The following is a 129,837-nucleotide window of genomic DNA, read 5'->3' on the forward strand; positions in this document are numbered from 1 at the left end:
GAGCCAGCCCTGAGGACAGGAGAGCAGGAGAGCTGACCCTTAACTTTTATGACTGCAGCATTGAGTGAGCTAGCCAGGGTAGCGCTGGAGGGCTCACACTAGTGCTGTGGGTGCAAGAGAACTGGTGGGCTGACCAACTCACTTACCTGCCAGGCCCAGATCCAGGGCTTTGAGATGGCTCACCCCAACATCTACCCCATCTATGATCTGCTGCAGCAAATGGAATGACCAGTCCTGCAGATCCAAAGCTGCAGGAGCTCCATGACAAGGACAACAACAGGATATCTGAGAGGAGTCCCAGTGAGGATTCAGTATTGATGGTGTGGCAGAAGCCAGAGGCCTCAGCCCAATGACTCATTACAGTGAGCATTTGCAAATAAAGATGTGTGGACAGAAGGGTGTACTGTGCAACAAACTACAGCTTCCATGACAAGAATTTTTTTATGCTATCATTATAATTTCATTTGGTGGGAAGGTTGCAAGGGTGGAGGGTAGATACAAAGGGTCAGGGAGATGAGCGTGGTTGGAGTGGATGATGTGAAACTCAAAAGAATCAATGAAAGGTTATAAGGGGGAGGGGGGTCTGCCTGATACTTGACTGACAGTCTTTCCCTAAGTCAGCCAGGGGGTTGGGGAAGATTCTAATAGTTGCTAATTAGCAATTCATATCAATCCACCCTCAACATGTTAGCACGTTCATATGAAAAATAAAATTCAGGAAGATTTAAAAAAAAAAAAGATCGGAATGCCAACACAAACGTTCACAATAGAAATTGTAATCGTGAGGTTTCAGAGGTTATTGTGTAAGAATCTGGCAAACAGACCCCCTCCCCGGGAACGCCCAGGGACTGGACCACCAACCAAAGAATACATATGGAGGGACCCATGGCACTGGCTGCATAGGTGGCAGAGGATGGCCTTGTTGGACATAAGTGGGAAGAGAGGCCCTTGGGCCTGAGGGTGTTCAATGCCCCAGTGTAGGGGAATGCCAGGGAGGGAAGACGGGAGTGGGTGAGTAGGTGGATGGGTAGGGGAGCACCCTAATAGAGGTAGGAGGAGGGGGATGGGATGGGGGTTTCTGAAGGGGAGACCTGGAAAGGGGAAAACATTTGAAATGTAAATAAAGAAAATATCCAATAATAATAATAATAATAATAATAAAAGAACCTGGCTTTGTTAACCCATGTCCTGAAAACACAAGCTAAGCTAAATTCACTAACTTATTTGGTGAAGGAAATTTCAAGACAGAATGGTATCCAGGTCCTGTGGTTCTGTGGTTCTGTGATGGTCATTACTTACTTCCATCCAGATTTACAGTAAGCGAGAAAGGGAGGTTGAAGGGAGTTAAAGTTGAGAAGGAGGCAAAGGTACAGATGGAGTGGCCTTACCTGTCAGAAAGATTAGCATCATTAAGGAAAACATTCAGACTTTACAACAATAACAAAGGTACCTTGAGGGCAAGTCTCTGCCCAAGGAGAGGTCCTAAATGGAACAAGGCAAAATCATTTGAAAAGTGATTGCTTAAACAGGGACACTCCCTGGTATCCTCCTCCAAGAAGGAAACTGATGGAAGTATTTTCAAGGGTTCATCTGAAAGGCATGCAGAGGCTGTTTCTGTAGTCCAGGGAGGACTGGGCTATATCTCAAAATAGAAGTCGACTTTGGCATCACGCCTGAGATACTAATTGTAAGACTGAGGGGTCTTGGAAGCACACTGAGGTCCAAGAAAGGTTCTGAAGCCAGATCAGATTCCTTGAATTGATTTCTAGAGTAGGCCATGCACAAAGCTATGAAGACAGTGCCTGTGATGTAATGGAGACCCCAGAATAATAGCTATTCCAGAGGCATAGCACATATGCCAAGGAAAGCTGAAGACAGGAAATTGAGTTGGCCCATTGGGAGGCTTCAAATGCTGCAGGTCATGGTGTTGAAGGAGCAGGCTTACCCAAGCCCACCGTATGACAGATCACACCATCAGGAGCAGGTTTACCCAAGCCCACTGTATGACAGATCACACCATCAGGAGCAGGTTTACCCAAGCCCACTGTATGACAGATCACACCATCAGGAGCAGGCTTACCCAAGCCCACTGTATCACAGATCACACCATCAGGAGCAGGTTTACCCAAGCCCACCGTATGACAGATCACACCATCAAGAGCAGGTTTACCCAAGCCACTGTATCACAGATCACACCATCAGGAGCAGGCTTACCCAAGCCCACTGTACCACACATCACACCATCAGGAGCAGGTTTACCCAAGCCCACTTACTGTATCACATATCATACCATCTGGAGCAGGCTTACCCAAGCCCACTGTATCACAGATCACACCATCAGGAGCAGGCTTACCCAAGCCCACTGTACCATACATCACACCATCAGGAGCAGGCTTACCCAAGCCCACTGTATGACAGATCACACCATCAGGAGCAGGTTTACCCAAGCCCACCGTATGACAGATCACACCATCAGGAGCAGGTTTACCCAAGCCCACTGTATGACAGATCACACCATCAGGAGCAGGTTTACCCAAGCCCACCGTATGACAGATCACACCATCAGGAGCAGGCTTACCCAAGCCACTGTACCACAGATCACACCATCAGGAGCAGGCTTACCCAAGCCCACTGTACCATACATCACACCATCAGGAGCAGGCTTACCCAAGCCCACTGTATCACAGATCACACCATCAGGAGCAGGCTTACCCAAGCCCACTGTATCACAGATCACACCATCAGGAGCAGGCTTACCCAAGCCCACTGTATCACAGATCATACCATCTGGTGCTCCAGACACAGAGTTCGATGTTTACCTTTTTGGATTTTGATCTTGATTGGGTCTGGCCTTTCCTTGTTATTCTCCTGTTCTTCCCTTTTGTAACAGGAATGTTTATCCTGTTCCACTGTATGCTGGAAGTATGTAACTGGTTTTGCTTTTTAAAAAATTGCAGGTAAACAATTGTTTTGAATCTCAAGAAAAAAAAAACACTACACTTTTGAACAATGTTAGAACTGAAGACTTCTGGGATTTCATGCTAAACTGAAGGCATTTGCGTCACAAGATGGATATTAGCCTATGGGAATCAGGGCAGAGATGTTATGGCTTGAATGTGAAATGTCCCCCCATGAACACATGAGTTTAAGCGATGCAGAGCAGCTGATGATCCATTTTGGGAGGTAGATAGTGCAGGAAGTACATCACTGGGAACAACTATGCCTTCCAGACCATGACTGACTATATCCTTTGAATTGTGGACTAGAATAAATGCTTGCTTCCTTAAATCGTTTCTTCAGGTATTTTATCATAGTGAAGAAAACCACAACAAATACAGGATGAAGCAACACAAGAAACCTTAGAAAAACTTAACTTTACGAAGCATAATTTCTTGATTCCCAGATAACTTATGCATTTGGTTTATCTGCCCTGTCTCATTTAAAATCCTATCTCTGATACACTAAGAGACTATAGAAAGGCAGGAAGCTTTTATGTCTAATAAACATTTCAATGAAAATAGCAATATACAGTAGCAAGTAAGTTTTCTAGAAATTAATAATGAACATGCTGAGAAAGAATTCAGTGGAATAATCTCATTCACAATACCCTCAAGAAACTAAAATATTCAGAAATAAACCTAAACAAAGGAACAAAGACTTCTACTGTGAAAACTAGGAAGTAATGAAGAAAGAAACTTAAAAAAGACAATGAATGATGGAAAGCTCTCCCATACTCATAAATCCTAGAGTTAGTAATATGAAAATGGCCATATTACCAAAATCGGGCACAGATTCAATGTGATCCTCATCAAAATTCCATTCTTCGCCAAAATAGAGTAAGAGCCCAAATGTAATCACAGAAGACCCCAAACATCCAAAGTAATTGTAAGCAGAAAGAGCAGTGCTATAGGAACCAGAGCACCTGACTTCAAATTACACTTCAGAGCCATAGTCACAAAAACAGCATGGGACTGCACACAAACAGCCTTGTAGTGGAACAGAACTGATGCAGAAATAGCCCATGCAGCTGCAGCCCCTGATCTCTGACAAGGGCAGAAAATACTCACTGAAGAATACAGTCTCTTCAACATTCAACAAATGATCCCTGGATCCTTGAAATTGCGAGAAGAAAAACAGAGGTAATTTTTCTGAACAGAACTCTAACAGCTCCAGAAACAATTTCAAGAACTGACAAACTGGGGCATGAAATTTAAAAGCCTCTGCACAGCAAAGATGATGATGCGTAGCAGGAAAAGACAGTCTGTAGGATGAGAGAAAGATCCTTGCCCACTGTGTATCATCAGTGAGCGTCTAGAATCTATAAAGAAGGCAAAAAAAAATTAAATTCAGGAATAACAATTATCCAGTCAACAAATCAGCAAATGAGGTCAAAGATAAGTATTGAAAGAAGATAAAAAACGTTCGCTGTTCTTATCCATCATAGAAGTTCAAATCAAACCTACCTTGAGATTCCTTCAAACAACAAACAAACGCTGGTGAGGATGCAGCCAACCGGAATTCTTATAAACCGTTGACGGGATGGAAATCAGTGCTGCCATCACGGAAATCAGTATAGAGTTTCCTCAGAAACTAAAAAACAGATTTACCATATGATCACCTGTGCTGCTTTGGAATATACTTTTAAAAGTCTAAACTAACATGCCACAGATACGCCTGAATAGCGGTGTTTATTGACTGAAGCATTATTTACAATATGGAACATTATTCTCAATATAGAACCTGTGTATTTGCCTATCAACTGATGAATAAATTTTGTAAAGTGGTTTCCAGACACAATGGCAGTTTTATCCAACAATAAGGAAAAATCGATTGTGTCATTTGCAGGAAAATAAAACTTGGGATCAACTTGCAAACTCAGGAAGGCAAACACTGCAAAGGAAGAAAAGGATGAGGAGGCAGAGTCTAGATGAAACCGGAAGTGACTTGAATATTGCCTGAGAAAAGGGGGGCAAGAAGAGGAGGCATGGTGGGACTCACATAGTGTGACCATAGAAAACAGAACTCTGGCTATAGCGGACAACTGTGAGGCACCACCGCGACATGCGGTCCGAATAAAAGAACTCAAGCCCCAGCTCTAGAAACATCACCCGAGGTCTGTACTCAGCTCTTAGCCCTTTCTAGAAACTGTCCTCGCTATGACAGCCTTCTTCTCCCTTGGTCACTTCCTGGGAAATCCCACATCCATTGAATTGCCTGTTGCACGGAAAAACTAAATTAGAAGCCTTGGCTTCTAGCCGCATATATATATAAATGAATGACTGGAGAGACGGCTCAGTGGTTAAGAGCACTGACTGTTCTTCCAGAGGTCCTGAGTTCTATTCCCAGCAACCACATGGTGGCTCACAACCATCTGATGCCCTCTTCTGGTGTGTCTGAAGACAGCTACAATGTACTCACATACTTAAAATGAATAAGTATATATCTAAGCTTGGTCTGCCGGGCTCGCTTCCCTTTGCAGTGATGAGAAGAAGTTCCTGAGCACGCTCCTGACCAGGCTGAATGAACATGACTGACTGATAATAAAACACATCACACGTTTCCCTTTTCAGCCTCTGTGATGTGAACTCAACATGAAGCCGTCAAAAGGAATAAAATGAGACAGGCTAAACTAATTGCCACTGATGACAGTTGTTATAAACAATGTGGATGTGGTCCCACCTCACTGGCATTTAAATAATCTGTTAAGAAAGAAAGAAAGAAAGAAAGAAAGAAAGAAAGAAAGAAAGAAAGAAAGAAAGAAAGAAAGAAAGAAAGAAAGAAAGAAAGAAAGAAAGAGAAAGAAAGGAAGGAAGGAAGGAAGGAAGGAAGGAAGGAAGGAAGGAAGGAAGGAAGGAAGGAAGGAAGGAAGGAAGGAAGAGAAAGCCAGCATCTCCTAAAACTTGTGTGTGGCATCCGGGGAGCCATGGGAAAAGAAGGGTGGTACAGAGGGTGGAGTCGACAGAAATAGCCTCCGTCCTGACACAAAATCCTAAATGCTATGGAACAGATTCTCTAAGCCTGTCCTTCCTCTTTCTCCTTCTTCAAATACTGTCCCTGTACACCACCACGGCCCTTTCCTACCTCAATACTTAAGAATACTTCTCAGTCGGTGTCTTTAGGAACCTTTCATTTTACAGAGCCTGCTGAAGGCAAAATTATTAACTATAATGAAAAAAATAAAAGTAAAAAAAAATTTAAATTAAAAAAAGTAAATACCATGCAATATGGGTATAGTTTTTGTTTAATATGATAGAGGACACAAGGAAATACTATGAACTGTCTTAAACATCAAGGGCTTTAAGGATACTTAAAGTTGTATGTTGGCTGAAGTGTGGCTCAGTGCTAAATCACCTAGCATTTGTGATGTCCAGGGTTGAGCCTCTAGCTGTGAAGCTTATGTTATCAAGTTATATAAAGGTAGCAGGTTATAAATTTATGTGCATCTTACATTACCAATTATATTCATGCAAAAATATAGTTCTAGCTCTCCTAGTTTGTTCCATTTTGCTGTCAAACACAGTGACCAAAAGCCGTGTAACGGAGTAAAGGCTTCATCTCAGCATAAGGGTCAGAGTCAGTCATGCAGGGCAGCCGCAACAGGAGCTCCAGGCAGAACCCGAAGGCAGGAGCAAAAGCAGAGACCATAAAGGACCGCTGCTTACTGGCTTGCTCCTCTGTGCGTACTAAGCCAGTTTCATATGCATGCCAGGACCACCTGTCCAAGGGTGGTACCACTCGCAGTGGGGTGATTCCCCCACACCCTACATCAATCATAAGTCAAGACAATACCCAACAGACATGCCCACAGGCCAGAGTGGTAGAGGCAACTCCACAGTTGGTGCTCTCTCTTCTCCCATGACAAAAACTAACCAGTGCACTGGTCAGAGATAGCCAATGGTGAGGAAGCAGGGGGATGGTACTCTTTCTCTGTATCATCTTACTACTATTTAATATTAATGTGTGAGTGATAGGGCTGAGGCAGACAGACCAATGGACTAGAATAGATACTTCATATACAATACAGTATGATTATATACACACATATGCACATGTATACTTATGTATGTAAACAAATGAAATACCAAACACATTAAAACAGTGAGCTCCTTATATTAAGGGTCGATTATAAAAATTATGTATCCTATATTAATTTAGGTGTCCGCTCACATCGTATTTAAAGTCTAAAATCTATATAACCAACTTAAATATGGAAAAACTAGATATTTTTGCAGGAAAATACAGAACATATCATTATGATGTAAGAGTAAAACTAAATTTCTTAAATGGGATACAAAAAGATAAGACTTAAGAAAGACTAGCAAACTCGGTTATACTAAAATTGAAACCCCAAGCACCGCCCCCACTGCTCCAGCCTCTGCCCCATCCCATCACTCCAGCCTCTTTCTGCCTGACCGCTTTTGCACTGGTGAATAATCCCCCAGCTCTTTTTTATTTTTTAACAGATCTTGCCTGCATTTATTTGTGAAAGCAGCATAGGACACTGGTCATCTGCAAACAGTGTGTGGGTGGGTGTGTCACAGCAGTCCATCTGTCTTCACGCTGGCAGGAGCCTTTTCTATGGGGCCTTCACAGGGGCCTGAGCACCTTTGGGAACTTGGGCTGGAGCTGAAGCCTGGGCCTTAGCTGGAGCTTTGGCTCCTTCCTTGGTTTGGACCTTAGGCTTCGGTGGTTGGCAGAGCCTTTGACACTTGGCCATGTAGCTTCGAATCTGCTTCCCAAGCTTGGGGTGAGTGATGAAAGCCAGACGGCTGAATTTGAGGCTGGGGCCCTTTGGCATCTTGGGCTCGATGGCCTGAGGCTTCACCAAGGCCTTGATGGCCTCTGCGCGTGCACTCACTGCCTTTGCATTGCTGGCCTGAATCTTCTTCAGGCCTTTCTTCTTGTGCTTCTTGGCAAAGCGCATGTTCCTCAGGAACTTGGGGTCAACCCCCTTAAGAGATTCGTATCTGTGCAACCAGGGTTTCTTTTTTTTTTTTTTTTTTGCATGAGTACGAGTGGGAGGCTATTTTAAGATTTATTTTAATTCTTTTTTTTTTAATTAGGTATTTTCCTCAATTACATTTCCAATGCTATCCAAAAAGCCCCCAATACACTCCCCCCCAGTCCCCCACCCACCCACCCCCACCCCTTGGCCCTGGCATTCCCCTGTACTGGGGCATATAAAGTTGGCAAGTCCAATGGGCCTCTCTTTCCAGTGATGGCCGAATAGGCCATCTTTTGATACAAATGCAGCTAGAGTCAAGAGCTCTGGGGTACTGGTTAGTTCATAATAATGTTCCACCTATGGGGTTGCAGTTCCCTTTAGCTCCTTGGGTACTTTCTCTAGCTCCTCCATTGGGGGCCCTGTGATCCATCCAATAGCTGACTGTGAGCATCCACTTCTGTGTTTGCTAGGCCCCGGCATTGTCTCACAAGAGACAGCTATATCTGGGTCCTTTCAGCAAAATCTTGCTAGTGTATGCAATGGTGTCAGCGTTTGGAAGCTGATTATGGGATGGATCCCTGGATATGGCAGTCTTTAGATGCGACCAGGGTTTCTTGATGCCATTTCTGTGCCATTTGCAGGACTGGTTGTATGTGGTGTGGTTCTTGGACTTGGCCATGTCTCAACGGTAACCCGCTGCTCCCGCAGCACTTGGGACCGGAAGTGAAACCCCCGAATCTTTCAAGATACTTGTAAGTAGGTTCAGAGCCCTCCAGAGTGTGTCAAGATAATCTCACGTGCCAATACCCTCAGGCAGCGGGCTCAGAATGTGGCACCGTAGTAGAGCTCTCCTGGCCGCGCTGGGTTGCTCTCCAGCACAGCTCCTGGTCCAATCACACCCATACGTGCTTGCTGTCTTTCTACTCACAATGTAACATTTCTAGATTCTAGAAACTGGGACCTGATACGTTTGCACGACCATCCCTCAGCCTGCTGATGCCTACCTCACAATGGAGGATTCCCTTTCCTATACGTCTTCCTTGTAAACTCTCAACAGGGTAGAGATTATTTCACAGATATACATCTTCAACTCGTGCATCTTAAGTCCCTTTAATGGGGTCCCACCTTGGGCCAAGACAGCTGGCCACTCTCATCTACGTGAAGCAGCAAACAGAACAGAGACGGATGCTTTTTCTGGAGGGACACAACCCTGTGCTGGTGCTCAGTTCCAGACAGTGACCAACAGATGCAGGCTAAGTGGGGGTCAGTGGTATAGCAGAAAACAATAAAGGCTTGAGAAATTGCAAGCTGTTAGCACTTTTGGGGCAACAAACAGATTCCAGCTTTGAGCAGGCTAACCCTGGGGGGCGGGGAGGGGAGGAAGTGTAGGTAAATTCTTATCTTGGCGTGCATTTCCTAAATGGTGTAAGAAAGACTCCAAGACCTAAATGTCCCTCTCCCGTCCTCTGCTCCCATGCCTCTCTGTCCCTGTGCTTATTCTGCATACAGATGCTACCACCCTTACCCTCTGCCAATAGTTAACTCAAATAAGTTTATCCAAAATTATCCCAGGCTCCTGCTTCTTTAATAGCTACCATTGTAAGCATCCCCAGATTGAAATGGGGAGGGAGACTTGATTCTACACAATGTACAGCCATGAGAAATGACTGATTGAGACACAGTGCATTACGTGTGCTGCCAATGGTGACATTGTTCTAGTAAATTCATCATCCTGACACGTTCATAATGCTCCGACACTGATGTCTGATTGTGTCCCTCGCTACAGGGTGGCAGCTTATGCTGTGTACCTCAAGGAGACATATGGCACTGAGCAGAGCAGCCTCACCTAGGCCTCTGCTCTGCCACATGCTGTTGCTGCTAAATAAACAGTCCTCCTATAAAGAAAAGGATGTGCACAAGGACACGGGCAAAGGAAGCTGGCGCCTGGCTGAAAGGGAAGCTAAATGGATCCTCTCCCCTGCCATTTCTGAGGAAGCACTGGCAGGCCGTGCTATCAACATCAGCAGTGTCTAGACTGATGTATGGGCTGGTCATGGAAGATTCTATTTGAAGCCAGGGACCTTTTCCTGAATGATGCAATTACTTGTAGACCTGAATGACTCTCAGCCCTAAACACTGAAGAGTCAATAGCCCAAGGTGAGCCAGAGTCAAGTGTCAAGAGAAATCCATATACTCTCTTCCTTTCTCTCGCCGGTTTGCAGTCACACGTGTGTGCTGTGCCTGTACACACAGTATGCTCACACACAGAGAATGTTAAGGGATGACCACAAAATCCCAAATGCCGAACCCACACCTCTGCTTAAGTTTTCCTGCTGGGCTCTCTTGTCCCTCATTCTCTGTTACAGATCCTGGTGTGCTAGGTTTGAAAGCATTAGTGACAAACTCAGAGTCACCAACGATGTGTTGGTGTCACATCAAGTCATCTAACCAAAAGTGAGTCCAGGATTGCAATCTCTACTTCACATCCCCTGTGTCTTCTGTCCTCTTCTCTGTAAGTCTGATCTGTGCCTGCCTGAAGGCTGCCTAGTGAATCCTTTCTTGTGTCCGTGTCTGTTTGTTGTGAGACTTTGTGTGAGTCCCTCACAAAGGATGTTGCTCTGTATTTATTGAACAGCACGGGAAGCATTAGATGGTGAAGGAACGTGGGACACCTTACAGAAGCCTTTAACAGAGTTTTACAAGAGATTAAGTCACAGACCCTGACACAGATAACAAACAGCAAACAAACAACTTACAGCAGCATTTGTCAAGCAATGCCCACATGCTGTGTCCAGCGTTCCTTCTGGATAGGCACTTTATAGGACACTTTCAGCATCTATTTTTGCTATGGAAAGTGAATAATTTCCAACCCCTCTCCCTCCCCCTCCCCCTCCCCCTCTCCCTCCTCCTCCCCCTCTCCCTTCCCCATCCCCATCCCCCTCTCCCTCCTCCCCCTCTCCCTTCCCCATCCCCCTCCCCCTCTCCTTCCCCCTCCCCCTCTCCCTCCTCCTCCCCTTCTCCCTCTCCCCCTCTCCCTCTCCCTCTTCTTCTCCCTCTTCCCCCTTCCCCTTCCCCCTCCCCCTCCCCCTCCCCCTCTCCCCATCCCCCCCTCTCACACACACACACTCTACTCTGGGACAAAGGCAAACAAGAGGCCTAAGATGGCCTAAGATGGCAGCTGTGCATTAGCTTAGGTTGATTACCTGGGAAATCCAGGGCAAGTAATGGTGAGTGTTACCTTGTTCTCTCTCTCTCTCTCTCTCTCTCTCTCTCTCTCTCTCTCTCTCTCTCTCTTAATATACATATATTTATTAGATGTTTTCTTCATTTACATTTCAAATGCTATCCCCTTTCCTAGTTTCCTCTCCTCTTAAAGGTAAGGTAAAGAAACAGACTGAGTACACAGTAGGACAGCAGTCTTAAGGCTAAAGTGACTTTAAGGTGTTATTAACTGTGTGGTTCAGCAAATGTTCCAGTCTCTTAGAATGTAAGAGATGTTTTTATGATAACATATCACTAGGCCTATGACTATGGGGGGCGGGGCACAGATGACTAGACCTTAATCCTGTGGGAACATTGGGACACAGCCAAAAATACTCATCTCCATAGAATCCTACCAGATGGTCCTGAGTAGGTAGGTAGGTAAGGGACACACACACACACAGACCTCAAAAACTGTGTTAGAACTCGTTGTTGTCTAACAGAGGTGGCACACATTCCTGTGGTGGCTCTACTATAGATCTACAAAGCATACTCTACACTCTGGACACTGTAAGGACCATACCCACCTACCTCCATTTTGCGTAGGAATAACTGAAAATATTGTTGTTCAAAAGCTCTGTTTTCATCTAACCAAATTAGAGACTGTACTGGCTAGTTTTGTGTCAACTTGACACAGCTGGAGTTATCACAGAGAAAGGAGCTTCAGTTGAGGAAATGCCTCCATGAGCTCCAACTGTAATGTATTTTCTCAATTAGTGATCAAGGGGGAAAGGCCCCTTGTGGTTGGGACCATCTCTGGGCTGGTAATCTTGGGTTCTATAAGAGAGCAGGCTGAGCAAGCCAGGGGAAGCAAGCCAGTAAAGAACATTCCTTCATGGCCTCTGCATCAGCTCCTGCTTCCTGACCTGCTTGAGTTCCAGGCCTGACTTCCTTGGTGATGAACAGCAGTATGGAAGTGTAAGCCGAATAAACCCTTTCCTCCCCAACTTGCTTCTTGGTCGTGATGTTTGTGCAGGGATAGAAACCCTGACTAAGACAGAGGCTGACCACAAGGAAGATTTGAAAGAAATGTGTGTGTTTCTTCTGCAACCTCTCTGGATCATTCCACTCTCCCCAATTCTGCACCAGACAGGCCCTTTAGAGAATTTCCTGATATTGGTCATTTCCCACTGTTATGGGACAAAACTTTTCCTGGGGAGCTGCAACACACACATATCACCCCAGGTAGGGAACCCACAACAGACCAAAGTACAGACACCACCAATGTCCGACTTGGTGAACAAATGAGTTTTGGTGAGGTTGTTTACGGGAATGTGGGCTGGGGGTTACTTACAGAAATATGGGTGAGGGGTTACAGGAACAGAAATTATTCAGACATTTTGACATGACAGCTCACAAATCTGGGAAGCTGGTGCATACTGTGTGTCATGCAGGCAGCTCAAAAGGTTGAAGAGTGGCTTTTCAGGTGCCTCATTGTTCTAAACCTCGTCCATGCAGCTAGGCCGGTTTCTGTTTCTTCCAGGAAGCTGGTCTGGTCTCAGTCTTCTTTGCAGCTTGGCTTATCTCAAAGTCTTTTTTTGTAGCTCAGTTTTGCTTCATCTGAGAGGGCCTATCAGCTTTTATTGCTTACTCTGGCAGGGACAGTGAATCTGGTCAGTTTCAGGGACTTCCTGATTTTGAGTTGTTCACTTTACTGATTAAGTAGCTTCCCTGCAGGATGGAATATTTTAATCTTAGAATGTTACACAATGGCCACTAATAAAAACATAAGATTTCATTCACTTAACAAATGCCTAGTGAGTGGCTTGTTTTAAGCCTGTAGCTGTGCGATGTGGGGACATAGAAATACAACTGAGCTTCTGTCTGTAAGATGTCATAAGTGTGGTGATTAAGACATACAGCATGCTAAGAGAGCTTTGGGGACTTGCTGCAGGGAAGCAGATCTTCAATAGTGAGTGAGAGAAAGCCTTTGTGCCTTGTTCAAGCATCAGTGAGGAGGTAGAAGGGACTGGGGGATGGAAAGAAGCTTCCTGCCCCAAATCCTTAAATCCCACATTAGAGCTGCTGAGAATTCAGGCACTCAGGCACTTTCTTATTCACCTACATACAGTGCTGGCCTGTGGCCATGGCCTGCAGAACAAATTGAACATGAGCAGCAGGCAACAGTGTGAGCATGTGCTCCGGAAATCCCGCTGTGCATAAAGGATGGTTTTTAATTTGCTTGCACATTGTCAGGGGCAAGGGGCGGGGGGGGAGAAGGTTTCCTACTTATAGATTAATCAAACATTCTGATAATAATGCTCTCTTGGTTCATTATTCAATGTGGAGATCGCCTCTGTTTCTGCCTACACCTGTTTGGCTCCCTTCTCCCTGAATCACATGCCCGGGACCCCAAGGTAAGCTCTATGTGGAAAGACTGTGTCTCACATTTATTTCATCTGCAGAAGGAAGGCAACAATACCTCACAGGGAAGTTGAGAGGATTAAGTTAGATAATGCGTAGCACAAGTAATTTAGAAAGTTTATTTCTCCCAAACAAGCTCCAGGCTTTCCTGAGATCCGGCAGCAAAGTCTTACGCTGCACTTCATAGAATAGTTATGAATAATTATCGAATGCCTACAAGATCTCTCCAGGAGGAAATAAGCAAGCCCTTGAAAATGCACTGAGGATGCTAGCCTAACAGCCTAACTGTAAAGGAAGCCAGGCAGCATTGCAATTATCTCCTAAACAAAGAGTCAGTCAAGTTTCCTGTAAAGGGCTAGACAGTAGACATCTCAGGCTTTGCTAGCAAAGAAACATTGTCCAAGCTGCAGAGATGGCTCCCTGAAGTCAGAGCACCTGCTGTGCAAGAGGAATGACTCCTGTGTAAAAGTCACGCATAGCCAGCATTGGTGGGCACTTCACTGGCCAGCCATTTCTGCCATCAAGCTTCAGGTTCAGTAAGAGACCCTGTCTCAGGAAATAAGGTTGGAAAGCAATAGAGAAGACATCCTTGTGTATATATGAGCATACACACACACACACACACACACACACACATACACATACACACGCATGCATATAAACATATATGCCACACAAATACCAAAAATCAAATGTTCATTATCCTTGAATAAATGTTGTAATAGAAAGGCTAACAGAGGTTGTTGTTTGTTTTTGTTTTTGCTTTGTTTTACATTCTAAAATGTAAGAACTATTCCTAGCTCCAGGATTAAGTTTGGTCCAAGAGCCTGTACTTTGCTAACTCCTGTTCTGGGAAAAATGTATCATTCTTCCATGGTCTCTGCTTCAGCCACTGCATAGAGTTCCTGCCTTGGCTTTCCCAAATGATGGACTGTATGCTGGAACCCAAATAAACCCTTTCCTTCAAAACTTGGTTTTAGTCATTTTATCACAGCAACAGAAAAACCAAACTACAATACCTGTAGCCTTCCCCTAAAAAATACAACACAATATTCTGTATCAAGAAAGAATTCCTTATTATAGTCTAGGAAACAATCAAAATCAGAATTTGGCATAAGGTCTCTACAGAATGCTCATTGCTTTCTCAGCATCATAAAGACAACAATTTCTAAACAGAATCACTGCATATCAGGGACTATCCTCATATTAAGAGATCCTCAGATTAATCTGTCCTTTTCCACCAGAGCTGAAAGCTAAGGGGTGTCCTGCCTCCTTAGAACACTTGGTTAGAAGCCCAGTGATTGGGCCGCTCAGAGGGCCTGAGTCTGTACTTCTGCATCCAGGGTCCTGCCAATGCAGTTAATCATTAGAACACAAACTCACATTCGGAGGAGCCCTGGCCTTTGCTGGGTTTCTTGTGAGCCTACATCTGCTACATTTAGTTCTTCTGGTCCCTGAGTTAATGGTTCTCACACATTTAAAATCTATAATCCAGGAATGGCTGAACTAAGTCTACTTTTTATGCCATACAGATAGTGGTGGTCAAACATTCTGTTCCTTAAATATTCACACATTGCAGATGAAAAAAAGCTCATAAGGATGATAGCCCATCCCCCTCTGAGGAGCTATAGCCATCCCCCTCTGAGGAGCTATAGCCATCCCCCTCTCAGGAGCTATAGCCCATCCCTCTCTGAGGAGCTATAGCCATCCCTTCTGAAGAGCTATAGCCATCCCCCTCTAAGGAGCTATAGCCATGCCCCTCTGAGAAGCTATATCCATCCCCCTCTGAGGAGCTATAGCCATGCCCCTCTGAGGAACTATAGCCATCCTCCTCTGAGGAGCTATAGCCATGCCCCTCTGAGGAGCAATAGCCATGCCCCTCTGAGGAGCAATAGCCATCCCCCTCTGAGGAGCTATAGCCATCTCCCTCTGAGGAGCAATAGCCATGCCCCTCTGAGGAGCTATAGCCCATCCTCCTCTGAGGAGCTATAGCCATCCTCCTCTGAGGAGCTACAGCCATCCCCCTCTGAGGAGCTATAGCCATCCCCTTCTGAGGAGCTATAGCCATCCTCCTCTGAGGAGCTATAGCCCATCCCCCTCTGAGGAACTATAGCCATCCGCCTCTGAGGAGCTATAGCCCATCCCCCTCTGAGGAGCTATTGGCAACTGATGTTGACTGGAAGACAGAGAGTCACTTTTCTTTATGATGTGGACCTCAAAGGTGAACCATGCTTTAGGAGACAGTTCTATGCCCACACACATATAGGCAGGATGACATGGACTCAGTGGGTATTAAAAGAGAGAGAGAGCACATGAAGTTTAGAGGGAAAGTTAAGGGTTAACGGAAGAGTTGGAGGGGAGAGAATAGGGGTGGTATGGATCCAAACACATCATACACATGTGTGAATATTGAATATTTTATTTTAAAAAGCAAATCTTTATTATGTGTACACAAATATAGATGAAACCGCAAAAACAAGAAAAAAAAAGAGGCCATAAATTTGAGAGAAAGCAAGGTGTGGAGAATCTGGAGAAGGGAGTGGAAGGCAGAAATGATGTAGTAATATTGTAACCTCAAAAACTATCATTGAGAAGATAAATGAATGATAATAGTTTTTTAAATTAAAATAGAGAGTAAATAACTATTTGGGCATCAGAAGCCTGAGCTGAGCCCCTAGATGCTTCAGATTCTTAGCCCCGTGCACAGCCACTTCCCAGGGCTCAGATAGTGGCACTTGCCAGAGTCTTACTCATGCAGGACCCGTCACTACTAATCTCTGGTCACAAGACACTAACAGGACTTTCCCGTGGTTGGAATTGCTGTCACTTTCTGTAAGCATACACAGCGCAGAGCCCTAGAAGAAGCTGAAGTTCCTTAGGGAAGGACAATGGTGCCCTAAAAAGATTATACAGATTTTTGTGTGGATAGAAACCATTGGACAGCAGCTCCGAACAAAATCCCACTGTGTAGCCCAGACTGGCCTCTAAGTCATAGTGATCCTGCCTCGCTGCCCCTGGGTGCCGGGATCCTAGGCAAGCATCCCACACTGACATAGAGGTTTGCTTTGTATATTGAGTTATTCCTAACACATTTTTCCTGGAGGCTGCAGCTAGGACTGTATCATCTACTAGAACCACAGAGAAATTCTACTGTGAGAAGTCAGGGACAACCAGGCCTCTGTACAGTTCCGCAGCAGGTAGCGCTGCGCAGAACAGTCCCCATGGGTATCGTAAGCCTAACCCTTGGATCGTCACTCAGAACCGACTCACTCCTAAGGACTTGGCTCGACACACTTTCATCCCCCCTGTTCCTGCTTTGTTTTCATTACTTAAATTCTACTGGGGAGCAAGGCCTTGATGCTGAATTGTAGATCTCACATAAAATATCTGGGCTATTGAATTTGTCAGCTCTCAAGGAAGGCAGAATAATTGAAGTCCATTTATAAAGCTTCCGTGTCTCAAGAGCTGCAATATCAACTGACAGCATCAACTGAAAAAGGAGGAGAATTCTCCTGACGTTATATTCACTATGAACTTCCTACGCTTGTAAAATCTGTCCTAAAATAAAAACAGGAAGCTTGGGTTGAGCGCCACTCAATACTATGACAGCAGAGCAAAGCACCTGCTGTTCCGCGGCTCCCAGCTCACTGTAGAGAAGGCGCTGCTCTGCCTCACGCCCTGAGTCAAGCTGAATTTCAGCGGAGCTAACACGCACTTGTGATCTCCCACCCAATAAACAATTGGCAGAATTAAACCCATATGTAAAGCTAAAATAAAATGGCATGAGCCAGCTGGGTTTTGTTTCAGAAATAAAAGGTTGTACATGAGAAAATCAACCAATGCAATTCACTGTATTAACAAATAAAGAGCAAGACCATATGGTCATCTCAGCTAATACAAAAAAATATGTTTGATTTAAAAAAAATCAAAATCTGGAGAAGCTAGAGAAAGTACCCAAGGAGCTAAAGGGATCTGCAACCCTATTGTTGGAACAACATGATGTACTAACCAGAACCCCGGAGCTCTTGTCTCTAGCTGCATATGTATCGAAAGATGGCCTAGTTGGCCATCAATGGAAAGAGAGGCCCATTGGACTTGCAAACTTTATATGCCCCAATATAGGGGAATGCCAGGGCCAAAAGAATGGGAATGGGTGGGTAGGGAAGTGGGGGGGGGGGCGCTATGGGGGACTTTTGGGATAGCATTGGAAATGTAATTGAGGAAAATATGTAATAAAAATATTAAAAATCAAAAAAAAAGGAAAAATAAATTACCATTTTAAACTTTAAAAAAAATAAAAAAAATAAAAGACTTGTTAACAACACAAAAAAAAAAAAAAATCAAAATCTGGAACCGGAAAGATGGTTCCGTGGTTAAGAGCACCGCCTGCTCTTCCAGAGGTCCTGAGTTCAATTTCCAGCAGCCACATGGTGGCTCTCCACCATCTGCAATGGGATCTGATGCCCTCTTCTGGCACGCAGATAGAGTACTCACACACATAAAATAAATAAATCTTTAAAAAACAAAAACAAAAAAATCAAAATCCATTCATGTAAAAAACAAGAACAAGCCAGGTGTGGTGGCACATGCCTTTAATCCCAGCACTTGGGAGGCGGAGGCAGGAGAATTTCTGAGTTCGAGGCCAGCCTGGTCTACAAAGTGAGTGAGTTCCAGGACAGCCAGGGCTACACAGAGAAACCCTGTCTCGAAAAACAAAAAACAAAAACAAATAAACAAACAAAAAAACTATTAGCAAACCAGGACTAGAAGAGAGCTTTAATCAGTTTCTTTTTTCAAAGACTACAGTTGTTATTCTCTTCAAAAACCAAAAGTAATTACGCCTGCTCCCACCACTTAGTAGTAAAGGTTGGATTTCTCCCCTACAATCACAAATAATGGTGGCTTCTCTCCAATTCTTTCAACAGCTTACTAGAAGGTGTGCCTGGGGAAAGGAAAGGGTTAAAAGGAAGAATAAAGGGAAAAGCATACAGACTAGAAAAAAAGAAAGACAAAGCTGAAAATACAGCCTCAAGGAGGGCTCTGAATCCGTTACACACGTGAGATTCCTGAGTGGGGAGAGTCCCACCGGTCTAGACCGGCCTCAAACTCACTACAGAGCTGAAGTGACCTGGAATCCCTTCTTTTTTCCACTCACCTCCCCATAGCAAACTGAAAACACACACATTCCATTAAAACCCCAAAAACAAAACGCCTATGGTCCAGGCTATGGAAGTCAGTAAAGTCATGTGTGAGCTTGATGAGCCTGAGTCCTGATCTGACACCCACATAAAAGCAAGGTATGTATGATCATATACTGGGCAGCCACAGAGCTTTGAAGGTGAAGATAGGTGGATCCCCAGAGATTACTGGCAGCCAGCCTAGCCAGTCAATGAGCTTTCAATGCACTGAGTGACCCTGTCTCAAAAGAGAAGGTAGAGATCAATACTGAAAGACTTAACATCGACCTCTGGCCTCTACATGAACGTAACACATGTTCACATGCCCCCATACCTGTACACACTCGGATGCTCACAGATACATGTAAGCTACATGCACACACACACACACACACACTGCACCTCTACATACAACATAAACTGAAGCATTATGCTTAGGGAGAGAAACCCACACCAAAGACTCTCTATCCCATGACTGCATTCATATGAAACTGTAGGAAAGGCAAATCTAATCTGTGATGTATACCAATGGTTGCCTGGGACCGGGTTTGGGAGGACGGCTGATAAGTCACGTGGGGGTTATTCAAGAAGACAAAGATACGCTGTCTCCATTTTTGTAATTCTTCTTTGAGAGTTTCACACATGTATGCAATAAAACACGATCACATTCCTCACCCGTTTCTCCTCTCCAACTCCCCCCTGGCCTCCAGCATACCCTCCCCTAACTTATCATTTTTTGATAATCCACTAAGTGTTGCCCGTGCCACTTTCAGAAGACAGACAGACATTCTCTCCGCTCTCCCTCCTTTCCAGCTCTTACTGTCTTCCTGTCTCCTCTGCTGTAACATTCCCTGAGCCTTGGTAAAGGCTCCCACTTGGTGCCGAGTACTCAAGCACTGGGCCCCTTCTTCTCAGTATTTGACCAATTACACATCACCACATTTACTGCTGTTCACTGCAAAAAGAAGTGTCTCTAAACAAGGCTGAGTATAAAGCTAGGTCTATGCATAAATAAATAAATAAATAAATAAATAAATAAATAAATAAATAAATAAATAAATAAATCAATCTACGTATAAATGTATAAATTTTGAAGGCGCTTTGAGAACATGACCACTTAGCAAAATTGCAATGGTGGGTTCTATGGGTCCCAGGATTACGGTCCCGGCAGGAAATTCCCTCTGTGGAGCAGATCTCAGATTCAATCAGAAAGCAATTGGTTACCCTCTAAGACTCATGCTTCTATTACACTAGTGCGTGCATCTTACCTAGCAGGGCCACGATTACACCAGGCACTACACCTCACCTTTGTAGCTTACAGGGTCTGCTACTGGATAAGACCACTGATGTCTTTCCACCCTCACCAGCCTGCTGAGCACCTTCCAGCATGATGAAATCCAGCCAGGATGGAGGACGTTTCCTGGTCAGTTTGAGAATGGTTTCTTTATGTCCTACAGGCAAAGCATATGGTGTCTTACACATAATCATGGTAGGTAACAACAAAGGGCAATGCACCAGGCTGTGTTGTTTTGGAGACCTCTGGGCTCTCCCTGACCAATAATTTTGGAGGATATCCCATACCTTTTTGCTGTTTCCGTTGTGAATATGTGTTTCAGAATTCACAGAAACATGCTACTGTTTGGTTAGCTGATTAACTGATTAATTTGGGGGGAGAGGAATGATGACCTCTGGCATATCTGACACATGGTAACCACAAATTAGAGTTACTGTTTATTAATATTGTATGCTAGAATCTATACTCTGCATTTTAAAAGAACTTCATTTCATTTACCCCCAAAACCAATGGCTAGGGATTATCCCTAGCCCCACTTTACAGATGAGGAAATTAAGACTTGGGGGTTTGGACAGTTAATATGTAGTATAATTGCCTTTAAAAGTCAGACCCATCTGTCTTCAAACTAGCCCGATGCTCTCAGCATTGCACTGTGCCTTCTCCAGTAGAGGAAGCCATTATGCCTCTAATACAATGAAATACTCCTAACAAGATGCCAGCAAAGGGAGAAATAAGTGGATTTGTCACTTGGGCAGAATGGGAGCATGATAATAAATCATCAGGCTTTTCAGGAACCACGAATGTCAACAGACCATCAAATCCGAACTGATGGAGCAGCAAATGTAATTATTGAACCAGGACAATTCCAGTTTAAGATACTGATTAATCTCAAAGATACAAAGGTCCTTGTTATTATTCACTTGTGAAGAGAAATTAACTTACAAAGAAGATCAGGCATTGGCAGAGAGTAAAAAAAAAATCCATGGCCTGTTTATTCTTGCACTTGTCTTATTACCACAATGCCTGTGCTCTCTGCCAACATTTTACAAGTGAATTCTTATACACACTCAATATCATATTGAGTGGATTCAGCAACAGAGCACAATGAAATAGAAACAACCTAATTAATTCTAGAAAAGCAAGTGTAAGCCCAAATATGAAAAACTTAAAAAGGCAGTACCATAAATAAATAAATACTTGTAAATACTGAAGAAAGACTCAGATGCAGAGAAGAGAGGGTATTGTAGAAAAATCTTATCTAAGAATAAAACAATTAAATTATAAATAGCAATTAGTAAATATAATTCAACAAAATATATAAGACTATCAAATAGGATTAAACAAAGATAGACTAGAGGTACAACTCAGTGGTAAAGCACTTGCCTGGAATGTATAAAGTTCTCAGTTAAAGCCCTAGCAGCAAGCTAACCCATTCCTGGTGCTTAGGTTTTTATTTGCTAGTATGGGGTATCTGTGTACGGTATCCCTCTTTGTTGTAGGATAATTCCATAAAACCTCTTTTTATATACATATATGTGTATGCTTTGTGAATCTTCCATAGTACTAGGATTCCATAAAGCCTTTTCAAAGAAACAAGTGTTCTTTAAGGGTGATCCTGGATAGGTCAACCACAAGCCAATGATGACTTCATACCTATGAGCATCTAAGCAGAACAAATTGGACTTGGTAAGGGAGAGAGAGAGAGAGAGAATTGGAAAGGATAGGGTACATATGGCCAACACACACTATTTGCATGTATGACATACTCAAAGAATTAATAACAAAAATTAAAGGTGATTATCACCAAGCCTATTGACCTAAGATCAATACCTGAAATATGCGTGGTAGAGAAAAGAAACTGCAGAGTGCAATTCCTACTGCCCTGCTTTAAGCTCTGGGAGGACTGTTCTACCAGCCCCGCCCAGGCTCCCTCCGACTCCCTCAGATGAAACACACACACATACACACACTAGCTTATCTTTGATATACTTTAGCTCAATGGTCATGCTCTTCTAAGCCTCCCTCGGCTATCACAACCTTTTCACTCCCAGCTTGGCACCCTAAATCTGCCCTCAGCTTAGCTGCATTTCTAATCTCCCACCTGCTACCCCAGGCCCAGTGGGGAAAGTGGCCAATGACCACTCCGCCAGAGATCTCACATGGCTGCTGGCTCTTTCTCCCTCCGAAGCACGGTGAATCTTTCTCTCCTCCCTGGCACCTGCTAGCCTGCCTGCAGGAAAACTGGAAGTCCTGCCTATTTCACCCAGCTCATTGGCCACTAGCATCATTATTGATCAATCAAGAACCAACTGGGGAACAGGGCCTTCAGTGTTCACACGCAGAATCAGTCAGCTCTCTCTCTCTCTCTCTCTCTCTCTCTCTCTCTCTCTCTCTCTCTCTCTCTCGGTTTTTTGAGACAGGGTTTCTCAGTGTAGCCCTGGCTGTCCTGGAACTCACTTTGTAGACCAGGCTGGCTTCGAACTCAGAAATCTGCCTGCCTCTGCATGCGCCACCACTGCCCAAATATCAAAGCCTCAGAACGACCCCCCACAAGAAACAGTCCTCAAGAGTTTCCCCTTGACCTCCACAAGCACACCATCATATATGCATGTGTGCATGCACACACATACACACACAAAACCAGCATGACAGGATACACCAACAGAGGTGACATGAATGTTAGAGGGTTAACAAACCACCTCCTGACTGGATTTAAGAGCGACTCTCCAGGAGAAAGCACATGTCCGGTGCTATAAGTCTGGTCAAGAGCCCATGGTCGGGGAGTTCATGAACACACTTCTGTTACTTTGCTAAATAGACACACAATCACACTGTTCTCTAAATTCTTATCTCTGTACCATGGATTAGCTAGCTCTCATCTGAAAGGCTTCCTTATCCCGTGGATGGGAGTTAATGAAGAAGCTCAGAGTTGGCCCAAATTGCACAGCCTATGTATCTACCGAGTGCTCAGACACAAATGGGACATCTGTATCTCAACGCAAGGCCCAGTGACCATCTCAGCAGAGGGGGAAGAGAGATTATAAGAGGTTGTTAAGGAGTGGAGTGAAACTGTCTCCTAGACAAGACCCCTGCACTCAGGAACCCGTAGTAATGACCACCTGCACAGCCACTGACAAGTCAGCCAGGGCAAGCCAGCCAGTGTGGAAAGCCTGGAATGAAGTGGGCAGGGCTCATGAGCTCCCGTCCCTGGTTCAGGAGTTTTTATTATGACCTCGATTAAAGATCCTGAACTAAGACAAAGAAGTGAAGGGCACTGACAGAGTGTTCATACCTGTCCTTCATGAATGATGATCAACATGAATTGTAGTTAGTAAGGTCTTTGTTAAATCAGGACGACATGAAATTGGGAGGAGGTGGGGATGAGGGATGAATCCTTAAGGAGTTAGGAGGAGGGGTGGGTAGATATGATTAAAATACATTTTGTGCATATATCCAATTTTCAGAGAATTAATGAAAATACTTTTTAAATGGGTTTAAAGCTGAATAGGCAACATCAAAACCAGGGAACAAGAGTATCCCTGACCTTTTAAGTAAGTTCCAAGTCAACTTGACAGTGCCTGAGGAAGAAGAGTTCACACACCCGTGCACAAGCACACACATTCACCTGCATACATGCACACACACAAATTCATTGTATAGGAAAACTATAAAGCCCCTATGGAAAGGGGGAATCACTAAATTAAAAAGCAATAAAATAGACAAAAGAGCAATAGTTTACTATAAGTTGGAAATGTCTTCAAATTAAGAAGTTAAAATGTATAGACTGCTAGCATTTGGTTTATGTAGTGGATAAATGAGTACTCTATAACTTACAATGTTTATGTACAATTAGGGTGTTGTATCGTTTATGCTAATTGTTAGCAATTATGCTATTACAGCCTAATCCACCAAAGAAAATACAACCAACAAACACTGGGACGTGTTCCCATGGAAACGAAAGAAATGCAAAATAAAACACAGTGAATAAGGAAGTCTTGTGATGACGGAACTGTGAGCGCCTTGCTGGATGGCGGCATCCCATCCAGGAACTGTGAGTGTACCCCACTCATTCACTCACCCAGAGAACTTTAAGATGTTCAGAACTGCCTTAAGTTCGTTCACAGCCTTTGATCCAGAGACCCCACTCTGCTTCTCTTTAAGACGTGCGTAAAGGCAAAGCTTTATGTGGGATGACACTCGGTGACGTGTGGTTTGTAACAGCAAAACTGGAAGAAAATTCTTAAATGTTCAGTAATCATGAAAACCTTCAAAATAAGCTGTGGCTATGCCAACTGAATGGGATAGAAGTAAGTATTTAGAAACAAGTACTTATAGCCAAGTAAGTATTTAGGACAAAATAGTTAGGCACATTAGTTTCTGGGAAGTAAAAACATACAAAGCATTTTCATTACGTACTTCATGAACTTTGAGAGCGTTGGACGGGCTGCTGTCTTTACTATTGTAATGAGAAAGAAGATATAGAAGTATTTCCATTTTGAAGGGGGAAATTGAAATACCAGTTAGGAGGCTCGTGCCAGTGGGAGACTGAGTGAGCTGTCCTTCAGGGGGATACCTGAATAAAATAACCCAGGCAGCAACGGTGAGTGATCATACAGGCTACAGAGAGCTTTCTGTTCTTTTTGTAAATGACTTTTATTGAACTCAGAGAACGTTTATCCAGATCCTAAATTTAAAATCCTGAGGTAGGACAAGGATGTGAAAGGGGCTGTCGTGGTACTCATCAAAGTGGGCGGATATATCGTCATATGATGCCTTTTGCTTATTCTCTGAGATTTCAAATGTGGATATTATGTATTTGATCGTATTCATGCCTCAATTCCACTTCCCCCAGGACATGCCTCCGTACATCCTGTCACCCGCTTAAAAAAAATGTCCACTGACCCCAATCCGTGTTGCTCATATGCACGTGGATAAAGGGCTCACAGACAAGCCACCAAGGCCAAGCACCAAAGAGAAACGGCTCTCCTTCTCCTAGTAGCACAACACAGTGCCCTCCCTCCCCATCCTCTGGTCCTCACATTCTTTCTGTTCCCTCTTTTTTTGTGTCCCCTGAATTTGACCAGTTTTAGGGAGGTCTCTGCATTAACCAATGCCCATTGCAAAAAGAAGCTCTTCTGACCGGAGTCGGCATCGGTACAAATGGTTGGACTAAGCCGCTGGCACAGTTGCAGGGAATTAAACCACAAAGTTCTCAGATCTCTCTGGCTCTGGCAGGTGGCGTGTGGTACTGTGGGGGAAGGGAAGAGGGCGGGAGCCCTTGATCTCCGCAGCCTCAGGTGTTCCTGGAGTTCTGGGGTGGGGGTAGAAGAGGTTTCCTGCTGGCTTTCCCTGGGTTCCCTGGTGCCCTCGGGCTTCTGCTGTCAGTCCTTCTGGCCTCTCCTGGTCCGTGTGCAGGTCCAGTGCATGTGTGAGGCACCTCTCCTGTCGAAGCTTCCAGTGCTCTCATCTCGGATTCTTCTTACAGTATTCTAAATGATCGGGTTTTTTGCCTTGAAGAGTTCTCAGAGAGATCTGTGTGACACATCACAAACCTTTCTGCCAGGAGTTCGCAATTGTGCGTGCTTTTGTTTACAAAATGATAAAATCCATTTTCAAGCCTGAAGAAGAAAATATGATGATTACCACTCAGTGATTTCAGGTTCCGATAACAACTTCCAAATATCAAATATGAGAAAGAGAGAATTAGAAATGTCTTTTTTCCCTCAGATCTCTAGATTGCAAAACCTGTCTTACGACAGTGAACATTTCTCAATGATACAAAGCTACATTTAGGAAATATTTTCTATTATCCTCTATTAACTAAAAATGAGTGCAGTGTCCGGAGTGTGTTTTTTTTTTCCTAAGACAGAGCTATTTTGTGTAGCCCTGGCTGGCCTGGAACTCCACCTGTAGACCAGGATGGCCTGAAACTCACAGTGATCCGCCTGCCTCTGCCTCCCAAGTGCTGGGATTAAAGGCATTCACCACCACTCTTCAGCCTCCTGGATGTATTTTTAAGATCAGGAGACTATCTGGACCTTGACAGACAATTTCTTACCTTCTTCTTCATTTTAGTGACTTTGCTGTATTAAGTGTACACCCAGTACTTAAGTGCCCAGCGTGTCCAAAGTGCTACACAAACCCCAGTATTATCTTGAATAATTTAACAAGCATTTCTCAACAACTACCATGTGTCTGTCATGATGCTGCATGGTTCCCTAAGGCTGAAGAGGCAGGGAGTGGAGACCCACCCTGCCACCCCTGTAGCCTCAGATACCCAGCTGGCTGAGGCAAGACAATCACTTGAGCCTACGAATTCAAGGCCAGCCAAGACAAAACTGTGGCACTATCTCCAAAATAGAAAATTAAAATGAACTGGAGAACATTTCTTTTTTGCTTTAGCATGTTCCAGGGCTCACATCAAATCTAGAAAAAATAGAAGCAGCAGCTCACTGTTGAAGAGAACAGAGAAATAACGTTTCCTTTGTGCCTGCAGAAAAGAGCAGTCTCTGTGGGTTGGTAACTGGTCACAGTAGGGACAGGATGACAGCATGAAACAGAAACACAAAAGCCAAAGGGGTAGCAAGAATGTCAACGTCCTCAGAAATGATATGGGGGTCACACTAGCTGAAATATGGGGGTGGCACGATGATGGTGATGTGTCTGCATAGGCACCCTTTATGTCACCCCCTGGTCTCCTAAGGGCCTCACTGATGCATGCTAATGGCAGAGTGACAGGCAGCATGCAGAAGGAACATTGCTTTCTCCGAGACTCACAGAGGACGGGAGTGTGAAGGGTCACTGTAAACAGCTACACAGAACCAACAGCAGCTTTGCTAATGAAGACTACACTGAGTGTCATGAAGGAGCACACACCCATCATAGATTCCATTTCTGAAAAGATGGAATTCCAGAGTCAAATTCAACATACCAACCACTGCTCTTCTTCCCCAATCCTAAAAGCTCTCCTCTTTTGTAAAGTGCATAAAATGTACTTAGTCGATTAATAAAAAGTGAACTGTCAGCACCACGGGAGTCAGATTCGTGGTTTGTCAGATTTGAAAACCAAACTCTAAACACTGCTAAAGGAATTCTTAAACGGTCCTATTGGCTTCCTGCCTCCTCGACTTCTTTGCATGTAGCTGAGGGGTCCATCTATATTTATAACACCGTGATTTGGTAGGAGTTTTAGCTTAGTACATGAATTTTTCCATTGTATCATCTGGTGAGGCTGGATCGGCATAGGTGTCTGGCTGTGGCCATTCTCCACAGGCAGCTTGGAAAGTGAGGGAGGCTGGGAGCCTTCAGGGGTCTTTACACCGACTTCAGCTGGAACAGGGGACTCTGCTCTATGACTCCTCGAGCAGATTTCTGAAACAAGAGCCTTGCATTTTCTCTAGGTAATATTATGAGTAAACCGGAGATCATTATTAAACCTGCCTTTTAAAGAAGAAAGGGAGGGAGGGAGGGAGAGGGAGGAAGGGAGGGAGGGAGGGAGGGAGGGAGGGAGGGAGGGAGGGAGGGAGGGAGGGAGGGAGGGAGGGAGGGAGGGAATACGCTGTTACAGAAAGATCCACACTGTTCTGAGCCAAGTTCAGAAGAGTTTAATTCTAAGGAAAACGCTTTCTTCCCTGCAGAGACTTCTCTCACTCAGCCAAAACCCTCCAGAGGGTCTTCACAGTTAAAATGCCTCAACTATCATGAAAATCATAATCAAATATTTGAGTAAAATAAAACCAGCCATTAAGTTACCAAACAGGGTTAATGTCTCATGTTATCTAGCTCTGGAGGCAAGGGGTGAGTGAGCATGTGAGTGTGTGTGTGTGTGTGTGTGTGTGTGTGTGTGTGTGTGTGTTCTCTCAGCTACAACCCAGCAACTCGCAGATGCATATATTTAACAACTTTAAAGATTCCAACACATAAGGTTTCTTGCTTCCTACCAAACCTGGGCACCTGCCCTGGTTTCTGGCCATGCAGTGAGTAAAACTCAAAACTCTTCCCTAACAATCCTAGAGAAACAACAGTGACCACGAGGGACTGGTGCTCGATTTACTTACAAATTTGAAGGCTGGCACTGACGAGTTCTATCTATTATTGATAAAGGAGTCGCTCATTAACATGACCCCTCAAGGTGATAGCATTCTTTATGCAGCAGAATCAGTAGGCAGTGTCAGAAAGAGGCCTCACTCGGAAACCACACTGCACACCGGCTCCCTAGGAGCAAGCTGCAGCCGGGCATCGGCTGTCGGGAGTGTAAAATACAAAGATGAATACAGAAGCTATCCAAAGTAAGCTATTCATTAACCACCATCACCGCCCTCCAAAGAGACAAGAGGAGTTAGCGCATACAGCCCCTTCCTGGGCTTGATTCATGGTAGCAGGAGGCAAAATCCATGCACTGAGGCAGAAAGAAGTTTCACTAGTTTAAATTACTACTATCTTAACCTTTTATGAAAAGGTGAGTCAGGGAAAAAGAGACTAAAATAATAGATTACACAGAAAAACTAACCACAGACTTCATGCTTCTGCTTAACAGGTAAAAATAATTATTATAATTCACATTTTTAAAAGATTGAGTTTTACAGCTAACTAAAAGTACTAAACATGTTATTCCGAATCTGATCTCTACAATGTCATACTTAATATTAGATTATACTACCCCAATTATTAGATGTCAGGTAGCCAGGTTAATGAGCAATTGTAGAACTTTTGACATGAAAATATAGTATTAATGTACTACATACAAAGTGCAGGTTTCAAATCACACCTGATTGCTCAGTGCCATGGTTTTTTTTTTTTAAAGATTTATAACTATGTGTATATGTGTGCACACATGACATGCACATGTGTGCAGTACCCAAGAAGGCAAGCAGAAAGCTGGAGTCACAGGCAGCTGTGAGCCACTCAGACAGGTGGAAACTGAACTCTGGTCCTTAGCAAGCACAACACATGCTCTTAGCTGCTGAGCCATTGCTCCAACCCCTTCAGTCCCGTTGTAGAAAGATAATGTACCTAGCCACAACCACTGAAGTGGCTGTTGCTGATCACTGATGGCCACTCCCCTTCTTTGTTTTCTGATATTTCTACAGTGAACATGTTTTGTGTATCTGGTGAGACGGGTTGAGACCTTGTTATGCTGCTCAGACTGGCTCTGAACTCTGAGACTCAAGCAATCCTCCATTTCACCCTGGGACGATAAGTGTACACCACAGTCAACTGGCTTTTATTCATTTATTTGGTTTTTTGATGCAGAATCTCACTCTATCACCTAGGCTGGCCTTGAACTCTCACCTTCTTGCCTCTGCCTCCTGAGCACAAGGCTTATAGGCATGTGCCACCATGTCCTGCTGACTTTATGTTTTTACAGAAAGGTTTGGTGGGTTTCAAATAGCCAAGCTTAGTACAAACAGAAAATAGATCTGTAATGTAAACTTTTCTTTTTTAAAAGATTTTCTTGCAGGGGAGGTGGACACAAGTCCCTCCCCTGGCCTAGAAGCTCATTGGCATTTGATTTCTGCTGTGTAAAGGGAAAGTCAGTTATGTCATCAGAATGGCTGACACGGTAGGTATATCAACCACATCCCAGGGTAGGTCCTCCACCCAGGAGTAGTACGCAAATGGGACCTGGACTCCATGTTGTTTGTTTGTTAGGTCAGAGGGGGACATGAAGGTGGGTAGGTAAAAAGGTGGGGAGCATATGGAAGAAGTCTGGGGAAGTAGAATAAATATAATCAAACTATAGTGCATTAAATTCTGAAAGAATAAGTAAAAAGACCCTCTTGGGAGCATCCTAAGTCAGTCCTCCACGCTTGTGCTCTTGTGCTCCATCACAAAGCACACACTGAGCAGTATTCAGCCCCTCCGGCAGACAGGACAGGAGGTGAGGGTCGGTGTGCTGATAATTCTTCTGGACTCACAAGCTCACAGTCATTTAGATGGAAAGGAAGGAAGAGGAAAGGAACGGGTTTTTTTTTCCTGGTGTCACGTTCACGGCCGCTACTCCCACACAGTAATCCATGGCACATCACTCAGCAGGTGTATGAATGAGTGGCACGTGGCACGGGGACCTTGTGGTTGGCTATAAGAACTAACCCCCATGGAGCAGTCTAGGGAAGGGAAGGAGAAGGGCCACTTGCCCTGTTTCTGGTGTCTTCAGTCACTTGATTGAGCTCAACTTGGAACTGACCATGAAGCCTCTCAGAACCCTCTCAGGAGGCTGGAATTCCACAAAATAGCAATAATCAGTAACCATTTTTAAAAAATTTTGTCAATAGTCAAAATATGCCAATTAAAATAATAATGAGATCAAAATTTTTATCTGTCAGCTTGACTACATTTTGAATATCAATTTCTCTGAGGATGTGCCTAAGCAGCTTGGCATGAGCCTAGCATGAACGAGATCCTGGCAGCACCAACTGCACATGGCAATGAGTGGGATGAACAGTAATGCAATTTGTGCAAATAAACAATGCCTACTATGTTTTTAAAAATAAAAATTATTGTTGCTTTCAGTTGCTCTCATAGGAATTCAGTGTACAGGAGTATATGGATAATTGTGAAATTATTTTTTACAAATAGGTTCATTGTAATACTGTTGGTAGTCAAAGAAACAAGAAAATTATTTAAATGTTATCATAGGAGACATCTGAGAAAGAGACAATGAGGAATTAATTAAAGAACTTTGTGGCCGGGCAGTGGTGGCACACACCTTTGATCCCAGCACTTGGGAGGCAGAGGCAGGTGGATTTCTGAGTTCGAGGCCAGCCTGGTCTACAGAGTGAGTTCCAGAACAACTGGGGCTACACAGAGAAACCCTGTCTTGAAAAACCAAAAAAAAAAAAAAAAAAAAAAAAAACTTTGTGAAAATCATCACATGAAATGTTATGCATGGATTAATGAGCTAGATCTTTACATGCTAAAGTGTAAACATAATTGAAAAGTGTTGTTTTTTTTTTCTTTTTTTTTTATTACATATTTTCCTCAATTACATTTCCAATACTATCCCAAAAGTCCCCCATAGCGCCCCCCACTTCCCTACCCACCCATTCCCATTCTTTTGGCCCTGGCATTCCCCTATATTGGGGCATATAAAGTTTGCAAGTCCAATGGGCCTCTCTTTCCATTGATGGCCGACTAGGCCATCTTTCGATAAAAGTGTTGTTTTTTAAAATGTGTGCATGTGTGTGTGAATGTGTGTGTCCATGTGTGTGCATGCATGCATGCATGTTTATATGTATGTGTGCATGCATGTGTGTGTGCATGTGTGTACGTGCACATGTGTAAAAGAACAGTTAGAATGGTAGATTTAGAGATACCTGAAGCTTTGCTGCATCTCCATGAGATTGAAACAAAATGACGTGAATGTTGTACAGGGAGAGACAGAGTCACAGAAGGTGCTGGAGCACAAAGGTGCATAGCAACAGTGACTGGATGCAGTCCACACATTCATAAGTGCAAAACAAACATGGAGCCATGAAGGGCTGGAGGAAGGCAAAGAGGAGCTGGGAGCCAGGTCCAAAGCAATGTCTTCCCCAACAGAAGAACCACAGGGGTTTTACTCAAGAATTCCATGCCTACTGAGATAGGCACGAACCTTAGGAGTGGACACATTCCAGAATATTCTCCAGTAAAAAATGTCTCCCTAACAATATTCAGTTTAAGATTGTAATTCAAGAAAGAAAGACAATAGAGTTGTTTTGGACATGATTAGCTCCATGCCCTGGAGTTACTGTTTAAGAGGTGAAACAGTGGTCTGGGATGCCACACTTGCAGTGTAAGGTTTTTGCTGAAAACAAATGGAAAGACCTTATAATAGTTAACATCCATTGTCAATTTATAGTAGGCGTTAGTTGGTGAAGCATTCCATTGGTTGTGTCTGTCAGAATGTCTTCAAAAGAGGGTTAACCAGGAAAAGATGACCTTGAATGTGGGTAGACCATCCTATGGGCTGGGATTCGGTCTGGACAAAAAGGAAAAGAAAGAATGGCAGCTGGAAGCCAGCTGTTCTTGATCTGCCCAGCTGCGAGCCAGCAGCTCCATGCTCCTACTTCCTGCCGCCCCGAGCTCCTCCAACAACCACGCTTTTTCTGCCAGGACAGTCTCAAACCATGAACCAAACCATGAACCAAAGTAAATTCTCCTTATGTTGAGCTGTCTCTTGTTAGGTCTGTCTCAGCAGTGAGAAAGTAATCCAGGTAAGACACCTCGAGAGTACGTTGTACTAACGGGGCCTGCCTCACTCGGCAGCCAACACACTTAGGTGAAACTAGGGAAGACCACACTTCAGAATTGGAAAAGGAACCCAGAACAGCCACTGCTCTGCAGCATGCTGAGAACAGCAGATGCCCTTCAGCAGGGTGGCAGGCGCAGGACAGAAGGGAAGTGCCCACAAGCTCCCGATGGCTGGCAGGTTGCTAACAGCGTACTACGATGCAGACTGTGATTACCCCTTCCACCTTAGGCAGAGATGCTGTAACCAGGGAGCCATCTTAAGAGGGTCTTCCCATATAACCTGACCTCCAGAGAGTCCCTGCATCTTTATGCTGGGTAAGTTTTTCTGTATACTGTTTGAAGATGAGTCTGCCCTTCCCCACTTGCCTAAGGCATCTTCTGATTGGTTTAATAAAGTTCTGATGGCCAATCACTAGGCAGGAGAGGATAGGCGGGACGTCAAGTAGACATAGGAACTCTGGGGGGAAATCAGGCCTAGGGGTTTCTCCAGCCAGACCCAGAGAAAACTGGACGTATAAAATTGAGGAGAGGTAACAAGGCACGTGACAGAACATAATTAGTATAAATGGGTTAATTGAAGTTATACATGCTGGGAACAAGCCAGCTACAGCCAAGCTTTCACAATGAATAAAAGATCTCTGTGTCATTCATTACTTGGGCAACAAGTAATGTCAAGACAGTCCTGCGATATCTTTATATCTCCGAAGGAAGGAAGGAAGGAAGGAAGGAAAGAAGGAAGGAAGGAAGGAAGGAAGGAAGGAAGGAAGGAAGGAAGGAAGGAAGGAAGGAAGGAAGGAAATAAGAAAGTTGGGGATATAATTCAGTAATAGATGCTTCCTATCATGAAAAACTCTCCGAGACAGAATATATCAAATCAATAATCTAATAATGTACCTCAAAGTTTTAGAGAAAAAAAAAGAGAGAAATCAAGATTAAGCCAAGTCCAAAGTCAGTACAAGGAAAGAAATAATAAGTATCAGACTGAGGTGGAAACTAAACTAACAGTAGAATTCACCAATAAACAGAGTTTGTTTTTTAAAGTTAAACCCTTAGGTAAGCAGAAGAGGAAGAGGCTAGACAGACAGACAGACAGACAGAGATCAAGTTAGATACCACTGATATACATAGGGTCATTTTAAAAATTACATTTTAATAAGTTGAAAATCTAAAATAAATGGATCTAGAAGACCTGTTAAAATTGAACCAAAAGTATATTAAAAAAAAAAAAGCAGAGTAGGAAGAACTCTTGACAGGCTTCTATTTGCTTTTTAAAAAGAATATTATTAATTTAGTTTATTTTTATTTAATTCTAATTTAATTAAAATGTAGTACATCATTTTCCCCCTTCTCTTTCCTTTCCCATATCCCCCAACTCCATCTCAAAAAGATGGTCTCTTACATATATATAAATATATACATACAACCTGATTGTCCATTTAATGTTGCTTGAATATAATTTCAGGGCTAGAGGCTTGGTGCTGGTTAACCAATTAGTGGCCCATGCTTAGGTAAGATTACGTCTCTCTATCCACAGCCACTAATTGCCTTAGTTCTTTGTCTAGGGCGGGCACTGTGATATTTCTCCTTCCCCCTTAGCATGTCTATTTGTGTTGTTGTTCAGGTCTCATTTGGGCAGCCACGTTGTTATCATGGCAGCTTCCCTATCATCCTGGGAGAAACAGTCTAAGCAGATGACTTCCTGCTCCTCTGGCTGTCACACTCCTTCTAGCCCTCTTCCTGGGGATTCCCTTAGCTTTAGACGCAGGGGTTGTGCTTGAATGTATCTGCCAGGGCTGGACACCTCATAGTTAGTTGTTCTATGCATTTTAAGTGGCTGGGTTTTTCTCTATTCACTTTTTATTGCAGAGAGTATCACAAAGCTTTCCTACTACAAGTGGATCTTGGAAACTTTGGCAGCCAGATACAGAGCAAAGAAAGTGAATGTCAAAGACTGTTAGGTAAGCTGACCTAGATAGCAGGCTTCTAAGTCCTGTTCCTGAGCAATGACTCACCACAACCAGCCAGGATTACTTCCTGATTTTTCAGCCTCTGTCTAGGAAGAGCACTTCTCTGGGATGAACCCAATGGAAGTTCTGTGCTCCAAACATTAACCATGGCCAAGAAAGGATAGAGGGATGCCCTGCTTCAGAAGGAGCACTCAGTTGGCACAGTTGATGACAAAGGTCAAAACACACAGACAGACACACACACAAGCATATACATATATGCACAAATACACACATGCACTTACACACACATACACATGCGAGTTTAGAAAAAGTTGAAAATTCTTTTAGGAAGTTGTACTATGACCCTGTTTCTCCCATGATCCAGAGATTTGGGGAACAAGATCGTCTTCATCTCTTCACTCCCAAAAATAGTTGAGCAGCTTCAAGGGATACCACACACCCTATTTCCTCCAGGGGATACCACACACCCTATTTCAAGTTGTTTAATTTTAGGTTTTGGTCTTTCAACTGGGAAATTATTTTTAAGACTTATCTTATTAGTTAATTATGTGGCTGGGGTGTGTATGTGTGTTCAGGTGCCCTCAGCTCTGGAGCTGGAGTGACAGGCAGGTGTCAGCTGCCTGACATAGGTGCTGGGAATTGAACTCAGATCCTCTGCAAGAGTAGAAAATACATGCTTTTAACTGCTGAGCCATCTCTCTAGTCCCAGAGAAATTATTAATAAGCCAAATCTATTAAGGGAAGAAATAGAACTGATCTGGGCATTTTCATTACAGTCCTACAAATTTATCATCATGAGGCAATATTTATTAGAAAGAGAATTAAAGGGAAAAAACTAGATTAAAAAAATTCATGAATAATGAAAACTAATCTCTCCCATTTAATTTTCCCTACATCTGTCTAGATGAAATTACACCTACTAAATATTGACTTTACCTCTCAGAACCTGAAGGCATGTGACATATTTTATTTGACATAGATCACTACATTTAACCTCCAGCTAAGGATGGGGCTAGCACATCTCATTCAGTGACACAGGAGAAAGCTCGCAAGTCACAGAGTAATCGCCTTATATAGATTCCTCTGTCGCCTGGGGGGGGGGGGGGCTGGCTGATGGGTGTGCTCTGCAGATAGCTCCTACATTCTCACACAAACAGAAAAGAATAGGCTCCTCTTGTACAGCACTATAAACTTGAATGAGGAAAAAATTATCTTTCTTTCACCAAATTCTGTTTTCTTCCATTTAAATGCAAGACACAAAGGACAGTGCGCCAGCAGCACTTCTGAATTTGCCTCTGATTGGGTGTTTGTGAGCAGTATTCCTACCTACCATATTGCTACAGATTCCTTGCCAAACTACTGTACACATCACTACCTCATAATCGCAGTGGGTATCCATCTTACTGTAGTATTGTGATAACTGGATTTTGATAAAATTGGTTTTCTTCGTAATTCTATATATTTCATCTTGTGTATTCAAAAAACATTATTCTAGAGTCCAAAGGGGATTCGTGGCACAAAATCAACAACACAATTGGGTTTAGAATTTCTGCACAGAGTATCTCAAGCACTAGGGAATCTAAAGCAGCCTCCAAAATGGGGGGCCTTTGATAGGATGGGGGAAACCCCTTGCACTCTGGGGTCATCCTGATGTTCAATCACAAATCATCAGACCCATTGATAAACACTGTGTTCGCCCCAAGACCCAACACAACCCCAGGATAAATCAAGCCTCAACTCTTCACACAGGTCTTTTCTCTTTCTTGGGTCCCCTTTACACTCACAGCTCTCAGTGTACACAGGGTCTCACACACTGCTTGGGTCAAACACAAAGCAACCGTCATTCGTCTAACATAATCACAGGCTCTGGAGCAATGCACTAGGCCCCAGTGGTTCTAAGACACAATAACAGCAGCAGAACCCATGAGAAAGGTCTGAACCTATCTGTGTTTCCTCTTTAACTGTGGAAACAGTGCCTGGCTAGAAAGAAATCTCTATGTCTTCCATGCACAAATCCACCGTCTCTCTGGTATTTTCCTCTGGACATTGACATCAGACTAAGAGTTTCCATCTGGTTCTCAGCCTTCCACTGTGGGAAGACAGCATTCTGGGACACTGGAGTTTTTCCACCTGACCAACCCTTGCAGAGGTGTGCCTTCAGCTACTCATGCACTAGCTAGACAACAAACACTTGTAGGCATTGTTATCTCCGTCAGAGTCCTTTATAAAGCATAAAGAGAAGAGTCTAAGGCCAAACTCATGATGGTTTGGAAATGGCCCACTTTATAGTCTCAGAACACTATAAAACAAACGAGGATTTCCCAGCAGCCCAGCAGAGTGGCGAGAGACTCAAGGTTCTAGAAGACTGGATCAGAATCAGAGGAGGACTGTTGTTACATGAAGCCAGACCCAGACAGCACAGGAACGCAAGCTGGGTACTATGGAAACAGCATCAACTGTCAAGACAAAGAGCAACAAACAAGTCCAAGAACGAGGGAGGTACTCGGTGCTCAGCGGAAGAATCTACGTGCCTGAGCGGAAGGATCTACAGCTGTAAATCTAGAGTGGAGGAAGACTTGAGAGCTGAGAAACCCTAATTCCTCAGTATTTGTGTTGATTGTTTATTGAACTAAAGAAAGTGTGTGCCTGGTATTTTTAAAGTATTCAAGAACAGCATTATAATATTCATCCAGTGGTAACAGAGCCTCTGAGACCAAGCTGTCAGTCACGCTGAGGCACTTCAAAGGAAGGCTGGCAAGGACACGGGCCCCAGAGCTGGCTTCAGAGTCAGAAAGGCCATGTGCAGCTCTAACTCCCAACCAAGCGCCCCCTCCTTGTGACTGTGCAAGCACCTAAAGGCCTACAGGGCTAGGGTTCACTATCTTCAACTCTCAGACAAGGCTTCTGCCAGGGACTAGCGGACACTGTCCAAGAATGCTAACATCTTGACAACAAAGCTACTTCAAGAAGTGTTCTGCTACACTCAGACAGCTTCAGTAACACACGGAAACCAGAGGAACCCCTACTGCAGCCCTGCCCAAACCAACCCGTTCCCTCACCGTGACATGCCAACGTGATTTACCTCACCCACTTCCTAATGTTTCCTCATATCTCTTTTCTTGACAGGCCCAAGTCAAAAATGTCTTTTAAGGTTGACTAGCTGGTATTTTCCTAAGGAAATGTGTTTAAGCTATAAAAATGTTGCTTTCATAAGAAAATATTTAATCTTAAATTCTACATTGTAAATGTTCTACATTGTAAATGTGATATGTAGAGATGAAAATGTTTGAAGATGATTTCTGAGATTAGGGCAGAAAGGCAAATTTTTCTTTACTGCTGTTACAACATCTTTTTAAACGATGAATAAATGGAAAATAGAAAGGGGGGAAAGAAAGAAGATTGGTAGGTAATAGGTTATAGATGATGAGTGGATAGAGAGAGATGGATAGACGATAGATCATAGATGAGATGATGGGTATTTATTTATTTATTTATTTATGGTACGAGTACTTCATGTGCATATACACCTACGTGCAAGGGGAGGACATCAGATCCCATTACAGATAGATGTGAGCCACCATGTGGATGCTGGGAATTGAACTCAGGACCTCTGGAAGGACAGCCAGTGCTTTTAACCACTGAGCCACATCATCAGCCCTCATAAATCGATATTTTAATATCCTCCCTAAATGGGCTATTTCTTTTTTTTTTAATTTACATTGTATGTGTCCATGAGAATGTATGTCACATGTGAGTATGTGTGCCCACAGATGCCAGAATAAAGTACAGGGACCTCTGTAGTTATAGGCACTCACTCGGGAATGCCTGTAACCCACTATGCCATCTCTTCAAACCCTTGGGCTCTCTTCCTCACGTTATCTAACACTAAGAAGTCTAGAGGTTCCCTTGGATCACTTCAAAGTAAGAACGCTGTGTAATTTTTTACAGTAAAAGCTCCTGCCAGTTTTACCTCTCCCTCACCCTTGTTGAGACAATTACACAAGAAAACACTCAAAGAACTGCAAGGAACCCCTCTTTGCTTGTAGAGGAACCTTGAGCTGGCCATCAGTCACATTTGAGAACCCATGACTGACTACCAGTGAATTTTCCTTTTACTGCTCATCCTGGATCAGTGATGAACAATAATTACTATCTCTTGTTTGGGTCTGACAACCATGAGATCAACCCACATGTAGCTCTGAGAACTACTAATCCTCTCCCCGCGCCCCCCGGGCCTGGGACCCCTAGCCACAAGTGACATGGAGCAAGAGACTGGTCTTCCCAAAGGGCGGTGGCTCTTGTGGGTGTCAGGTGTAGAACTGAAGAATACGGCCTGCCTTGTGCTGGGGAGGGAGACAAACTTCTGCTTGATTGACACAGCAGTCCCCAGACCACATTCTCCACGGCTGCATGGCCTCTCAGAGATGTAAGCTTAAATTCCAGAACCCTGCATGGAAATTCCTTTTTGCTCTTAGACAAAACCCAACTGAAAGCAGCCCAACAGGAGACAGTGTGGGTCTCATTTGTACCTGTAAGTGAGAAATAGCAAACTAACTGCAGTAAAAACTGTGTCGTTTTACATATAAAGTTAAGGATATCAGACAATTGTATCTGCTATGTTAACTTGTGCTCCCAAAAAAGATACAGCGACACCCTAACATCCCACAGAAGTGATCCTCTGAGGAATGGGCTCTTTGCGGATGGAATCAAGTCAGAATGAGGTGGTGGGCGAGGGTCCTAACCTAATGTGACAGAGGCCCTTAGAGAAGAGGAAACTGAGGGGCTGTAAAGACAGAGGCAGACACTGAACTGCTAAGCCTTGAACCTCAACAGGAAACGCTGTCTGCAGGGCAGAGAACCTAAGAGGAGGCAGGCAATCTACCTTCAGAGGGCACCAAGTGCTGTTGGCATCTTGATTTCAGATTGTAACCCCCAGAACTGTAACAGCGAATAACTGTTTCCGGCCACTCGCCTGTGTTGTTCTGTTATAACAGCAGTGGGAAACTAACAACATTATTTCTCAGTTTCCAGTGTGTGCGTGTGTGTGCTTGTGTGCATGTGTGTGTGCACTGTGGTGGGGGGCGGTTGTGGTGGATGGGGGAATGGTGTATGTGTGTGTGTGTGTATACATACTGTGATAGATGGGGTGGGGGGTGTGAGTGTGTGTGTATATGTACTGTGATGAATGGGGTGGGGGTGTGAGTGGGGGTGTGAGAGTACACTGTGGTGGGTGGGGGCATGGTGTGTGTGTGTGTGTGTGTGTGTGTGTTTGTGCTGTGATGGATGGGCGTGTGGGGGAGTGTGTACAGTGTGGTGGGTGGGGGCATGGGTATGTGTGTGTGTGTGCTGTGTTGGGGATGAGATGAGGGGGTAGGAGGCTGTATATGTGGTGTGGTGTGTGTGTGTGTGTGTGCTGTGGTGCAGGAAGGGGTGGAGGGGTGCATGCACGTGAGCATGTAGTTGCCTGTGTCCAGAGCAGGAGGGTAGGAGGCCAAAGCAGGACATCAGGTATATTCCAGGTATATTCCTCCATCACTTCTACACCATTGCATTGAGACAATAATCTCAAGATCACTGAACCAGAAGCCGCCATTTTAGGCCAGCTGTCTGTCCAGTAAGCGAGCTGTAGTTCACCTGCCTCTGTCCCTTGGTGCTCATCACAGACACTGGACCCCAGGGTTCAGATTCAAGTCTTAATGTTTGCAGAGCAAGTGCTCCTGCCCACTGGGCTGTCTCCCGGCCCCCTCATAAAGTCAGTAACTTCCACATCACCATGAGACTCTCCGTGGCCTTCTCTTTAATAATAGTACCTTGTACATTCATTCACTGGGATGAAAAGAAACAACCTGTCCGATAGATGCAATGAACGATGTTAGTAAATATTCATTACAAATGGTTGCTCTTGCTAGGTTGCCAGATCAAACACAGATTGCCTTGTTAAATTTGAATTTCAGATAAATGAATAATTTTTAATACAAGTATGCCTCAAATGATGCATAGGATATAATTACATTAAAAATAGTCACTATTTATCTGAAACTCAAATTTAACTAGATAGCTCACATTTTTACTTGTTAAATTTAGCAACAATATATTCTGCCTCATAAATGCAAGGTCCCCCTTCTTAATATTCAGCTATCTGCTGTGTGTTTCTGTCCTTGAGCCAATAAACAAACTACCACATTTTGTGTACTATACAGCCTATTCTGGGTCTCTGCTTGCAAGGCCTCTAGTTAATTTGTGGATGCCATTAACAATTATAGATGGATGCTGGTGGCTGCAGTGAGTTTGCTTTGGGTAAGCACCATGACATCCATATAGCTTTTATAAAATGCTACACAATCAATAAAAAGAAATTAGAGCCATCAATTCTGGGCGTAAAGATGTAATCAGCATCCCGGGCATGTTTAATTCTTTATTCCAATGCTGGGGCAAGCAGAAGAATAAAGAGGAAGTTTTTCCCTTTTCCACCACTAAATTAATTGTTTCTTTGTAAAACTACAACCCACCCTCTCACAGATAGTGCTGTCTGTCAAGAGGAGACTCTGTCATCTGCATCTTCAGTCTTGTTTCTTACTCTCTTTGGACCACTGCTCCTTCAGCTGTAAAATGAAGGAGACAGAAGATAGGATTCCAAGGTGTCAGGACCCAGGGAGGAGCTGCAGGCTGTCTCAGCCCCTCCCTGCCTGCTCCCTTTGTTTCCCTGCAGGTGCCCAAGCCTCCAGCACAGCCCTTCCCTAGGGCAGTAACAGCTTTCCTGAGCGTGACAGAAACTATTTCCAAATCTGACTCCATACATCAAAAGGTTCCATGAATGATGTTGACAGACAGACAGACAAAACTGGGAGGAAATACCTGCATTTTACAATATAGAAAAACTTAAATATTCCAGTCGGAGATAGACAAGGGATATGTTAGTTTACGCAGAAAGGGAGACAGAGACAGGGGATAATAAATGCAAAAATATTTTCATGTACTAGTATTTAAAGATAGATGTGTTAAAGAAAAAAACACACAATTTGCCCATCAAATTAACACAATCCCTTTAGGTAAACAACCCACTGTCAGGAGACTGTGCTCTCAGACACTGCTGATGTGTGACTATGTAGGATAATGTAATCATTTTAGAGACCAATTTACTAATAGCTCCATCTCCCTTGGCTTACAAGAAAATGGAAAGCTAGGCTACCTAATACTTTCACCGCAACTACGGAGTCTACTGGAAAGGAAGTCTTGGTCGCCCAGCAGGTAAAGAAGCCACACTCTGCTGAGGGGCTGGGGCAAGTGAAGGTGGGCTGGGCGTTGGCTAGCAGAGTTATAACCACCGACTCCCATCTTATGGCCGTTTGTGTTGATACAGACATTGTCTCCTGCTTTTGAGCTATACTGTTACCGTTATCAATCTACCTTTTTCTGACTTAATATAGAGCAGAGATGTGATTAGCTTTAAAACATAGTTTATATTTTGCAGGATATTAGGCTGGGGTTCTACCTAAATAAAGACTATTGCTCAGAAGCAAAGATAAGACCAATCTTAAACCAAGAAGGTGACATCATAGTAAAGTAAGTCTGGTCCAAATGAGGAGTGGCCAACTGGCCCATCTCCCACAGGTGAGCCTCGGGCTGATCAGATAATGGGTTTCCCTTTTCTGGGGAGGTGTTTCCCTGGACCTCAGACGCTGAAGCAGGAATGGGGTACTGTAGCTATCAAAGTTTAAATATGGGTAGAAGTCTTTAGATGCCAAGAATGAAGTGTTCCATCAAGGGGATAAAGCACAGTGTAGCTAGACAATATAGGACGATCCTTTTCAGGTTGGCATTTAAATCATTTGCAGTGCTTATCGTCACAAGTTATATAATGACAAGGCACCCTGTGTCTTGTACTTTGTAATAGATTCATAGAGAGGAGCTGGATGTGATGGCGATGTGGCGGTACACACTCGGGGTCCCGGCAACCAGAAGGGTAATAGATTCATAGAATGGGGCTGGATGTGGTGGTACCCACTCAGGGTCCAAGCAGCCAGGACTGGGGGAGGATTATGAGTTCTGAGCCAGCTTGGACTATGTGGTAAGACCCTGTCTCTAAAACAAGAAAGAAGAAAAAGAAAATAAGCAATTAAAAGAGTATCATTTTGAGGGGATCTGAAGGCTGGTTTTCAACCTCCATGGCCCTCTCTATTTCTGGCACAAAGGCTGACACACAAAGCCTCAGAGGTCCAAAACTCATCCAATGATGTCCCCATCTCGCTGGTCTAATTGACGGCCTCATTAAACCCTCCCTACTCGAAGAAGGAAAGGGACTCTGCCTCCCATCCATTCTGCAAGCCTTTGCCAGGCTGGGAATTTTTTGTTGCTGTTTTTTAAAATGTATTTATTCATGATGTATACAGTGTTCTGCCTGCATGTATGCCTGCTCACCAGAAGAGGGCACCAGATCTCATTACACATGGTTTTGAGCCATCACGTGGTTGCTGGGAACCAAACTCAGGACCTCTGGAAGAATAACCAGTGATCTAAACCTCAGAGCCGTCTCTCCAACCCCAACTCCTAGGGTTGTGTGAACTGTGTCTCTTTCATCACAAAATAAGGTCTTACTTTCTTCTGAAAACTACACGGGGGGGTGGGGAGGGGGTTATGTCATTCTTCTATGTGATAGCAGCAACCTTTGCTCTATTTCCCCTTATTATTCTTTTCCTCATCTGTCTTGTGATTCACCTGCTCTGGGTTTCTTTAATCATATGACAAGGGGCCTTAAGCCCTTTCTGAGGCAATGAAGAACAAGGATTAATTAAGAGTGTACACATACATTTTTGACTGAAATAGAATGCCCAATTTATTGTGGCTCAAATAATAAAGAGATGGATTCTTAAAAGTAACCGGAAGTCTAAAGTCATGCTGTCAGCGCCATCTTTCAGGACCCAGGCTCCATGCATCTTTTTACTCTGCTCCACTCAACACGCTGCATTTTATCTCTGACTGGTTTCTTCATAGTCATAAGAAAACTACAATTACTTAAATTATGCTTCTGTGCCACAGTACATAAAAATAAAAGAAAATGGCCTTTATAAATCTGTTTAACACAGGAAAAGCCTGAAAAACTGGCAGTAAGTTATTTTACATCTCCTTGTCCAAAAGTGACCTATACTGAATCCCGCTGACTGTAAGCACACTGAGGCTCACTGAAGAGATGGCTCAGTGGGAGACAGTGCTTGCTCTGAAGTCATGAGGATCAGAGTTCAGGTCTCAGCATCCATATAACAAGCCAGGCAACCCTGCTACTACCTGTAAATCCCTACAAATCTCCCCAGCTCTGTCCCAGGCAGCGGGATTGCTGGGGCTTGGATAATAGTCTAGCCAAAAATTTGGGAACCCCAGATTAAAGAGAGAGAATAAATCTTTTTTTAAAGAGTCTTTTAGTCTGAGAAGTGGGTTTCCAGATGGAAGAGGGACCCCACGTTCCATGGAACCACATGTGCCACGTGAACTGACTGGACCACCAAGAGTTCATACGGACAGGATGGAGTGAGGTTAAGGACAAGCAGATCCATCAGTGTGTACCTACTAAATTAAGCTGATGTTCTTTTTTTAATTCTAAGCCTAATTTTTGCATTCAACATGCCTGTCACCTTTGCATCCAAAAGACTCCTAACATAGGCAGTCATTTCCACCCCTTTCCCTGCGTGTGTGCACCCATATACACCTCCATGTGTGGAGTCCAGAGGTCAGTGTAGGATGTCTCGTTCAGTCACCTTATCTTTTGAAATAGTGGCTCCCTGAACCTGAAGCTCACCAAGTCAGCCTCACTGGCTGACCTGCAAGCCTGCAGCGTTTTAATGTGGATTCTGGTCCTGAAACATAGCTCCACTCCACTGACTGAGCCATCTCCCCAGCCCACCCTGCTCCTCATTTCTCTTACACACAGAAACCTTCCTGGAGCCTTCTTGCAGCAGAGTCCCTAGTCCATGTGTTCAGCATGGTCAGTGCAAAGCCTAACTGTTCATTGCTTAAAGTGGTCGACATTACCCAGACACATTTACAGACTTTCTTTCTGCGATGTTACATCCTTTGCTTAGTGACTACCACCCTTATCTAGAAGTCTCCCTGTGCTGAGTTGCTGTATGTGATTCACTAAGAAAAGCCTCATATTTACCAAGAGTGTGAAATTCCCGCTGACTAACAACGCCCCGCTGTGGACCGACCACGTACATATTCATTGTCTTATTTAATCCTTGTGAGGTTAGCGCCATTATTGGTATTTCACAGATTAAAAACATTTATAACTGCATTAATAATTAATATTAAGTGGCCTTGGCCAGCCAGAGATCATAAGAGATAGACTGGGAATCTGACCCACTTATCAAGTGGCATTATACCAATTACTTTCGGGCTCTTTGTAAGGAAGGAGGAGTCGGGGCTTTGTCGTGTTTATTATGTGGCTGCACTTTTAGGAATCGTGAAACTTGGTGAATGTCATTTAAATCCACCGTGATCCTTAGCGTTTTGTTCTGTGAAGTAGAAGCAGAGTAGCTCACAGTGCCGGGTCACTGACACAGCAGCAAGTGAAGAGCAGTGCTGGAAATCCCTGAGCCGTCCCCACTAGTACACAGGCCGCTGGCTCTGCTGCAGCCCTCCTCCGCCCATCCTGGCTCCAAGCACGGTTTCCTCTGTTCGTGTATTCATTTGGGAAACCCTTTGGAGCTAGGAATTTTCAGGACAAAGACAAAGAAACAGCGTTCTCCTTAAAGGCCTGTCTTACTGTTGGCAACCTTCCCACTGCCCGGATTAGCAAATTTCATGGAGAGATTTAAAGTGCAATGCTTCTGTATGCTAAGCTCGTGAAATCAAATTGATAATAATTACAAGCTGGGCGTGGTGACATATACCTGTAATCCCAACACTCGGGAAGCTGAGGCAGGACAGGCATAAGTTTGAGGTCAGCTAGGGCTACAGTGAGTTCTAAACCACTCTGCATTACAGAGTCAGATTCCATCTCAAAAGAAAAAGAGGAACACTCCTCCATTGTTGGTGGGATTGCAAGCTTGTACAACCACTCTGGAAATCAGTCTGGCGGTTCCTCAGAAAATTGGACATAGTACTACCGGAGGATCCAGCAATACCTCTCCTGGGCATATATCCAGAAGATGTCCCAACCGGTAAAAAAGACACATGCTCCACTATGTTCATAGCAGCCCTATTTATAATAGCCAGAAGCTGAAAAGAACCCAGATGTCCCTCAACAGAGGAATGGATACAGAAATTATGGTACATTTACACAATGGAGTACTACTCAGCTATTAAAAAGAATGAATTAATGAAATTCCTAGCCAAATGGATGGACCTGGAGGGCATCATCTTGAGTGAAGTAACACAATCACAAAAGAACTCACACATTATGTATTCACTGATAAGTGGATATTAGCCCAAAACTTAGGATACCCAAGATATAAGATACAATTTGCTAAACGCATGAAACTCAAGAAGAATGAAGACCAAAGTGTGGACACTGTGCCCCTTCTTAGAATTGGGAACAAAACACCCAGGGAAGAAGTTACAGAGACAAAGTTCGTAGCTGTGATGAAAGGATGGACCATTTAGAGACTGCCGTATCCAGGGATCCATCCCATAAGCAGCTTCTAAACGCTGACACCATTGCATACACTAGCAAGATTTTGCTGAAAGGACCCAAATATAGCTGTCTCTTGTGAGACGATGCCGGGGCCTAGCAAACACAGGAGTGGATGTTCACAGTCAGCTATTGGATGTATCACAGGGCTCCCAATGGAGAAGCTAGAGAAAGTACCCAAGGAGCTAAAGGGATCTGCAACCCTATTGTTGGAACAACATGATGTACTAACCAGAACCCCGGAGCTCTTGTCTCTAGCTGCATATGTATCGAAAGATGGCCTAGTCGGCCATCAATGGAAAGAGAGGCCCATTGGACTTGCAAACTTTATATGCCCCAATATAGGGGAATGCCAGGGCCAAAAGAATGGGAATGGGTAGGTAGGGAAGTGGGGGGCGCTATGGGGGACTTTTGGGATAGCATTGGAAATGTAATTGAGGAAAATATGTAATAAAAATATTAAAAATTAAAAAAAAAAGAAAAAGTAATTACGGGAAATTAGAGGGATCTGTAGTTAGAGGATAATGAGAGAAATGACCAGAACCATAAATAACAATTCAGTTCCCCACCAACATTCATCAGATGACCCCAAGGGCTTCCAGATAGGACCGGCATTTTCTCAGTCCCAAACATGGCCCAGTTCACAACTCATTATGACTGTATCAATTCCAAAGCTTGGTGGTCTGATCCCAGTTTGCATGACAGGATCCACTGGGGCTCTGGGGCAACCCTGATTTCCCAGATGAATGATGATGGACATTTACGACGCTAGAGAGCCAGGGTGAAGATGAATAACTTAACGTTTTGCAAAGTGTTTTGAATCCTCACTCGAGAGCCGAGAGAGCCGCTCATACAGCTGGCTGCTGTGCGATTAGCATTTGCTTGCTTCAAGTTCCTGCCATATTTCAAGACCCTCAGAAAGACCTAGATTAAAGGCAATGCCCAGGAACCCGCTGATGGCTTTTAGATTGCACTTCCCCAGAGGCTGGCAAGCTGACAGAGACAGAGCACCCCTATTCAGTGCCTCCCTTTCAGACACACACTGCACCCTTACTTTCAGACATGGGATCGAGAGCACAAAAGTCACATTTGAACTGACATCTGATGTCCCTCAAGGCCATGCGGCAGACTGCCACCACACTGTTGTATTTTGGAACATTTCCAGGCTAATGGCAAAATGATTTCTCATGGGACCATCGAAGGGGGAGGATTGAGTGGAGATTTATCTTGCTATTTAAAAAACTAAATATTTTGAGTGGTAATCACTGAAACTGTCTTAAAATGTGTGGCTTCTAGTAATTTCCAATTTGACTAAAACTATACTTACAGTCTGATTATCCTTGGAAAAACTGGAACAAGGCTCGGTTTTTAAATTCTATATTACTGTTTCATCCTCAAGAGTGCTTTTTTTTTTAATTAGTTGACAATTGGACACATGGTTTAAAGAATAAAAACACATCCATCCACCCAGTAAGGAGATTTAACTGGATTGCCTCTCCCTTTGAAGCATCTTGCCAGTCCTTTTGAGTTTTATTAAAGAATATCAGAACAGGAAGTTGTCCCTTTGATAATTGTGAGACCAATGCACAGCTCTCAGAGATTTCCACAGCAAGACCGAGGCAGCTCTGTAAGCCAGCGGACATGATGACCAGAGCTTCAGAAATCTACATTTGGAGGGTTCTCCCTGGGAGAAGTCTGACTTTTAAATAAATAAATAAATAAGTCACAAAATGTCTGAGGTAGTGCCATAAATATTATCAAAATTGACTATAATTATCAAATTTATAAGTGAAATGGGGAAAATTGTGACTTTATCAAGACCTATTTTGAATTTCCGATTTTCTTCTTTTTTGGTTATGGTGAAGAATAACAGTAATTTCTGTAGCCTTGGCCTTCCAGGATACTCTCCGAGTGTCTCCTTCCAGCTGCACTGAGAAGCAGATACAGGAAAGCTATCAGTAGGCAACAGACCCCCACCCATCTCCTCAAATTTCAAAATGACCAGAATGGCGCTGGATGGCTTGCCCTCAGTAAATAAGTCAACGAATGCCCTTCTTTTGGCTAAAAAGAAGCCAGGGACTTTTCCGTGGCATTTAGTGACAGTAATTCCTCAGCATTAGCTAGAGAGGCAGTGACAAGGCAGAGAGGCACAAAGAGTGGAGGATGAAGTTGTGTCAGGTGTCTTCTCTGTTCTGCTCCCTAATTCCAATTAAAAAGCTGGTCCCTACAGAGGAACAAACATAACCAATCATCATCATTGTCATCACCTTTTCTTGCACACCTACCATATGAAAGTTACCTTGTAGACATCATTGTTAATATTTCCAATAACTCCATAAGATCAGAATGACTGACCCCCATATTACAAATGAGAAAACCAAATGTCGAGACATTCAAGCACATGTCCAAGCACATGTAGCTAGTTCAGTGCAGAAGAAGCAGAGTTTAAACTCAGGCAGAGCTGTCAGTCCCACAGCTCACACAGACCCAGGCAGCCTGAACTGTGGCACTGAAAGCACATCTTTCTCTATACTTTGCAAACTTCTTAGATACTTGGGTCCCTGTTATGTGTGTAGTCTTCAAAACACATAGAAATCACATAAAAACGGTGGCTACATTTACACAGTTGCTATGTGGCAAAACTTTTCCTGGGAAGCAGCAACACCATGTCAATAAGTCCCAGATAGGAACCCACAATAACCAAAGTACAGATAACACCAAAGTCCACTTGGTGGACCAATGGATATTGGTGTTACTTACAGAAATATGGGTGAGGGCTTAGTTGCAGGAGTAACTCAAAGACAACTGCACTGACAGCTCACAAAACTGGTTGCCTGGAGCACACTGCACAGCCTACGGGCAGCTCATCAGGTTGGAGAGTGTCCTTTCCAAGTGCCTCAGTTGGTCAAAATCTCTTCCAGGAAGTTTGGCTGGTTTCTGCTTCTTCCAGGCAGCTGATTTGGTCTCAGTCTTCCTTGCATCTTGGCTTGTCTGAGAGAGACTCTCAACACTCTGTTGTTTACTCTTGGGAGGGAGGAGCCTAGTGAATCTGGTCAGTTTCAGGGACTTCCTGAAGCTATTTTGACTTGTTCACCTTCCTGTTCATGGAGAGTTCCTGAAGAATGAGATGTCTCTATCTCAGAGGGAGCTGTTATACAATGACCTGCCCCTTCCTCGAGTTCTTACATTCTTTCCACATGCTCTTCTAAATGATCCCTTAGCCTGAGAGGGGGTGGCTGTAGATGTCAACATATGGATAAGAATTAGGTCACTGGACCATAGCCACAGTCACTTGCTCCCAAGAGGGTAGCCAGTGGTTATGAGTTGAGGCTGACAACTGATCTATGCAAGCAAGCACACATGTTTACAAGGCAGAGTGACAAGGACATCATGTCCATCTAGGAAAAACATAGAAGTTACCTTCTCCACTGGAACCTATGGCCTCCCCAGTCACAAATTTTTGTTCTGCTCACACTACCAGAAGTGAATGCCCTCTTAGGGAGTGGGGCTTAAATCCAATCAAAAGGCTGCAGGTCTCACCTAGGACAGCCAAGCCACTGTTGTGTAAGCAGGCACAGCCAGCCTCATAGGTGAGTATTTTAGCATGCAGGATCCATAGGCAAGCAGCAATGTTGGTAACAGTTATCCACCAGAAGCCTGTGTGGCCACTTCTGGCACCGTGAAAGCCAACCAGTAGAGTGGGAGTTTGCAGTTCAGTCCCAGGTCCTACAGTTAAAGCATGCCATGTCTTCAGCAATTGAGTCTTACTGTCTAGTTCTGGCATAATACCAGCAGCATAAACACAGCTCACAGGGAGGCTTACTCCTGGCTCTGGGGTTTTCATATCCTCCGGGAGTGTCTTTTTTAAGATTTATTTTTTTTTATGCATATGGGTGCAGTGCAGCTGTCTTCAGACACACACTAGAAGAGGGCATCAGATCCCATTACAGATGGTTGTGAGCCACCATGTGGTTGCTGGGAATTGAACTCAGGACCTCTGACAGAGCAGTCAGTGCTCTTAACTACTGAGGCATCTCTCCAGCCCCAGGAGTGTCTTTTTCTACCCATGTAGGAGCCTTCTGATTCGTTTCTGTTTAATTAACTCAACCCCTGTAGGTAAAAGCGCCATCATACCTGGTTGTCTCACCAGTGGCTTCCCAAATCTTCCAAACACTCAGAGGTTTACATGCTGCCATCTACCTGACAAAAGCTTCTCCAGATGATAGGCAGGGCAAGGCCATGTGCCGAACCACCATCCCATAACCAACAGTGGCCAAATGATGGGCAGGCAAGGCCACATGCCGAACCACCATCCTATAACCAACAGTGGGTTACAAAGATCCCCCTGGTGGAGCTCCCTGACAGTCCGTGGTCATCTGTGCTTTGCAGTGCTAGTGAGCCCAGTTCACAACTGAGAAGACACTAAAGTGGAACCCAGCAAGGTCTGATACAGCATGCAAAGGCTCCACTCATTCGTGTCAGTTGCTTCCTCCACAGATCAAGCCTGGGTCCTAAACATGGACAAGGGCTCTAACTTAATTAGCACCCTGCAACACTTGGTCGTTTTCTCTGAGCCGTTACATTTTCATATTCTTGAGCTCTCCCGTGATAAATTACTTTGTCTAACTTAATCAGTTCAGACCTACTGGAGGCCAAATGTGAACATGGCCCTGCTCTTCCCTGCTCCATCTGCTGACTCCCTAGGTCAGACGGACCCTGGGCTAGCCCTGCAGCTGTTAGCCTCCCCATTCACCATACCTGGTTGTTGGAGGAGGCCCTGGCTGGGCAAACCATCTCCATCCCTAGAATAACCTTTTGCTGGAGGGAAATTTCCCCTCCTTATTCTGGAGGGATAAGTTCCCACCCTTGGGCCAGGCTTGGTCACCTTTGCCTGTGTTACTCTGTCACGGATACCTGCTGTGACCTGCTCCTCCGCCTTCAAAGCCTTGCAGAGGCTCCTCAGCACACGGTTTGGTTTCTTACCAGTTTTCTCCTTAGGAACTCCAGCTTGACATGCATATGTCTGTGACAGCCCAGACTGACCTTTTCTTCTGTGACAGCCCAGACCAACCTGTGCCTCTGCTTTACTGTTTTCTTATCTCCTCTGGGCTGCTTCTCCTCTGAACAGTCTTCATGTGCTAATGTAAGTCGTCTCTGAGATCTACCAAAGCCTCTTGTACTTATTAAAGAGCCTGCCCCACGACAGGACTCCGCAAAGTCACTAAAGCTCCCTACCAGCCTTGAGATCCCTGCTGGATCAACCTTTCCTTTAACTCCTCTCTGAACACAGTTCTGGAAGGACTCTGGCCAGCCTGAGCATGGCAAACATGGCTCTGGCAGGCCTTGCCCCCCCCCCATCCCTCTGCCTTGCTAAAAGCCAGTTGAATTATACTCCTAAAGCTAGCCACCACAAGGCCTGTTTCCTTATTTGGTCACTTCCTCTTCCTGAGGCTGACCACCAAAAGTCCAGCTCTCAAAGTACTGAAGTCCAGCAATCAAAAGCCCCCTTTTGCTCACCTAATTAACATACCTAATCAAAACTAACCAATTCATCCTAACACGGGGTCCTTTTTCCCCCTTATAAACTGCCATTTGCCTAGTTTGTCCTTTCTCTATCCAGAGGCAGTCCTTTGTCCCTCTGGGGCAAATACCCCTTGACCCTCTCCTCTGTTCCTTTCCCCTTCTCCCTCTTCTTTAATGCTCCCATCTGCATGCTGGATGACAGGTCCCCCTCCCCTTTTTTCTATTAAAGGTCAGACCTGTGGGCTATATCCTATGACTTTTAGAGAGTTCTCTTCATTCTCTGAATGGTCCCATGGGCTCCAAGTTCTTGGATAACAGGAAGGGCTTTTGAGCATGGATCTAACTTGTGCTCCCTTTTCCTTCTGGCCCCAAGTCTTAAGAGAGGCAAGCTAGCCTCTCCACATTAACTTACTTGCCAGGTCAGAGGCTAATGTGGAGGATGTTGCCACATCTCTCTTTCTTGTTGCAATTGCTCTGCTACACAAACAAGTTTCTGCCTGGCTACCATCTCAGCCTCAGATGCATTTCTAACTGCACACCACACAGGCTAGGTGACCTCTGCTGCTGCAGCTGGCAATCTCATCCTTGGGCACTAATCTCAGACTGCAAGGTTTCCTCGAAACCTTTACCCAATTCCAGGGCATCTCTGTATTCACACAGTGGACCCCACTCACCAAGGTGGCATGCCACCACATACCAGAGAGAGAGAGAGAGAGAGAGAGAGAGAGACCACATCCTGGGATTCTTGCCACATACATTCCTATTCCTCGTGGCTCAGCCTTAGTTGCTCACTACCAAGCAAGAACCATGCAACCATGGCACAAAGACACACTAACTCACACCAGGAAAGGTCAACTCCATGAGAATGCCCCTCTGCAGATGTCCCCTCCCCAGGCTGCCTCAGCCTCTGCTGCACGCCTTGCTGCCCACAGCCAGGACCATGCACTCAGTCTTCGTCCTTAGTTCTGTCAGGCACCAGTTATGTTGTATGACTAAATGTTTCCTGTGGAATTGCTATGTACATGTTTCTATTCGACCCAGATGGAAGACCCACAATAGACCAAAGTACAGAAACCGCCAAAGTCCAACTTGGTGGGCCAATGACCTTTATTGGGGTTACTATAGAAATGTGTGTGAGGACTTAGTTACAGGAGCAGAAATGACTCATGCACAGTGCATCACCAAAGCCCAACCCAGCATGGGTGACAGCTCACAAAGCTGGGAACCTGGAGCACAGTGCACAGCCTGCAGGCAGTGGAAGAGGTTGGAGAGGATCCTCCCAGGTACCTCGGTTGGTCTAAACCTCTTCCAGGCAGCTTGGCTGGCTTCTGCCTTTTCCAGGGAGCTGATCCACTCTTGAGAGTCTTCTTTTCAGCTTGGCTTGTCTGAGAGGGATTCTCAGTTTGACGGCTTACTCTTGGCAGGAGGGCCTAGTGAATCTGGTCAGTTTCAGGGACTTCCTGAAGGTATTTTGAAATCTTTTCACCTTCCTGTTTAAGGAGCTTTCCTTCAAGATGGACTGTTTTCATCTGAGAGCAAACACAATAATAGTTCATATTGAAACTTAATATTCAAAAGCTTATTTGGTATCACTTTGACAATATAATGTTCAACCTGTATGATATAATGTAGATTACAGCATGTATTGAAGCTCTCCTTAGGAACAGAACCAATTTATCAAATAGGCTTATGCAGTAGGAACTGGGTAGTCCAACAATGGCTGACCACAAACCAGAAAGGCTCAGAACCTATAGCTCTTCAGTCTACAGGCTGGGTGTCTCAATAGTGCCGCTCTCATGCTGAAGGCCTAAATGATTCCTGGAGAGTTACTAGCCTCTAGTCCATAATGGGTGTCCCAAAAAGCTGGATTCCATTGTCAGTGAAGGATAGTGGTGGTGGCCGCTGCAACAGAGTGGATGCACCCACCAGCCAGGAGCAAAAGAACAGCAGGCAAAAGTATCACTGCTTTTTCCTTGGGGCCCTCGAAGTCTGGGTCACTGTCCAAGGTGCTGCCAGACGAGGGAGGGACAAGCCATTCCCTCCGCTAATCCTTCCTAGAAATACTTTCACAAAATCCACTGGAGGCATCCCTTGATTCCAGGTCCAATCAAGCCAAAAATAGAAATTAGCTATCCCACGGCATATTGGAAATGCTTATGTACTGCAGCAGCTACAATGAAACCTGTAACTCATTCTGTAGGACATAGCATATGTCCGGATAACTAAAAGATTGGGTCCCTATACATATACTATTTTCACACAAAAGTAAACTCACAAGAGAATTAAAAATACTAAGTAGCATGCAAACCATTTAGTATGATAAATGGCTGGTATATTAAATGGCTTCCATGCTACTTAGCATCCAGCATATAAGTAATACTCTCGAAAAACCAAAAAAAAAAAAAAAAAAAAAAAAAAAAGTAATACTATACAAGTGAGCAAAAATCTACTTACACTGGTTTTCTTCTGCCCTTAATACACCAACTCATTGTAACCAACTAATATGAGTCAATTGTATAAAGGTGTGATGCCATACTAAGTATTATGACTTATCTTCCTACTGTAAGCAGTTTTTCAAAGCGCTTAATAAAATATGGTTGGTCCTTTAAGTGAATGGCTGAGAGCCCCAGTTGGAATGGACACTCTGCGTCACACGGTGTGAGAGTGACACCCACATGGACTGGAGGAAGCACTGGTGTTGTCTCTTACTCCAAGAGAGTCACAGGAACCATGCAAACATGTGCCAAGGGCTTGGTGGGGCATCAGGGGTCACAGGGGACAGGAATCAGAGCATTCCCAAGACATGAGACGCATGGCAGATGACCCCACGTGAAATACGAATTGCCTTTCCTGTTAGTAGAGAAAATCTGCACCAAAAGAACAGCCCATGCCGTGGAACTAACCGGTAAGGTGAAAATGGCCCATTCTGGTGAAATCTGTGCTAAGTCGGGGAAGAAAACACAAACCCTGAGCATTCCCTGTCTGCTGCTTAGCCCTGGAGAGTAGCCTACATTTTTAATGCCTGTTCTAAAATATTCATCATCACTAAAACTTAAAATAGACCAAGCTGGTGATAATTGCAGCTGCCTGACACAACAGTCCTCTCTGCCCCCGTGTCCCACAGTCTGAAGCAGTGGTTCTCAGCCTTCCTAATGCTGCAACCCTTTAATACAGTTCCTCATGTTGTACTGACCCCAAACCATAGAATTATTTTCACTGCTACTTCACAACTGTCATTTTGCTACTGTTAATAATTGTAAATATTTGAGGAAGATAAAGGTTTGCCCTGGTTGAGAACGACTGGTCTAATGAACCAGGCTATGAGAATCTGTTTCATTATTTGCTAGGTTAGATGTAGGATTTTCTCTATCATAGTTTCCTGTATATCTTCCCTCTCCTGTCAAATTAGAGACAGGTACAGAGGACATGTGTCCACATAGATTTGTCTCATAATTCCTTCTAATTAACTGGGCACTGAGTATTACAGAGCAGAGAAACTAAACATGGAAAAGGTGTTTGACAACCAGCTCTTTGGGCAGACAGGCCTGTGCCCACAGAACAGTTAAGAAAGAAGTTAACACACAGGCTCCTCGTGGCAGTGTGAGGCGTTGGTGGCTTTGCTGAGTCCTGAGACATAATAGCTTTGTGATGTCTGTGAAATAGCTGAGGCTCTAGCAGGTCTGAATAATTTAAACCTGGTAATTGGGTTTTTTAAGTAGTAAAGCAATCAAGAAGAGATAGATGCAAAGAGACAAACATGTCTGTCTGAGAAACGTGAAGGCAAATATTGCAAGATCTCCGTTGAGCCAGAAGTACTAGGGTAATATTAACAGGAAGCTTTTCAGACCTGAGCAATCCTTCATAGGACACATAAGTGACAGACAGAATTGTACGAGTGAAAAGACTAAGCTTACCCTGGGAGTGGGCAGTTGTTCTCATGTGTATTCTCCCCTGAAAGAAAGCACAATGGGGTGAAGATGGTTGGTCCAGCCTGGGCTCCTTCCAGCAGCCTGGTGTGACCATGGTAGGCATGGGCCATGGTGCTGTCTTTGTGCTTGTAGGAGGTAGGACGTCTGCTCCAGCAGCAGTCATGTCAGGCCAGAAGGTGGCCCTCCTACCACTCTGCCTGACCTTGCCTGAGCAGTGAAAGCCAACCCCATGAAAACTATTATGGGTGGAGAGATGCCGAGGCCCCATGGCAGCAACAGTACCCCAGGTAAAGAGCCTGCATGTCTCACAAAAGATGCCTATAGAGTACGGAGGACTAGATGAAATGGTATCTTCTATCAGAGCCAGCCTACCCCCCACTGCCCTTTTGACGAGACAACTGGTATAAGGAATGGATCTTTCTGTGGTGTGTTGGACTAATCCCCTTCATATTCCCTTAGTTTCCTAAGACCAGTTAAGGCACTTGCTTAGAACCGATGGTGGTAACCTTTAGAGAGCCTGCTCCCCATCTGTAAAAGTATTTCATTATCTAATACTAACCCTTGAGTGTCTTAGAGATATAGAAAAACATCTGCAAGAACAGTAAAAACGGTAATTAAAGAGTCTGAACGAAGGCACCATGCGATGGCGGAAAGAGGCACTTTCAGGAGCTACAAGGTTGTTGAATGGGAATTCCATTATCACAGGTAGGCTACTCTGGGACTTATTGGCCATAAGACCTCTGGCTTGGTGGATGACATTATACTCTGTTGTGGGAAGTGAAAAGATTAAACTGGAGCTGAGCCTGAAGTTCCCTCCTGAGTGGTTTCCAAGGTGGTGGGACACGCTGCAGAGGCTGCTGGGAAACAATTCTCACCAACAATCCTGGACTCTGTGCTATACTATCAACGGGCCAGACAAGGCGTGCTCACTAGCAAATCAGGAGCGTAGCCTCTATAGGTATAACCAACTGCTTTGGGACTGGATTTAAAGCCCCAGGACAAAATTCATGTCTGGTATTATAAGCCAATGCAAAATCTCATGGCTTGGGAGGTCATGAGCCCAGTGGAAAGCAAACAGCTATTGTTTTCCTAAATAGATACAGTGTGCCTGTCAAAGAGCATTCTGAGCATTTTTATTTATGCCTACAGTGTATTCCTGTCAGCCTTGGTCATGGACATAAGCTTCCTCTTTCCAGTGGGTGGTGGTTACAGCAGAGACGCATAGCTGCTCACAACACTGAGAAGTGGCTGTTGCTATGGCACAGTGGCCCAGTGCTCAGCCACAGTGGAAGACAATAATCATACATCTGCGCCTCTCTCCCAACATCCCCAGAGAACAGCAGGGAAGAGGCTGAAAGATGCCAGAGCTGCCAGGAAGGGCAAAGTGCTATGCAGCTCTTTCCTCCAAATTCAAATATACCCTCTTATGGGAGGTAGGGAGGTTATTAGGACTGAAGAAGATAACAAAATGTATAATATTTGGGTCATTGTAAATATAACCAAGTTAGGATGAGGTCATATTGAATCAGGATGGACCACAATCCATCTTAATACCCAGAAAATACCATTTGACTACAGAGGCAGAGACTGGACAGAAATATCCATAAATCAACTCATCTTATTATGAACCCAACAAAACCCAGTTCTAACCACTGTCAGAAGAGAAAATAAATCACAGCCCAGTACCAAATACTACCAGTATCTACTACCAAATACTAGAACAATGCAGATAAGAAGAAAGCATCATCAAGTTGGATTAAATCCCAGCAGTGAAACATTGTCTTAACATTAGAAAATTAAAAATATTATTCACATTAAAGATTAAAGATTAGCGTAGTGGCCCACGCCTTTAATTCCAGCACCCAGGAGGCTGAGGCAGGGGCATTTCTGAGTTCGAGGCCAGCCTGATCTACAGAGTGAGTTACAGGACAGCCAGGGCTACACAGAGAAACCCTGTCTCGAAAAACAAAAAACAAACAAAAAAAAGATTAAAGATTAACAGAACTATATAAGCATCTCAACAGAATCAAAAAACGTATTTGATAAAGCTTACACTAACAACTCTTAGCAGGCCAGACATTCTTAATCTAATACAGAATAACCTTTAAAACCTCTAGCAAACCCTGAAGCCTCATAAAACACTCAAAGAATCATTTAAGACAAGACTGTCTGCCATCTGCAACCATACTCAGCATTAGTTAGACACCCTAAACAGATGGGAGATGGATGGATGGATAGACAATAGTTAGATAATAGATGACAGAGATATATGATAGATAGATAGATAGATAGATAGATAGATAGATAGATAGATAGATAGATAGAGGCATATGATATAGATGATAGGTGATAAACAGACAGATAGATGATAGATAAAATGCTTTAGAATCAAAAGGAAGAAATAGTCCATTCAGAGATCATATGACTACATTAAGAATGAAAACGAGGGGCTGGTGAGATGTCTCAGCGGTTAAGAGCACTGACTGCTCTTCCAAAGGTCCCGAGTTCAAATCCCAGCAACCACATGGTGGCTCACAACCATCCGTAATGAGATCTGATGCCCTCTTCTGGTGTGTCTGAAGACAACTACAGTATACTTATATATAATAAATAAATCTTTAAAAAAAAAAAAGAATAAAAACGAGTTGAGTGCTATGGCAGACCCCTTTTATCCCAGCACTCAGGAGGCAGAGGCAGACATATATCACTGAGTTCAAGGCCATCCTGGTCTACACAGTGAGTTCCAGGCCAACCAGAACTACATGGTGAGATCCTGTCTCATGAATGAATGAATGAATGAATGAATGGATGGATGAAAATAAACCATTAGATGGTAAGAGATTCTTAGATGAATAATATAAAATCAAGGTATAAGAATCTACTCACTTCCATTAACTACTAACAGAAAGATAGGAAATATTTAATAAGTAAGGTCTGTGAAGATGTCTCAGTAAATGTCTGTAGTGCAAGCATGAAGATCTGAGATTTCATTCAGCATCTACGCAGAATAGAGTGGGGCAGGCAAGGAGACACAGCTGAGAATCTCAGCACTGGAGGGGCAGAGATGGAAGGATCCTGGGGCTTGCTGGCCAATTAGTCTAGCCACACTGGTCAACTGCAGGTTCAATGTGAGATAAATAATAGAGGTCATGGAATATCATACACGAAATTCAGGGGGGTGGAACCTTGCTGGGGATAAGGAAATGAGATTAGTAAGAGAGCCTTGTTGCCATGTTCTTATGCCGAACTTTTCGAGAACCAGGGGTCCCAATTATTCCCTCTTATTTACAGATATTAGGCTGTAAAACAAACTTTCTATAGAACTCAAACTGTTAATATCTCTACAAAGATGCCTAGGACCAAACATAATCCAGAGTTGGTTCCTTAGTGACACAATGACATCTTCAAGAACTAAGGTCCTCTCTGGTCTCACATTTATTCTGCAATCCTCATGATATCAGCTAGTTCAGAGGGACTGAATCAGAGATGTGCAGTTAGGGAGCAGCAGACTATATTAATGGAGCCTTCTGATGGCCACTGAAATTTAGGAACCATAGCTCAGGGCTAGATACTCTTGACAGATGTGTGTGTGTGTGTGTGTGTGTGCGTGGGCGCGCGTGCGCGCGCGCGCGCGTGGGTGAGTGCTTCAAGTGTCCATCCATTCATGGAAAATACAGGGACCAGAGAAGGGTTGAGGGCCACAGAGGAAGCCAAATGTGATTCCATTCAGGAGAATAGGAGAGTGCCATAGATCAGAGAGGCCTTTTCAAAAATAGCAAGAAAATGAGACAGAGAAGTCACAGTAGCCCAAAGCCACTTAACTGATTAGGACTCATTTGTTGCAGATGAAGTAAAAATTCATTTTCCCAAATGTCAATCTAATAAATATGAAAAAAGCCAACTCCTTCTTTTCCAATTACAAATATGCCTACAGGGTAATTGTAATTTTAAAGAGCCTTGGTGTGAACAATACAACTAATTCCCTTATGGTTCTTCAGACTTAGATTAACCGAGACTCAACATAACCCACACCGTAATTCCTCTTTACTGTGGTTATTGCTTTTCTCAAAAAAAAAAAAAAAAAAAAGTTTACCAACAGTATCTAAGGTCATACCTTTAACTACTGCTTTGGGAGTTTTCCAAGGTAAATCAGAAATGAATATCAAAAGACAGAAAGTAAGTAATGTAAAGGTAAGTAACAGACTGTGGCAAGTATTTGCAACATGTAGACTAGAAATGGAGTTAATATTTATAGTAGATAAAGAACTCCTATTAGTAAAATAAAGACAAGTAAACCCAACCCAACCAAGAGCTGAGTGGGACATTCATTCATGCTATTGTTAATTATTTGTAATTTGATATTTGTATACTGGCTCCACACTTCTCAGTAGTCTGACCTGGAACAATCCAACTTCTCATTTTCCCACCAAGCATAAACAGATAAAACAGAACCTATTTCATAGGAGCTTTGTAAATAGCAAGGAATAACATATATAAAACACAAAGACAGTGCAAGCCTGCCTACATGGCAGGGCGCTGACCCCCAGTGTGACCTCAGCTCTGTTTTCTGTGCCCTATCTGACCACATGACACTAATTCAATATGTACTTGGAATCTCTTCTCTCTAAGTTCTTAGGGTGAGTTCCTGATCTTAAGGCCATTTATAGGAATTTTTCTGTGGTCTCTATTTCAAGCTACTCTTCTTTATAGTCATGTTTCTTCCCAATCTTGCCTCCCTCAGCCCCAGGGGGGAAAAAAAACTAAAGTTGGATCTTATGAACAACATATTTAATATTATGGAATATTTATGAAATATCATCAAATAATAATAAATGCACAGTTTTTGTCAGTGAAGGAAGCAAATAAAAATTTTTCTAAAAGTTCCATTGAAGGGGGGAGGGGGGGCTAGAGAGATGGCATAGTGGTTAAGAGCACTGACTACTCTTCCAAAAGTCCTGAGTTCAATTCCCAGCAACCACATGGTGGGTTCATATCCATCTGTAATACAATCCGATGCCCTCTTCTGGTGTCTGAAGCCAGCAACAGTGTACTCACATTTATAAAATAAATAAAACTCTTTAGAAGAAGGAGAAGGAGGAAGAGAAAAGAAAGGAGGGAGGGGGGAGGGAGGGAGGGAGGGAAGAAGGAAGGGAGGGAAGAAAGAAAAGAACCTTTTAAAAAAGTTCCTCTTTTTTAACAATTAAAGTCAAAGAGGATTAATCAAAGTCTTAGTATCAAAGAACATTCTAGAAAAAAATGCTCGGGCCACATGCCACGTGGCTGTCCTACAGCAGGTTTAATGCCCCATTCTGTAAGGAGACTGAAATCAGAGGAGGTAAGATAACTAACTCCCTTCCCAGGTTAGAATGGGGCAGCATCACTGCTGTCTCGCATCGAAGGGATGAGAAAATGAACACACCCAATGCTTGCGTATGATGTGGCAAGGTGAAACTAACCAGGAACTTCTTACCCACAGCAGCCTGTCATGTGCAGTTTGAATACAAAAGCAGAACATAGGGATAACTTTTCAATCGGCAAGTCAAGAAAAAGAAAGGTAACGTTCATTTGGGGCACAAAAAAACAAGTTTCAACAAGCTAATCTCAGTACCGAACGCATGCTCAAGACAACCCCACCGATCTGATGTGCAAGCAGCTAGAGCCAGCTCTGGAGAGAGGGCCACAGGGAAAGGAGTTCCACTAGTTCCTGGTCGGCTCCTCAGCACTGGATAGACCAGCCTCTCCACCAAATCCCACACCCCCTCCACAAACATGCTAACTCTGGAAGGTTTCTTACTCTTTTCAACATGCGCAGTGGTGTCTTCAAACCACAGGGAAATATAAAGTCACGGCTCTTTTCACGGCTCCTGTTTGTAGACTGAGCCTGACCTGAGATAGCCTAGTTGGTTTGAAGCAGTACAGTCCCACACTCACTTGCTTTAGCAGGTTTTGGCCTTAGCTAGAATGAACAGCAGTTTTCAAGCCATGCATTGAGTAAGAGCTCCCTCATCAGGCCCCAGCTAACACGCTGGTATGTTAGCAGTCTAAACTGCTTCCTGCCTCCCACAATAGGAAAGTTATGTCATTGATAAGCAAAAACTGCAGAAATATATGCCAGCTTTCCAAAAACTTTCTCCAAAGCCATATGACCCAAATTCTCATTTAACAAAGGCAAGGCGTTTTTTGTGAAAGTAGAGAAAATACTAAGGTTTAAAACTGTATTTGTTTAAACCCATCTGTAATCCTGAACACATCTCTTAAGCCTATTTTACTCACCATCTTTAAGATGGGATGACCTTTAGTAAGTCCCCCTTTTCAGAATTAGAACATTTTAAAGTTCACTTTTTATTACATCTTATTTAGTGGGGATGGTTGAGCTTTGAAACCTTCAAGCCCACCCTTAGTAATATACCTCCTCCAACAAGGCCATGTCTACTTCAACAAAGCCACACCTCATAATCCTTCCCAAACAGTTCCCCCAGCTAGGAAGTGTGTATTCAAACATACACCCATGGGTGCATTCTCATTCAAATGAGTATACTGAACAAGTTTTAAGTACAATTTCAAAGCTGTTGGTTCCTGCCAAGGCATGTGTGCCACCATTGTACCTTTAGGGAAATCACGCCATGCTGGTCATTGCTTTAGTTCATAGGCATCAGACCTCAGGGAGGAAGCCTTTAGGTCAGATCCAGTTCAGAGTCTCTAAGTCCTGTGTCCAAAGTATATGGTCTCTTCAGCAATCTGGATAGGCCCCACCTCCCAGTGTGCCATCAGCTGTCATCTAAGCCTTGAGCTCATGGATCTATGAGGGATGTTATTCCAAAACATAGCAAGCCCCTTATCAAAGTTTTGATCTCTGTTTATTTTCTGAGAGACAAAAAGAATATGAATTCAGATGGGAGGTAGAGGTAGGGAGGATCTAGGAGGAGTTAGGGGAGAGTAAACCATATCAGAATATATTGTATTGTGGTGATTTTAATGAAAATGGTTCCCATAGGCTCATAGGGAGTGGCACTATTAGGAAGTATGGCCTTGTTGGAATAGGTGTGGCCTTGTTGGAGGAAGTAGATCACTTCAGGGGTGGGCTTTGAGGTCTCATATGCTCAAGCTAGGACTAATGTGGCATTCATTCCAGCTGTCTGTGGATCAAGATGTAGAACTCTCTGCTCCTTCTCCAGGACCATGTCTGCCTGCATGCTGCCATGCTTCCCTCCATGATAATGTACTAAACCTCTAAACAGTAAGCGAGCCCCAGTTAAACATTTTTCCTTTTAAGAGTTGTCATGGTCATGGGCTCTCTTCACAACAATAGAAACCCTAACTAAGACACCACACAAGCCCTACAAAACACACACTCTTCTAAACAGCTCATGGAACTGTCTCCAAAGCAGATCATATAATAGGATATAAAACAAGCCTTAACATGTATGTGACATTAATTCTTCTATTCAAAGAGGCACCAAAAGGATTCCTCATCATGATCTAGTAGGGCTCACTCCAGCAATGTAGATACACAAATCACTAAGTGTAATAATGTGTCATATAGATAAAGTCAAGGACACACACTCCATTCCTATTCAATGCATGCTTGAAGCCTTAACTGGAGCCCAAGATGAGTGAAGCTAACGAAGGAGAAATAGGAAAGAAGTTGTTTTATGGATGTTTTTGTTTTTTGTTTTTTGTTTTTTTGAAGAAGGCAGGCAGTTGGAAAGGGTAGGTCTGGGAGGAGTTAGGAGGAAGCGCAGGGGGTGGATGTGATCAAATACACTGTATGAAGTGCTCAAAGAATCTAAACACTACATTACATTTTTTTTAAAACTATTTTTTTAAAAACTAGAAATAGATCTGCCATATGACTCAGCTATACAACTTCTGAGTATTTAGCCAAAGAATATTAGCCAACGTATTTAGCCAAGTCAGCATGTCACAGAGGCACCTACACACTGCACTGTATTGCAGCACCCTTCACAATAGCCACTTTATGGAACAAAACTAGGTATCTAACAGCAGAGAAATGTATAAAGAAAATGCAGCTTACATTATACAACACAGTCTTTTTCAAATTCTTTGTAAATTTTATACATGCATACAATGTATTTTATTCATATTTACCCCCATTGGTTCTCCCCAGGAGTCAACCCCCTCCAACATGGCTCCCTTTCGATTTCCTGTCTTCTTTTTTTTTTTCAATTATAGACCACTGAATCAAATTAATGCTGTGCTCAATTGAATCATTTTACTCCTAAAGGAGAATGATGCTATGTCATTTGCAGTCGGTGTCTACAACTGGAGATAATCATGTTAGGTGAATTAAATCAATCTCCAGAAAGACAAATATTAGGTGTTTTCATTCATTTCTTGTTTCTGGGTTATATATAAAACCATACTCATGGCAAGAAAACAGAAGTAAATCAAGCATGGCCAACCTTCTGACACTGCAACAGGGCCTTGTCATCTTCAGAACTCATGCTCAAGAACCATGCAATCGAGTTACAAAAGAAAGGACAAAAAGTCTCATGCTTCAGGTAAGTTGGCCACTTTGTGATGGGCTGTATTTCTAGCTGTCCTCAGCTGCTTCAGCCACACATGGCCCATGGCACACAGGTTAGATACACCTGGTAGGGGACAAAGGAAACTGTGAGAGGGAGAAAAGATGGAAAGGAAAATATGGGGAAAATATGCTTAACATAAATGCGTCTTTATACAAAGCTTCCCTTATATAACATGTAAGTGAACATGCACAATGGGAACCTAAATAATATTTTTAATCATATTTAATCATATTTAAAGTCTAAGTCATTCATTTTTCTCCTTTAACTCTGAACCACTCAGGGTTTCAGACATGAAACTACTCAAGGAATTTTTAATCAGAAAAAGATTTAATGAGAATTGTGCTCTTACTGGAGTCACTGGAGCAAGCTCTAGGTGGTCTTTTAAACCCATAGTAGACTTTACAGAGCTAGTAAATCTATAGACAGAGAAGTAGTTGTCCACAGGAGAGGGTCACCAAGGAAGTGGAGAGAAGCTTTATAGAGTAAACAATTTTAGCTATTCATTAATGGATTGTCTACTATACGAGAGGTCTAAGTACTTACAATGGGCTACATTATTCAAATCCTACAGTTGGTTCTCCCTAGTCCTTCAGATGAAGTTTGTCGACACAGCTTTAATTCAGAAGTGCAATGTCAAACTGTCAGAAATAAACATAGAGTTTTCATTTTGGCTCAGAGAAGTGCTCAGGCATGAAGCCTGGGAGAGCAAGTCCTTGACACCCCTACATCCCACTAGAAGAGTGATAGAAGCACACACTGTGCCGCCCTGCAGGTTAAAACTTCCCAGTTAGCTTCCTGTTTGAAATATACTAATCTAAAATAAACAATAGCTTTATTGTCAAATGACAATATTTAAATATAACGATAGTTACACTCTTCACAACTATTTAAATCTATGGTGTAAAAGGTTTAATGTCAAGCCAACAGTATGTGGTGTAGGCTTGATCGCTTGCTTATTTGTTTTCAAATACATAGAGAGGACGTTCAAGCAAAAACGTTTGATGATCGCTGACCTTAAGAAGAAAGCCATCTGGTTTCTGCAAGCACCTCAATTGTGAACACAACCCTCCCCAGTCAGAACTGCCCTGATAGGTAACTGTTAATATTTGTAAAAAAAAAGGAATACTAAGGCACACAGTGTTTCTGCTCATGAGCTATGCTCTATTACACAGGTTTATAGAAGTAAATGCCCAGATACAGTTATTATGGATATACAAGTAAAAGGTACATGCATACTTATTATCTATAATTTACTAGACTCCACATATATTATCCTATTAATTCTCCATATGTACACTCTGAGATAAAAGGGAAAACAGTACCAGGTAATACATTCAAAAAGCTCTGTCACACAACCCCCAGACTGTTTATCACTGAAGCCTACACGCTGTTCCTCCTACCCAGGCAGGTTCATCTTCCTTCTACCTCAGGTTCATGCTTACGTGCACGTGTTTGAGTCTGAAGCAGGAAAGCACTCTGAAACCCACTTTGGAACACTCCTCACAGTTGGTAGTACTTAGAGTCCCTGCAGCCGTCATTTGACAAATACACTGAAATAATGTAACAAGCAGGGTGCACTAGAACCACTCAAAACCCATGCCAGCCTGCAGATGGGCGCAAGGTTACTGTGTCTCCAGCAAGGTATTCGCTCTGCCTAGATCTGTAAGAGTAGTGTCTTTCCAAACCCAAGAAATAATGAGCCTGCCCAACCACCTCACTTCCGACAAAAGGAATCAAAAGACTAAATTAACGTCCTGCCAATGTCACGGTGGTCACATGATCAGTTAGTGCCTGAGCCCAATCAGAATCTCCAGTATTGTAACAAGTGACTGACAGGCTTGCAGATAGAGAGATACACTCTAGGCAGCTTCTTACACATGTCCCCAGCACTGGGAAAGCATTCCCATATGCTTTCAGATATGCAACTGGAGGTTCAGAGTAAATCCAGGCTTGGTTCTGGTCTCATCTCTTGTCTTCAGACTTTACCCACTGCTAGTATTTGCTAATGCATCTATCTCAAACTGCACACAAGTCACTGGGAATCCTAGCTAAACTACAGTCTGACTCAGTCAGGGAAGAAGGCTAAGATTCTGCATCATTTTAACAAACTCCCAAGTGGTATAGTGTTGACAACAGACCACACTTCCAGGTTATCTGACTTAAGCCTCAAAAGCCTGGACTTGTGCACTCTAACCAGTGAGGCAGCAGCATCCTCTGACCTGTTGGGATGGAATCCTCCCCATGCCTCGGTGCAACAGTAACAAAGAAAACTACTCCAGAGACACAACTGCCTTAGATCTGCCTTTTCTCTTCTACTTAGCCTTATGCTGCTACCTATTGGACTACTAAGACACATGCTGCATTTTTCTCATGTAAGAATTCATGAGATTCTAATTCTCTTGGTTCATTACTCTCTATGTTGCTTTTGAAACAGAACTCTACCACCAAATACAAACTCAATTTATATAATGTTCATCTCCTTCCAAGTCCGTCCTCCAAACTCACCATTAGAAAGGCTATGAATTTCAATCTAGCATACAGCCCCAGCCAAACGCACTCCAAGAACATAGAATACCTCAAGAGATAAGCTATATTGAAGAATCTTTTTCTAAGCAGGGCATGGTGTTTCATGCCTTCGATCCCTGCACCCAGAGGCAGGAGGATTTCTAAGTTTACCAGACTAATCTACATAGTGAGCTCTAGGACAGCCAGGATCACACAGGGACCCTGTACCCCACCCCCAAAAAAGCAGGAGGCTGGCAAGGTGGCTCAGAGGTTTAGAGCACTGCTTGCTCTCCCAGAGGGTTCAATTCCCAGCACCCATAGTTCACGCCTGACTGTAACTCAAGCTCCAGGGGATCCAACATCCTCACACGGACATACATGCAGGCAAAACACCAATACACATAAAATAAAAATAAATTAATTTTAAAAAAGAAACTCCTGTTGAAAGAAAGAAGAGGAAGGGAGGGAGGGAGGGAGGGAGGGAGGGAGGGAGGAAGGAAGGAAGGAAGGAAGGAAGGAAGGAAGGAAGGAAGGAAGGAAGGAAGGAAGGAAGGAAGGAAGGAAAAGAGGGAGGCAAGGCAAGACAAGGAGAAACAGGCGAGGCAAGAAAGTAGCAGGAGTCCTCCACTCTCAGTCTCCACAGTGATGAGGTCACAGGTGCACACCACCACGCCTGGCTTTTGGTCTGCTCAGCTTAGGATCTGAACTCAGACCCCCAGAATTTCACAGCAAGAGCTTGACTCATCAACCTACTCCCCAGTCACCCCTTGGGTTTTATGCTTTCAGCTCTGGGATTTCTCTGTGTTTTCTTTTTATATGTTTTTGTAATATCCTCTATTTGGTGAGATACTATAGCACATTAATCCTCAGCACAGGGCTGTTTTAAAGTGGAGTGTTTGTCTAATAAACCGAACATCTGGGGTGCCATAAGGACAGTTCCTCTTGGCTGTTTTCTTCTCTTTAAAAAGATAATACTCTCATTTCTAGGTGTGCTTCAGTTATTTTCAAAGACTAGACATTAAAAATAATCTGTGGCTGGAGAGATGGCTTGGAGGTGAAGAGCTCTTACTGCTCTTGCAGAAGACCTGAGTTCATGTCCCAGCATCTAAAGTTCTACACACACACACACACACACACACACACACACACACTTTAAAAATAAAATTAAAATGATGTGGAAACGCTTGCACTCAGAGCCCCGGCTCCATGTGCAGGACTTAGTGCCTTTTGTGAAGTTACTCTGGAGAACCTACCCTCCTGTCTCCTTGTCCTGTTCAGGAGTGCAGAGATCTTAAGTGAAGCCAGAGGTGAGGATTCAGGATGATGCCCGCCCTTTTCTCAGCAGACTCTCTGTCCATCTGTCCACACAAGCAGCTACAGTGTCAGACATAGGACAGCACTGTCCAAGGACACGTCCAGCACACGGAGCTCAGGCTACAGCTGCCCCTCTTCAGTTTCTTGTTCATCTGGTGTTTGCCACAGTGATGGCTTCCACAAAGTTCAAATACTTACCTACAACGACAATGGCCATTAGACAATGGTCTCCTCCCTATTTCTAGCACTGAATTAGAAATGCATCAAGCTTATATGGTGTGTTTTGCCTGGGTTGCTTTGTGCTTGGTTTGCTTTTGAGACAGGGCCTTCTTATATCACCTGAGTTGACTCTGAACTTCCTGCCTCAGCCTCCTGTGTGCTGGCATCTCATGTGTGACATGTGTGTGTGCAGAGAGAGAGTCTCAGATTCACTCTTCATCGTCTGGTGGCTGACAGGCTTCCCTGAAGCTTGTCATTATTGTTTCTAATAGTGGCTGGAAAGTACTGGGAGGAACTAGAACAAATCAGAATGCCAGAGTTCACTCTTCATAGAGACGCAGCCAATTTTTTCTTGAATAAAATATCCCTGAGATACTAAAAGCCATTGGTTAATTTCTAGAGCTCTGAAAATGTTGGTTTTGAAAAGAAGTTGCAGGTTTTTTTTTTTTTTCACTGTTCTTATGAGGAATTTTTCTAGCCCTTCTCACTCTGTCATTGTGCTGACACTCCTGCATAATGTTTATGCTAAAAATAATCTAACTTTATTGTGAAAATGAAAGCACTGGGAAGTAGCCAATCACCACTACAGCAGAAATGGAAGTCTGCAGCTGTGAGGTACTGCAGACACGGCAGAGCCTGAGTCTTCGGCCTCGAAGGCCCTTGCAGAATGTACACTGATTGCCAACAACCTCCGTCCTCTTTAATGAATTTCCGCTACCTTAAACGCCAGCATCAAGATAAATGAAAGGGGGCTGGAGAGATGGCTCAGTGGTTAAGAGCGCTGACTGCTCTTCCAGAGGTCCTGAGTTCAAAGCCCAGCAACCACAACCATATGTAGTGAGATCTGATGCCCTCTTCTGGTGTGTCTGAAGACAGCTACAGTGTACTTATTTATAATAAATAAATAAATCTCGGGGCCAGAGTGAGAAGGAAAAAAAAAAAGATCATCTTTGACTACATGTTGTAAGTTGGAAGTTAGCCTAAGCTACATGAGGTCCCATCTCAAAACAAATAAGTAAATAAAGATAATGACAGGGAGGCAACTTCAGCCCACAGATCCCCACCGTTTACTCAGTACGGTTACTTACTTAATTCTAAAGATTGGTTCCTACAATTTTTTACTGCAAATATGCCTTGACTCAACTACCATATTTTCTACATTTCTAACCATCAATTTATAAACTTTGAAAATCAACAGAATTAATGAGGAGTTGGTTGAACACAGTTAATGTCTGAAATGAATTACGAGAAAGAAAAGGTGTAGCCTAGCCGAGTGGATCACTGTTGACTTGTGAAAGAAGTGGCCTTTAAACTGAACGGAAGAGGTTAGCAAAGTGTGGGAAAGATTACACATCCAAATTTCTATCATGTTTAACTAGCGTAAAATGATCTCAGCTAGGTCAGCAGACTTTAATTGGCAGTCATGGTAGTTAGTGTAGAGAGAGTAGGGTAAGAAAGATAATAGAGTTGGAAAGACAAGGGCAAACCTTGAACAGCATGCAGATGTTAATTAACCCCAGCCTGTACCTCCAGTTAGTGTTACCTGAAAGGAGAGTTCATACAAGAGGCTCACAACTCAAGGTATGAGACTGTTATCAAGTCCTGAGTTAACAAAGGATACAAAGGGATATGAGGAATTTCAAAAAAAAAAAAAAAATTCAAGGTTCTGAAATGCATTCCTTCACCACTCTGGAGAGCTTTTCCATACTTCCTCCAGGGGGAGTGGGAAACCAGCCTCAACCTTAGACAACACTGCCCCTTTTGAACATGCTTCATGGCTGTATTTCATGGACTAGATATCTAACTTCCAACGTAGACAACACTTTCCAAAACGTAAGTCATGGAATCCTTGTCCCAGAAGCTGCCTACATCTATTTAAAAGTTTCAGTGACACCAGTTTGTATTCCTTTCTGAGATTCACATACCATGTTCACTTACTAAAGATCTAAGAGGGGCTGGTGAGATGGCTCAGTGGGTAAAAGCACCCAACTACTCTTCCAAAGGTCCGAAGTTCAAATCCCAGCAACCACATGGTGGCTCACAACCATCCGTAACGAGATCTGATGCCCTCTTCTGGTGTGTCTGAAGACAGCTACAGTGTACTTACATATAATAAATAGATAGATAGATAGATAGATAGATAGATAGATAGATAGATAGATAGATAGAGATAGATAGGTAGATAGATAGATCAAAAAAAAAATCTAAGAATTACCACAGCCTAGAAATCTGCTCCTGCCTGCTATGGTGGTGCACATTTTTAATCCTAGTAGTCAAGAGGCAGAGGCAGGCAGATCTCTCCAAAGTCTGAGCTCCAGACCAGTCTGGTCTACAGAGTGAGTTCCAGCACAATAAGGGCTATGTAGTGAGACCCTGTCTCAAAAACAACAGAGAAGGAAAAAAAGAAGAGGAAAGAAAAGGAAGGAAGGAAGGAAGGAAGGAAGGAAGGAAGGAAGGAAGGAAGGAAGGAAGGAAGGAAGGGGAAGGGAAGGGGAAGGGAAGGGAAGGGAAGGGAAGGGAAGGGAAGGGAAGGGAAGGGAAGGGAAGGGAAGGGAAGGGAAGGGAAGGGAAGGGAAGGGAAGGGAAGGGAAGGGAAGGGAAGGGAAGGGAAGGGAAGGGAAGGGAAGGGAAGGGAAGGGAAGGGAAGGGAAGGAGGGAGGGAGGAGAGAGAGAGAGAGGAAGGAAGGGAGAAAGAAAGAGAGAGAGGAAGGAAGGAAGAGAGAAGGAAGGAAGGAAGGAAGGAAGGAAGGAAGGAAGGAAGGAAGGAAGGAAGACAAAGAAATCTGTTCCATAATTTAGTATACATTTACATTTATCTGGTAACAAATTTATCCCCAGACAATATCAATTAACCTCTTAGTATTACACAAATAGACAGGAAGGAAGGACAGAAGGAATATGGATTGATAGATAGATAGATAGGTAGGTAGATAGATAGATAGATAGATAGATAGATAGATAGATACGGAACTCTGGTCATTTTAGGATCTGCATGTTTGGAAACATCTACTCACCACAGAGCTGAGCTGTGCTTGTGGAAGACAATGAAGCAGGAGAGAGCATTCCCGAGCCACTCCTGCACTTCCTGTCCAGTTCAGTTGCCTCTTTAATTCCTAATGCACTGAAGAACTAGCCTCAGCCCTCTCTGCCTCCCTTCAGGATGTGCAAATGGCTTTTACTATGGTGAGTCAAGGCTCCTGTTAAGCCTGTTATTCTGGAACACTCACAGCATCCATCCCCTAAGTCTAAGCCAAGTAACCAACTAGACAAAAGAAAGCAACAGGGAGAGAGCAAGGTGGTACATGGGGACCTTTTAGTGTGGCTGACCTAAGGTCTGTCCCGAATGAGCACAGAAGGTAACATAACTGAGGGGCCATCTTCCCCCAGAGCTCATTTCCCCTGGAGGGCTTCTTGGGTTCTCCCCGGCAGAGCTACAGTTTGCTTCAAAGCTATGCATGGTGCTCCCTCTGCTGGCTCTGACATAGCCCGACTACAGCTTAAAGCAACTACAGTGAAATAAATGGTCAGTGGGTGACCCTTAGCACTGCTTGCCACGTCTCTTACATTTGACTATACTTCCCAGCAAAGATGGAACTCAACCTTTTCTCTAGCTTTTCAAATGGTTTTAGGGGAGGTTAATAAATCACTGTACTTTTAAAGCATTCATTCCACACATAAGCCTACACGTAACCCCAAAAGCAGGATCAAACCTGGATTTCTACCTTCATTTCCTTTACTTTGGGTCACCTGCTTACCTCTGTACATAGACTCAAGCAGCGTCTGCCTAAAACCCAGGCACACCTAACCTATTGCATTTCCTTTCGCACCTGTCTTTGTAACGGTTACTGTTGCTGTGATGAAACACCATGCAAAGCAATTTGGGGGCTGGTGGCATTTCACTCACAGTCCCATGTAACAGTTCATCATCAAAGCAGTGAGGCCAGGAACTCCAACAGGGTAGGAACCTGGAGGCAGAAGCTGACACAGAGATCCAAGGAGGGGTGCTGCTTCCTGGCTTGCTTCCCATGGCTTGCTCAGCCTGCCTTAGAGAGCTCTAAGGTGTGATACCGCCCACAATGGACTGGGCACTCCCCCATCAATCACTGATTTTAAAAAATGCCCTACAGGCTTGCCTACAGCCCATTCCCATAATGGTATTTTTTTAATTATGTTTTTATTTAAGAAATTCAGGAACAGAACAGGTATTTGTTATGGAAAAGCAGGAAACAGTTTTTATCCACTAATACTTATTTTAAAGTATTTCATTGTAAATGGCATCTTACCAGTTACTTTCTTCAACCCTATGTCGTTCAGGGATGGCTGGAGCATCTAAACATTGACCCTTCACTATTGACCACCCCAACAGTGAGGCTATGTCTAGGGGGATTGAAGGGAATGCCAAAGATCCGAGGAGGGTGACCAGAGGACTTGAGGAGTTTGCATTCGGGAGTGCTGCAAACATAGCACTCCTCTTTCTTATTATTAAGGCAACAAAACATGATTGACATTTACAGTTAGCTTAAGCACTGTAAGCACATCAAAGGAACACACCTGGTATTCTACCTTAGGAATACAATCTTGGTCCTGCTAAAAAGCCAAGACTCTCTCTCCCAGGCCGCCATCTCTCCCACAGAGATAGTGTGAGCATGTCAGGGCATCTCTTCCAGTTCTTTTTTTTTTTTTTTTTTTTTTTTAGGTTTTTCGAGACAGGGTTTCTCTGTGTAGCCCTGGCTGTCCTGGCACTCACTTTGTAGACCAGGCTGGCCTCAAACTCAGAAATTCGCCTGCCTCTGCCTCCCGAGTGCTGGGATTAAAGGCGTGCGCCACCACGCCCGGCCTCTTCCAGTTCTTACTTCCAAGTGCCTTCACTTATCATAGTTCATGCAAGTCTTTCAAGAAGGCTACCTTGTTTGAAGACCATTCTGCTCTCTGCCCTAGCCTTAGTTCACATTAAGTTCACAACTTTCTTAGGCTCCCACACTGCACATGCCACATGTGACTCTACACATGCCATGTGTGACACTAAACATGCCACATTCAACACTATACATGCCACATCACACATGCCACATGTAACATTACACCTGCCACATTCAACACTATACATGCCACATGTAGTACTACATATGTCACGTGTAACGCTACACAAGTCACATGCTCTGCACCTCTTCTCTGTCCTCCTTTAAAGCTGTCTCTGGCAGTCTATGGACAGCACAGTAGAGATACCATATCACTACCATGTCCCTTCTGTCTGGACCAGCGCCATGTTCGACAAAACCATGAACAAGATCCTCTCGGAAGCTCTGGGCAGTCTATGAGTTTTATAACTTCAAGAGTGGGGAATGAAGGAATTGCACAAATATTGATATATTTGTTTTGTTTTCAATACATCCCAACTGCAGTTTCCCCTCCCTCCATCCCTCCCAGTCTTCACTCCACCTTCCCTCTCCCCTAGATCCACTCCTCCTCCTCCTCCATTCCCCTTTAAGAAAAAAAAGGGGGGACCTCCCAGGGATATCAAGATAGAATACGACGAGGCACAAACCCTCATATCAAAGCTGGGAGACCCAGAAGGACGAAAAGAGTCCCAAGGATAGATGAAAGTCTGAGACACCCCCACTCCCTCTGTTAGGAGTCCCACACACTGGAATGAGAAAGGAGCCAGAAAGAAAAGGCACCAGCTAGTTTTATGTCAACTTGACACAAGCTAGAGTCATTTTGGAAAGGAGAACCTCAACTGAGAAAATGTCCACCCCAGTCTGGCTTGTGGTCCAGCCTGTGCTGCATTCTCCTAACCAACTATGGATATCAGAGGGCCCAGATCACTGTTGATGGTGAGACCCCCACCTGGTAGTCCTGGGTGCTCTAAGAAGGCAGAGTGTGACAGACCAGCCTGACTCCATTGTGAGATTAGAAATCACCTTATTACAAGGTCAACATAACATCCATTCCTGTTTTCTGTAAAACTTAGGTCCGTGCATGTCTTGAGCCATCTTCTGAAATTCGACAGTCTTCACACCCCTATATTCTGACCATACCTGACCTTCACCCTGATGATAAGCTATTCTGACAAATAATTTTGAGATGTTCTGCCAAGTTCCTGCATAACTGAAAACCCTTGGAGTGGCCCTGCCTAGTCTTGCAGGTTTTGAGCTATATGAGCCTCACTTTCTCCTGTTTTCTCCTATTCTCTAAACCCCACTGTAGGCAGATAGCCCTTTCAGGAAGAAAATAAAGCTTACTTAAATTGACTAAAAAATTTGGGTCAGTCGTCTGTATTCTCATTCGGTGGGATTAGCAGGTGAACAAGCCATAAGGACAAGCCACTCTGCAGCACTCTTCCATGGACTCTGCATCAGTTCTTTCTCCCAGGTTCCAGCCTTGAGTGCCTGCTGTGACCTCCCTGAATGACAGACTATAAGCTGTAAGGCAAAATAAGCCATCTCTTCCCCTAAGTTACTTTGGTCATTACAGCCATAGAAACCCTAAGATAGAAAAGCTAACCCAAAGGAAGGGCACATAAAACTATATGGAAGCCTACATTCTCACAACCCATTTTTTTTTTAAATTGGAGGGATGGCAGGATACATACAAAATTTTAAAGTAGGGAAGGATGCTGGAGTTTAAAGGCATTAGCAGGAGTGAGATGGGATAGGACAGGAGAATATTAGCATTAACTGTCGACATGGTGTGGCCTAGAATCTCCTGAGAAGGAGTTTCAAGTGAGTCTTCATTAGGTTGGTCTGTGGGAATGTCTATATGGAGTTTTATTAATTGATAACTGATGTAGGAGGCCCAGCCCACTGTGGTTTATTTCCTGGGCAGATGGTCCTAGAATCTATAAGAAAGTTAGCTGACAAAGACACCAGGCACTTCAGGAACGACACCCAGGGACCCCTGAGCTGGAGCTGACCTGAATTTTCAGTCCCTGAGGACTGCTCTCATGGTGCCAGATGGTGTCATGCAAGCTTCCAAAGGGAGGAAGCAGCCAGCAGTCCCTCCCTCCAGCTATGATGCCTAGGAAGCACATGTATGACCTGCATGACGGGATAATGCTAAGGGTGCAGGGGTGGATGCTTAACTTGGCAATAACCAAGAGCTGTCTAATTAGACTTAAGACCCACTCAACAGGAGACAGCACCTGCCTGGTCCTGAAATCTTAGCTAACTGCTCAGTGCTAAGTCATGGGTATTAACAGAGAATCTACTGCCTCTCGTTTACTAGACCCTCAGATCCCTAACAACATCCTACAAACAGTTGTCTCAATACCCATCAATAAGTGTAGTCGGCACCCCTCATCAAGGAACTGTCACTTTGTAACAAAGAGAAAACCACAATTAATCAAGTTGTGGAGTCCAGCCCCAATGGATACCTTCTGTAAAACACTCTCATGGAACCTAAGGCTAAGGGGATATTGTGGAAGAAGAAGGATCTTAAGATCCAGAGGATCAGGGAGTTTGCTGTGAGATGGTGTCTCCTAGTAACTTCAAAGACTGCACCCAGAAAGTCTCACCCACGTGACTGGACAAAGAGGAGCTGAGCAAAGACGACACCGATGGGCGTGCCAGCGTGGGTCGGGGAAAGCCCGTGAGCCCTCATCCTTACATGCAGAACTCAGGGCAACCCAGAGAGGCTGGGAACAGTAGCAGGGAAGGACACACCCACTGATGTCCAACGCCCAACAGCCATCTCTGAAAGCATACATACAAGGAACACCATATGGAGTGAGCAGGTTATATTTAGGAATATATATGTACATGCATGCAATGTATGCATGCAGTAACAATTAGTGAAATAAGCCATTGGTTTGGAGGAGAGGGGAGAGGGGCATATGGGAGGGTTTGGAAGAGGGAAGGGGAGAAAAGAGAAGGGAGAAACGCTATGGTATAATTATTATAGTCTCAAAATACTAGAAAAAGGAAGCAAACAAGCTGAGCCGTAACCTCACAGCAAGGCCCTGTTGCTGAAGGAACATTTACATATGTTATTAAACATGGAAAAACCAGACTGATGCCCACATACAAGATCTGCCCCACTGACTAGCACTTGTTGTGCTGAGAAGTAATTCACACACTACTGGAGGGGAAAAGTAATAGCCGATTTCACAAAGCTCCAAACATAAAACCTACAACAGAGTCCAGAACCTGCAAGATGTACTGATGTAGCACAAATGATATGGGAGTGGCCAACTTTTAGATTTTATGTGCATGGGTAGTGTGTGTGTGTGTGTGTGTGTGTGTGTGTGTGTGTGTGTGTGTAATCTATCATATCCCCTATATCAGATGATATGAACCACCATGTGGATACTGAGAACTTAACCGAGGTCCTATGCAAGAGCAACACATGCTCTTAACCACTGAGCCAATGCTACAACTCCAAAGATATATTAATTTGATGAGTATTTTGGCTGCATGTATGTCTGTGCACCACATGATGCCTGGAACCCACAGAAGTCAGATGTTAGATAGCTTGAAACTGGAGTTCTACATGGTTGTAAGCAGCTATGTAAGTGCTAGGGACTGAACCCTGGTCATCTGCAAGATCAGCCAATGCTCTTACCCACTGAACCATCTCTCCAGCCCTCCAACCACTTTTTGATTAGATTTAAGTCCTACTTCATGAAATGGAACTCATATATGACACTAAAAGTGGCCAAGATCCTGGGTTTGGATAGGTCATGGGCCTAGGGGAGACATACTACCATAAAATGACCTCTAAGGACAAATTGTTATGCCCACCGAGCAGAGCGCTGCTCAACCTCGTCAGAGAAGCTTTTTCTTACAGTAGATGATAATTAATACAGAGAACCCCAACTGGGCAGCCAGAGAGTGAGACTTTGGAGCCCTTACGCCCCTAATGGGGTCCCTGCTTTCCTTTCAATGCTGTGAACATTTTCGTCACCGCAAGCTGTGACCAGCTTTGTTCAGCGTATGCTGTTCTGTGAGTAGTTACAAAACAACTCAGAGATGGTCTTCATGTTCACATAGCCATATGCAGGCTGGGCACAAGAGGTTCCTCCAATGCTTGCTTAAATTTAAGTGTGCTGCATGCGTGCATGGTGTGTGTGTGTGTGTGTGTGTGTGTGTGTGTGTGTGTGTGTGAGACATGCGTGCACATGTAGATGCGTCTTCCAAGGTTGCTCTCCACATTTTTTGATGCCAAGACTCACCAGACCTAAAGCTTATCAATTCAGGTAGGCCAGTGAGCTACTAGGAAACACCTGTCTCCACCACCACTCCACTTCTCAAAGGGAATTACATGCTCCAACCACCATGCCTTTTTACTTTTTTTTTTTTTAAGCGTGAGTTCTGGGGATTCGAACTCAGACCTCCGTGGGCAGACTTTGCCTACTACCCCCAGCTTCGCAATCCGCAATCCTAGATTGTGACTGATTCACACGTAGATGAGGCCTGAACAGTTAAACAGCTCTTAAATGGTTTTCCAGACTACCCAGAGCACAGAGAGACCTCAGGAATCCTCAGCAAGTGCAAGGACCTCGCCTAGCAAGCTCACAGGCTCTGCGGGACCCACAGATGGCCCCGCCTCCTCCCCTGCCAATCAACCTTCCCTCGCGCCTGCGCGGAGCGGCGGTCCGACTGTGGCGGGCGGTTAGGAGGCGGTCCGCTTCTCTCACTGGCCTGCCGGCTATGACGATCACCTACAGCTGCGTTGCTAATGGCCGAGCGGTCCTGGCGGAGCTGGCCTTGACCGGCGGCGCCTATCAGGTACCTACGGGTCACGCCTCGGCGTCTGAGGGTTCGGTTCCTCGAGGCTGGCGCACTCCGGGCCTCCCCTCTGGACGCGGGGCGACCTGGAAGGACTCAGGGACCGGGAGGCCCCGCCCCCTCCAGAAGCGCTGCCTCCGAGGAGGAACTGCGCCTGCGCCACCCAGCGGTTGGGGCTGGTACTGACCGCGGCCGTCTGGCGGAGATTTATAGCCATCTCCAAGTCGATAGCCCCATTACAAGGAAATGACCTGCAGTTGAACACACTTAGTGAACATATAAGGGTCTCAAGACTACTTCAGTTGCAGGCAGTGAGGGCCACCTGACAGCGCAGTTTGGACTCTCAGCGCCCAGGGTGGGAGAGCCATGAATTTGATGTCAGCGTGGGTTATATAGACCCAGTCTTTAAAAAGTGAGAACACAAGATGTAGCACAATGTTAGAGCGTTTGCCCAGAATGTGTGAGGCCCTGAGTTCAGTCCCCAACACACACACACACCTAGAAATTGTCAGGTGCCATCTAATATCTGGACCTTAGATCAGTTGTCCCAGGGGGTAGAAAATGTTTCGCTGAAGATAGGCTATAATACTCCTGTACAGAGTACTCCTAGTTTAGCACAGGAAAGGGGAACTAGACAACACAGAGAGAACAACGTGATATTTGGAGATTCCCAAGAACTTCATTGTGGCTAGGACACAGGATCTCTGTATGGGCTGGAGATGAAGCCAGAAAATTGGGCAGAGGTGGGTGTGGGTGTGTCCTAGGAAAACTGAGGAGCAATTCACGATGCACAAATGAAAGTACAGACAAGCTGGGCAGTGGGGGCGCCCCCTTTAATCCCAGCACATGGGAGGCGGAGGCAGGCGGATTTCTGAGTTCGAGGCCAGCCTGGTCTACAGAGTGAGTTCCAGGACAGCCAGGACTACACAGAGAAACCCTGTCTTGAAAAACCAAAAAACAAACAAAGTACAGACAAGGATCACTTGGTTACAGTGTGAAGGGTGAGTTGAAAGAGAAACAACCAACTAAGATGGTATGGTTATAGCTTATAAATAAATCCTAAGGCTCTGAGCTAAAGCAGCCATGGCAGGGGTGGGAAGAGCAGCAGATCCAGAAACTTAGTAAACGCCCTCTAGCATTGAGACCTGTTTGAGTGAAGTGCTGGGTGTAACTGTGCATAGGACGAGTCTCACAAAGAGCAGAGAGAGACTGTATAGAGAAGGATAGGATTTAGGGGACTCAGGGAATGCAAAAGGAAGGGTACATTGCAGTTTGAAACACACTAGATTGTATAGCTTGTTTAAATGTTAATACATTTTATATGTTTATTTTTCTGCCTTATTCTGAAAGTCAGAATATGCCCAGTACATCATGAGTATGTCTACTATCCAAAAGGCTGGGTGTGGCAGCTGAAATAGTAGAAGTGTATAAGGTTGCCCAGGACATGTGCAGGGAAAAGAAAGAAAGAAAGAAAGAAAGAAAGAAAGAAAGAAAGAAAGAAAGAAAGAAAGAAAGAAAGAAAGAGCAGTGAGCCCTGTTTAAGAAGAGTGAAGAGGTGGGCTAGACAACAGGAAGGTCACTGTCGGTCACACTGTGAGAACTTTGGAAGAAGTAGGGGAGGCAGAAGCCAGATTGCTTTGGGCCGAGAGAGGTGTGAGCCTTGATCAGAGGGACAGCCTCTTGCTTTGAGGGGATGGAGGGAGCGTGGGTGCGCAAGCATGCAGTTCAGCCTCCTTCTGATGTTCTTCTCTTTGCCAGTCCCTTCCACACTGGGATTCTTGCTGCAGTGCTTCTTAGCTGGACACAGACACTCCTGTGGCATCGTTCACTTCCAAAGCTCCTTCCCTTCGGAGTTGCATGGCCTGATAGCAGGCACGCAAACAAAACCAAATACACCCTCTACCGGTTTTCCTTCATGAGCCACCAGGCTTGAGTTTCCCTCTGGAGGCTCTCAGAGTGGAGACTGAGTCACCCTCCTCTCCTCTTCACGTCTGTTCCGCCATCACCTGTGTGTTCTGTCTCCTGAACACACCTGGATCCCAGATCTCTCTTCCTAAACCACTTGTTCATTCCAGCCCTGATTTCTTCTCACCAAGCTTACCGAGTGCCTCCTGAAGTGTCTTCCTCAAAGGCTGCTTCCACACTGCTGCTCAAGTGACCATTCCCCAACGTGCCTGCAATGCCTCTCCCCTCTGATGCATTCGGGCGTGAAGCAACAGTGCTCTCCTGTGATGCATTCAGAGTGAAGCAGTCACTCCTCCACTTGGCAGTCAGGCCCTCCCCACATGGATGGATGTTTCCACTGCTCTCTCCTTCCTTCATGCAATTGGGCCCAACCCTCTGCTGCCCTGAACTTCGCCCTCTTACCACAGCCCCCAAGGTGGCCTCTGTGCTTCTGGGACCTCTGCCTGGAAAGCACTGTTCTTCACTTTGGGGCAATGTAGTCTCATCGGTACTTTGAGACTTTTCTCATTTTTTCCTTGTCTCTATGCCTAGGCTAACTGGCATCTCTCCACCAAACAACTTAACCCAGATGAACTGCAATCTTCTTCTTGCCTGTCTCTGCCATCAAATTTCAGGAAAGGGAGTGTTTCAACTCTGTGTTCCTTCCTAATCGAATGCAAAGAACTCATAACACACTGTAAGGTCCCAACACACTCTATTAAGAGAAGTCGAAGGTTATCAGAGATCAAGTGGCCTCTCCCTTGAAACACACAGGAGGTAAGAACACAAGAGGGAAGAAGCAATCTGTGATCCAGACGTGGGTTACAGGTACAGATTGCCTGCTGTGTAAAAAGCCAACCACAGAGCACAAAGTACAGCTCTGGTAGGAGAGTGGTAAGGGACTGTTAGGATTAGAAAGGGTGCCATGGCTTCCCACAGTGCCAGAGACACTCATTCATTCTCTCTCCCCCTCTCTCCCTCTCTCTCTCCCCCCTCTCTCTCTGTCTCTCTGTCTCTGTCTCTGTCTCTCTCTCTCTCACACACACACACACAGAAAGAGAGAGAGAGTTTTTATTTGAAAAAAATTAGTACCAAACTTAATCACAAGAGCCAATGAGCTGTGTTCCAGGATTCCAAGGTCAGACTGAATTCTAGAAGTCACCTGCTCACTGTCTTCCTTCTTCCCGAAGCCCCCTGATGAGTCAGTGGATGATCCATAGCATATGAATTTCAGAAACACAGGAGTCCACTTCGTCACATACTCAGTCTCCTGCTGTCATTTTTTAGTCTTGCAGTGACACCATAATGTATATTATGCAGAAGAAACACTTGGGGGTGTAAAAGTGTGTTTTGTGACTAGTAGTGATGCGACAGAAATGTTGTATCCCTTTAATTTTTCAAGTGTCTCAGGCAAGTCTATCCTAGAAAATGTCTTCCTGGCACTTCAGGCAGCAGCAGTTACTGTCTACCATTCATCCATAGGCTCTGCTTGTCCATAACGGTTTCTACTTAAAGTGTTAGTTTGTGAAAAATTAAAAAGTTAACTAGGAGTGTGGCTATCCATGGTGTCTTAGGTAACTTTCAGATTCCTTTCGTGCTTTTAAAACAAAATAATGGGATTCCACTTAATGGACAATAAGGTATTCTGCATAACTAGAGCATCTTACATTTTTCCCCAAGGAATCACCTGCATAAGGAGTAGGCAGGTACAAGAGTTCCTGGCAAATATTAGTGTCTTAAAGAGAGATGAGTAGGATTGGTGAGATGGCTCAGTGGGTAGTGACCCTGCTGCCAGCCTAATGACCTGAGTTAGATCCCTGGCACCTAGAACCTCCCTAAAGGTAGATGGAGAGAGCCAACTCCCAAAAGGTGTCCTCTGAGTTCCACATGCGAGCCCCACAAGTAGCAGAATGCACCCCACAGATACCGGCAAAAAAGAAGGTTTAAGCATTGAGGGAACAATCATGGATAGCAATTTGATAAGTAAATAAAAGATATATGTTCTTAATCCATCAATAGGGTTTTTTTTAAGATTTATTTATTTATTTTATGTATATGAGTACATTGTAGCTGAACAGGTTGCAAACCTTTGTGTGGTTGTTGGAAATTGAATTTTTAGAACCTCTGCTCTCTCCAGTCAATCCCACTCACTCCAGTCAAGTCTACTCACTCAGTCCCTGCTCGCTCTGGCCCAAAGATATATTATTATACATAAGTACACTGTAGCTGTCTTCAGACACACCAGAAGAGGGCATCAGATCTCATTACAGTGGTTGTGAGCCACATGTGGTTGCTGGGCTTTAAACTCAGGACCTTCGGAAAAGTAGTCAGTGTTCTTACCTGCTGAGCCATCTTGCCAGCCCCAGTTTATTTATATACACCCTGGGATGTATATAATGTGTATGTAATTATATACACACTGGGATGAGAAGTCCCAGTGGATACAAACACTAGCTGTGTGAGTGCGAGGGCCTGAGTTCACATCCCCAGAACTCAGGTAAAAGCCACACTCCTAGCTGAGAACATCTGTAACTGTAGCACACCTGTGCACAGATGGGAGCGAGACAGGAGAGTCCTCGGAAGCTCACGCATACCTGACACATCCTATAGTGTCCACATCCACACAAATGAGCACGCAGACACATACAACTTAGAGTGTGTGTGTGTGTGTGTGTGTGTGTGTGTGTGTGTGTGTGCTGAGTGTATGTACGAGAATTGTATGCTTGCTTGTGTGCACTCAAAGGCCAGAGGAAAGCATCAAGTGTCCTACCACTGCACCTTATTCTTGTTGAGGCAAGGTCTCTCCCTGGGCTTGAAGTTTGCATTTTTCAGCCAGGCTGGCAGTTAGCATACTGTAGGGATCCCTCTTTCTTCCCCATTTCCTCCCCCACACCCCATATGGGCATACCTGGGATCATTCCTGGCTTCTTACGTGAGTGTTGAGATCTGAACTCTGGTCTTTGTGTTTACACACATGGTTTTGGCAGTGGAGCCATATCTCCAGTCCCAAAACATTTTACATATAGTTTTATTACATAACTGACATCAAAAAGACACTTGAGGGTGTTATGCCCTGATTCCGAGGGGAACCCGGGAGAGCTCAAGAACGGTAGAGTCCGCCTCTGTCCTGTGTAAGTCTTCTGTGTAAGTCAGACTCAGATTGAAAGCCTTCTCACAGCATAGGACAGGAGTGCAACCACAAGCTTGGGTGTCTTAGCACTTATATGTATAGCATTGTTAGAAATTCTTTGAATGCTTAGGGTGAAGGGGAGGGGAGGCGGGTGAGGTAAGTCATAATTCAGACAGGACACCATTTGGTAAGGCTGAATCGTGAGGCTGAGAGGGGGATTCTTCTGACTTAAAGATTGTCTTTTGTTGGGCAGTGCTGGCGCACGCCTTTAATCCCAGCAGAGGCAGAGGCAGAGGCAGAGGCAGAGGCAGAGGCAGAGGCAGAGGCAGAGGCAGAGGCAGAGGCAGAGGCAGAGGCAGAGGCAGAGGCAGGCAGATTTCTGAGTTCAAGACCAGCCTGGTCTACAGAGTGAGTTCCAGGACAGCCAGGGCTACACAGAGAAACCCTGTCTCAAAAAAACAAAACAAAGATTGTCTTTTATGGGGCTATCAGAACTAGTTTTATGGCTGACCATAACTGTCTGTGACCTCTGATCACCTTTCTTCTATGATTTAAACGTGGGACCCTAATCTCCTTTTTCCAATGACAGGCATCAGCTGCACCTGGGAAGAGCCCAGCCAGTTATCAGGGAGAGTGGTGCTCCAGTCTCAGCACCACAGGAGCTGGGGAGTTTTGTCATTTGTCTCACTCAATCTGGCACCCATGGCTCCTTGAGTCCTCTCGGAGCAGCCAGGGAGGGTGGGTGAAGAATCCCTGTGTTTGTTGCAGAGTGTGGGGAGCAGGAGTTGGGGAAAGCAGAACTTCTGAGGGAAACTGCAGAGGCAAGCCACCTGTGCCCCCACCACCCCACCCCACCGTGCTTGCTGTAGGAGAGAGCCTAGGGAGGAAGGGGGACTTGTGCGGGAGAGTGCAGAAGCAAGCCACCTGTATACCCCAAGAGTTTAGCTCACTTGACTAGGTCCTGGACTTGCTCCTCCAGGGGAGGGAAGAAAAAGAAAGAAAAGAAAAGATACTTGATTAGCTACTGCTGCCCAGCCTTGAAGCCTTACAGGATATCTGACTGTAAAGACAAGATTATCTAATGCAGCCTATATTTGCATACTAACATGTGCATGTGTGTAATATATTTTCCTTGAATTCACACAAGTATTGTATGGCATCTTACATAATCATGCGTAAGTCATACCACATAATTCTCTTGGGAAAAGGTTTCCTTAGTAAGCTAATCAGACGTTGGTAATTTTAGGAGGACACTGAGGAGGTCCTGCAGTCTTCTCCAAAATAAACGCTGACTTTTCTCCTAGGAAGCGGCTGCAAAGGTGCTTAGACAAGCGCTTCTGAAAGCTGAGCCAACGACCATCATTCAAATAGGAAGGTAAGTGCGCTCAGCCACCAGTCTTCTCTTAATCGGTCTACTTCCAGCTAATGAGTCTAAGGACGACATGAGAAGAGTTACAGGCATTGCACACACTACAGGCCAACCTCACAGGAAGGGAAACTGTGTGTGTGAAAGTGTGAAAGCGTGAATGAAATGATAGCTGTTGAGTTCAGGACAATGGCTGCCTATGCAAAGGGAAGGGAGGGTCATGCAACTGAAGAAGAGTATATGGACATCACTATAGGAAACGTCCTTGTTGAGCTGTGAGGCTAAAAGAGTGTTCTGTTATTCTGTTATTCTCAATGGCTTTTGGTATACCTAAAAAATTTCATTCATCAAAAAAAAAAAAGAAAGAAAGAAAAAGAAACAAACAAACTTCTACTTTAAGATGTATTTACTTACAGAAGTGGATGCTCACAGTCATCTATTGGATGGAACACAGGGCCCCTAATGAAGGAGCTAGAGAAAGTACCCAAGGAGCTGAAGGGGTCTGTAACCCTATATGAAGAACAACAATATGAACTAACCAGTACCTGCCCCCCCAGAGCTATGTCTCTAGTTGCATATGTAGCAGAGGATTGCCTAGTTGGCCATCAATGGGAAGAGAGGCCTTTGGTATTGCAAAGATCATATGCCCCAGTACAGGGGAATGCCAGGGCCAGGAAGCGGGAGTGGGTGGGTTGGGGAGCAGGGTGGGTGGAGGGTATAGGGGGCTTTGGGGATAGGATTTGAAATGTAAATGAAGAAAATATCTAATAAAAAATGCCTTAAAAAGATGTATTTACTAATACCAATAAAGAGAGTCATTGCTATTAAATTTTACTTGGGATATTTCATATATTCTAGACCAGTCTTAAAAAAACAGGCGGGCAAATTAAGAGCATTTGTTACTTTAGATTGCTCACCTGTTGTTGTTATTGTTATTGTTTGAGACAGGGTAGCCCAGGCTAACCTTGAACTCATGGAAATCCTCTTGCCTCAGCCTTCCAAGTGCTGGGATTACTAGTGAGGGTCACCATGCTAAGCTGGTCAGTAGGTCTGTCTGTCCTTTTTTTCTTTCCTTCCTTCCCTCCTCTTCTTCTTCTTTTTAATAAAAATGAGTTTCTTTTAGCTTGTCAAAAAAAACAAAAAACAAACAAAAAAACATAGTTACAAAGAACAAATCCAGGCCATGTGGCCCATGTGGTCCCAGCTACTCAAGGAGTTGCAGGTCACCTTGGAAACTTAGCAAAATCTATGTTAAACAAAATAAAAAGCCTATAGCTTTTGAAGTATTATAAGGTATTTCTCCCAACAGTAGCTGCCACCTATTCCTAAAAAGCAGCCTGCCCTGTCAGTCACCCCCTCCCTTCCTGAGATCAACCACCTGGGTCTGCAGAAGCATTTCCTAGTGGCCTTAGGACCTGAAAGGTTCTCAGTGACAGGCCAGCCCTGCCTGCTTCCAGTGTTATTCCTTTTACGTTCTTCAAACCTGCACATTCTCCTTCCATCCCTTTCCATACAGGTTATTGCTGTTAAAGAATTTAGAGTTCCTCATTGTCTAGGTTTGCTGACTTTTCAAACACAGATCCCCCGTGCTCCAAGCTGCCAGGTCCAGAGGCTCAGTCCTCAGCAAGACTGTTGGTGCTTGGTGGTGTTTAATACCTTGTTACATTTGCATCTGAGATGTCAGCAGCCATCTAGACTCAGTTCCTAGTGCCTGCAGCCTTCAGGGTCTTCCTCTTCCTCTCTTCTGTAGCCAATCAATCAGTGAGTCTTTGCCTCTCCCTTCCTAACATAACCAGCCACCATCATTTTTGTTCGGGCCACTAGACACAAAGTCATCTTTCTCTTTTTGTTTAATTTCTAATGATTGTTTCTTTGAAAGCTTTTGCTGAATAGCATCTGTACTTACACAAAACAACATGTGCTTCCAAACGAAACCCAGAGCAAGTTTCCTTCCAGGTCTAATCTTCATTTCTGATTTTCTCCACTCTGCTCTCTCCCCCTATAGATAGACAAGCACTGTGAACAAGGTGTGGGTTTATAATTTCCTTTTCTTTTTCTTTCTTTCCTACAAGGACTGCTTCTTTAGGAATTTCTTATGTAACAAATATAGGTATTCATACTTCTCTCATTGTAGCATGTGCGCGTGGGAGACTTTAACAAGCTTTTGTCAGCTAACATATGTTCTAGATACCAAGTATTTGCTTTTTTAAATGTTAAAAATAGCCTCCAGGTGTTATTAATAATATTCTAAGCATAAAGTTAAAATACTCCTTCATTTCACATCGGGTGTCAAGAGTCTTAAAAAACCACACTCTGAAGTAGATGGTGGAAGTGGCCATTCTTTTTTAATAAATTCTTTCAAGATCATTAAACATAAACCAGATATGGTCGCTTATGCCTGGAACCCCAGCACTGGGAAGAAGAGGGCAGGTGCATTGAGAGCGAGGGGCATCCTGGGTGACATATTTTATTCATGTAATCTATTTCTTGAATTTCTCATTGTCAGGTATATCCAATTTAATATTTGGTCAAGTCTGTTGCCTGTTAACCATTTGGAGACTCTGTGTCTTAGTCAGGGTTTCTATTCCTACACAAACATCAGGACCAAGAAGCAAGTTGAGAAGGAAAGGGTTTATTCAGCTCACACTTCCACATTGCTGTTCATCACCAAAGGAAGTCAGGACAGGAACTCACACAGGGCAGGAAGCAGGAGCTGATGCAGAGGCCATGGAGGAGTGCTGCTTACTCGCTTGCTTCCCCTGGCTTGCTCAGCTTGCTTTCTTACAGAACCCAGGACCACCAGCCCAGGGATGGAACGACCCACAGTGGGCCCTCCAACTTTGATCACTAATTAAGAAAATGCCTTACAGCTAGATCTCATGGAGGCATTTCCTCCTTTCTCTGTGATAACTCCACCTTGTGTCAAGTTGACACACAAAACCTGCCAGTTCACGCTGTATTCATAAAGACCGCAATCTGGGCACCAAGCAGTGAACAATGGAGGCGCTCCCCAAGAGCCTGGCAGCAGCCTAGAAGCTGACATTGTCAGGACAATGCATACTTCAGCAAACGGTTAACAGTTTCATTCTCCTTTCCCTGCTTGTCCTGTCCTCTAGACTACACGGCATTGGTAGTTCATAGCTTGAGAGTCTAAATTATCATATCGGAAAGCCAAGAAGTACTATAGCCACCTAACAGTGTATGGAAGTAGAAGTCAATGACAGGGTATTTTCTCCTTGGTCAGATGAGATTCAGACTTGTTATTTCACTTTCATTAAAGACATATCAAGTCTGTATAATAAATCCTATCAGATCATCACATTTCCCCTTTAGTGTGATTTCTTCACATTGATGCAACTTTAACTATATATAAATTGTGTACACTTTCAACTTAATGTAGTCTAGTTTTTGAAATATATAAAAGCTCTCCTGTAATCTCAGTACCTGGGAGACCGAGGCAAGAGGACTGCTCTGAGCTCAAGGCCACCTGAGCCACAAAGCAAGACTTTGACCTGAAAAACCAGAGAGTCGCCTGTCTTTCCAAGTGAAATGGTGCAGGCCTGTAACCCGAGCACTCTGGAAGCAGCACTGGCAAAGTCTGAGGTTAACCTGGGCTACACAGCAAGTAGAAAGGCAGCCTACATCGTGAAGTCTTGTCTCAAAAAAAAGTTACATATACATTATGTATATAGTTTTTGTACCATAGTGACTGCTTCTAAATGAAAAAGAAGTAATTCAGTGTATGGATAAGTAATTTCTTCAATATTATAAATAGATGTATTCTTTTCAAAGCTATGTCTACCATACTCTCTTTATTGATGGAATCACTTATTTGTGTGCTACAGACAATGGCTTGGATACTATGGCACCATCTGCATTTCTTAAAAAAGTAAGTAATGTTTACACTGTTGTGTTGACATTTTAAGTTACTGATGTTTCGAGGTCTCTGTCCTATAGTTCATTAGTAATGGTGTCTGTCACTTGCTTATCTGCCTCTAACTCTAAAGTGGGCACTACAGAGACCTTCCACTGAGACCTGTTAAAACATCTTGTTATACTTGCCTTCTTTTTAAACTTAAGAAATTAAACTACATTAGGACATAGACTTCACAAATAACTATATGCATGGGGAGGTCAGTGACCGAATATTTTAGAACAATATTTTAGAGACACTTCTGTTACAGTGTGTTATACTATATAAATAAATCAATTATAAGGGGTGAATGAAAATAAATATTATTTTTATTCTCTGAGAGTTACAAACATTCAATCATATTCACTTCCCACCCCCTCCAGCCAAGCCTAGATCCCCCAGCACATTCCACACAGGAAATATTGTTTTTAAATAAAGATATAGTATCTTTAGGGACAATTGTGACACAGTTGCCAGCAAGTATAAGTTATGGTAGAGTGAAACTTTTTATGTTTATACAAGGCTAACTGCAGTAGATAGTACTTTGCTCCAGATCTGCTCTCAGCCAATAGGAGAGCTCAGAAAAGGCAGGCTAAAGACATACTAGAGCTAAGCCACTCTTCTGGCAAGTGCTACAGTAGCTCCTTATTTTTATTTTATGTCTGTAAGTCTTTTGCCTGCATGTATACAAGTGCATCACATGGTACAGTCTCCATGGAGGTCAGAAGAGGGCACCAGGTCCCCTAGAACTGTGACTACAGATGGTTGAGGGCCACAGGGTGGGTGCTGGGAACTGAGCCTGGGTCCTCTGCAAGAGCAGCAAGTGCTCTTGGCTGCTGGGCATCTCTCCAGTCCCTGGTTCTTGTTTATAAAAGTACATGTTCCCAATCTTCAACTCTATATATTTGTAAATACGTAAGTAAGATAAATAGTTTAATAAAAATATTGACTCCATTAGGTCTGCTACAGTTACTAATAGTTATTGTCCATCACATTGTGCATATATTATATCTGCTCAGAGCACGTGTAACATTGCCACAGCTCCCACTGCAACTGTATATAAAGTCAGATGGTGTGGCCTGAAGATTGTCGCTCTCTGCATTGACAGTTGAGAGTTCAGCTAGGAGAGAAAAGCATTTAGTGATTTCACTGAATATTTGCCACATTTTTCCTCCTTGCCCAGCTTCACTGCCCTCTGAAAAGAAGGCAACACAAAACCGCTACCCAGGTCGTTTGCACCAGTATTTCTGAGAGATACAATGCTAAGAACAAACAGTTGTTGGGATTCTGTTCTGAGGTGCTGGAATATCTTATAACTTTCATTTGATGGGAAGGCAGGTTAGCATTGTTTTGTAATTTTTGAGTAGATTTTGAAGACAAGGACAGGAGAGAAAAATGAGAGCAAAACTTAGAAAATGTCACAAGTCTCAGATTTCCTTGTCCACACAGGGAAATACCTGTTCTCACTCTGTGTGATTGGATGTAACAGTGGAAGAAGGAAGTACCTACAGGCATACTATGTGACTCTCTGGTTTGTGCTAGCCTGTGCCACACACAGTGTTGATAAGTACCATGTCTTATAGCAGAAAGAATACCCTGCCACCAGATGCCACCAGAATGCCAGCAGTGCCTCACGTTTCTGCCATGCTTTGCTTCAATAGAACATTTACTCTGTTGTTCTGCACTTGGAGTTAGCCATACAGGTTACATATTTCCATTAATTTCCCCAGGTTAGTGATATTTTTACAAGAATTCCTTTGATGTCACAAGAACATTTTTTTCCTTCAAATGCACTTGCTACAGATTTTCAACAAATACTAGCACAGCACATGGTATGTACCTCAACTTGTATCCTAAGCTCATCAACACAACTGTGGAGTCGGTCTTAAGAGTGGGAGGGAAGGGTGAGAACTGTGTGTGAGGAGCTAAGGCTCACACTGGGGGTGTCCCAGAGCATCAGAGAACAGGCATGGTGTGCTGCCGCATCATTCACATTCTTCTATGCAGCCATTTCAGAGGGAAGGAATAAATACAAATATACAAATTGCTTATTTTAGTTTAAAAGTAAAAAGATAAACCAAAAACGTTTAACTGGCTGCCTGTCTGGGACTGGGAAGCAAAGAAGGGCTGAGCTGAGGCTGGAGAGGTGGCTCAGTGGTTAAAAGCACTGACTGCTCTTCCAGAGGTCCTGAGTTCAATTCCGAGCAACCACATGGTAGCTTATAACCATGGGATCCAATACCCTCTTCTGGTGTGTCTGAAGACAGCTACAGTGTACTCATATACATAAAATAAATAAATTTAAAAAAAAAAAAAGAAGGGCTGAGCTGTCAGAGAGAGACACTAGTTATCTGTATAAAACCTGTGTTGAAAATTTGACTTTTAAACCATGTAATTGTTTTGTATAATTAGAAAATACAGTTAAATTAGAATTTAAAACTAGTCCTTATTAGATGAAATAAGATGTCACTAAAGGGCAAACACTCTGTAATTCTGTTTCTATGAAGTACCAAGAATAATTAACTTGCTCAAGATGGAAAGTGGAGTGTAGCTGCAAAAGATGCAGAGAGGGGAGTGGGCGGCTGGAGTTGATCTGGAGGCTAATGGCCACCACATAGCTTCTGTGGATTGCCCCGGTTGTTGGTATGTTGATGTTAATTCTGGTTAACTTTTGGAAGCTGTGTTTTGTGCTTCTATATTTTCAGGTAATTTCTAACAGAGGTGGAGACTGGTTGTAGTCTCATAGCCAACTCAAGCTGTTTAGCATCGAGAGAGATGATATAGACTTGAGAGGATGGTTTTCAGATGGTATACAAGCTAAAACCAAGAAATAATTCAAATATAAAATTGTAAGCCTTTTAAGTTAAGATAGATGGTAGGGTGTTTTATCTAATTTGACAAAATTGATGGACTGGGTGTTAAGTGTATCTTATACTTTATAAATTACATAATTGTAATAGTTGTGCTCACTATATATCTGAGAGAAAAGAGCCTTTTAATTAAACAAAAAGGGAGAAATCTTGTGGCTTGTCCTGGTGCTGTTTGTATTTGGATGCTAATTCTGCTTCCTCAAGAGGGGCTGCCCTAACAAGGAGTGGATCAAGGATGTACTCGGGTGGTTTCAGTGAGCCTCCAACCTATTTTAACTGGTCAAATAAAGACTAGAGCCTGTGATTGGGCAGTGGAAGGGAAAGGTGGGACTGGAGGGTTTAGAGAGGGAGAAAAAGGAAGGAGGACAGACAGAGGAGGAGAGATGAAGATGGAGGAAGAGAAGGTGGAAGATGGAGCAGAACCACATGGCCTGGAAAAGCCACAGGTAGCAAGGGATCTCATAGCTGGGGAATAGAGTAGATCTGCCCAATCTAGGTGTGAGCTTATAAATATTATAACTGAGTTGTTTGTTCTGTGCATGGGCTTATTGAGGCTGGGGATTTACTTCAACACATAACAATGAAATGCACTTGTGCCACCAAATTACACACTTAACATTGTTACAGTGGTAAAGTTTTATGTCAAAATATGTGTCAAATAGTCTGAAGCAGTCATTTGAGTGTCTATTTCTAGTGGGATTACAGCCTAATGAAGGAGACCTAAAAGTACATTTTAAGACATTTATTTCCAAGAGTCACCCTGTTACTAATAATACTGGAATTGCTATTCTGAAACTGGTTTATATAGATATGTTAATTTGGTTAAGAGTCAAGAATCTAGCCAGAAGCTGGAAAGAACCCAGATGCCCCTCAACAGAGGAATGGATACAGAAAATGTGGTACATTTACACAATGGAGTACTACTCAGCTATTAAAAAGAATGAATTTATGAAATTCCTAGGCAAATGGATGGACCTGGAGGGTATCATCCTGAGTGAGGTAACCCAATCACAAAGGAACTCACACAATATGTACTCACTGATAAGTGGATATTAGCCCAGAAACTTAGGATACCCAAGATATAAGATACAATTTGCTAAACGCATGAAACTCAAGAAGAATGAAAACCAAAGTGTGGACACTTTGCCCCTTCTTAGAATTGGGAACAAAACACCCATGGAAGGAGTTACAGAGACAAAGTTTGGAGCTGAGACAAAAGGATGGACCATCTAGAACCTGCCATATCCAGGGTTCCATCCCATAATCAGCTTCCAAATGCTGACACGATTGGTTACACTAGCAAGATTTTGCTGAAAGGACCCAGATATAGCTGTCTCTTGTGAGACAATGCCGGGGCCTAGCAAACACAGAAGTGGATGCTCACAGTCAGCTATTGGGTGGATCACAGGGCCCCCAATGGAAGAGCTAGAGAAAGTACCCAAGGAGCTAAAGGGATCTGCAACCCTATAGGTGGAACAACATTATGAACTAACCAGTACCCCGGAGCTCTTGACTCTAGCTGCATATGTATCGAAAGATGGCCTAGTCGGCCATCACTGGAAAGAGAGGCCCATTGGACTTGCAAATTTTATATGCCCCAGTACAGGGGAACGCCAGGGCCAAAAAGTGGGAGTGGGTGGGTAGGGGAGTGGGTGGGAGGGTATGGGGGACTTTTGGGATAGCATTGGAAATGTAAATGAGGAAAATACCTAATAAAAAGTATTTAAAAAAAGTCAAGAATCTTAGCTATAAATATTCTTAGTTATAAAGAGAAAAATCAAAGAAACCAAGTGAAATCTTCCAAGTCTCCAAAGACAAAGAAATTTAAGTCTGTGCCTATCCACTTAATAAAACAAAGTGAGACACAGTGACCAACTCAACAGGAGTGAGCACATAAGTGAGAGATTATAGTTTCTAACTGTCACCCACCGAATGCAGTCCGGATGATCTTACTATAGGACAGAGGACACATAAACCAGAGCATGTTATCACGCCTGCAATAGCGAAGCAGTCAAAACCAGCCAAAGTCAGGAGCCAGTTGCCACTAGTCTGTGATGGAATAATTCACACACCGGAGACAACATAAGTATGTTCAGTTCCAGGATTCCTAGATGGTACCAAAGTGGGGGCACCTCTCACCAGCCAGCTTTGGAAGACATGAGCACTGTCTCTCATTGGCCTAAAAGCTTAAAGGCAGGACAGGGGCAAGCACTCACTTTGACTTTCTATATGGCCTCTACCTCAAAGGAAGCAAACGGAAGCAATTTGAATGGGTCAAATTGTATTTTTCCTTTTTCTTGTTTTTTTGGTGGGTAGGAGTTAGTTTGTTTGCATTGTTTGAGACAGGGTCTTGCTCTGTAGCCTAGGCTGTCCTCAGACTTGTGGCAGAAGGTGCTCTTGCCTTGTCACACACACTAAGATCACACAAATGAGCCAACATGCGCAGCTAAATTAGCTATGCTACATTTTTCTTCATGGATCTATTCCAGCTAGTTAATGATGGAGTGCTGATACTGTTTTACCATCCTTAACAAAATAATGGACCTATATAATTATTATTATCACTAAATGTCTGGACCCCCCCCCCCAGCCTGAGCAGTTACAGACAGTTGTGGCCTCTATCAGAGGAACAGTCAGGTTTTTTTTTTCTTTAAGGGTGTGACTCCTGTTGGGTGGAGCGATCCAGGTAAATGGTCACACAGCCATGGACAGCCAGACTGGACTAGTGGGTTAGAAAATAGAGAACATGAAGCTTGCTGAGTGAGGACGTAGGAGTTATATATGAGAGGAGTAGAGAATGAACACAGTCAAAATATTGTGGATGGAATTCTCAAAGGATTAATAAAAACATTCTGTTCAAGAAATGATCAGCGAAGCCGGACGTGGTGGCGCACGCCTTTAATCCCAGCACTCGGGAGGCAGAGGCAGGCAGATTTCTGAGTTCGAGGCCAGCCTGGTCTACAAAGTGAGCTCCAGGACAGAGAGAGCTATAAAGAGAAACCCTGTCTCAAAAACCCAAAGAAGGGCTGGTGAGATGGCTCAGTGGGTAAGAGCACCCAACTGCTCTTCCGAAGGTCCGGAGTTCAAATCCCAGCAACCACATGGTGGCTTACAACCATCTGTAACGAGATCTGACTCCCTCTTCTGGTGTGTCTGAAGACAGCTACAGTGTACTTACATATAATAAATAAATAAATCTTTAAAAAAAAAAAACCCAAAGGGAAAAAAAAAAGAAAAGAAAAGAAATGATCAGAAACAAGGAAAAAGCTGATCAGGAACTTAATCATTTAAAAGATGGGTCTGAAATACCCAACCCCACTGGTTTTTGCATTGTCTTTTTTTTTTTCTTTTTAACAGTTATTTCATTTCTTTTTATTTATGATATGCGTCTGTACCTATGAACGCCCATGAATGCAATGTCCATGGAGACCAGAAGAGGGCACTGGATCCCATGATCTGGAATGTAAGGCAGATGGGAGCTGCCCAGTGTAGATGCTGGGATCAGAGCAGAGGTCTTCTACAGCAGCAGCAAGCACTAACCCGACAACTGGGCCATCTCTCCAGATCCCCCATTTCTTTTACCTGGAACAGATCACAAATGTCTTTGTCACTATTGCTCAGGGGGAATGCTTATCTCCGTATCATTCCAGTTTAGTGTGTGCTGCCAAAGCAGATGCCTCAGTAGTCCTTCTTAAGTTTAAAAAAAGAGACCATCAGCTGGTGTGGTGGACACACCTTTAATCCCAGCACTCTGGAGGCAGAGGCCAGCCGGAACCCTGGGGAGGGAGGAGGGAGGGAATATCACCAGTCTGATAGGACAGAAGCACACAGCACACATCTGAACACTCTCTCAGAAACACCAAGCCTGACTCTGAAGCAGTTTCACATCCTTTTCTAATTCCCTGGAAATAGAGCGGTTGACATGCACAGTTAAATACATTTAAGTGTGGGTAACAAAGGTAAGATAGGATAGCCATGACAGGTAGTATGGCATAGAAAAGAACCCATAGACTAAATGAAGCTGAAGAAATGTGTCCATCCAAACCAGCATGCACCTGTGGACGCTGGCATCCCAGGAGAAGAACCATGGCTTGCTTTTGAGACGTTTGTCTGAAATGGAGATATTAGGTAAATGACAATGAACTGTTTAGATGGTGCTGTGGTTCTGTTTTCTGGGAAATGAGGCTATGTCTTATAGAGAGTAAAACTGTAAAGCCTGCCTTCTCAGGTTGAAACACAACAGCACGCTCCGGGAGGGTGCAGCAGAGGGGAGACGAGTTTGGTCACATGTGTGCACTGCTGAAACTACAAAATATATATTTAAAAAAGAAAAAAAAACTTTTATTTCAGCTTTTGAATGGCCAGACCCTTATTTTTATGCTCTCAAGTCACCCTTTAAAAGATCTCCTCTGCTCATTTTAATATGTTTGTCAGTTCTTTGAACAATTCCATACATGAATTCAGTGTCTTTTGATTATATTCCTCCCCCACCCCATCCCATAATTCCTCTCTCATCAGCCTCTGCCACCCTCGACTTCACTCTCAACTCCACCTTCATACAAAAGGTATTATAGTTTTGTCTTGTGGGCATTTGATTTCATCTTTTTAATAAGTTGTTCTCATGTAGCTGCCCTGTCCAGTGCTCCACTCACCTCTGCTTCCCAACGCTGGAGCAGGGACAGGGTGGGGGGCATAGCCAGTGCAAGGGGCAGGGAAGAAAACAGGAGACATGCAAACTGGGAGGGAGAGCTAAAATGTTCGCATCTTTGTTTGCAGGTTACATGATTGTGCAAGAAATCAAAAAGAATTAGCCAAAATATCCTTGGACCTAAAAGCATTTATAGCAAGGTTACAAAACACTAAAAAGTCAGCTAGAAACAGGCAAGTGGAGTTAAATTTAAGAACAATATCACTTACATTTGCACCCAAAATTTAAATGCTTTTATAAAATTTAACAGAGAAAGTGTAAAAAATCCTATACAAAATTTTTTAAATGAAAGAAATTTAGCAATTACACAGAGAGAAACTCTGTATTAAAAGAAAGAAAAATGAGGCTGGAGAGATGGCTCGGTGGTTAAGAGCACTGACTGCTCTTCTAGAGTCCTTAGTTCAATTCCCAGCAACCACATGGTGGCTCACAACCATCTGTAATGAGACCTGATGCCTTCTTCTGGAGTGTCTGAAGACAGCGACAGTGTACTCACATACATACAATAAATAAACAAATCTTTTTAAAAACAAAAGAACAAAACCTAGTAAGTAGACATGTTTATAACCACAGCTCCGGAGGAGCCAACACCCCCTTCTGGCCTCCACAAGTGATGTATCAGCTTGGCTTTGGAAACCTGACTGGAGGATGAAGGAATGAAGAATGAAGGAATGAAGGAATGAAGGAATGAAGAAAGGACAGGCACACAGATGGGCTTACAGAAAAGCTGGGATCAGGTGGGCCATACTCTCTGGATGGAGTGCCACCAACTAAACACAGCCCAGAACCTCAGTGAGGTTACAAGGAGGAGGAGGTGGAGGAAGAGGAAGAGGTGGCTAATCTCAGGAGGAGGTGTCTGTAGGGGGCTGTGTTAGGCTGTAAACATAAGGAAGAGGAAGCTGCAGTATTTACACAGTGGTCCACCTCCTGTAAATACTCACACTTGGACCAGAGGAAGGCTTTGCTGGTTCCCTGGGGTCTGACGCTTCCTCTGCTCCTTACACATTCTCTCAAGGTCTCCCCTGCTTCCCACACACGGGCATGCATACACTTGCACATAATCTGCAGGCACACACATACACATAAATGTTTTAAGGCAGCTGGAGAGGTAGCTCAGAGGTGGCTTGTGCAGAGGACTTGGGTTCAGTTCCCACCACCACATAGTGGCTTACAACTGTCAGTAACTCTGGTTCCAAAGGATCCTGCACACTCTTCTCGTCTCCCTGGACACTAGGCATTTGTATGGTCCACATACAGCCAAAATACGCAAAACATGCATACTCATAATATAAACAAATATTTAAAATAAAATGATAATAGATGTATCTTCAAAATATAAAAAGAACTCTTAGGAATAAGAAGCAACTAGATGAAGATGAGCAAAAAATATTCAGCAGACATCTGAACAAAAAACATGAAGCCATGGAAGCCTTCTACTCTGCAACCCATACTTCATTAATAAGTTGCAAACTACCAAGGAAACACTACTAGACAATTACTAAAAGAACTTTTAAATATTGACATTACCAAATGCCAGCAAAGATGTGGAGCAATGGAAGCAGGCTGGTGGAATGCAAGTACAGCCATGTGGATACAAAGTTTGGCTGTTCCTTAAAAAACTAAACATTCAAGGCCTGGAGAGATGGCTCAGTGGTTAGGGGCACTAGCTGCTCTTCCAGAGATCTAAGTTCAATTCCTGGTGTCCACATTGGGTGACTCAGAACACCTGTAACTCCACTCCAGGAAATCCAAAGCCGCCCTTTGGTCTCCAGGCACTCCTGCACACCAACTGCATAGTCACAGAATACACATGCACATGAGTGAAGAGACATCTTAGCCTTGAAGCTAGTGAGATGGCTCAGCAGATAAAAGACAGCTGCTTCCAACCTGAGCACCTGAGTTCCATTCCCCAGGGTCTCCACTCCAGAGGAGAAGATCGACCCCTGGAAGCTGTCTCTTGACTTCCACGCTCATGCTTTGGCAGCATGCTCTCCCTAAGAAACTAATCAATAAATATAATTTTAAAAAATAAACAATTCTTCCTGACATTTTACCAAATAACTTGAAAATATCACTACACCAAAACCTATATGTGGATGTTTCTGACAGTTCTCTTTATGATTGCATACACTGGAGACAATCAAGATGCCCTTCAGTAGACGACTGGAAAAACACTCATGGAACATCCAAACAAGGTGCTGTTGTTCACATGTGAGTTATCTAGCCACAGGAGAGCCATGTAAGGACTCCCTCGTCACATGGCAGACTAGAGACTGGTTCTGTGTGAGCCAGTGGAGAGGAGAGTCCAAATGGGGAAAGATGGGCTTCATCCCAAAGAAAGTTATAAAGAATAAAAATCCAAAAAGGAAGTCGGAGATACCAGAAAGGAACAGAAAACACACAGGACACAGAGAAGGTAAGCTGGGTAAGACTGGTGGTCATGAGTGCCCACGGCCTCACCAGCCTTTGCTCCAGCTGTGGGCTGTCGAGGCAGGCAGAACCCTGGCAGGAGTTAGCAGCAGATCATTCCCACTCGGTCACACTGTGTGCTTCATGGAACAGCGTCTGTGGGACACCTTGTGAGCAAATCAATTGTTTAAAGTGAGCTTCCATGAGGGCCTAGGACAAGCACAAGGTGAGGCACCTCAGCTCGACCCTCGACATCCTCTACATGAGGGGGAGGCCCATAGAGGCAGCTGTGGGGAAGAGGAGGGCTAAGCACTGACTGACAGAGAGCACAGGCAGCAGGAGGCTAGGTCTCATGACCAGGAGCAGATCTTGTCACATAGAAATTACCCTGAAATTGGATATTTCTGCGCCAGAGCATGTGCTGGAACCATCCACCTGCCATTTACTGCTGCAGAGCCCCGCAGGTCCTAAGGGCCAGCGTGTGCGTGATACCTACTGGTGCATCCCACCAACACGGTGAGAATGCTCACAAGGTCTTGAGAGCGGGCAGGTAGGTTCTCTGCTACTGTAGTGTTTTGCTTGCTGTCCACATTCCCAATGCACTTGAGAGGCACCCCTCCCCAGGTAAAGCATGAGCAACCCCAACTGACTTCTTCCATCTATGTATATATTTTAAGAAGATTCTTCAGTACTAGGTTTGCATACAAGCCCTCAAATGGCCTTTAGTTTTAGCTGCCCCTCCCCACATCACACTCCCTGTACCATTTGATCCTCTCTGGCCAGGTCCCCCTGTCCATCTGTAATTATCTAGAATATTTCCCCTTCCTAGGGAGACTTATCTGTTCTTACTCTATAACTAATCTCTGTGCTTACATGGACTACACCCTGCTCACTGAAGACATTGCAGCTAACCTTCAAATATAAGTGAATACATACATACACACAATTGTCTTTCTGAGTCTGGATTATCTCACGGATGATTTCATTTTTCTAGCTACATCCATTTACCTGCAAATTTCATTATTTCATTTTTAACCACTAAGCAATATTCCACTATATAAGATGTACCCTTTATCCATTTACCCTACTGATGGGCATATAGATTGTTTCTGGTTCCTGGTTATCATGAATAGATCAGCAATGAACCTAGTTGAGCAAGTGTTTCCTTTGTAAAATCCAGACTCCTTTGGGTATGTGCCCAGGAACGTCACGGCTGGATCTCACAGTAACTCGATTATCCGCGGCTTCCTGAGGAACCTCCACACTGATTTCCATAGTGGCTGAACAACTTTCCCCTCCCACCAGCAATGAATGAGTGTGTCCCCTACTCCACACATGAGCTGTCATGTGTTTTATTCATCTTAGCCATTCTGACTGGCGTAAGATCAAATCTCAAAGTAGATTTCATTTTCATTGTCTGATGACTAAGAATGCTGAACATCTTTGTAGATTTTATTTTTATACATTCATTAGTTATTCCCCTCTGTATATTCATCTAATTTTGTTTGTGCATATTCTTTTTTGGGAAAAACATTTATATTTTATTTGGTTTTTATTTGCTTTTGTCCCCTGTGTGTTCCCTCCTGTCCCTGCCCCACTACACACACACACACACACACACACACACACACACACACACACACACACACTCACATATACACACGTTTAATCATATGTTGACTTTGCTAGATTTTACTCTATCATTGTTAATCTCTTATTTCACTTCTTCCAGGTGTCTAATCTTGTTTTTGAATGTTTTTATTATTGAGAATTTTACTTGTGCTTCCTTTTTCTCTTCTTCCTATCTCATTTTCCTTTCTCTCCATACAGTATTTCCCACACCCCTCCCTCCTCCTTTCACTCACATAGCTTTACTGCTTCTCCGTTTCTACTTCCCCTGCCTCTTTCCCCTCTCTCATCCCTTTGCTACTTCATGCTTACTCTAGAGAATGTTTAACTGGCCGTTCTGTGCTCCCATACTCAGGCACTGTTAACTGATTCCAAGCACGTTTCTATGGCTTCTGTGCATTGACTCACTGCTCACAGGAGTGCTGGTGGCTGAGCTTCAGAAGGAGGAGGAAGGAGACCTTAATGTTGTCAGCCTGACAAATTCTGGAGTCACCTGGGAGATGGGCCCCTGGACATGCCTGGGGGACGATCTTGATTAGATTACTAATGAGGAAGACCCAGCTTGCTTTCCGGTGAGACCATTCCCTGGGGAGGGAACCCTGGACTGTATGAAATGGAAATAGTGGACTGAGCACTGGCATGCTCTCTACTGATCGATTATTTGACCAGCTGCTACTTCAAGCTCCTACACCTTTATGTCTCCCCATGACAAACAGCATCTCAATAACACTTTTCTTCCTGACGTTGCTCTTGATGAAGTATTCTATCGTAGCAACCGAAAAAGAAGCTAAAACTCTTCAGAACAATGAATGCAATAAGAACATAGAGACATGAGAAGGCAAGGCAAAGATCCTAGAGACCCTGAGTAGATCTTCATGTGCCACGTGCAAAGGCACTGGGGTGAGCGAACTGCCGGATGAAGAGTTCAAGCACATCTGCTTTAAAACAAGTGGTAAATGACCACAGCAAGCAGACGAGCCACGCCCAGGCCTGGAGAGGACAGACAGTCAGCATCACAGAGGGAAGCGCTGTACAGTGACAGGAAAGTAGCATGAAATAAAACTGAGCAAGAAAATTCACATTTTGAGGGAAAAACAGAAATTTTAGAAATGAAAAACTCAGTGAATTAAATAAACACAGTGGCAGAAGCATCCCCTATATACTCAGGATGGAGGAGCAAGGTGATGGACTACATTTGAACACTAGTAAGAAAAATAAATAAACAAGTAAATCACTATAACATTCCAGGAGCTCTGAGTACAATCAAGAACTCAGACCAGGGCTGGTAAGATGGCTCAGTGAGTAAAGGTGCGTGCTGCCAAGCCTGAGTCGCGTTCCCAGTACCCGCATGGTAGAGAGAACGGACTCCTGCCAATATTACCCTGATCTCCACATGTGTGCAGTGCTGTGCATGTGTGGCCATCCATACACAGTAAAAAAATCTAATAAGGGCTGGCGAGATGGATCAGTGGTTAAGAGCACCGACTGCTCTTCCGAAGGTCCCGAGTTCAAATCCCAGCAACCATGGTGGCTCACAACCATCCGTAACAAAATCTGATGCCCTCTTCTGGAGTATCTGAGGACAGCTACAGTGTACTTACATATAATAAATAAATAAATCTTAAAAAAAAATCTAATAAAATTGGTTTTTTTGAGCCGGGTGTGGTGGCTCACACCTTTAATCCCAGCACTTGGGAGACAGAGGCAGGCAGATTTCTGAGTTCGAGGCAAAGTGAGTTCCAGGACAGCCAGGGCTATATAGAGAAACCCTGTCTCACAAACAAAAAAAAATTAGTTTTTAACCAAAACCCAAGAATCCATGATATAAGGAACCAAGATAAACACTAAAAAGCATAGAAAATCTGCTCAATGAAGTTACAGCAGAAATTCCCCCAAATGTAAACAAAGAGAGACAGTCAAAAACAAGAAGCACGTAGAACCCTAATGTTGCAGGAAATATTAAAAAAACGAACAGACACATTCCCACACTTGTGCCAGCAACTATCTGCCCCAGAACTGCCCCAGTACTGCCCCACTGGCCTACTCTCTGCCCACCAGCTCTCCAGCAGGGCAGAGCTCTGAGTTCCCTTCGCCAGCCTAGACTACAAAGTAAGAACCAGGACTCCAGGGCCACACCCATAGTGAGACCCTGTCTCAAAAAGAGGAGGAGGAGGGGGCAGGAGGAGGAGGAGCAACCAGTAATGGCATCACAGGAATTAGTAAACATCTCTCAGTAATAACCTTCCATGTAAATTGCTCCTGCTGACATTGCCTGAAAGATTTAAAAGACATATCCAACTCTTTGTTGTCTCCAGGAAATATACCTCACTGGGAAAGACACTCACAGCTGAGAGGCAATGGGTAGAAAACAATCTGTCAGACAATTGGAAATTTAAAACAATCTGGCATAGCTGTTCTGATAAAGCAGACTTCAGCCTAAAATTAATCAGGAGAAATAGGACCACTGCATTTAATAAGGAGATCGATTCATCATCAGATGATACAACAATTATATATGCATAAATGTTGGGAATCCCAGTTTTATAAAGCAGATACTAATAGATATAATAATAATGGCTCTGTTACCACTTTTATCTCTAGGTAGGTCCTCCAACCTAAACACTGGCAAAGAAACCGCAGGTTTAGTTGCACCATAGAGCAATAGTGTTAATAGAAAGGTACAGAAATTTCCACCCAACCAACAGAGCACACACTGAACACTGAAACCTTCTCTGAAGCACACCATTTTCCAGATCACAGTGTAATCAGCTAGAATCAGTAATGAGAGAGTCTACAGAAACAACAGGAAGGCATGGACGCTGATGCTCCTGGATGACCAGTGTGTCATTGAACTCATAAAGGGAATCCCAAAGTCCTTAGAAAAGAAAAAAAGAAAAAGAAAGCATAATTACCATAATCTTTGGTATAGCTGATAGGTTAGTTTTTGGGTTTTGGGGGTTTTTGATTTGGTTTGGTTTGGTTTGGTTTGGTTTGGTTTGGTTTGGTTTGGTTTGGTTTTTTTTCAAGACAGGGTTTCTCTGTATAGCCCTGGCTATACAGACCAGGCTGGCCTTGAACTCAGAAATCCGCCTGCCTCTGCCCCCCAAGTGCTGGGATTAAAGGCATGCACTACCACTGCCCAGGGTTGGTTGTTTTTTTTAATATTTTAAAATTTTGTTTACTTATCAGTGTTGGGTCTTGTACACACTAGATGTGTACTTGACCAGTGAACCAAACTCTAAGCCCAAATTAAGGCAGTTCTAGGAGGAAAGTTTATTGCTCTGTGTGCTTACATTGAAAAATCAGATCCCAATATAGGGGAATGCCAGGGCCAAAAGAATGGGAATGGGTGGGTAGGGAAGTGGGGGGCGCTATGGGGGACTTTTGGGATAGCATTGGAAATGTAACTGAGGAAAATATGTAATAAAAATATTAAAAATTAAAAAAAAACAAAAACAAAAAAACAAAAAAAAAAGAAAAATCAGATCTCAGTGAGGTGGCTCAGCCGATAAAAGCACTGCGAGCAAGTGGTAAACCCACATTCAACCCCCAGAACTTCCACAGTAGGAGGAGAAGGCCAAACCCTACAGGTTTTTCTCTGCTTCCTTGTGTGTGCCAGGGTGCATGTTCTCGCGTATTAAAAGGAAAAGAAAAAAGAAAACAAGAAAAGAAAGAATGTAGTTTAAAACTTTAAAAATCGTATCTCAAATAAATGACCTATGTGTTTGTAGATCATGACACTAGAAAGGGAACTGCAGAGGGGGAATAGACCTTACCAGAGGAGGGTATAGAAAGGGTAATTATATACATGTGATAACAGGAAGTCAAGGCAGAAAGGGGGATGTGGGATGCAGGGGGGGAGGGGAATCAGCTGGAGGCAGAGATTGGAGATGAGAGGCTAATGAGGGGTGGGATGAGTAATGAATAAGAAGGGAGGGAGGGAGGAAGGAAGGAAGGGAGGGAGGGAGGGAGGGAGGGAGGAAGGATAACAGAGTTTAATGGCACATATGTATGAAGATGCTATGATGAAGCCAACTTTGTGTGCTAGCTCAAAACAGCAATTAAAAAATAAAACTCAAAGGCAAAAAGAAAACAAGGCATTTCTGCGTTGGCAAGTGTAGTGAATCAGCCTCATCCCCGGGTATTTCTGGCAGCGGTGACATCTTAGTAAGGACAGGAACAGGCATCCCTCTCCCAGGGACCTGTCTGCCCTGTGCAGAGGGCAGAGGGAGTGGCAGCAATGCCCAGAGGGAAGAAAAGCAAGCATGGCTCTCAGCTGTTAAAAGGCAGTGAATGTGGGCTTGGCAGCCAGACAAAGGATAGTTTGGAGGCCCTGTGGTTAATGTCAGTGTTAAGATGTCCCTGTATAGGCCAAAGAAGCTGGGGCGTTTAAGTTACATAAAGACTAAAGAAAATAAGAAAGCTAAGAGATGACATATGAGTTACAGACTTGTCTGGTCCAAAACCTCTCCTATGCAAAATCAGTAATGATTTTCTGAAGTCTTGTTTGGGAATATTTCATGTTGCCATGGTGATTTGAAAATGTCAGGTAAAACCACGTAAATTGTTGATGGAAGTAAGAGAAAAGAAATGACTAGGGAAGAACCTAAAATTAGCATATTAAAGAGTGAAACTATGTGACACTCCAGGAGCTGCCACGCTATGTGACACTCTAGGAATCATCACACTGTGTGACACTCCAGGAACTGACACACTGTGTGACACCTCCAGGAACTGTCACACCGTGTGACACTCCAGGAATCATCACACTGTCACATTGTTAGGAAGAGCAGCAGTGGTATCCACCACCTGGGGACTAAATAATAAAAACAAGAAGGTGGTCAGAGGGTGTCACTGGCCATAAGATGACTCTTTAGCAATAGATGTATGGGCTGGAGGGATGCCTCAACACTTAGGTGCACCTGCTGCCCTGCCAAGGACTCAGGTTCAGTGCCCAGCACCCACATGGCAGCTTACAATTGTCCAGGACTCTAGTTCCTTCCAGGGGATCCAGTAATCTCTTCTGGTCTCCAAGGGTACCACGCACACACACACACTACACATATAAACACTGTACACATACATAAATGCAGGCACAACACACATAAAATAAAACCATTTTTTAAAATATATTTTTCATTCTTTTTTAAATAATTGAACTGATTGATGTGGGAGGTCACTGAAAGCAGCAGAGGCTTTCTCTCCTCAGGTGAGCATAACTTGGGGTTATGTTCTGGATCTGAGGTGACCAGCAGCCAGCCACTCAAGCCACCCAGGCCAGCATCTCTCTGGCCCTTTGTCTTCCAAACATGAAGAATGAATTCAGTGGGTAACAGGAGGGCAGGTGTTAGAGAGGAATCTGTGGTAAGTCGGCCGATGTGAGAGAGGCGAGGTCAAGAGAAGGCCGTGGGTTTGTTAGTTCTTTGTTTGTTTGTCTATTTGTTTGCTTGTTTGTTTTGATTGAGGTGTGTGGGGTGAGCTGTTCAGTACAGTCAGCCCACCCACAAGGTGTCCATGTGCCTCTCCATGCCAGGCATCTGGAGTGGTGCTGTGGCCATACCTCACATATACCTTCAGGGCAGCATGGCAAAAGAGAAAGAGAACAAGAAACCAGACAAAGGACTAAAGCCCGTGGCACATGCAGCATTTCTGCCCTTCAGCCAAATCAGGAGACGTTTCCCAGCTTCTCTCCAAGGACAGGTGTGTCTAAAACTGCCTGAGAGTGCCTGCATTCTCTTCACAGCATCGATGTAAACAGGACTCAGGGTATCAGCTGTAACAAATGGTCCACCCCTGAGCTGTGTGGCAACAGGGAGGTTGGGGGGGGGGGAGCCAGGAAGTTGTATGTTACAGTGAACATAAAATGTCTCTAAAAGTAGTCTGTTTTTTAAAATGATTAAATAAACCATTTAAAGAAAATCACTCACTCCTACTGAATGCACTGGTGTGACCCTCTCCCCCCAGCTTGGTTTGTGGTTCTGTTTTGCAAGATTAGACAAGGACAGCTTATGGTTTAGTTGATTCCTCATAGAAGTGAGGTGTGACCTTGACAACATTGTGTGTCATTATTACAACCTAAGTTTCTATTCTGTTTTCCTTCCATGTAGATGGAATACAACAGAAATCGAAGCAGCAGCATGCTGTCTGTGGTGAAGAGTCGAGTGTCTGATGTAAAAAGTGTTATGTTGAGAAACATGGACACAGTTCTAGAAAGAGAAACGGAAACAGTGAGCGTCCTCACTGAAGAGACAGATGACCCCCAGGCAACTGTAAGTGATCTCCGGGTGTGCTGAGCTCCAGGAAGTACAGCCAGAGTTGCTGCCCTGGACAGTCTGCTCTAGGCAAAGACACACAAGGCTATTGTGAGATAAGACCCAAAAAGAAAGAAAAGGGATCGCCATCAAATTATTAAAGAGTAAGGTCAGGGCTGTGAGCTGGCTCCCGGGTACTTGCTTCCAAGCCTGACTGCTTGAGTTCCATCTTCAAAACAGAACGGAGGAAAAGATGTGAGTCCAACAAGCCATCCTAACTCCCACACTGGCCCTGTGACTTGTGGGTGCACACACACATACACACACATATACATGCACGCACACAAAATAAATAACCTCTGAAATAGCATAACTGGATAGTTAGCGACATCCAGGGATTATTAATAACTTCTAGGTGTGATAATGAGCCTGTACTTAGGTTTTAAACACCATTTAGAAAGAGTCATACTAAAATGTTGACGGCTAAAATCATATACCCTCTGAGCATTTGCACCAGGCTACCAGAAAGGGGAAAGGTTAACAGTGAGCGAGCACCCTGACAGCTCCTGACCCTGATGCTGGGCGGACTGGGCTCTCCTGGCATTCTGCCAACATTTGCATGCCTCCCAAAGTTTTTGATAGTTTGGAAACTAATCTGGACAGCTCCTTTCCAGCATTTTCAACTAAATTTTACCACCTTTTCTGGCACGTACCCACCCACCGTGACAAAGCAGAGCTCATGCAAAATCTTCTTGTCCTTTGTCATTTTAATAAACATTTATTTTGATTCTTTTTAATTACTTTACAAAGCATTGGGTTTTACCACAGCACTCTTCAATTTTAGTTTCTCCTGGTACTTCCCACTCCTCCTCCACCCTCTCCTTTGTCCCCACTCCCCAGGAGCCTCCTCCCACTCTCCTGTTACCCCTGACCTCTCACCTGTCTTCATTCATTGTTTTCTGTATTGCAAGTAAGAAAATATTCCTGCGAATACATTTAAATATATGCATAAATTATATGTACATATATATATATTTCTAGAATAATGTCATCTTTATTATAATAAAATATATGTAGAAACAAAATTAAAACATGATAAACATAAAATCTTAAATAATTTTTAAGAAAAAATTTTACTCACAGAAAAATAATATATTTATTGGTAATGTGACTAATATTATAACAGATTTAAATATTACTATTTTTACATCTATTTTACATCTAAATAAATAGATAGCATACTTAGATTAGAAGCATATGTGTATATATATGTTATATATATATGTATGTGTGTATATATATATATGTATATATATATATAATATATATACACATATACTCATTGTATTGTTGTGTGTTTATATTTTTCCTTGCTTACATTAGTCAAGAACTAGATAGGAATCGCAATAACTGACATATTCATTTCTTTACTAATGGGATGATAATTGAAATCCTTCCCAATTGCCTGTGGACTTTATCTTCAGATTTTGGGCCAGTCCATTTTCCAGTGTATTATAGTTCCCTGTATTCCTATTCACTTGCCAGAATGAATTTTATCACAGTGTTAACTGTCATCAAACTTTTTTATGTGTCGATAATGACTTATCTTCCTTAATGTAATATTATGATAAAATACTGTTTAGATTCAATGTGTTTGGTTAGATGCCCTGCAAGGAAGGTCCAACATTTTGTAGTTTTGTGATTGTTATTTTTTTTAATTTTTTTTATTATGTATTTTCCTCAATTACATTTCCAATGCTATCCCAAAAGTCCCCCATACCCTCCCCTCCACTTCCCTACCCACCCATTCCCATTTTTTTGGCCCTGGCGTTCCCCTGTACTGGGGCATATAAAGTTTGCAAGTCCAATGGGCCTCTCTTTCCAGTGATGGCCGACTAGGCCATCTTTTGATACATATGCAGCTAGAGTCAAGAGCTCTGGGGTACTGGTTAGTTCATCATGTTGTTGCACCTACAGGGTTGCAGATCCCTTTAGCTCCTTGGGTACTTTCTCTAGCTCCTCCATTGGGGGCCCTGTGATCCATCCAATAGCTGACTGTGAGCATCCACTTCTGTGTTTGCTAGGCCCCGGCCTAGTCTCACAAGAGACAGCTATATCTTCAAACCCTACATCTAACCATTTACATAAACTATTTATAAAATGCCACATGACATATTTCCATAGTGTTTGGTCTATGCTGTGCCCATGGGCAGATTTATTTTTTATTTTTAACCTTTTGTGATTATAACTTTCTGGAAACAAATAGCTTGAATAGGAGGCCCACATACTTAGTCAGATCTCTACTACAGGTTAGAGGTTTTTTTTTTTATTTTTTTTATTAGGTATTTTCCTCAATTACATTTCCAATGCTATCCAAAAAGTCCCCAATACACTCCCCCCCCCAGTCCCCTACTCACCCACTCCCACTTTTTGGCCCTGGCATTCCCCTGTACTGGGGCATATAAAGTTGGCAAGTCCAATGGGCCTCTCTTTCCAGTGATGGCCGACTAGGCCATCTTTCGATACATATGCAGCTAGAGTCAAAAGCTCCGGGGTACTGGTTAGTTCATAATAATGTTCCACCTATGGGGTTGCAGATCCCTTTAGCTCCTTGGGTACTTTCTCTAGCTCCTCCATTGGGAGCCCTGTGATCCATCCAATAGTACACTGTGAGCATCCACTTCTGTGTTTGCTAGGCCCCGGCATTGTCTCACAAGAGACAGCTATATCTGGGTCCTTTGCATCCTTTCTTCACAGCTCCAAACTTTATCTCTATAACTCTTTCCATGGGTGCTTTGTTCCCAATTCCAAGAAGGGGCACAGTGTCCACACTTTGGTCTTCATTCTTCTTGAGTTTCATGCGTTTAACAAATTGTATCTTATATCTTGGGTATCCTAAGTTTTTGGGCTAATATCCACTTATCAGTGAGTACATATTGTGTGAGTTCCTTTGTGATTGTGTTACCTCACTCAGGATGATGCCCTCCAGATCCATCCATTTGCCTAGGAATTTCATAAATTCATTCCTTTTAATAGCTGAGTAGTACTCCATTGTGTAAATGTACCACATTTTCTGTATCCATTCCTCTGTTGAGGGGCATCTGGGTTCTTTCCAGCTTCTGGCTATTATAAATAAGGCTGCTATGAACATAGTGGAGCATGTGTCCTTCTTACCGGTTGGAACATCTTCTGGATATATGCGCAGGAGAGGTATTGCTGGATCCTCTGGTAGTATTATGTCCAATTTTCTGAGGAACCGCCAAACTGATTTCCAGAGTGGTTGTACCAGTTTGCAATCCCACCAACAATGGAGGAGTGTTCCTCTTTCTCCACATCCTTGCCAGCATCTGCTGTCACCTGAATTTTTGATCTTAGCCATTCTGACTGGTGTGAGGTGGAATCTCAGGGTTGTTTTGATTTGCATTTCCCTGATGATTAAGGATGTTGAACATTTTTTCAGGTGCTTCTCTGCCATTCGGTATTCCTCAGGTGAGAATTCTTTGTTCAGTTCTGAGCCCCATTTTTTAATGGGGTTATTTGATTTTCTGGAGTCCACCTTCTTGGGTTCTTTATATATATTGGATATTAGTCCCCTATCTGATTTAGGATAGGTAAAGATCCTTTCCCAATCTGTTGGTGGTCTTTTTATCTTATTGACGGTGTCTTTTGCCTTGCAGAAGCTTTGCAACTTTATGAGGTCCCATTTATCGATTCTCGATCTTACAACACAAGCCTTTGCTGTTCTATTCAGGAATTTTTCCCCTGTACCCATATCTTCGAGGCTTTTCCCTACTTTCTCCTCTATAAGTTTCAGTGTCTCTGGTTTTATGTGGAGTTCCTTAATCCACTTAGATTTGACCTTAGTACAAGGAGATAGGAATGGATCAATTCGCATTCTTCTACATGATAACCGCCAGTTGTGCCAGCACCATTTGTTGAAAATGCTGTCTTTTTTCCACTGGATGGTTTTTGCTCCCTTGTCAAAGATCAAGTGACCATAGGTATGTGGGTTGATCTCAGGGTCTTCAATTCTGTTTCATTGGTCTACTTGTCTGTCATTATACCAGTACCATGCAGTTTTTATCACAATTGCTCTGTAGTACAGCTTTAGGTCAGGCATGGTGATTCCACCAGAGGTTCTTTTATCCTTGAGAAGAGTTTTTGCTATCCTAGGTTTTTTGTTGTTCCAGATTAATTTGCAGATTGCCTTTTCTAATTCGTTGAAGAGTTGAGTTGGAATTTTGATGGGGATTGCATTGAATCTGTAGATTGCTTTTGGTCAGATAGCCATTTTTACAATGTTGATCCTGCCAATCCATGAGCATGGGAGGTCTTTCCATCTTCTGAGATCTTCTTTAATTTCTTTCTTCAGGGACTTGAAGTTCTTGTCATACAGATCTTTCACTTCCTTAGTTAGAGTCACGCCAAGGTATTTTATATTGTTTGTGACTATTGAGAAGGGTGTTGTTTCCCTAATTTCCTTCTCTGCCTGTTTATCCTTTGGGTACAGAAAGGCCATTGACTTGCTTGAGTTAATTTTATATCCAGCTACTTCACCGAAGCTATTTATCAGGCTTAGGAGTTCTCTGGTGGAATTTTTAGGGTCACTTATGTATACTATCATATCATCTGCAAAAAGTGATATTTTGACTTCTTCTTTTCCTATTTGTATCCCCTTGATCTCCTTTTGTTGTCTAATTGCTCTGGCTAGGACTTCAAGTACAATGTTGAATAGGTAGGGAGAGAGTGGGCAGCCTTGTCTAGTCCCTGATTTTAGTGGGATTGCTTCCAGCTTCTCACCATTTACTTTGATGTTGGCTACTGGTTTGCTGTATATTGCTTTTATCATGGTTAGGTATGGGCCTTGAATTCCTGATCTTTCCAAGACTTTTATCATGAATGGGTGTTGGATGTTGTCAAATGCTTTTTCAGCATCTAACGAGATGATCATGTGGTTTTTGTCTTTGAGTTTGTTTATGTAATGGATTACATTGATGGATTTTCATATATTGAACCATCCTTGCATCCCTGGGATGAAACCTACTTGGTCAGGATGGATGATTGTTTTGATGTGTTCTTGAATTCGGTTAGTGAGAACTTTATTGAGGATTTTTGCATCAATATTCATAAGGGAAATTGGTCTGAAGTTTTCTATCTTTGTTGGGTCTTTATGTGGTTTAGGTATCAGAGTAATTGTGGCTTCATAGAATGAGTTGGGTAGAGTACCTTCTGATTCTATTTTGTGGAATAGTTTGTGAAGAACTGGGATTAGATCTTCTTTGAAGGTTTGATAGAACTCTGCACTAAACCCATCTGGTCCTGGGCTTTTTTTGGTTGGGAGACTATTAATGACTGCGTCTATTTCTTTAGGGGATATGGGACTGTTTAGATCATTAACCTGATCTTGATTTAACTTTGGTACCTGGTATCTGTCTAGAAACTTCTCCATTTAATCCAGGTTCTCCAGTTTTGTTGAGTATAGCCTTTTGTAGAAGGATCTGATGGTGTTTTGGATTTCTTCAGGGTCTGTTGTTATGTCTCCCTTTTCATTTTCTGATTTTGTTAATTAGAATACTTTCCCTATGCCCTCTAGTGAGTCTGGCTAAGGGTTTATCTATCTTGTTGATTTTCTCAAAGAACCAGCTCCTCGATTGGTTGATTCTTTGAATTGTTCTTCTTGTTTCCACTTGGTTGATTTTACCCCTGAGTTTGATTATTTCTTGCCGTCTACTCCTCTTGGGTGAATTTGCTTCCTTTTGTTCTAGAGCTTTTAGGTGTGTTGTCAAGCTGCTAATGTGTGCTCTCTCTAGTTTCTTTTTGGAGGCACTCAGAGCTATGAGTTTTCCTCTTAGAAATGCTTTCAATGTGTCCCATAAGTTTGGGTATGTTGTGGCTTCATTTTCATTAAACTCCAGAAAGTCCTTAATTTCTTTCTTTATTCCTTCCTTGACCAAGGTATCATTGAGAAGAGTGTTGTTTAGTTTCCACGTGTGTGTTGGCTTTCTATTATTTATTTTGTTATTGAAGATCAGTCTTAGTCCATGGTGATCCGATAGGATGCATGGGACAATTTCAATATTTTTGTATATGTTGAGGCTTGTTTTGTGACCAATTATGTGGTCAATTTTGGAGAAGGTACCGTGAGGTGCTGAGAAGAAGGTATATCCTTTTGTTTTAGGATAAAATGTTCTGTAGATATCTGTCAGATCCATTTGTTTCATAACCTCTGTTAGTTTCACTGTGTCCCTGTTTAGTTTCTGCTTCCATGATCTGTCCATTGGTGAAAGTGGTGTGTTGAAGTCTTCCACTATTATTGTGTGAGGTGCAATGTGTGCTTTGAGCTTTACTAAAGTATCTTTAATGAATGAGGCTGCCCTTGTATTTGGAGCATAGATATTCAGAATTGATAGTTCCTCTTGGAGGATTTTACCTTTGATGAGAATGAAGTGCCCTTCCTTGTCTTTTTTGATGACTTTGGGTTTTAAGTCAATCTTATCAGATATTATAATGGCTACTCCAGCTTGTTTCTTCCTACCATTTGCTTGGAAAATTGTTTTCCAGCCTTTCATTCTGAGGTAGTGTCTATCTTTTTCTCTGAGATGAGTTTCCTGTAAGCAGCAAAATGTTGGGTCCTGTTTCTGTAGCCAGTCTGTTAGTCTATGTCTTTTTATTGGGGAGTTGAGTCCATTGATATTAAGAGATATTAGGGAGAAGTAATTGTTGCTTCCTTTTATTTTTGTTGTTAGAGTTGGTGTTCTGTTCTTGTGGCTGTCTTAGGTTTGTTGAGGGATTACCTTCTTGCTTTTTCTAGGACGTGGTTTCCGTCCTTGTATTGGTTTTTTTCTGTTATTATCCTTTGAAGGGCTGGATTCGTGGAAAGATAATGTGTGAATTTGGTTTTGTCATGGAATACTTTGGTTTCTCCATCTATGGTAATTGAGAGTTTGGCTGGGTATAGTAGCCTGGGCTGGAAATTGTGTTCTCTTAGTTTCTGTATAACATCTGCCCAGGCCCTTCTGGCTTTCATAGTCTCTGGTGAAAAATCTGGTGTAATTCTGATAGGCTTGCCTTTATATGTTACTTGACCTTTTTCCCTTACTGCTTTTAGTATTCTATCTTTATTTAGTGCATTTGTTGTTCTGATTATTATGTGTCGGAAGGAATTTCTTTTCTGGTCCAGTCTATTTGGAGTTCTGTAAGCTTCTTGTATGTTCATGGGCATCTCTTTCTTTAGGTTTGGGAAGTTTTCTTCTATAATTTTGTTGAAGATATTTGCTGGTCCTTTGAGTTGAAAATCTTCATTCTCATCTACTCTTATTATCCATAGGTTTGGTCTTCTCATTTTGTCCTGGATTTCCTGGATGTTTTGAGTTAGGACCTTTTTGGATTTTGTATTTTCTTTGATTGTCCTGCCGATGTTCTCTATGGAGTCTTCTGCACCTGAGATTCTCTCTTCCATCTCTTGTATTCTGTTGCTGATGCTCGCATCTATGGTTCCAGATTTCTTTCCTAGGGTTTCTATCTCCAGCGTTGCCTCAATTTGGGTTTTCTTCATTGTCTCTACTTCCCTTTTTAGGTCTTGGATGGTTTTATTCAATTCCATCACCTGTTTGGTCTGGTTTTCCTGCAATTCTTTAAGGGATTTTTGTGATTCCTCTTTAATGTCTTCTACCTGTTTAGCAGTGTTCTCCTGTATTTCTTTAAGTGTGTTATTAAAGTCCTTCTTGATGTCCTCTACCATCATCATGAGATATGCTTTTAGATCCGGGTCTAGCTTCTCCAGTGTGTTGGGGTGCCCTGGACTGGGCGAAGTGGAAGTGCTGGGTTCTGATGATGGTGAGTGGTCTTGGTTTCTGTTAGTAAGATTATTACGTTTACCTTTCGCCATCTGGTAATCTCTGGGGTTAGTTGTTATCGTTGTCTCTGTTTAAAGATTGGAGCAGACGCTGTGTTCTATTCACCAGAAGTCTTAAGATCCTGTGGCGGGTGTCGTGGATAGCTGGCGGGTGTCAGCTGACCCTGTGCCCTTGCTACCCCGGTGCTGGTCAGACCGGAAGAGGCTTGTGGCCCTACTCAGGCCGGATTTCTGCTTCCCTAACTAATGCAGTCTCAGGTCCCGCGCGCAATTGGATTGGAGCAGAAGCTGTGTTCCACTCACCAGAAGTCTTAAGATCCTGTGGTGGGTGTTGTGGGTAGCTGGCGAGTGTCAGCCGACCCTGCGCCCTAGCTACCCCAGTGCTGGACAGACTGGAAGACCAGGTTAGAGTTTTTATTAACTTATTATTTGTATGTGCCTGTGTGTGTACCTATGCACACAAGAAGCAAAAGAGGCCACGAAGCCTGTTCCCCTATCACTCTGTTCTGCTACTGTGAGACAGGGTTCTCCCTGAACCTGGGGCCTGGAAGTCCAGTAGTCCTATCCCGCCCACAGCCCCTCTGAGCTGGAGTGACATGGGGCGTGCTGGACGTGGGTGGTATGAGTTCTTACGATTGCGCAGCAGAGCTTGCAGCCACTGAACCATGTCTCCTGCCTCCAGAATACTGTTCTCAGATGAAGGCAATGCACTTCATATAAACATATAAACATACAAGCATTGCAAAGTATATAGTGCTGTATACCCGTCACTCTTATCTCGTTCCAGGACATTTTCACCTCCCCTAAAAGGAAGCCCAGCACTTAGAGACTCCCCAACCCAGAGGAGACTGCTTCTGTCTCCATGGGCTTACCTATTGTGCACATCCTGTAGACCCTGAACCATATACAAACTTTTGTATTTGTCTTCTTTTCACGGTAGTGTCGTAGACTTGACATTTATCTATGTTGAAGCATGAATAACATCTTTACTACTCTTTTCTTTTCTGAAAAATATTCTATTATCTTAACATTTCATATGCCCTAATTTGCTTATCCGTTAATGAAACAGATAAAAAATAATTCAGGATGTTTGTGTTGTCTTGTCTCGCGGTGCTGGAATCAAACCCAAGCAAGGCCTTGCCTGTGCGAGGTAGGCACTTCCCCAGCGCCTGAGTGCACAGCCCTTGGATAAAGTACTTCTTGTCTTCCTGTGCAGCTCAGGCAGCTCATGCTCACCATTCTTCCTGACTTAGCCTCAGCTGCCCACCGCCAGGGTGATAGTCACATGGCAGGCATTGCATCCTCTATTGTGAGTAATAAAATGCCTAAGTTTACAGACAGGCGCATTTTTAACTCAGTGTGTGTGTGTGTGTATACACACCAGTTCCTTCCTTCTGTCATATGGGGTCTAGGGATCAAACTCATGCTGTCAGACTTGGTGGCAAGAACCCTCAACTTCTGAACCATCTTGTTGACCCCACAGGTTCATTTTTACAGGAATTTGTGGAAAACTGAAAACAGTTTCAGGTCATCTTTTTAAGGCAGGATCTCTGGCTGTAGCCCTGGCTGTCCTGAATCTTGCTGTGTAGGCCAGGCTGGCGCACCTCTTCTATTTAAGCACTTTAGCCCAAAAGTGGGAGTGTGGCTTTATTCATCTTTGACTAGTAAGAGCTAGTTTCACAACTTTCTGTAGATGTGCAGCATGTGTCAGAGAGAGGAGCCTGAGAGAGAGAGTCTGAGTGAGGCTGGAGGACTCTTGCCAGCAACAGTTCTGTGTGATGGAAGAGACCCATACCGTGGTCAGGAAACGTTCGAGGCTAGGTCCAAAGGAAACCCTAAAGGAAGTATTTCAAGTAGGCGGACATGACTGCAATGAAAAGCCAGAGCTTCAGAGATAGAGATGGATATATAAAGTGGCCGTTTTCTTTGGTTACTTGAAGTAACCAAACACCTCCTTGAAATCAGCCACTTGAAGTGACTGTTGAGTGCAGCACTCTGAGAGAGAAGTGGTGGGGTCTACATCTGTAAGGCATCTGTCAAGGTTAGAACTGCCAGAAAGCCGACAGAAACCCAGTGCTTAGAACCTTGCTAACAGAAGGGACAGAGGCCTCCATCCTCCCTGAGCCTCTCCTGGGAAGGAGGCCTCTGTCCTCCCTGAGTCAGCCGCAGCAGTGTAGGTTTTCACACTCCAGCTCCTCTTCCTGTGCTTACCTCTCCAGCTGTATAACAAAGTGTGTTATTTTATCTCGAATTTCTAGGTGAGTTGCTTGACAAGGCTACAGGGAGACTTAGTCCATGGTGGCCTTAATAGATGGTTATTCATTCTGTTGCACAAGAGGTGATAGTAAACCAGGAAACAATGGCAGAAAAAGCATTTTCTTCCAGAGATGTTATTCACCTCCCTGTGTTACCTTGCAAATCCCAGGCTCATGTCTGCAGTGCACCTTCACTGCAGGAAAGCACATCCTCTTCTTTTTTTTTTTTTTTTTTTTTAAAGATTTATTTATTATATGTAAGTACACTGTAGCTGTCTTCAGACACTCCAGAAGAGGGCGCCAGATCTCGTTACAGATGGTTGTGAGCCACCATGTGGTTGCTGGGATTTGAACTCTGGACCTTTGGAAGAGCAGTCCGGTGCTCTTACCCACTGAGCCATCTCACCAGCCCCGCGCATCCTCTTCTTAAGCATCCACCTGTTGAAGCAAGTTGACTAGAAGCAGTTCAGAAGAACAGACTTTTGTTGTAGTGGTGGTTTAAAGCCAGGATCTCACTACAGAACCAATCTGACTCTGCACTCACGCCTCTGCCTTGGCCCCCAGAGGCTGCAACTGTGGCATGCACATCCTGTCAGCGACAGATGACACTGGGCCCACAGACTTCACGTCCCACTTACTGAGTTCTGCTTTCCTGCGTCTCCTAGTTTTGTCTCTCTCTCACCTTTTCTGTAAAGATCCCAGCGAATGTCCTTTAAATAAAAGGTTTAAGGGCTGGAGGCAGCTTGCAGGGAAAGAGCAGTTGTGGCCCTTGCAAAGGATCCAGATTTGATCCCCAGCACCCACATGGTGGCTCACAACCATCTGTAAGTCCAGTTCCAGGGGACCCGGACTTCCAATATGCCAGAGAGGCAAACACTCATATACACAGATAAAATGAAAACAGTCCTCTTAAGAACAGATAATTGTGTGGGCCTAGCTGACTTGGCTGGTCAATTTGTAGTCCAGACTGGACTTGAACTCACTAAGCTCCACCTGCCTCTTGCTCCCGAGTGGTAGGCCTAAAGGCGGACACCACCACTCCTAGCTAGTTAAAATAAAAACTAAAAACACCAGCAGCTATTTCAGGCATGCGGATGTGCATGTGCACATCTGCAGGCACACATGTGGGAGGGGGCATGTAGAGGTCAGAGATACACACCACATGTCTTCCTCAACTGCCTTCCACACTTTTTTTTTTTTTTTTTTTTTGGAGACAGGGTCTCTCATTGAAGCAAGAGTTCCTTTTTGGTTAGACTAGATGGTCTGCAGGTTCTAAGGAGCAGTGCCCCCATGCCCGCAGTGCTAGGATTAAAGACAAATGCTACCAAATCCAGCTCTTTCCGTATGTGCTAAGAAGCTGAACTCAGATTCTTGTGTTTGCACCATAGGCTTTTTATTGCTGAGCCATCTCTTTAGTCCCCTATTTGTTTTAACAAAAAGCAGGCCAATAAATGGTCAGTTTCCCTGCAAATAAGCACAGCGCAAGTGTCACTCGTTGTTCCCCTTCAGGCATCTCCTCAAAGACAAACTCCACCATAAAATAGGCAAAGCAATAATGTGAATGTAAATAAACCACTAGAACTAAACACAAGAGTAGGTGAGAGCCAACAGCACTTTTAGATATAAAACTGCATGAGGAGAAGATGGTGAAACACACAAAAGCCTATAGCAAGAGAAGCAATACTGAGACGCACATTGATCCGGGCAGGAGATCCTCGGGACGGACCATAAAAGGAAACGTGGGGGGGGGGTTGTCTAGAAACGAGACTGAGAGGCTTTAAAAGAAGCGCTAGACGGAATCCCCTCCCTATTTTATCCAGCCAGCCGCTTCCCCAACAGAGGATAAGAAAGTTGCCCTAAAGACAGCAGACCAGAGATGGCCTAAGTTCAGGTACCAAGTGTGGCTGAAACAGAACGTTAGATGAAATGGAGCAGGAATCAAGTGAATTCTCCGGAACGTGTCCGGGCAGGAGACAAAAGGACAACTCTCTCAGAAAACTGAGTAACCAAGGGGGGATGGGCAGGCACCGCCTGTGACATGATCTGGTCCACACCAGGGAGTAGCACAGTGACTCCCACTAATGACAGAACTCAGTCACTCACACTGACTTTCCAGTCTTCACGTTAGCAGACCAGTACCACAAATCATGAGCTGTTAGGAGGAAGCACTTGGGAGGCTGGGCAGGGAAAGAAGATCCTAAAGACTCTTCAGAGGCAGAGAGAAGCAAAGCCAAAGACTTAGTCACTAGAATGGGATCCTGTTTTCAGTAGTGATTCTAGAACTAAAGAGCGTTAGAGGATGCTCTCAAAATTCTGATGGAAAGTGCTTCCCAAACTAGGTTTCTGTACTGACTGACTCAATGTACAGGTTTCTCGGTGACCTGTCAGAAGCCTACCCCGTCGCTCTTTTTACTGGAGTTCTGGGTAGTTTCTGCCATTAGGAAGGAACAAACAGAGCGATAGACAGATCAAGAAAACAAAAGGCCCAACATTAACTAGATGAGGCGAATTCTCAGGACACTGGTAAAGTTAGGGTCCAAGATTCAAACCGCGTCAGCCATGGTGGTGCACGACTTTAATCCCAGCACTTGGGAGAAAGAGGCAGACCAATCTCTTTGAGTTTGAGGCCATCTAGAACTACATAGTGAGGTTCAGGCCAGCCAGAGCTACACAGGGAGACCCTGTCTTAACAACAACAACAACAGCATGTATAGCCAACCAAACTAGATTGGGACAGGTCAAAAGACTGTTAATGGGCCAGTGAGATGGCTCAAGCAGTAATCCCCACTATGCATGACAAATAACGTTTGATCTCTGGAACCCACAGAGCAGGAGAGCACACAGGCTATAGCCTGAGAGCTCATGAGTACAAATTAAAGAACATAGCTAAAGGACAGCTAAGGACTTTGTCAGGATAAAGAAAAGGAGCCAACTCCTGAGTGACAGCTACAGGGGGATGTTTTCTTTCTTTGGAGTCCCTAGACCTGGAGTAATGGAGAATGGGTAGAAAACTAGCAGAAAACATGTAAACTAGGTACAGAGCTAGCAACAGCAGGTACAGTATTAGCTTTAGAGAAACCAAGATATTACTAAGTTAATAATAAAATTATTAGCTCTAAAAAAACAGACCTTCAAGTCAGTGCAGCCAGTGTGGTTCAGGAAACAATGACAAGTGGTGGCTCAAAACTATGTATAACTTCAGTTCTAGGGCATGTGGACCTTCTGACCTCTGAGGGCCAGAACATGCATGTGGTAGACATATATCCATGAAGGTAAAACACACACATGCATAAAATATATCTAAAAGAAAACATTTAGACAAAAGTAACTACAGAGCCTAGCTAGGCCAGGGCTAGAGACATGGCTGAGAGGCTAAGAACACTGGCTGTTCTTCCAAAGGACCCAGGTTCACTTCCCAGCACCACATGGCAGCTTTCAACCACTGTAGCTCCAGTTCCAGGGGATCTGACGCCCTCTTCTGACCTCCACAGGCATTGCACTTACATGGTTCCCAGAGGGATGTACAGGCAAAACACTCATCCACATTAAAGAAATCTGTATTTACATGCTACACTTGTATGGTAGAGCACTGAGCTTAACACACATCTGTATCTCTAGATCTCTGTGGCCACTTTATCTGAGAGAAACAGGGAAAAGGTTTGGTTTTGTCTCACAGCTTTAGAGTGGTTTCAGGTCAGGAAGGTGTTGTGGAGCCGTTCAGTTCAGTGGCATGTGCCAGCAGCAGGGGCTAGCCTCTCACAACCCTCCAGAAGCTAGTGTCACCTCCCAAGACCTTCAGACTTCCAAACTGACACTATTGGCTGAGGAACACCTGTTCAAACATGAGCGTGTGGAGGACACTGCAGACTCAAGCCCTAGCAATCCCTAGTCATCCATGGGAATTGCTAATGAGTATCAACGTTCTCCTAAGGTGCCATCTTAATGTGCTCCATTCGCTTCCTCAGCTAATCCTCAGTTGGTGGCTCCGCAGTGGATGGTATTTTCCTTGTTTGTCATCAATTCAATAAACATTTGGTTTACTGGAGTTATACATTATCTTACACTGAGAATGTAACAAAACAGGCAAAAATGTATGCCATAGTTCTCTATGTTGTGGTGGTTTGAATATGCTTGCACTGTGGGAGGTGGCACTATTAGGCGGTGTGAGATTGGAGGAAGCATGTCTTTGTGTAGGCAGGCTGTGAGGGCCCCTAGTGCTCAAGCTCCACTCAGTAGGAAAGAGAGTCTTTTCTGCTTGCTGCCTTCAATCAAGATGTAGAGTTTTCAGCTCCTTCTCCAGCACCATGTCTGCCCTGGATGCTGCCATGCTTCCTGCCATGATGATAGTGGACTGAACCTCTGAACCTGTAAGCCAGTCCCAATTAAATGTTTACTTTATAAGGGTTGCCTTGGTCATGGTGTCTTCACAGCAATGGAAACCTAACTAAGACAAACATCATATGACATTGACTTACTAATAGAAAATAAATGAAAACAAGGGGGTTAGAAAGATGGATCAGCAGCTAAGCAAGCTTGTAGCTCTTCCAGAGGACCCAAGTTGTGTTCCCAGAACCACCCATAACTTCAGCTCCAGGGAATTCCATGCCATGCACAGGCAAATAAATCTTTCAAAGAATTGAGAGCAAGGTGTGTAGAACAGAAGGGTGGTAGAACTTAAATCAAGATGTAGAATTCTCAGTACATGGTAATTAAATAGTAAGTCTGTAAAACCACAGAGAAATGAAGATGGGAAGATATGTTCAAGGTCCCAAAGTCACAGCTCAGCACAGACACCTAGAACAGTGACACTTCTCAAATCTACTGGGTCCCACTGACTACTTTGGAATTGGTTAAAACTAAATTAAATCTATTCTTTCAAACGGTTTTATCAATATTTGAGTGTGCCATTAAGTTCAGAACTGGACAGAAACATCTAAATGTGTGGTTCTTATTTCAGGCTGAAGAATTTGAGTTCACCAGGAAGATTCCCAAGAGAACGTGGTGGAAGTGCTTCAAGATTGTAATTACCACCCTTGCGATTCCCCTGTCAATCATTATCATTCTCTTAAGTACTCACATAATACCCACCTGACCAATAAAGTGTTACAGAGCTCTGCACCCAATAACTGTGAGCTCGCTTGGTGGTAGAGATGGGCGAGAGGGTGGAGCTTTTCCTGGCCCTTCAGCATCTTCTGACTCCTTCCTGTTTCTGTGCCTTGATTTCTCTAACACTGCTGTGACCCTGTTGCGATTCCTTTATGGCCTCCCTCACCTGGAAGGCTGAGCGCTGGTGTGCACCCCCCCCTCCCCCCGCAGCACTCAGGAAGCTGGGGGGGGGGGCGCAGATCTGAGTTGGAGGCTGGCAGATCTCTAACTGCCTAGCTCAAAGCGAGGCAAACGGCCTGAAACCCACCATTGGAGGGACTGCACTCTAATCCAGAAGCTGAAGTTCAAGGCTACCCTAAGTTACATTGTGTTCTCCAGGGCAAACCTGGGCTGACAGTGTGAGAACTTGTTTCAAAAAGTAGAAATTTTCAAAAGTACAAACCTTGGGATTATACTACTAAAGCTCAACTCTGCTGTCTGTCTGTCTGTGTGTGTGTGTGTGTCTCGGGACAAGTTACACCATGTCCTGTTCCTCACCAGGAGCTGATACTAACTGAATACTCATGTTTCCTACAAAGTAAATGTCATCTAAATCTTATTAATAGTGGGTTACTGAATTAATGCCACTACTTATTGATAATCATACAGAAACCCAGTTAGCCTTGAAATATCCTTAGAAACAAGAATCTTAACACGAGTATACAGCCTTGTCTTCCATAGTTTCATTTGAAGTGAAAATTCAAACCATTTTTTTATAGGAGGCAACTGTTTGTGTAAAGATTATAGTCTACAGGCCTTATCCTGTCTTACTTCCTAACAGGCCAGCTACTAACAGGGGCCGGACTGGTGTTCTCCACGTGGTAACTAAGGCCTTTTCCCGGTAAGCCCTGTCCATCGTGTCTGGAGTATGCATGTGCCAGGATGTCTATAGAGGCCATGGGGTAGCTTTATGAGAGCTGGCTCTCATCTCCCACCAGGTCCATCCCAGAAACTGAACTCAGTTCATCAACTTGGCAGCAAGCACCTTTCCCGACTGAACCATCTCACCCACTCAAGGTCTTAAACGTTTGAAAAATCATTTCATGTATGCATAAGAACAGCTTTTGGAAGTCTAGGGCAGATTTGGGTTTGGGGAAAGGGGGTGTATGCCTGGGCTACATGGTGTCTCAAAGAAAATGAAAGAAAGAAAAGAGAAAACTAATCTAAACATGGTGCTACATTCCCTTAGCTCCAGCATTTAGGAAGAGGCAGGCAATCTCAGAGCTTGAGGCCAGCCTGGTCCACACCAGCCAGAGCTTCATAGAGACAAAAAGAAAAATACAAATGGAAATGATATAGTGACTGACAGGGAGCCAGGGCTGTGATGATGACCAGCACTTTCCACACCCACCTTATCCCTCCTAGTAAAAACACATACACCATTCACAATCTGTGACCCTCCGTAGTTTACATACCCAGGGGAAAAGGCTTCAGCTCAATAGTGCCTCATATAGCATAGTAATGGCTCGGCGGTCAGCTCACCACTGCATTGCACTGTGACGCTAATAGTAACCTTTATGCATAGAGGCCCAAGGTGAGGCTCATAGGTCACTGGTAGGCACATGGTAGCACTTATGTGGGTGTTTACTTTAGATGAGGAAAAGGCTGACCTAAAGACATCCTTAAGAATCACAAAGCTTCAACGCTGATATTTCCTGAATTAAGTACTCACTGGGATAAGCCACAGGATCCATTTTGATTATGAGTATACTGTCTGACACCTTGGGTGTGGGTCAGATAGGACCATCAGTGCAGTTTGTTGTCTGGCACACTGTTTCCAGGTAAAAGAAAAACTATCACATATCTCACGTTACTTCTGAAGCCATACAAAGCCTGCCTAATGGCAAAGTGATTTACAATTCTGTATATGAAGATATCCTAATAGTACAAATTAGCATAATTATTAGAAAGTTAAGCACTTCAGTATTGCCTACCCTAACTCCCTCATTTTGCATATTAGAAAGCCAAGAGCCAAAGCCTCAAAGAACAGTGACTCTTTTAGGAGGTGGGAGTTGGGGTCAAACCCAAGACCTTGCATATACTAAGCAAATGCCTTCCCTGAGCTATATAGCCACAGCCTTAAATGTTGAGCTTTTTAAGCTCCTCTCCATTACATAGCACAGTGAAAGCACAGGTTGCTGCCAATTCCAGGCTGAAGGAGTCTCGATGCTTCCTTTCTTACACAATCAAGCAGAATTTAAGGATTTTTCAAAATAATGTCAATGTAAAAGTTGAAGAAATCTGGAGGAAAGAAAGCATTGTTTAGAAATGACTCCTTACTTGGTTTTTTGTTGTTGTTTGTTTTTGTTTTTGTGCTTAGGCTGCCACAAGAAACCTTAGCAGAAACAAGTTAAGTATCAGGGCATCCCAGACCTTGTTCATTTAGGTTCCAGACTGGCTGTGCCCTGGCTCCACACCAAGCAGCTTGGACACATTACCAGAGACCTCCTGTCAGTACAGGACAATGTCTGTGCATACAAGTGGCTGTACTCCTAAGAAAAGCTCGCATTAGGGTCTCCTTAATCCTAAGCAAAGTAGGAAGAATTTCAACACCAACATGCTCAAACAGCATCTCCATAAGTAGCATACTGCACAGCAAATAAACTCAAGCAATGGCCAAGACAGGCACAAGCCACTAGATGTCAAGAATTACAAAGGAGCTGGGACCTGGATCCTACAAGGTCCGTGAGTATCAGCAGTGACAGATCATCCTGCACACACTGCACTGGCAATTAGACTCAATCTTCCCACCAACTCTAAGACAATTCCCACTATCCACCCAGATGACAGAAGCCCAAGTTGTCACAGAGACCCTTGGACTAGTAAGACAAAGGAAACCACCAAAGACTGGACACTGCTGGAGGGATAGTGGGCCGTGTGCAACAGTCATGCTGTCACTCAGTCCACAACACAGCCCAGCTTTCATTCTCTTTATTTCTGATTCCCCAGTGTGCTTTTCTTCACTCCCCTATTGCCCTCTCTAGCTCTACCCTCTGAATACCAGCTTTTCAACTTCCAATTACTTCAGCCACTTGGATATCATGCAAGCACCTCAAATTTTAAATCCCCTAATTCAACTATATTTCCTTCCTTTCTTCACAAACCTGCTTAATTTGACTGTTTTTTAGTTTCAGCACATGGAATTTAGCTATCTGGTAATCTGAAGTTATAAAAATCATAAACTCAGGCGGGCGTGGTGGCGCACGCCTTTAATCCCAGCACTCGGGAGGCAGAGGCAGGTGGATTTCTGAGTTCGAGGCCAGCCTGGTCTACAAAGTGAGTTCCAGGACAGCCAGGGCTATACAGAGAAACCCTGTCTCGAAAAACCAAAAAAAAAAAAAAAAAAAAAAAAAACCAAACTCTACAAGACTTCCCTGCCAGCATTCTCTAAGTTTCATAACTCAGGGAATCCCAGACCTTCAGATGCAAAGGCAGGGCTCCTTCAGAGTGCCCAGAGCTTGTCCCGTTCTGATGATGCTAACCACATCACAGTCCTCTATTCTGTGCCCAGCAGAGCCATTTAACATCAGCTACTTTCTCACTTATACACTTCACAAATACATGCAGGAACAATGTGAACCTCGGTTCCCAAGCCTGAGTTATAATCAGAAATCTTGAAGGAGGGTTTTACAATGAGGCCCTGGCTAGCCTTGAACCACAAAGGGCAGTGGTTCTCAACCTGTGATCATGAACCCTTTAGGGGTCAAACAGCCCCTTCACAGGGGTGGCCTATCAGATATTTACACTATGATTCTTAACAGTATCAAAATTAGTTATAAAGTAGCAACAAAAATAATGTTATGGTTGGGGATCAACATGACATGAGGGAATATAGGTTGCAGCATTCGGAAGGTTGAGAACCACTTGATTAAAAAGAGCATGCCACCATCAGGCTAGACTCAGAGATCCTAACAGGCCCCTGGGTCCCACCTCCAAAGACACTCCTACACTTTGGGATGTACATTCTCATCTTGAGGCAGGGACGTGCTAATTTCAAAGCAATTTAGTATGCCTCAATTATGTCCATAGACAAAGAAGTTCCTATAATGTTATAGCTGGAAAAATGGATGTTTTGAGTTTAATTTACTCAGTATCAGTATGCAAATAGGTCTTGCACACAATTCCATGCAGTGTATCAAACTGCAAGCTTGACAATCCACTAAACAAAAGCCATCCTCCTGGCTTTAATTCAACATGCTCAAAACTCACAAGGCTCTTGTGAATTATGGTAAAACTATTAATTCTGCCTTTTACTTTTTAACAAAAAGGCTAGTTTCAAACAGGTCATTTGTTAAGACCCACAAAGTTCCCTGGCAAGATCAACACTAAGTATAACCCATTCTCTAAACAAGTTAAGCTAAAGTAATGGTACAAGCCTGCAATTCCAGTGCTTGGGAGAGGCAGAGGCAGGATATAATGACATCAGGACAGCTTGGTCTACATTATGAATTCCATGGCAGCTAGGAAGCAAGACCTTATACTTATCTTACAAAGAAAACGGAAATGGAAGTGCCCTTTCGTTTCTGGATTTACCTCTACTGAGAAGACCTTGGTCAGTACTGCTGCCATTAAGCATCTAATTAAATTTACTGCTTTCTGAAAACAGTGACCTAATGACAATATGCACCAACCAAAGAACAAATACCTCCATCTTGCCACCCCCATAGCCTTCCTCTATCAAACTCATTGATTCTTCAATGTGTATTGTAATTTTTTGAGTACTTGTGTACAGATTAAATTTGCCAAGGAACCATTATTTCAAGGTCTTATATCCTCTTACCTTCTCAACTAAAAACAAGATCTTTATTTACACATATTCATCCAAGAGAACAGCTTCACTGGGGAAAAAAGACAGTGCAAAAAAAATGCATGAGTGCTGGAAAGTTTAATTGTTAAGACAAAGCACTACATTATAAACATAAGTGATCTTTTAGAAAATAAAATTTAGTGCAAATCAAAACCCCATGAAAGCACACTGTAAGTAAGCTTCGTTGGCAGAATCTATAAGGAAGCTTCTACAACTGGAAACAGTCCAGTGGGATCTGCCTAGGAAGAATAAATCCTGGAAAATGTTAAACGGTACAGAGAGCATCTTATAATTTAAAATGAGGTCAACCTAAAAAAGACATGCTGATAGGTCTTAATACATAAAACTGATTGGCAATAGCATGCTTTATAGATCAATGGTTGTAGAAGCAATTTACAACGAATTAGTTTCAAGTTTTATTTACTCTTGTAGTTGAATCTCTACTGTAATACTCAAAGGCCATTTTCCACATTTAATAAGGATTCCACTTCAGTCTCATACCTGTTTTATAAAAATGTGATTAAGCTCAGTAAAATCACACCCATTCACTCAACAACAAAAACGGCAATTATTTAATTCCTTTTCTCAAGTATTTATTCAAATCAGTTTCCATGACATGTTAAATGCCACATTCAGGTATTAGCATTAACAGATCTTTTGAAGTTTCTTTCAGTGTTTTTTTTTTTTCTTTAAAAAAAAAAAAATTAAAAAGCAGAGGTAACCTTGCCTTCAAATTCTAGAATGCAACAGAATACAACCAAATTACAAACATATACAAATGAACTTAGAAGTGTTGCCACATCACTTTCCACCTTTATCAGTGAAGTTAAGGAGTGTCGATTGATCTGTATATTTAAAAATTCCTCCCACTGCAAGTCTACAATAACAAATTTGGACTGTTCTAACACCCTCACCTTCCACAGAATCTAATTCTGAAACATTGTTAGGCATTCTTTCTTAGGCTGGGGGATAAACCCAGGGTTTCCCGCTGAACTTGGAAGTATTTTTCACCTTCCTAAACGACATAGTTCCCTCTTTACCTAAGGCTGTTTACAATAAAGCCACAACCAGATATCCTTTCGACTTTAAAGTGCTCAAGTCAATAGGGTAAATGCATAATGTGCCCAACTCAAGACTTCAGTAGCAAGACAACTTGAGTCAGCCAGTTAGTCCGAGATGCAATGACTCCCGTAACTGATGAGAGGTGTGTACAGAAGTGTGTACTGCCTATATAACTTACAGCCACAAGGTCAGTAAGCCCAGCCACGGCTACCTGCTGCTCTTCCTCACTTACTGCCGTCATCACTATACTCACTAGAATGCTCACTATCTTCCACACTGTAGCCATCACCACAGCTAAGACTTGGGAGTTTATGTGAAATAGAGAATCCCAGGCAACAATGCTGTACAACTGATACAGTTATAGATGGTCTACAGGCCTCTTCCAAGTACATTAGAATTAACCTCCTTCCAACTGACTAGATTACAGGTAACTGAGAGCCAATTATAATATCAAATTGAATTTGCACAACAGGGTATTTAACTGGCTAGAAACTTTTTGCCTAAGGAAATTCAGACAAGACTTCTCAACTATTAACTTTAATGTGGCCAGCAGTGATTATAGGATTCCATTTTCAGCCTTGCCAAATTTTGGTTAAAAAAGAAAAAAAAGGTAGGCGAATTTAATCCTAGCACTGGGAAAGCAGAGGCAGGATCTCTGTGAGTTCAAGGCCAGCCTGGTGGTCTACAGAACAAGTTCTAGGACAGCCTACAGAGAAACCCTGTGTGTGTGTTGGGGGGGGGGGGGGGACCACGAACAAAACAAACAAAAAACTTCATTATCACTGTTAAGCATGGATCTAGTTTGACAATGTAGGTAAAACAACCCCAAATCAAAAAAAGCATACATTTATAGAGCAACACGAACACTGTGCCTAGATACGGGTTCAGTCTTTCTGGTTGTCAAGAGTCCTAACACCTCAACATCCTAAACAGAACACTCAAAAGTAGAAGGTAGTCTAAGGAAAGCGTTCCAAGAATAAAAGCACACGAACAAGTTTCTAATGTGCAGAATGTAAATCCTGGAAACAGGAACTTATTCAGGACGAACTGATGTCAAATCAACACACTGAATTCTGATTTGGGAACAGCAATTGTCATATAATGAAGCAATTGCCATCCCTATGCACAAAGAATAGACTGAAAGGCCAGACTTTTTAATACATATTAAGTTTAGGGAAAGATTTTAAAAGAAAACAGAACCCCAGGAAATGACTCACCTGGTAGTATATATCAGAAAGCTCATTGCTTGAGGACTGGCAATACTAGCAGGTCTACTCATAAGTAAAATCAAAGCGACCTAACAGTCCACCAAATGTTTCTATACTGAAGTACAATTCTAAAAGGATAATGAGCTGTCATTACCTGATTTTCCACAAATTTTTCACCACCAACCTCCCTTTTCTCTCTCTCTCTCTCTCACTCACACACACACACACCTGCCATTACTCTTCTGAAATTCTACTAAGTACCAGGGCTTGTTAAATGTGGGGTGGATTTAAGAGAAAATAAGCTTAACAAGTTTATGAGCAAATGTTAAGAAAACTGTGTATTTGTTAGCACGGAGGGGGGTCTCAAAATACCCCTACAAAGGCCCTAATGGCTTAAGTGTCAGCCCAAGTACTGGTAGACATATGGGTAATGAAGAAAGGCCAGGTTTCACGTCTGACTAAGACCACTAGATCTTCCAGCCCATTCTAGTGTCTCTGAAGCAAACTGTGATGGCTCTCTCTGGACACAGCCATCTGCCTTCTTTCCTTTGAGATGAGAACACAGCAAGCCAGATTCACCCTTCAGGCAGGGTGGGAAACTCCAGTAACCCTCACCAGATAACAAAAATATCTAACCAGAGGTTCATTCTAAAGTGTTCCACTCCTCAGTGGAAGTAAAGATCACTTAGCATCCACTGAAAACTTTGAACAGGAAGAAGTCCAAGCAACAGGATGTAAGGTAAGATCGCCTTGCATGTGTTCTAAGCTGGGTTCTTGCCAATGCCCAGGTCAGCCTTGAAATGAGCTCAAGGATCCGCTTCAGCCTTCCCAGGGTTGAGAGTACAGGATTATACTATCAGTAAAAGCCTTAGGAAGGAAAAAAGATGAGTGGTACACTGAAGATTGATTAGAATAGTTGGGGAAGAGGGTGAGAAATTCTAAGATGAATTCTGTTTTTAATTTAAATTGTAGAAACTAGAAGTAGGGAAGTTTTTGTCCAGGGTTCAACAAAGAACCAAAACAAAACAAAAACAAACAAAAAAACCAAACCAAAACCATAAAAACCCATTGCAGGAAGAAGTTCATAATTCCCTCACATTTTGCAGAACTGCTTAGACTGGACAGTTTAGTGACAAGGTAAAAACCCTATTTGAAAGACTTCATGTAAGACCTAGATTCAAACGAACAAACTCCCTCAGCAAACCCCTGTCCAGCCTAACCAGGGATATTGCTATGGTGCTGAGGACACCGAAGTCTCACTGGCCTGGGAAGACTTGTGCCAAACAAGCAGGATGATTTAGGAAACAAAGGACCTAATTGAAAGACAAAGGGATTCCTGGAAAGGGAACTAGCTCATCAAGAACAAAGCTGACAAGATTTATAAAAATGGCAAACGTTCAGGAAATAAGTCAGTGAGTGGCCAGAAAGATGTCTAGGCCAACAGTTAATTAACTTAGGTAGGCTTGAGGATAAGTTTTTAAATGTGACTTAATGGAAACAAAGTTAACATTAAAAACCAAGTTATTTATCTACTATTCTTTGTGAAAATGTTTAATCACACTGTGATGACTTCCAACCAGGAAGTTGAATCTGAGTGCAGTGACTTTCTACATTCCAGCAGCACAGCTGTTTACAGACACTTGGCCTATTATATAG

At 43.5% G+C, this 129,837-nt stretch overlaps 2 protein-coding genes and 1 long non-coding RNA gene across 3 annotated transcripts; 1 reads left to right on the forward strand and 2 right to left on the reverse strand.

Moving 5' to 3' along the window:
• Nucleotides 1-7,576: 7,576 nt before the first annotated feature.
• Nucleotides 7,577-8,580, reverse strand: LOC147005299 (large ribosomal subunit protein eL29-like). The gene is made up of 2 exons (XM_085836308.1): nucleotides 8,546-8,580; nucleotides 7,577-7,964 (listed from the first exon to the last, which is right to left on the reverse strand). Exons 1-2 carry the CDS (start codon nucleotides 8,578-8,580, stop codon nucleotides 7,577-7,579), a joined length of 423 nt encoding a protein of 140 aa, XP_085692434.1.
• Nucleotides 8,581-52,489: 43,909 nt separating this feature from the next.
• Nucleotides 52,490-77,698, reverse strand: LOC147005300 (uncharacterized). The gene is made up of 3 exons (XR_015046955.1): nucleotides 77,638-77,698; nucleotides 63,741-63,929; nucleotides 52,490-52,917 (listed from the first exon to the last, which is right to left on the reverse strand). It is a non-coding gene; the product is annotated as an uncharacterized LOC147005300 (long non-coding RNA).
• LOC147005301 (uncharacterized) lies at nucleotides 77,496-121,251 on the forward strand. Its single transcript, XM_085836893.1, has 6 exons — nucleotides 77,496-77,629; nucleotides 84,008-84,078; nucleotides 87,862-87,958; nucleotides 89,713-89,814; nucleotides 105,706-105,867; nucleotides 120,917-121,251. Exons 1-6 carry the CDS (start codon nucleotides 77,552-77,554, stop codon nucleotides 121,049-121,051), a joined length of 645 nt encoding a protein of 214 aa, XP_085693019.1. The 5' UTR covers nucleotides 77,496-77,551; the 3' UTR covers nucleotides 121,052-121,251.
• Nucleotides 121,252-129,837: the final 8,586 nt, after the last annotated feature.

Source organism: Mus caroli, unplaced genomic scaffold (assembly GCF_978045245.1).
Source record: "Mus caroli unplaced genomic scaffold, Mus_caroli_1 scaffold_4, whole genome shotgun sequence".
Classification (NCBI taxonomy): Eukaryota; Metazoa; Chordata; class Mammalia; order Rodentia; family Muridae; genus Mus; species Mus caroli.

Coding starts and splice junctions, on each gene's coding strand:
- LOC147005299 (XM_085836308.1), bottom strand. CDS start 8,580: ATGGCACAGAAATGGCATCAAGAAACCCTGGTCGC. Junction 7,965..8,545: donor CATCAAGAAACCCTGGTCGC/ATCTAAAGACTG, acceptor GTTGCACAGATA/CGAATCTCTTAAGGGGGTTG.
- LOC147005301 (XM_085836893.1), top strand. CDS start 77,552: ATGACGATCACCTACAGCTGCGTTGCTAATGGCCGAGCGGTCCTGGCG. Junction 77,630..84,007: donor TGACCGGCGGCGCCTATCAG/GTACCTACGGGT, acceptor CTTTTCTCCTAG/GAAGCGGCTGCAAAGGTGCT. Junction 89,815..105,705: donor AAATACTAGCACAGCACATG/GTATGTACCTCA, acceptor CCTTCCATGTAG/ATGGAATACAACAGAAATCG.